At 38.5% G+C, this 144,179-nt stretch overlaps 3 protein-coding genes across 14 annotated transcripts; all 3 read right to left on the reverse strand.

Moving 5' to 3' along the window:
- Positions 1-20,358: 20,358 nt before the first annotated feature.
- Positions 20,359-28,200, reverse strand: EPGN (epithelial mitogen). 4 transcript variants are annotated; one of them, XM_036413890.2, is made up of 5 exons: positions 28,062-28,200; positions 27,476-27,565; positions 24,143-24,257; positions 23,320-23,472; positions 20,359-21,923 (listed from the first exon to the last, which is right to left on the reverse strand). In XM_036413890.2, the coding sequence occupies exons 1-5, from the start codon at positions 28,102-28,104 to the stop codon at positions 21,869-21,871; spliced, it is 456 nt and encodes a 151-aa protein (XP_036269783.1). In that variant the 5' UTR covers positions 28,105-28,200; the 3' UTR covers positions 20,359-21,868. The 4 variants fall into 4 exon arrangements, with proteins under 4 accessions (XP_036269783.1, XP_036269794.1, XP_036269822.1 ...); XM_036413901.2 differs by having other exon boundaries at positions 27,476-27,609; positions 28,062-28,174; XM_036413929.2 differs by lacking the exon at positions 23,320-23,472.
- Positions 28,201-32,286: 4,086 nt separating this feature from the next.
- Positions 32,287-113,875, reverse strand: MTHFD2L (methylenetetrahydrofolate dehydrogenase (NADP+ dependent) 2 like). Of its 6 annotated transcripts, none has more exons than XM_036413848.2 (9): positions 113,621-113,875; positions 111,405-111,438; positions 106,471-106,655; positions 105,126-105,248; positions 98,270-98,422; positions 97,094-97,201; positions 84,629-84,721; positions 54,829-54,954; positions 32,287-33,619 (listed from the first exon to the last, which is right to left on the reverse strand). In XM_036413848.2, exons 3-9 carry the CDS (start codon positions 106,622-106,624, stop codon positions 33,507-33,509), a joined length of 870 nt encoding a protein of 289 aa, XP_036269741.1. In that variant the 5' UTR covers positions 106,625-106,655; positions 111,405-111,438; positions 113,621-113,875; the 3' UTR covers positions 32,287-33,506. The 6 variants fall into 6 exon arrangements, with proteins under 6 accessions (XP_036269741.1, XP_036269732.1, XP_036269704.1 ...); XM_036413839.2 differs by having other exon boundaries at positions 111,351-111,438; positions 113,621-113,662; XM_036413811.2 differs by lacking the exon at positions 111,405-111,438 and having other exon boundaries at positions 113,621-113,869.
- Positions 113,876-134,979: 21,104 nt separating this feature from the next.
- LOC118705328 (growth-regulated protein homolog gamma-like) lies at positions 134,980-143,087 on the reverse strand. 4 transcript variants are annotated; one of them, XM_036413945.2, is made up of 4 exons: positions 142,874-143,083; positions 136,582-136,747; positions 136,382-136,465; positions 134,980-135,657 (listed from the first exon to the last, which is right to left on the reverse strand). In XM_036413945.2, the coding sequence occupies exons 1-4, from the start codon at positions 142,974-142,976 to the stop codon at positions 135,642-135,644; spliced, it is 369 nt and encodes a 122-aa protein (XP_036269838.1). In that variant the 5' UTR covers positions 142,977-143,083; the 3' UTR covers positions 134,980-135,641. The 4 variants fall into 4 exon arrangements, 3 of the variants coding, with proteins under 3 accessions (XP_036269838.1, XP_036269848.1, XP_036269857.1); XM_036413955.2 differs by having other exon boundaries at positions 136,582-136,726; positions 142,874-143,081; XR_004983664.1 differs by lacking the exons at positions 136,382-136,465; positions 136,582-136,747; positions 142,874-143,083 and adding exons at positions 142,427-142,510; positions 142,628-142,682.
- Between the last annotated feature and the right edge of the window lie 1,092 nt (positions 143,088-144,179).

The following is a 144,179-nucleotide window of genomic DNA, read 5'->3' on the forward strand; positions in this document are numbered from 1 at the left end:
AAATCAGAAAATAAAGCAATCAATTGACAAAAACTGATATTAAAAGAGTAGTCAGGCCGGGACCGGTTTGGCTCAATGGATAGAGCGTCGGCTTGGGGACTGAAGGGTTCCGGGTTCGATTCCGGTCAAGGGCATGTACCTTGGTTGCGGGCATATCCCCAGTAGGGGGTGTGCAAGAGGCAGCTGATCGATGACTCTCTCTCATCGATGTTTCTAATTCTCTATCTCTCTCCCTTCCTCTCTGTACAAAATCAATAAAATATAATTTTTTTTAAAAAAAGACTAGTCAGAAGCTATAGGTTGAAATCCTGGCTCCCATCATTTGTTGACTATTTTGACCTTATGACCTTACTTAAATTTTTAATCACCTTATCTGTAACTGCTCCTGTCTCTCCTTCCTCTTAGTATTTTTATGGCACACAAATTAATGTTTGATAAGACCATGAGACAGAACTATAAGATATGTGTTAACATTAATGAATATCAGATATTTATTTAGTGACAGGATATATATAAAAGAGTTAAAAAAAAAAAAAAACTTAAAAAGGCAATGATGACAGTGTTAGATTTCCAAAGTCAAAGGAAGTGGGTGTTCCAAAGAGGAGGCACCATCACCAAGAGCAGATGGAGCAATGAGGTCAAGACAAGAGGAATGATGGCAGAGATTTGGCAATAGTGAGGTCACTGGTAACCTTCTAGGAGAAAGTTCAGTAGAATGGAGAAGATGTAAGTTACATTGCAGATATTAATAGTCTGTACTTCTTCTAATACCAAATATTATGATAAGACAAGATGAATCAGCTGTGGTCCTCAGCAAGGGGATGTTTATAGCACAGGCACAGGCTTCTCATAAATTGTCAAGACTAGTGCAAAACTCATGTAATAGAGATGAGTCATTCTTCCATGTAAGCCTTTGTTTAACCTGTACTATGTTTAAATGAATGAGATAGAGAAGCTGCTTATGGTTGGTTTTACTATGATATGTATTTATTACTTTTTTATTATTTAATTTGGAGGGAAATATAAAAAAAATTTGTTTTCTTCAATACTGCATAGCTCTAAGAAGGTATCCTTTTACATTATAATAGAGGGGTTAGGGACAAAGTGATTTTCTGAGATACTAAGATTCTATCCTTATTATCTCTCACTCCTTATTTAAATGTATTAGTCTTTCCTTTTATTCCTTTCCCACTTGTCCCTATTTCACTGTTTGCATATGTCTATAAATTGGTGGAAGGCCGTGATATATACACATCAGACACTATTTATATATGTTTTGCTTATTTCTTGTTCTGGCTAACACTCAAATGAGTCTCAATTTTAATATTCCTTCCTCTGATCACCTTTTCTAATTTTCCTAGATCCTTTTATGCACTCTTCTGAGTTCGTAACATCCTGAACTCTCTCTATCATTAAACTTATCAGTTGTTCATACATTTGCTTCTTTGCTTTTCTCGCTGAGAGATAAGCTCTAGGAGGAAGGATCAACAACTACACTTATTGAGTAAATTATGTGCCAAGCAAAGTTCTAAAACATGAAGTTAAAATTTTTAGAAACTGCCTGGAACATAAGTTATACAATAGAAATTGACTATTGTTATTGTTAGTTTAAAAATTATAATATCAATACCATATTCCAATATTCTTGAAACCAAAGTGATGCTTTCCTTGTGTTTTGATGTCATGCTTTTTCTAGTGTAGTGTCTTACATACAGCAGGCACTAAATATATTGTTGTTGAATGAATTTATTGATTACAAAGGGTAAATTCAAATTATAAATTATAGGAAGAGAAGGAAATTGCATTGGGACTAAGTTGTCCCATATATGCTAGTAACCAGACATTAAAATGTTAATTATTGCAACTATAATTCCTATTACATTAATGACATGTATATTATTTCAGCTAGCTCCTGAACTGGCTTTGTGAGACACCTACAGATCAAATTCAGAGCCAGTGGCAAAGAAGTCTTGCCCATTAAGCAGACTACTTAACCATCTTCTGCATTGATCAGTACTACTTAAAAGTCACTATGTCGTGTGATGGGTTTGGTATGAACAACTTAGAAGCCTGTTGCGCAGAAGAAATTCTTTATGCAATCTTTATCATATGCTGCTTATTGAAGACTCCATTATATCTTGAATCATCCTGAGAACTGGTCAGAGCTGAGATGAATCATTCTGAGAAAACACTGTGCAGCTTAAGGCCAAGGGACTTATTCTATTGGGAACCTAGTAATTAGGAGCTCAACCAACAGAAGACTCTTATGCACTACAAAGAGCTGATCACATTTGGATGATCATTAACATGAAAATTTACACAAAAATGATACTGAGACTTAAAAGATAAACATATCTATAATGTATTAAGAGAAACAACATCATCCAATGTAATATATTGATCTAGTTATTGCTATTACCACCTTGTACATTTGAAGTGTTTGTTAATACTTTTATATATGCATCCCTGATTTATGAAAGACTTAGTGACTATGATAGAGAGGATAAGGTAGCAAACATTATTCAACAACCTTAGGCTTAAAAATAAAACACTTTTTTGATAGAAAAAAAATAACATGGCAATCATAACTAATAGATTCTAAAATAAAAAATTTTAAAGATCCAGCTACTTTCTTTATTGCTAGCAAAAAATTCTTCCTTTCATCTTCTTCTTTTTATTGTGAGTAGAATTCCATCTTATTAGAATTGGAAGTTTGTAATTTCAAATTATTTTACGAAAATGTTATTTTCATGAGGTTTTATGTTAGTTTCATGCGGAGAGGTGGAGATTGAAGGGGGGCACATTCAGATTTTTCTTGACTAGAGCTTAAAATCACTTTATGTAATGACACAGTATGCCCAGGAATATATACTCATATATACCTAATAAATATTTCAAAAGCAATACTTTGTCTTGCTTAAAGGTACTGTGATGTACTTTATTTCATATGAAAGATAAAATAATAACAGATTGATTAAAATTTACTGAATGACACACTAATTAATTATGAAGGAAATCAAAAATTTGCCACCCTGAAGTTGTCTTTTGGAATATCAATTTAAGCTCTTTATTAATAAACAAATATTAAGAAAAAAAGCTTTGACCTTTCTCCCCTTCTTTTTTTTTTAATATATTTTATTGAATTTTTACAGAGAGGAAGAGAGAGGGATAGAGAGTTAGAAACATCAATGAGAGAGAATCATCAATCAGCTGCCTCTTGCACACCTCCTACTGGGGATGTGCCCACAAGCAAGGTACATGCCCCTGACTGGAATCAAACCTGGGACCTTTCAGTCTGAAGGCTGATGCTCTATCCACTGAGTCAAACCGGTCTCGGGCCCCCCACTTCCTTCTTTTTAAAGTACATTTTTACTGATTTCAGAAAGGAAAAGAGAAAAATATAAATGATGAAAGAGAATCACTGATAGGCTGCCTCCTGCATGCTCCACACTGGAAATCAAGCCCATGACCCTGTAGGAATGTGCCCTGACTGGGAATCAAACCATGACCTCCGGGTTCGTAGGTTGATGCTCAACCATTGATCCATGAGGGATGGGTGACCTCCCCCACTTTTCTGCCCAAGAGATTCAGGAAGAGAATCTTAGGATGTTCACCTTGGCCTAACTTGAATTAAGTGTGGAAGACAAGAGTGCCTCAGGAAGGTGTTTGTTAGCTAGACACCCACTGTGTCTCACCGTGTCTGAGTTGCTTGGCAAGGATTTTCCTGCCTTGTATGTTCTGCTCTTCCTCAACTTCTTGTAAATCTCTCTACTGAGTCTTCTCAAAGCAGTAAGGGTTCAGAATCTGGAGAAGGGCTGTGCATAAATGGAGACTAGATAAGAATTATAAATTTGGAAGACATTTTGGGGGAACCAGGAGGAAACTTAGCTCTAGTGACTAAGTTCCCCAGAGGCTTTTTATTAACACATTTTTTCCCTTTAGCAAAGCAGATATATACATCAAAGGTAAGGTTTGGTAAACAGGAAAAGATTATCAGGTTAGGGGAAATGCCTACAGCTGTTCAGCAGCAGGTAATAATATATAGAACATCAGCCCTGCTGAAGCCCCAAGCTCCATCAACCTTCTGATGAACTTCTTGCATAATTATGGCCTACTGGAATTTGCCTCCAGCATCTCTCATTCTCACTTCTGAAATCTAATATCTCAGTCCTCTCACCCTTCACCTTTGTCTAAAAATGTCTTATATATGCAATGTTGCCTCATTGTCTTTGGAATTTTCATGCTTATGTAAATGTGCGTTTATTAAAAGTTTGATTTTTTTTCTCCTGTTAATCTATCTCTGTCAATTTGGTTATTAGCCCTGCCTAGAAGAACTTAGAAGATAGGAGAAAAAAGTATTGTTATATTTTTTAACCCCTTCAGACACAACATGCAATTTAGAAAACAACAACAACTACAGAAGCAACAAAAACCAAACAGATCAATGATGCTTCAGAGCAGTGGTAACGTGAGGAGCTCAGAGGTGTGGGGGACCCAGAGAGTCTGTAAGGTTGGAGGGGAGAGATGATGTGTGTTCCTGGAGCAGATGGATTCTAGGTTCTCAATCCCAATTTTGCTGTTTTGTGTTGTGTGTACAAGTCTCCCATATAAAATTTCATTTAAAGAAACCTACTATTGGTTTTTCAAACTTTGGCAATTACCTCTGCACATTGTAATTTCCTTATAGGTCAAATCTTGTTATAGCAAAATCATTCTTTCTAAAATCTCTAAAAATAAAATAATATTATTATTTGATGTGCTGTTTATATCAAGTGATACTCCAGGAACAAAGTTGCAAAACAACTCTAAAGTGTTTATTTAGGTCCTTAGGATTTTCTTCTAATGCATTTTTCCTTACATCCTTTAAATCTGGCATTAGCATTTTCAAATTTATATCATAAGATTGTGTTAATTTTTTAAATATAATTTGCATGAAATTTAACCCTTTGCTTAGAATTCTATGCTTAATTTTGAGTGGTTACTGTTTTTGTTTCTGATAAGTGGATCTATTTTTTTCTTTAAATAGTTTATTTATTGCTTTACTCTTTATGATCTTTCAGATAAACATTTCATTTCAGTGACAGGGAAAATTCAAATATTTTTTAGACTTTATCTGTCTGTCAGGGATGGCAACACATTTTTTTCCAAGAGAAATATGTAATATTTCAAGCACAAAGATGATATTCACAGCTTTAAGCTAATTAGAAAAATTTTAGATTATTATTAGAATTTCCGAAAATCACATCTGTTTGGGACAGGAACAATAAAGCCAATTGATAAAGAAAAATCAAGATTGGGCCGGGCAGATGTGGCTCAGCCATTGAGCATCGACCCAAGAACCAGGAGGTCATGGTTTGATTCTGGCTCAGTTCTGGATCCCCAGCACAGAGCATGCAGGAGGCAGCCGATCAATGATATTTCTCTCCCATTGATGTATCTATCTCTCCCTTCCTCTCACTCTAAAAATCAATAAAAATACAAAAAAAAAAAAGAATCGAGATTGGAATGGAGATGGGTGAGGGAAAGATAAGTAAAAGCAGAACACGACAACTTGTATTTATTGAATATTCACTATGTGTGAAACATTAAGCTAAGTGCATTACACATCTTCCTTCTTTTAATCCTCACAACAATCCACTGAATTGATGTAAACATCACCTATTAACTGATGAGGATTTGAGTGTTAAATAACACATCCAAGTTCAAGCAGTGATGGAACTGGAATTTGAAATTGGGTTTGTTTCAATTCAAATCCCTAGTCTTTCCTGATGTCCCTTTTGCTTCCTAAAGACCATCCTGTTTCTGCATGGTCCCTGTAATTCAGCGTTTTTCAACCGCTGTTCCGCAGCACACTAGTGTGCTGCGAGATGTTGCCTGGTGTGCCATAGGTGCAGACAAGACAAGAATTTTATAATTTTTCACTATTTTGTTTACTTAATATTTCATAATAAAGTAATTATAAAATACTTTCTTTGTGTTTATTTGATTCCTATTCAAGAGAATTACTTTATATATAGTCAATATAGGCACAGAGTTAAATTTTTTAACATTTTCTAATGGTGGTGTGCCTCGTGATTTTTTTCATGAAACAAGTGTGCCTTTGCCCAAAAAAGGTTGAAAAACACTGCTTCCTAAAGACCATCCTGTTTCTGCATGGTCCCTGTAATTACGCTCCTCATTGCTGCCCAAGCACAGGGACCAGAGCCACATTCCTCCTGCTCTCCTCTCTTCAATTGTCTTGTGGCCAATCATTCTCTTTGTGATTACTCCTTCCATTTGGGGGCCCATCTCACCCTTAGGGCACAGCACTCTGCCCTCATTGTTTCTTACCTTCACTTGACCCCAGTTTGACTTACACTTTTGACTACACAGCCTCAGGATACCTTAGACCACATGTGTCAAACACAAGGCCCACGGGCCAAATCCCTCCCGCCAGGCCTTGCAATATGGCCTGCACTGCGCTGTCATCACTACACTCCACTGCATTTCCATCACAATGACAGTTTATGACTGTTCAGTAAACCATTCGCCCGCGATTTAGGCTGGATTTTAGATTTTGGCCCCTTCTCTGATTGAGTTCGGTACCCCTACCTTAGACTAAGCCTCTGTGTTTAAAGTGGTATCCGAGCCCCAGTTTGAGGATGTCTCTTGCAAGAAAGTCACATCCCCTTGGTTTAGGCTGGACTTCAAGTTAAATTAATACATATGCAGAGACTTCGCTTGACAGTAATTCTGGCTTTGGTGAGAAAACATTTAGGTCCTGGATTGGAGGGTATGGAGAAGGGGAAATTTCCTCCTCTGCCTCCCCCTCTTCCTATTTCTTATACATCTCTGTCGGGGTGGGGGGTGGGAGGGTAGAGGGGTCCGGAGAGGATTTCTCCTTGGTTTTAAGTCTGAGAAAAATAAAACAATTAAGAAATTTTTCAAGTGAAGTACAGATCCTCTGCAAGGAAGGTTTGCTGCCCCTGAGATCCTATGGAACAATCTAGAGAATTCTGGTTCTGGTGTATAGAATTTCCCCAAAGATCCTCTTCTTATAGCTCAGGGAAAGACATGGGGAGGACCGCATCTCCCTTAGGCACACTGAGGAAATTTCCACTGGCCTTTTCAGTGTGCCCTGGGGAAAATTTCTAAGTTTCTGTTCTTTTCTGGATGGTGAACCAAGTCCCATGTCTTTCATTTTTTTTTTTTTTTTTCTTATCATTTACCACCTGGCTCAATACCTGGAACATAATCAGTGCTTTATTAGTGTTCGTTAGGTGAATGGATAGATTGGGCATTAAATAGGATGATGTGTGAAAGTGTTGAACAAGGTGCAGGGTTAAAAGTATGGGCTTGGAGCCAGATTGCCTGGCTTCAAGTTCTGACTATCCCATCTACTGACAGTGTGACTTTGAACAGGTTAGTTAACGTTTCTGTGTTCTGTTCCCCACCTCCCCCCCACACTTATAAAATGAAAATAAAAGTACTGCTATCTCTTAAGAATATTGTGGGTTAGATAAGCAGGGAGTATTTAGAACTATGTCTGGCTCATGATAAGAGTTCAGTAAACTTTAGCCAAATGAAATTTAGTAACTTGGAAACTATAAACCATACAAGGTTTTTATTGTTTTTAAAATGACCAAGATCAGATAAAAGGCAAATGCAACACAATAAACCCATGGCATTCAAGTGTCTAATATTTTAAGTTTGACTATTTATCATTAGTCCTAAAGGTTGTAACTTAGAGTAATTTGTAATTTTATTTATGTATCAATTTAAATTACCAATAATGTTAGACTTGTTTGCAAGACAAATCTTTTCTCTTGAGACTGTGCCTCAAAATATTGTCCTCAGCACCTGACATTTTTTGAAATTACATGTTAATTATTTATTTTTATATTAAGCACTATAAGGACCAGGACAATGTTTGTCCTATTTCCATAGCCTAATAATAATTTTAAAAAGCTGAAAATTATGATACATTTACAATGTGCTAAGAGCCTGTACTAATAATTAAAATTGATTAATATCTCATTCAATACAACAACCATTTGAAGCCAACATAAGGATACAACTAAGTTATTAAATATGATTAAACACAATTTAGAATAGAGGGCTCTTGAAAGCACACATTTGATTGATTTAAAGTTATGATAATCACCATAAACAATAATAACATTGTAGGCAACCTGAAAGATTTAGTAATCTATAATTCTGTAGTTATCTATAAAACTGTAGTTCAATTAATATTTGCTGCTAATACTCCTAACATTATTTATTAGTTTAAATATTAGTCATAGACAATATGACTTTATTATTGGTATCTACACTAATAAAAGAGAAACATGCTAATTGACTGTACCTTTGCCACACCCATCATCCAATCAGGACTGAATATGCAAATTAACCCAACAAAGATGGCGACAATACAGATGTTCTGCACCACCCCAGCCACTCAGAGCCTCTGGGCAGCATGGGAAGGTGGAAAGGTGGCTCAGGCCAGTGTGAAGGTGGTGTCGACAGCCAGGGGAAGGAAGGCCTATTCTTGCATGAATCTTGAATGCATTGGGCCTCTAGTTAGAAACAATTATTTATATTTACAGAACTACTTTTTTTCACCTTTTATGCTACCTTTTACCATCTGTTCACCTGGTTAAACTGTGTAAATTTGACTAGTTTGAGTGAGAATAATCTTGCTCTATCAAGATAAAAACAATATCATTTAAAACAGGATGGATAATGATTTCTCTTATGAGCTTAATTTTGTCCCTCCAGAATTCCTATGTTGAAATTCTAACCCTATAATCAGAATGTGATTGAATTAAGAGACAGCATCTTTAAACATGTGTTTAAATTAAAATAGACTATTAGGGTTAATTTAATCTAACAGGAGTAGATGTCAGGTATTGCATGTATATAAGCCAAGAACACATGAATAAATGGCAGGAAGGTAAGCCGTGATAAAGGCCCCAGAAGAAACCGAATTTTCTAACACCCTGATCTTCGACACCCCAGACTCTAGAACTATGATAAAATAAATTTGTTGCTTAAGCTATCCAATTTGTTATATTTTGTAATGTCAGCTCTAGCAAACTAATACAGATTCTATTCTTACAAACTCTTATGACAAAGGTGTGACTATTATAATTTTTTCAATTTATTACTTTATATACAAGAAAGAAAAAGAAAAAGAAAAAAAAAAGAAAAACACTAAGGCACAAGGTACCAGGATTTGAACCTAGTAGTAAAGAATCAGACTTGTCTTTGACCACCAAGCCTTTTTGCTCCCTTAATTGAATATTACATACAACAGTATTAAAGCCATATTTATATTACACATATTTCTTTCACTGTATAATTGAGTTTATTGTTAGTGAAAACAATCTTAAAAGTTATGACTGGAGAGAAGGACAAAAGAAGAAAAAAGTGACAGGTTAGGCCAGAACTTGGTTCAGCAACCTCTGTGCTTGAGTTCAGACTAACAAGGAATTCAGAGCGAAGACTCAAACTATAAGAGAAAGTTTATCTAGAAAGTCACAGAGGTAGAAGAAGTGAGCCTAGAAGAAATGGGCACAGGAAACAAGTTACAAAGGCCAAGGAAGGGGCAAGGAAAACCTGCCTGGGGGAGGGGGTGGGAAAAGGTTCCACAGAGAGAGGTCCAATGGTTAAAGACTTTTATCTGGAGACCGTAGGGATGAATCCCAATGGAACATTCATCAGCTTTCCAGATGTGCCCCCTTGTGGTCTCCAGTGTCCAGTCAGCACCAGGGGTTATTAATCAATGCAGCTGGTCCAGCTGGCCATGGCATCACTTTGTCTGATTTTGCTGCTTCTCTGGGCCTGGAGCTAACACAGAGAAGAAGCTTAAATGTCATCATCTAGGGGTTAGTGCTTAAGGGAGCAATCATGCATGGACTTACAGTTTGCCCATTGCTAGCCACCTGAGGTCTCTGCTCTGGTGACCCTCTGCAACTGTCCTATCTAAGGACCTACTATATTTGACTGAGCAGATAAAAACCATGACAGCACATTGACACAAACTTGCACTGCTTAGAATAAAAACTTAAGTTCTCTTAGATAACCTAGAAGATCTCAGGGTTCTGTGATGAGGCAACAGAATAATCAGAGGCACACAAAAGTTCAGAAAAATATAGAAGAAAGGTAAAATCCTACCTAATAAAAGAGTAATATGCAAATTGACCATCACACCAAGACATAATATGGCCACCCCCATGTGAACACAAGATGGCCACAACAAGATGGCCTGCAGGGGAGGGCAATTGTGGGAAGTTAAGGGTGATGAGGCCAGCAGAGGAGGGCAGTTGAGGGTGACCAGGCCGACAGAGGAGGGCAGTGGGGGAGACCAGGCCAGCAAGGGAGGGCAATTGGGGGGACCAGGCCTGCAGGGGAGGGCAGTTATGGGAAATCAGGCAAGCAGGGAGGCAGTTAGGGGTGACCAGGTCAGCAGGGAGAACAGTTTAGGGGGACCAGAACTGCAGGGGTGGGAGTTGGGGGGTGGGACAGGCCTTCAGGAGAGGACAGTTGGGGGCACCAGGCCTGCAGGGGAGGGCAGTTGTGGGTGATCAGGCTAGCAGGGAGGATAGTTAAGGGTGATCGGGTCTGCAGGGGAGGACAGTTTGGGGTGACCAGGCTGGCAGGGGAGCAATTAGGTGTTGATCAGGCTGGCAGGGGAGTGGTTAGAGGGTGATCAGGCTGGCAGGCAGAAGTGGTTAGGGGCAATCAGGCAGGCAGGCAGGTGAGAGGTTAGAAGCCAGCAGTTGGACATCTCTTGAGGGATCCCAGAATGGAGAGGGTGCAGGCTGGGCTGAGGGACACCCTCCCACTGTGCATGAATTTCATGTACCAGGCCTCTAGTTTTATATAAATGAACACCTTTTAAATAGCAGAAAATTACAATAAATACTGTTTAAAACATAGGGGAAAAATTGAGGATAGAATGGAGAAAAAGAAAGTAAAAAAATAGATATAAACAAAATTAAAATAACTACTATAGTAGAAAGTCTTTATTTAAATATTACATTAATGATGAAAAGTAAGGAGACTGGTATTTGGGGTTAACCTTTCTACTGAGAAAACTTAGAAAAACTAGAGCAAAATAAAACAAAAGAAAGCACTAATCCAAGGCATCAGACAGCCAGCAAAGCAGTTAGCAATCAGGTTTATTCATCTGGCAGGGAGAGTGTGAGGCCAGCTGTTAGGCTGCTGTTCCTTTTTGGGGAATTCCCAGGGGAGACAGGAGTAGATGAGGAATGAGAAGCTCAGCAGAACTACTGACAGACTTCCAATGGAGACTGAGATATTGTGATTTATAAATAAATATATTCGTCATTCAGACCTTCCATCTGGCTGTTCCTAGAGTATATATATAGTATATACTAGAGGCCTGGCCGGCACCCATTCACAGTCCTAGAGCCCTCAGGGGATATCTGACTGACAACGGTCCACAGGGAGCGGGCCTAAGCCATCAGTCGAATATCCTTAGTACCACGGAGACAGGAGAAGCTCCCGCCACCAACTGCTGCGCTTGCCAGCCGTGAGCCCAGTTTGTAAGTCAAGGTTGTTAATCTGTGCTTCTAACCAACTGACTATAAATCAGAGGTTCCGAGGTCCCCTCCTTGAGTTTGATTAATTTCCTAAAAGTCAGATCACAGAGAAACATTTTACTTACTAGGTTACTGGCTTATAATTAAAGGATATTATTATTAACCTGTTAACCGAGAGGGACCTATAAATATGTCAAATGTAAACAATATCGGGAACGGGTAGGATGTATGAATACATCCTTGAAATATATGTTGCACCCTGAGAGGGATGGTATATATTTTTTGTAATCTTTATAATTGTTTGTAAAATTTATAATTTTTTAATTCGATGTTTCCATTTTTTTGTTTGTAACTTTGTATTTGTTTGTAACTTTGTATTTTCCTTTGTGCTTTATATATAAATAAATGAAAAAATATATATTTCATTTATTTTAATTAAGTATAAATAAAAATAATAATAATATAAAATTACGTCCACTGGGTGTGACTTACTGACATGTCCTAGTGAAAGAGTATGTGCCCATTGTACGTTGCGTAATTAAAAAGGAAACTCCCCGGTTAACAGGTTAAAAGATATTATGTGCCCTATATAATAAAGGGCTAATATGCAAATTGACTGAACAGTGGAATGACTGGTCACTATGACGCACACTGACCATCAGTGGGCAGATGTTCAATGCAGAGGCTTCCCCCTGGTGGTCAGTGCACTCCCACAGGGGGAGCACCACTCAGCCAGAAGCCAGGCTCACAACTGGCAAGCGCAGCAGCGATGGTGGAAATGGGCCAAAGTTGTCAGTCGGACATCCCCTGAAGGCTCTAGGACTGTGAGAGGAAGCAAGCTGGGCTGAGGGACCTCTAGGTACTTAATAAACAACTTAAAATAAATATTCAAAAAGAGCATTTTCAGGGTAGAAAAACTGATTCCCTCTAATGGCCTTTAAAAAAATCTAACATGTCATCTCATCACCTTAGCAATGCAATCTGAAATGGACAGCATTTCTCCAAAAAGACTTCCAATAAAAATCCCAGGACTAATTTTCATTGATCTGGGTTAAGTTGCATGCCTGCCTCTCAGGTAATCTTAGAATGTGGCATGAGAGAAAGTTCTGCTTGACCCTGGGATTAGACCTGAGGGAATCACACCTATATTAGGTGCAATAAAGATGAAGGAAAAGGGTACTCCAGAGCAAAACTGGGTGCTGTTTTTAGAAGGGGATTAGATGCTGAAAGGACAAAGAAATAAATTAATGTTTACTACATTTTATTATATTATATTATATATATTATCCTAACTATGCAACCACAAACCATTGGGGGACAATTCAATTTGGATCAAGTTTGAGAAATATCAGAAGGTGTGGTCACTCACAAGAGGCTCTCCAGTCTTTCACGTTAATGGAATGAACCAAAGCACCAGTTTGCAAACAGACCTGTTTGCCCAGCCTACCTAGATCATACTGAACCCAGATTAGGCTCAAGCAGGAGACCCTTAGAGATACCAGCTTTGACTCTCTTCTTTCTTACAGACTTCCCTTTATTAAAATTTTAAAAAATATTTTTTATTGATTTTTTACAGAGAGGAAGAGAGAGGGATAGAGATAGAAACATCAACCAGATGCCTCCTGCACACCCCCTACTGGGGATGTGCCAGCAACCAAGGTATATGCCCTTGAGTAAAATCAAACCTGGGACCTTTCAGTCCACAAGCCGATACTCTATCCACTGAGCCAAACCTGTTCCAGCTATTACATGTTTTTGTTTTTGTTTGTATATTTAATGCTTAAGTTCTTGCTTCTGGAAAGTCTCCCATTTGACAAAATTTATTGCCTAATATTAAACTATGGAGGAAGACATTTTTTTTTTTTTACTTCTGCCTCATTTAAACCATTTTAAATAAAAGTAATATTTTGCTTAGAGAAAAATAAAAAAAAGAGAAAGGGAATAAGTCAAGATGAAAGGAGGAAGAATTGGGATTCTTCATAGAGTGATATTAATTTAGGACTTCGAAAAATATAGTCATGAAGTTTTCTAACTATTTGTAGCTTGACAATAGAAAAGAACAAATACACTATGGTAAGTTTGTCTTAGAGAATATGAATCCACAGTAACATGGGGCTTTGCAGTTAAGTTCTTGATACTCTGTTAAAACTTAGGTGGAGAAATGCGTCATCATAATCCTGGTCTCCAAGGTCTTGGGTGCCTAATATAATCAGAATATTTCAAGTGTTTAATAACTATACTTGAGGTTTAGGTCGAGAGACAAAGGTTGTGATAATTTCAAGGGACAGTCAGTTCTGACTTAAGGCTTGTTTTGAAAACATGAATTTATTCCAACATAAAGGAACAACTTGAGCATTTTGTGTTTGCTTCTGCATGATTTCATCTGATCGGCTAGATGAATGCATAATGCTGTTGAAATAAGCAGCAGAAACTGTACCAAACGCACACACCTGCACACAACTCAAACATACACCAGATACCTTGGCTCACATTTATGCTATGGGTTACACTGACATTTGTAGATTTAACTTTCTGTACAATTTCTATAACCCTTCACCACTTGACAACTTACAAGCTACAACCCTCGGACACCAACTTTCATCAGCAAACTTCAGGTGTTTTTCAAAATAAAGTGCCACATTGACTTATAAATACATATTTACTTATTTTTGAACCATTTAAAATATATAAGACTGCGCTACTTAAAATTTTTTCATGTGTCCTTGACAAAATTTTTGAGCATTCTACCCCTTAACCCTGGCTTTTCTTATTATAAGCACTGTGGTTTTTATTGCTTGGTTTTGCAAAGTAATGATTTTTAGGAACACATGTGTCATGTTATGATACAACTGACTGCATTTAGTACCAATAAGAGCTTCAACACACTCTCAAATATTTACTAGTTATAAGTACTGTTTATTGAATGAGCACTAGATATTTTACATACATTAGCTATCTAATTTAGCTTAATCCTAAAATTGCCCTATGGGTTAAGTGTAATTATTAGCTCCATTTTTTAACAGAGGGCACTGAGATTTAGAGGAGTTAAATAATTTATTCTCTATCACAGAAATAAGAAACAATTGGGATTCAAAAACCCAGCTCTCAGAGATTGCAGCTCTTGCTTCAAACAACATTGGCCAAGTAACAGCCATAGTCAAAGAGTGGTGCTGAGCAAAGCCTACCTTGGAGTGGGCAGCCTCGGGGTCAAATCCAGGTCCCACCACTTACCAGCTGCTTATAATTGAACAAGTGACTGACACTTTATAAATTTAGTTTCCTAATCTGTAAAATGGAAGGCCATTATAATAAATCTAGAGGCCCAGTGCATTAAATTCATGCACTAAGGGAGGGAGGGAGTGTCCCTCAACACGGCCTCTGCCTTTCACAGTCTGGGACTACCTTGGGGGATGTCCACCTTCTGGCTTAGGCCCAACCCCTCATTTCTCACCTCTTGCCTGCAAGGAAGGTGGGAGAGGTTCCTGTCACCCCTACTGGGCTTGCCAGCCATGAGCCCAACTTCTGGCTGAGTGGCACTCTCCCTGTGAGAGCTCACTGATCACCAGGGGGCAGCTTCTGCATTGAGTGTCTGGCCCCTGGTGATCAGTGTGTGTCATAGTGACAAGTCATTGTGCTGGTCATGGGGTTTTATTTTATTTATTTTTTTAAATATATTTTATTGATTTTTTACAGAGAGGAAGGGAAAGGGATAGAGAGTTAGAAACATTAATGAGAGAGAAACATTGACCAGCTGCCTTCTGCACACCTCCTACTGGGGATGTGCCTGATGCCGTGAACAGAATTGAACCTGGGACCTTTTAGTCCGCAGGCTGACGCTCTATTCACTGAGCCAAACTGGTTTCGGCAGGGTTTTATTATATAGGATAGTATTCATCAACCACTTACTATTACCCTCAAAATACTATTGGAGAGAAATATTCCCTTTCTATAAGTGACAACTTTCAGGCTTAGAAACTTGATCAAGGTAGCAGACCAGTAAGGGCAGAGGTGTGATTTAAGCCTTAGTCTGTTAAATTCCAAAGCATTGTCTCCTTAACCACTATCCAACCGCAGCCCCTAATGTAACTTTCTCATGGCTGTCTCTGATTGAAAGAGATGCTGTATAGAAATTACTTAGCACTGTGCCTAGTCTATAGTATAAACGTGATGAATGAAGTCCATTGTGAATATTATTACCTCTGGAACTCATCCAAGAACATAAATCATTATAATACAAAACAATGTAAGCACCATGGAGTTCTGTTTGCTTGTTTTTTAAAAAGGGATTTCTACTAGGGAGTTTAAGGGAAAGAAAGATGACATTTGTAAATAACATGATTCTTCAAGGAAAAGGCATCAGGAAAAAAAATGTGTAGGATCTTGGCCCACAGAGCTGAAGGTAATTTGTCTGGAGTAAATAGCAGAGACCCAAACACAGATAGAAATTGTGGGTTCTGCATAGAGAACCTTGACAGGGTAGACCCACTGAGCCTTCTGGGGGAGAGCCGGCCAGCTGGAGAGGAACCTGCCCTACACATGGCATACAATGGGAGCTAGCACCAGCTTTTGGGAAGGAGGTAACACGAGTAGGGGATGAACACTGAGCAAACAGATCTGCCAAAGATTGTAGCAGAGAGTGACCGAGGGCATGGGCAGGGCTGTGCCTGAGTCACCCAGGCCGCCCTGCCAGCCTCCAGGTGAATGTGGGTTCTCCTGAAGAGCACATTCCTGAGCTTTCCTCAGGGCTCTTGCAGTTTGTAGTCCAACGAGGCCCTCTGCAGGCATCGTGATGAGTAGGCTCGGGAATTTAGGTGAGGCAGGATCTTAAGAGTAAAAGCCAGTCAAAGCACTGAGGTGGCAGACTTCAAGGCCCCTAGGAATCCTGACCAGTTCGCATGATGACTGAAACAGGTGGGTGTCCCAGGCACACTCCTTCTAGCCAAAACCATGTAAGAATATAGGGCAAGTGCTCTGTGCTTCTAGTTTTCAAAAGAAGGTAGAGAACCTAGATTTTCATAGACAAACACCTGATTTCTAGAAGTGGTCTTGATTTTAAAAAATAACAGCACCGTCACCAAAATAAATGTCTGTGGGCTGGCTCTGCCTTCTGGGCTGCACATTTTGAACACATAGCTTCCAGCCAGGAAGGGAATGTGGAGCTCATCTTTAGGGTCGAACTTCTCCACTTACCAGATAGAAATATCATGTCCAAAGAGTCTAGGGGTAAGACTGAGGGTGACTGTTTTGCTTTAAGGTGTTTGTGAAGCCAGGGGTAAGACTGAGGGTGATGTAGTGAAAAGGCAGTTGATAAGGTTTTACTGTAGATGTGAAATCCACGCACTCCTCACCCCACCATCAAACTGAGCCAGTTATGTCCCGGTTACTATAGCATCAGTGCCAGAGAACTCCTGCTCTCAGGCTGGGGTCAAGTATTCCCAAGTGACCTTATTGTACCCTGAGCGCTGAGGCTAACTCGGGATTACAGTCTACAGTGGCTCCCCAGTCTGTAGAGTCAACTGTCAGCAGGCACTTCAAGCCTATTTTGGCCACACCTAAGGCTGCTATGCATAGCTTCATAATCTGCAGCTGACAGCAGGGAGTTTTTGTGGTTGATCCATGACAAAAGTTATTATTGTATACGTTTTAAAGAAAAAGAAAACTTTTTTCATTTGCAAATAAATCACTTGGGTATATTTCTAAGCTTATTAAGCAATTAACTCCCAATACTAGTATTTCCCAAAGAATATTGCAAAATGTTATCAGATAGAGTTTAGATGAGAGACTTTGGCATCAGATCTACATGTTCAGGTCCTTCTCTACACCTCAAATATACACGGGTGTGAGATTTGTTAAAATAATGCTAATAATGCTTTTCAAACATCGTGAGCACTCAGAAAAGGTAGCTCTATTACACAATTGCTTCATCTTCATCTGTGAAGGGACTTTATATTAAGTCAGTATTTTTGTGAGGCTGTAAAGATCTATAGATACCATTCTTTCCAGAAAGTTGGGAGGCCTAATTAACATCCTCTTAAAAAATCAAAAGCATGGTGAGTTGGATACTTGCTTGACTGTGTTCCTCACCTAAATTTCAATCAAAATGATTTAAGCTCCAATAATACTGTAGACATAAAAACTACTAAGGAAGGACATAAAATGTGTAGATAAGCCCTGACTAAGCGATTCAGTCCTCCTTGTTACTGTATAATAATAACATTGCTAATCTTTATGAGACGTATCTTTGGAAGCTGTGGGTGTTGCCCACAATCCTGAACATCCATCGTGTTGATTTTGGGCAGAGGAGTGAGTGAAATATGATGACGGAATGCATTTATTCAGGTGGCTATTCTTAAGGGGTCTAGTCTCTGAATTCTTAGGCAATTAGTTGCTTGGGCCCTTTTCTCTGAGCTGTACATTCATTGATTGGATAATTAACAGACATTTAGAGCTGAATTTGGAAAATATGCTTCTGCATGTGCTACTGAATAGGGCTGTGACAAAGGTTGGAACAGAAATGTGGACTCACCCATATTAGCAGTGCCAGACTCTGACACATTAAATTTCAACACTTCCAGTACATCTTGGCAGATGCTAGTGTCCTGATGTCATGCAGCCATGATGTAAGGCACAAAGAGTGGCGTTTTGCAATAGAGAGATTCTGGGAACCCTCCCCATGAGTGTGAGCTGCAGGATATCAATATTTACACTACACCACAGAGATTGTGCTACATTTTTGTAATTCACAGAAGTTAGAGAGCTTATTCATGATCTCCTGCAGAGAGGGATTGTTTTAATGTTCAGCACCAAAACCTTAAATTGCTGGTGTTTTTTTTCAATGACGTACAGTGAATAACAATCTTCCATAAAGGACATTTCAAAATGAAAGGATTCAATTCGCATTGTTCCAGGAAACACTAAAAGATAAACTATGTTATAATTTTATTGACTTCAAACATTATAAAAATGTAATTATTAAAAAAACTAATTTGGAAAAAGAAGACACAATAATAAGCAACTTTAATTTCCTTTTTATAAATTTCTGGCTCAAGTATGAGTGAAATTATGGTGTTTGCTCCCACTCCCATTGTTATCATCCTAATTAACTAGTTAATATTAATAACAGGAAGAGAACAAAGGGAAGGCCAGACACTCACGATAAGCATGGTCATTTGGGCAACTTCACCAGGAAGCTACAGCTCCAGGATCCCCAGGGAACCCTTGGTCCATTTCCTGCAGATCACTAGCGGAAGGGATCTAACAAAGGGAAAGAGGGGTGCATGTGCAGTGAAATTGGGGTGATGCAGGGAAGGTGTTTGTCTGTCAGTCTGGTCTGGGGAACAATAAATTAGGTAGGGGATGAACCCTATGAGAAGTGCACAAAATCTAAGCTCCTGCTTAAAATCCCCAACGAGGCCTTTCTCTCTTGTGCCTTTGTTAGCGCTTATTCTCACTTGTTCCCTGCCTCCATCACTCACACTTGCCTGTTCTCTCTCCATAGGCAGTTGGCCTTAAGTCGCCACCTGGCCCATGGCCATGGGACCAGCCGATGGATCATAGCTGAGAACACAAGTAAACTACACAGATGCTGGGCTTTAAGATGGAACAGAAATTCTGGGCAGTGGCTTTAATTCTGGCCCTCCTGAAAACAAGATTGGGCTTCTTCATGGCAAGAGAGATAGAGATGAAAACTTGGAGAAGACCCCCTTAATTTTACATCATCAATAAAGCTTTCCACAAAGCCCCATCCTCTCATGGGGGCCTCAGGAAATTGTTTTCCTCATGGCACCCAAGAACTCCACTTCTACCAATAACCCCATCATGCTTCAAAATGCTAAGTCATGACTATTGAAGTCCTAGCATGTGTTCTCAAAGAATTGAAGGACGGACACAGGAAGAAGACAAAATGGGAATGAAAGACATTGATGAACACCTTGGCAAGTTTCATTTAGAAAAAAATTCCAGAACATATTCCCATTTCTTTCCTAAATGAGTCACCCACCTAATAATCCATAGATTGCTAGTTCTGCAAGGGATTCACTAGCAGACTTCTTTCAGGGCCTCATTGCACTTGGGGAAGTGGGGGGGGGGAGAGTAAAATATTTGCAGAACATCTTATATTTCTTCCCTTATTTTTTTCATTTAAGTCCTGTTTACACACATAAATATTGGTTCCATAGGAATGAAAGAGGTTCCTTCCTGCAAATTTAACTCTTAGGGTTATGGGATCATAAGATCATGTGTAGGACAGACCATAAACATGTGGCTTCTTAAGCGCCATTTTCTAGCTTTCTATGGTCTCACCAGGTGGATTTTATACTGGTAAGCATACTGTTCCACAGGTGAAAAAATTGGAATCCTATTGTGGTTTTTTTGTTTTGTTTTGTTTTGATGTATTTTTCAGTTTGGCAACCTGGACATTTTAATTTTGTCTGATGTGTAATTTTAATTATATTGTGTTTGTAATTTAGAAATATTTATAGACAGCAAATATGTATAACTTTTTAGGTTATAACCTCTCCAGACTCCAGCATTAATTCCTCTCTCATCAGGAGGCAGTCCTTAATTAAGCTTTATTGTTTCTTCCTGGACTCTCCCAGCTTTTTAACACCTTTTTGAAATGCTCAAGGAGATCATAGCTTTCTAGGTGTGGTCCCTGGAGTCACTGGGAGGAACCTTCACTTCCCCACTTCTTGGTATGAGGTAACCTTTACATACTTTGTGAGGACAATCAGAAAGTGCTGACATGCAACTCATCTGCCTTAAATTCCTTATGAAGGCAAAACAAAGCAAGTGAAATACCTTCTAATCAAAGGAAAGCAGAATGTAAAGTTTTAATAGTGAATGGAAAGTCATAACAATATAAGAGAAAGGCTTGTTACTAGGCAATCATGGTAAGAATATACATGATTGATCCTCTTTTAGCCCAGCTCAAGATCAAAATGGTTTTGCTAATCAAAATTACAATGGGAAAAAGTCAAGAGTTATAGATTGAATCTAAAAGAAAAGTTATAGACATTATTTTTAAATTATATGTTTTGCTTCATTTAAAAACAAATTTTTAAAATGCTATTATACAAAACAAACACTAAAATATACATCTCAGATGATAGACAGTGGTGTGTTTTGGATTTGAGGTACAGTTGAGAATATCCCAATTTTTCAGTTATGGAAAAAAAATTGCTTTTTCTTCCCTGGTCAAATTTTAGAGCTTGAAGGGCCCCGTAAAAAAATGAAATTAAAGCACAAGGATATCAGTGGTCCTGCCCAAGATTATTCCAATTACATGAAAAAAAAATATGCTTAAAGAGGAAGGACCCTAATTCCCAAATAGTTATTTCTAAAATAACTATTGCATTTCCTCACTCTATGTGCAAATCTGCTATCAAGTACTTAGAAGTGGTTAATAAATTTCCCACGAGGTTTTGGCTAATGAAAAAATCCTGTGCCCAATTCTTTAGTTTTTCTTTCAGGATCAGTTGTAGAATTTCATGTATTAGTAGAATTCTAGAATTTCAGTCCAAATGAATTGTCACCACGGAATTCCACTAACAACAGGAGGAAGTGCTACATATAAGCATTAGGATACCAGTGAATCCAACACAACATTTTATAATCCATGCAGAAAAAGAAATGTTTTGTCTACTCAGGGCTTGATATCCAGTAGCTCCAGTCATCAGAAACTCTTTAGCTTATTCCATATTTCACAGATAAAGGCTCCACAATGTTGTTACAAGCTGGGGATAATGTATTTTGCCTTGGACCTTCCATTTTTCTTGTTTCTGGCTTGGCCTCCAGGCACTTGTTTGGTTCACTGATGGTGCCACAGCACTGATCTTATCCTAATAGCTGACATCACATTCTTTCAGACACTGTGAAAGTAGCATGTTCGGGATTAGGTCCATGGAGCAGTGGTCCAAAATACTGGTAGCTAGTACATGAAGAGCCCAAGCTTGGCATTGCTTTGACTTGTTGCAAAGTTGATAATTCTTCCCACGAAAACTCACATCTGACACAGTCAGAAGAATGGCACTCAGTCTCTCTGCAGTAAGAAGAATAACCACAGAACAACAGCAACAGACCCAGAGTAGTACTATGAACTTGGCTTCTGTCACTGTAAGCTTTTTCCATTGGCTCTCTTGGTATCCTAACAATGACAAAGTCCAGTGATTTCTGTTGAAATGTATTCCCTCATTTCATCATGATCCCAACTTCCATCACGTTCAAGTCTAGTCAGCGGGGAAGTTTTGTTGTTTCATTTGAAGATGTCAATTTGGGGTCCACTGATTTTTAAAAATGCCTCATGAGATTTTCTTACAAAGGACTCACAGTGGTCTTCCTCTGGAACAGATCTTATAAGGTGATTTCAATTTTAGACACCTAAAACAGAGTATTGATTTCCATAAGAATTTAAATGCTGTTTGTATACCTTATTGTAGATTATATAAATGTGCTGGGGTAGCAGTTGTTGCTGGTCCCTTTTACCCATTGGGAGATCCATGCCCAGCTGCTATGGGTGTTAACAGACCCAGAACAGTATCCTTCTCTATAGGATTCCCTGGGCCCATGGAGAACTTTGCCTGAATTCCTGGAAGACTCCTGGTCTGTGCCCACTACAATGCCAGGAGCATCCTGACACCCTTGCTGAGGACACAGGGTACTAAAACCAAGATCCCTCACCTTCTTGGGATAGGTCTATAATGCCATTCACTTTTGAGATCACCCTGGAGAGTCAGGCTGAGACTCAACTTTAGCTAATAACACATCTTTGCCTACCTTCCTCCTCTGCTCTAGCTTTCCTTACTTCCTCATAGGTCCTACTTTAGGGCATCCCTTGACTAATCACTTGCACAGGAATCCCCATTTTGTGTTCTGCTTCCAGGGAACTTGACCTCAGACAACGGTCCTATTAACATTAAAATATCTACTTCCTTTTCTCCCACTTTTTGGTTCCTTAGGCAATTGAAATATAATATCAATTGATACAACATATTTTATATGAATTGTTCTATAATTGATATAACATTATATTCTCTCTAAGATGCAATTGTTGAGCAACCAAAATTTTTTCTTATTTTGATAATCAGTCTTGATCACTTTTAAAATGAAAACTTAGTTAATAGAGTATGCCAGGGAAATGTATTTATACTTTTTTCTTTAATTTAGCTCACATCCTTTCTTGAGTTTCCCTAGCTACATGGATTTAAGGGGGGAAAAATTACTAGTGTGGATACACCTGAAATAAGAATTAATATACAAGTAACTTATATTTAGTGGATCTAGCTTATCTTCTTAAACTTCTAGCAGTAGGTAATATCTTCTGACTATACCTTCAATTGATTGTTTGGAAGTAAATGGCCCATGTTTGCCACACTTTTTATTTATTTAATATTCATTTCTTGATTTCTTCATTCAACAAATATATACAGAGTGTCTATTGCACCAGGCACAGTATTTGGCACTGAATATATAATTTTGAACAAGACACACTTTTCACTACCCTTGTGGAGCTTACTGGCCTCTTCATTTGTAACTTTGATGTAGGCAGACAGAGGACGGTGGGAAATTAAAGCTATCCTATTGCAACTGCAGGTAAATTTTTACTGCTAATCTGAGTTTATGAGAAAACATATCAAAACGAATATGTAGGAACTTGCCAGATTTGCAGCCATATTTTCACTAAAAAACTTAACCTGGTACATTGTAGGGGCTCAATAAATATTGTTCAAATGAACGAGTACCCAGTGACTTCATATTTTGTGTTTTTTTTCCATACCTCTTTCTTATGTAGCAGTAAAAAATAGCAAGAAAGCCACTTAATAATACTCCGACACCAATCCAAATTGCAATGTATTTTTCATAAGAATTTACAGCATATGAAGTTAAGGTCAAATGCTCACACCTTTCTCCAGTATAACCAGTAAAACACCTTTACAAAAAGAAAAGAATGAATAATTTTAAGATTCACAATGACAGAAATACAAAGAAAAGATCAGTTTCAAAGAATGAAGATGCAATACCAAATGAAAGCCAATCTATTACAAGTATTGAAAAAGCTACGTATTTTACAATAATCATTTCATTAAGACCTCATATCAATGAACCTTTCCTCATTGGTGAAGTGAAGATAGTTCGTGTGCTTTATGCCTTGATCTAGAAAATTTACTCTTCTATAGGAAGTGCTGAGCAAATCAATGATCATCAAAATAGAATTTTAGTTGCTCTAGAACTCTCTATTTTCCAAGTGTTTTTACCATATCCTATTTCATTTCATCCTAATCACATTTGCATGATGTTAAAATGCTGATATGGATTCGGTAGTTTTGAGGTGGAGCATAGGTTTCATCATTCTTAATAAGCTCCTAGGTTCACAGATGCTGCTAATCTGGGAACCATATTTTTGAGAAATGAGGATTAGGTAGTTTAGAGAAAGACTCCTTAGATATTCAACTACAAAGAGGACTGGTGAGTCACGATCAGATCATGTACCCTTTTAGCTCCATAAAATAGAGGTGTGTGGAAATGTACTGTGTGAAATACCAGAGGCATAAATTCCCCTACTCCTGCCTCTAGGACTTGGGCAGTTCTTTGCAAATTACCTGCAGATGGCTTTCTTCAACTCACGGTGGAAGGCACACACACCATTGATGCAGTAACTATCGTGGTATTCCAGGCAAGGATGTGAGAACTTCAAGACTATGGGTCCTTCTGTGCCATCATATAAGAAAAAGGAGAAATAACATTAACAGATGAAGTAGGTCACATTTTTATAGTAGTTTTATAACATGTTAAAGAGACCTTTAATTTTGATATTCTATGGGTGCTCTGTCCACTGAACTATTGGTTGGTTCCCTTGGCAGGTTAACAAAGCTTAGTTAATATCACTTAGGCATACAATTAATTAATTAGGGGATGGAGGTAAATTTCATTCTTTAGAAGCAACATAGTACAGGATAGGTACAAGTTTGCCAAAAGGTGGCAGCATCAACTCTGCTTTTAGAGACTTTCTAGAGCAAGGCTTCCGAAATGTATGCCTGAATGCTAATAGGTATAAAAGATCTCACACAATTTTTTTACTCTCTCCTTTAAACCTAAGAAGGCAGCGCTTAGAAAGATTTGGGTTTATAATTGTGAGACAATGAACTTGATTACTCTTTTCCCAGAGAAGCATGAGATGAGAACTCCCTCTTACTCGGACTGCCATGTGTGGCTAATTGAAAAGAGAATATTTTCTCCAACTGATTTCAGAAGAGGGATGGTTATGACCTAAACAAGAAGCCAGAAACAACTTATGGCCTGGGCTTAACATAGTTAAGACAATACTTTCAAATATCATTTAGAAATTTTATTCACTTAAGAGACATTACAAAATAGTGGGGAAAGCCTTGGAGTTGGAACTTAAAAACCTGGGTTTTGATTTCTAATGCTTATACTGTGCAAGTGACCATGCTTGATAGAACTTTTGTGGCCAAGTGTCCAGAATCTTCTTTATGGGAAGCCCCCTGGGGGAAGTTGTGATGTGGCAAAATGTATTTCCTTCAGGATGCTTACTCTTCATTCCCTGATGTACTCAGGACATACGCCTGTATAATCCCTGGGGTTTCTGAAGTGGAAAGCACAGTGATAAAACTGTATAACCAAGTCCTTTTTGCTATACTTTCATTGCTGATTCTTAGATTTTTTCTCAAGTAGATTTAGTGGTTTTTTATTTTGTCATTGTTATGAATAAATATGTCATGGATATCTCCTCATCCTTAGTTATGTTGCACAGTATTTATCTTGTTTTGTAAGCAGATTAAGACACTCCTATTTATTTGTTCAGATCTAAAAAGGCAAACATTTTTTTTATAATGAAAATACTAAATTTTTAAGTACTAAGACACCAACAAGATCCCATGTTGTAGAACTTCCTTTTGGTTGAGAACACATAATATTATCTTATAATGCACATTCATGTGAAGTCATTAATCTATTTTCTCATTTTAATAATTCTGAAGCAGTGAGAATTTTGCATTATAAACTGAGCTAGGTTCTTCCTACTTCAAGACTAGAGTCTGAATCAAGATTTCCTAGAAAATGTGAGACCTGAAAGAAGACATTTCCAAAGAAAGAGAATACTATAGAGATTCTTCTTTCCTATAAATATCTGGATTCAAGATAAATAAAAAGCAAGGAAAAACTAAAGTTCTCCATCAAGAAGGCAAGGGAAAATGATAGAGATATATTCAATCACTATGTTTTTCATTGTTATTACCTGTAACTTGGAGAATTTTACTTGCACTTCTCTATTAAAAAAGAAAAAAAGTGGTCTGGGCATAAAGTTATGGACTCAGTCATAGAGAGAAGCCATATTTTAATTTTTTGCAATATTATTTTCTACTAAACAGATTTCTTTCCCTTTTTGTTCAAAAGCTCAGAAGATAGGAAGACATAAAAGTCATTCCAAACCCTATACTTATTTTGGTTTTCAGATTAATATATATTTAAAAGTTCAAATAGGCCTGGATCAAATTGGCTCAGTGGATGGATCCTTGGCCTGCAGACTGAAGGGTCCCAGGTTCGATTCCAGTCAAGGGCATGTACCTTGGTTGAGAACACATCCCCAGTGTGGGAGGGAGGTGCAGGAGGCAACTGATCAATATTTCTCTCTTATCGATGTTTCTAACTCTTTATCCCTCTCCTTCCTCTCTGTAAAAAATCAATAAAATATATATTTTTTAAAAGTTCAAATGGGTGGGAGCTGGGTGGAGAGAGTTACTGGTAATGGGGGTAGTAGGGAGGGGAAAGGGAATCATTTGTAATGCTTTCAACAATAAAGATAAACTTTTAAAAACTCAAATGGGCAAAAATATTTCAAATACATTTTTAAATTTAAAATTATTGGTGAAATGATTTTTTTAAATATATTTTATTGATTTTTTTATTGAGAGGAAGGGAGAGGGAGAGAGACTTAGAAACATCAATGATAGAGAAACATTGATCAGCTGCCTCCTGCACCCCCTCCCCCACTGGGGAGGTGCCCACAACCAAGGTACATGCCCTTGACCAGAATCGAACCTGGGACTCTTGAGTCCGCAGGCTGATGCTCTATCCACTTAGCCAAACCAGTTAGAGCAGTGAAATGAATTCTTAATTATTACTACCTCATATTCAGAAACAAAATATTTGGCTTAATCTTTTTTATTTGCCTGGCTCTGAAAGCATGATATAGCATTTCCTCTGTCCTATGTCACATCACTGATCCCAACGTCAGGAGGCAGTATGTGATTTGTGTGAAAATCATAACCATGCAGTACACAGGTCTCGGCAGGTTACAAGCTTTCCAAGTTCATGTCTAAGAGTTCAAACAGGTTTGAAAATGCACTGATGCTCAACAGCAGTGGAAAGCTATTCAAATAATAATAATAATAATAATAATAATAATAATAGGAAATAAAAAGTAGGAAGAGGAGTTAGAAAATATGGCCTATGTTAAAACAACAACAAAAGCCTCTCAAAAGAAACAAGGGAAAAATATTTCCAAAGATGAGGGGACATGAATTAAGATTTCATTTTGTAGCCATAATTTCCTTGGCTGCAAAGTTCATAGTCACAGATTAAAATATAATGCCAACATGGTGACAAATTGCCCCTGTACAAATGTGAGTTACAGGGAACCAAGCATGAATCAAGCAGAAAATGTGGCATGTTTAAATTAGCCTTCAGAAAAAGTAACTGGAGACATTTCTTTAATTTCCTCACTTCTTCCTTTTAAAAAACTAATTCTTTGCAGACCCATTTACCTGTCACTTCGATTTAACATCATCATGCTGAGTTGATTATCTCATCATAATATACATATATTAAACATTTTCTAATGTTGCTCATATTACAATCCAAATTCTCTCAAAAATTAAGAAGTCCCTTGAAATACAAAAATGCAAAGAAAATACCTTTTGTTTTGTTAACTGTCCAATTACTTGGCTGGGTTTCGATTGCGAGTGTCAAGTTCAAGGCCACCTCTTCACTTAATGCTGCCATTGCTGTATGAAGAGGGAAAAGGTATCTTTAGGAGGTGAGCCCCCTTCTGTATGTAAGCAACAGACTGAAAGTTATTCTATTTATTTCCTTTATGTTTTCTTTTGAATCCATTTACATTTGAGATCCATAACCTAAGTAGGACAACTTCTTGACAGTTTCTCATCCATATTCCGTCCATTGACTATATTATAATTATATGAAATAGGGACACATTAATATTTAAGAGAAAGTGAATATATTTATATACTGATTTAATCACGAGGATGCTGTCATATAGTAGTTAAAATGTATTAACCTCCTTTCAGTTTTATAAAGCAAATATGTATTAGGAGAGGAACATACAATACATAAGAAATTAAATTAATTCAGATTCCTTGTTCTAATCTTTGTCATAAAGAACAACTATGAAAAGCCAACTTCTCACTAATTCAGAGCAAGCAAATCCATTTCACATTTTACACTGACACAAAGTAAACAAAAGAAGAAGAAATCACCTACCATTGAATAAGAGATAGACTGACACTGAAACCCTGAAAGCCATTTCCTGTCCTCGCTGACAGTATCTGCTCTTCTCCGCCTGACTGGTGGAAGGCTTTTATGGAGCACTCTGAGTCTTTCTTGCCTTTATATTTGATGAAGCGTCATCTGGCAGTTACCAATCAAAAAAATATGTACTTCTGGCAGCGACTTCAAGCCTCAAGGCGCTCACACACTGGGTGAGAATATCTGTGTTATCTCCCAACCATCGAGTTTTCCTTTGAAACACTTATTTCCTGTTACCTGTGGGCATAATCGGGAAAGTAAAAGTGCTTAAAGTAAAAAAAAAAAAAAAAAAAAAAAAAAAGAATCTGACGTCAGGGAAGGCCCTGGTGGTGTAAAGAGGATTGTACCTGCTCCAACGCTGCTAGCAACCTCTACCAGATTCCAATAAAGGGAGTTTTGATATTTGCAAAGTAGGAAACAACATAACCTGTTAATAAAAGAAATATTCCTGCCAGTTGCTCTACCTTTCAGTACAGACTGGGCTTCATTGCAAGAAATTTTGTCACTTAGTGGCAGGGGAGAACAATTTCATTTGTGTAAAATCAGAGGTTTCATATTCCATTTTAATTTTTGATATTTTATTTTTATAAGTTCTGCACAAATGATTACATTTAATTGTATAACATTTACCATTATGTCATTCTACCATTTAATATTTTTCTGGATAAATGAAATGGGCTACTAAGTTCTGGGAACTACATTGCTTAAATTTGTGCCCCAAATCAGTAGACTAGAGAGAGAACCAGGAAAACACAATAATAATAATAATAATAATAATAACAACAACATAATACATTTTCCATTTAAATAAAATTAAAATATTTGGGTCGGTACGTCTAATGAATAGAAATTTTAAAACTTAACACAACATTCAAAATTTTCTCACTGATAATCCAGTGCCATTTAAAAAGCCAAAACATGTAATTAATATTAATACATATTGTGATTACAAAGATTTTCTCATACATTTTTACTTGCCCCCAATTTTTGTGAACAATTTATAAATAGATTCTGCAGAGCTGTTGTGACTTTCTCTCAGGAATTTCAGTTGCTCATATTTTTTATACCTTAAAAAGCTGTTTAAGTCAAGATAGGTTATCATTTGTATCATGTCCACCCAGCACATTCAACTTACCAGAAAGGATCCCTATTGCAATTCAAACATGAATTTGGCTTTAAAAAGCACACAAGAATGAGCTTGTTGAACTCATTATAACTTGGGCAATCACTTACCACAGGTATCATCATTTAAAGTTAAAAGAATATATAGTCCTTGGCTCACTTTAAATGTGCCTACATTTTGTTTCCTAGTTCTGTGGGGTTTTGTTAAACTATTTATTAAGATAATTTCTGGGTATTATTTCTCCTAGGCCAATATTATTTGAATTTTAAGTCAAACAATCATCTTGTGAACCACTGGTGAGAATTTAAGAAGGAATCGTTTACAAAAGTTTCAGTAAACTGTCACGACCCACTGAAGTTTTTAGAGGAAGAAGCTAAGACGAATGTCAGATACCTTTATTTTGAAGACTGGGGCATAGAAGTACAACCAACCATCTTTGTAGTGACTATTAACTGGTGCTTCCAAAGTGCTTTGCATTTTACAAAAGCTTTTTACGCACATTTCAATTCTTTGTTCAGTAACCCTGGCCCTAACAATTCCAGCATCCATCATATAGATACTGTCTTAAGTGAATAAAGAAATTAACAACAGGTCTTGTTTTTACTCTCATATTACAATAAGAAATGAAGGCTCAAAAGAATTAAGGGACTTGTCAAAGGCCATGCCCCCGAGTTAAGACTTGGATCTGTGCTCTGATTCCAGACATAGGCACTTTCCATTTTTCCAGCTGTGCCCTCTGGTAGGAATAGGTATACTGCTCTCAGAGGAATTCTCTTAATTATCTTCTAAAATCAAGCTTCAAACAAACTACCTTTATCATTGGAATATAAATATTAACTGTGGCTTTCACACACATTTGGGCTTAGGGAAATGGATCAGTGTCTCTCCAGATGCTTCCCTCTCATCTGCCACTTCAGCTTAAGGTTTATATCAGAAAATAGCTCTGAGCCATCCCACATGCTTCTTTTCCTCTGGATCCTGATTGATCCCACATACATTCTCTGGAGGAAAGACTCCAATCTTCACTTCTTCAATCCTCTCTTCAGAAAGTCGCTTCTCCAATCCTGAAAAATGGGTGAGACAGGTGTGGTAAGGTGGCTTCATTGTTATCTATTCATTATTGGTATACATTAAAGCAGGTTGGGGGGAGAAGGAGAAGGCTGAGAGCTGCAACACTCCACTATCATTTTCCCCTCCTACCTACCACTTTTTGCCTTTTTTTAATTTATTCATCTTGCTCCTCTAGTCATAAACATCCTTGCAAGTATCTTCACTCCCCTTCCCTCCCCTTTCCTTCCCTTTCTTTTAATTCCATTCCCTTCCTTTCCATTCTCCTTCCTTTTCTTTTATTTCCTTTCCTTTTTTTTCTTGCTCCTTTACTAACTCAACCAAAATTTGATGCTAGATATTGGCAGGAAATGGTATTCTTATGGATTCAGTTGTCATTCACTAATTTATTCATTCATTAAAAAAAATGAATGCCTGCCACATTCATGGCACTGGGCTGGGTGTTATGATGGATATAGGACAAATAGACAAATTCTGTGTGGATTCTGACCTCAAGGAACTACAGGGAGACAAGGAAAATATGCACATGGGTGTCGTAAGGGTAGGAACTGATAACTGCCATGAATGTCTACATAAACTTTAAGAGCTCAGAGGTGGGACTTAAACTCCCCCAGGAGTTTCCACGGATGTTTCGATTAAAGTAAACCGTAAGTAATAAGTAGGATTTGGATATATACTGATACAAGAAAGGATTCTTGGTGTGGAGAGAAGAAGGCAGAATGGTGTAGTGAAAAGAGAGTGGGTTCCGGATCATATCATCCCAACAGACTTGTTTCAGATTCTAATGCTGCCTTCATCATCCTCTTGGCTTTGGCTGAGATTTTAACAACCCAAAAAGTAAATTTTCTCATCTATCAAATGGTGACTGTCAGTAACAAAAAGAAAATAAAGCATTTAGCATATGATAGGTTCTCTATTAAGGATAACTGTTACTACTGAACAAATACAGAAAGACAGGGTGTGCATAGTGGTCGATTCTTGCCTCCATATTTTTGTATTGTTGTTCAATCCAAAATAATTCTGTGGGGTCATTTTTACAGATATGTTTAGGAGAAGGCAATTTACTTTTCCAAAGCTTCTGTACAAAGTCATCATATGTCTGTTATGGACCCCAAATATTTAAAAGTAAAGTCACGATATCAACAAACCAACTTTATCCCTTTTATGTGTTGACAAAAGCTGCCTCCTTAGCCACATTTTAATCAGGCTCCTGTGGGTCCTCTCCTTGGCTAGATCTTGACTTGGCATGCTTGGCCCAGTTTTCAAAAAGAATCTTGCCAAGTCAGTATATGGACCAAGTTTCTCATCTCCCAATTCTTAATAAGTCATTGGCCTGTCTTTTAGCAAGAATGGTGGTAAGCTAGTTTAGCAAGAGTCCCCCAACCCTTGGCACTAATCAAGTTCCTCTTAATAATTTTCCATCCACTGATCCACTCATTCTGCTCATTAGCTATAAATCCCTAGCTGTCTTTGCTGTATTTCGAGTTGAGTTCAATCTCTATTGCTATAGTCTTGATCCTATTACTACAGTCTTAAATATTTCTTACCACTTTTAACAAAGATCAAACTCATTTTTCTTTTACAGTATTTTAATTAGTTTCTGGAAAGGCTCACTCTTGAATTTTAGCCTAGCCATAGGTGCAAAACCCTTTAAAAAAAATAAATACCCCCTCCTGCATTTGGGGCTCAAAATGACAGATTTCACCTTTTCAGTGCACATGTATTTTTGGTCATTTTGTTTGTTTTGAGAATTTGCAGCCCTTAAAAATTAAAAAAGGTCCATTTCTGAAATGTTTGTGTGAGAGCTTTAGATTTAAACTTCTGTCAGGGTTATCAGACAAAGATGATCTAGGCTGATTGTAGAATGAGCCATAGAACCTTTACTTTCCTGCTTGAAAAACTTGTACATTTCTCAGCATGCTGCAAAGTCATAGATAACAAATATATGACAAAGAAACTTACAGATATCATAAGGGAAAAAAACAGGTATTCTTATTCAAATTGCTTTTATTATACAGTTAAAATACCATTAATCATAAACATCTAGTTTATTCTCACATAAATAATAAGAATACACATCATTAAAAACATGCATTGGGTAAGAATCATTATTGGTACATAAATATACTGGGATTTGAGTATGAAAACAATACAATTATCAATATGTGGCTAGAGCAGTCTCAAGATACCTTCAACTGAGAGTCACATGTATTTCCTAATTTAAATTGTGTTAGAAGCACAGCGTCTACTTTGAGAACCAAATGCTGTAAGAGAAGAGGGAAAGAAAACAGATTTTTAGTCATATTCTAATGTTTAACTTTGGCACATTGTGTGTTTTCCCAATTGATTTCTGCATTTGTGAAAAATCATAATTTGTTCTTTAATGAAGGCCTCACTCATAATATGTCATTTTTTCTTGATCTTTGTGAGAAAAGACCACATTAGTTTTGTTTTGTGCATTTGTTTGCTTTTTGGATTTTCTATTGTTCCTCAAAGAAGGCTCTGTCTACATATTTTTCTAGAACAACAAAGAAGTTACATTAAACCTAGTACTTGTTATTACATTTTTACTATAACAAGTAGTCATTTATAATTTAATATAATCAGTACCTTCCCAAGCAGCACTGAATTTTTTGTTTTCCTTGTATATTTCTCTTTCCTTGATTGAACATTATTTATTATTAGGATGCCTCATAGGATGCATTTAGGAGCTATATAAGATCAATATTTTATTTTTTATGTTTATCTTTCTTTTAGCAAGTTAGTTCTTTTCTAGCATATGATATAAGACTAAAATATTTAAAAATTAACCATGCTTGTGGCAAAACCTGACTTACATTTTACATGGGTGTCCATTTGGCTGACAAAACATTTGTTGAAAACATATGGCATGTGATATTTAATTGTGTCAAAATATATTATTTATTATGAGCCCTTTATTGTTTTAATATTATGAACAAATGCTACTCATAAAATAAATGTTACCAATGTTTCCATTGGAATTGTTTTGTTTGTTTTTCCCCCTAAAACTCAAAACCTGTTAGCAGAAAATGCATAAAGTTGTGTGAATCTTCTGATCCACAATGATTCCATCCATGAAAAAATAAATATAATGTAGAAATAAATAGCTTTGTAGTAAAATATAAAGGATTTTCCCCGTCAAGTAAATAAATAGAATGATTTCAGCTTGCTTCGTTCTTTCATGTGACCTAGTAAATGACTTTTTTAGCTGCCAGGAGTGTGTTCTTCAGAAGCATGGCCACCGTCATGGGTCCCACGCCTCCTGGAACTGGAGTGATGAAGCCAGCCTTCTTCTTTACAGCTAATGGAGGAAACAGAAAGTACTCTTTACTTTTACATTTCCCTGGGGAGTTTATGCTTTTAAACATACTGATCTGTTAAAAGATAAACCAAGGCACGAAAAAAAGTTTAAGTTTATTTGAGCATTTATCAATTGTAATTGGGCAGCGCCAACCAGAAGTGGTTAGGAGAGCTCCACTGACAGAACTCAGGAGAGGCATTTTGTCTAAAAAATTGTGCTTAATTTTTCAATTACAGTAGACATGCAATATTATATTAGTTTCAGGTATACAAAACAGTAATTAGACATTCATATAACTTATGAAGTGATCTGGCAGAGACCTTTATAGAGAAAAAGGGAAGCAAAGTCAGCAGGTTATTGAAGGACAGAGCTTTGAGTCCAGCTGGATGTTTGTGACTAGCGGTCTTTAGGTTGTACTTCATAACGTTAGTTCTTTGAAAGGCTTAGATTTGTGTTTGCTTCCACAGGCTGCCATGGCATTAGAGCTACCTCAGTCTACTGGCCTCCTTATTTAATTAACTTAACAGAATACAGATTTTTCTGCTTTACACATGTAACTAAAACAAAACAACTTCAAATTATCTTTATAATAAAGTAGGCTATAACACACACACACACACACACACGCACACACACACACACACACACACGCACACTTGGACAAACATTCCTGTGTATGATATCTAGCGTGGAATGACTACTTCTTTAATGCATAACCTGATATTATTAAACACATGCTATTTAGATGTATAGCCTTTTACAAGTTGGCTCATATATGCTTCTACATGAATTAAAGTCAGCAATATTTTCTAGATCTATTAAATATTATTTTTATAAAATTTATATTGCATTCTGGAAATATGGCTTATAAAATTTATATTTACCTTTTTTGAAGTATAGTGTCAGATGGCAATAATTCTTTAAAATCATATGAAAAGGAAAGGAATAATATTACTTGAAGAAAAGTCCAAATATGTTTAAAGACATCACACACACAAAAAAAAAATCCAACTAGTGTGTATTATAAATCTTACGATATGTAATGAAGTAAAGATAAGAATATTGTGATTTAGAAGGTAATATTTTAATTTTTCAAAACAACTCTCTTCCTGAAGCTTTCCCTTGCCATACTTCCATCCAACCATATGCTGTAAAAGCCCTAGACTAGGTCCAGAGCCATTCTGTAAATAACCTCACTATTCCTTCTATGTGGAGTAGTCTTCTACCATATCCAACTAAGAAACTCTTTATTAGTCTTTAAAAGCCAATAAAATGTCACCTGGCTATAATTTTTCTCAAAAACTCACCCCTCCAACATGGACCTCCACTCTCTATGTTTCCAGGAACTTTATAGCTACCCCCATCATGGAATTTACATTGTACTGTCGTTCTCTTCACTAGACACCAGCACTTAGAAGGCAGAATCAAGTCTTTGTGGTGGTGAAGGTTGTCATTTTCAATCTTTGAATTTCATCCACATGTTAGGTATCAATTACATTTTGATAAAGTGAACTAAATAGCCCTTGAAATTTAAAATCTAAAATCAATTTGCAGGAATATGTCAATGCTGTTGGTTGGAATCAAGCAATATCAGAACAATTTAGTTCAAGCTAATTTCCTGGAAAACTCAAACTACTTATTTTTCCTGAGGCTGACAAACTGCATTTTTCATTTTCTAATAAACTGACTTGATGACATGAGTAATCCTACCCTAGACCCTTTCTATATGATTGAAGAAGCAATGCCTTCAAATATTTTAGCAGTTCTTTAGCAGAAATGTACTATATAGATTACTACTACTATTTACACTGAAAGTGTATAAAATAATTGATTTGTAAAATACTAACTTTGAAATATTAATAGATGAAAATAAAATACTGAATAACATGATAAATTAATAATCAAATACAAATTAAATCAATAGAAAACAAAATTATTTGTTTCACAATCAAAAGATGGGTAAAAGCCAGGTTGGCATAGTTGAGCATCAATCTATGAACTAAGAGGTCACAGTTTGATTTCTAGTCAGGGCATATGCCCGAGTTGTGGACTCAATCCCCAGTATGGGACTTGCAGGAGGCAGCCGATCAATGATTCTCTCTCATTATCGATGTTTCTATCTCTCTTCCTCTCTGAAATCAATAATAAGAAAAGATAGATACAATTGATTATCTCAGGGAATCTATTGTGGGTATGTAATCATTTTTACATAATTCAATTTTCAACTTTGAAAAGTAAAGTGGCTTGAAATTATGAAAATATTGAAAAAATAAATAACCATAGCTACTATCAATTGAGCACCCACTTGCCAATAACTTCCTATATATTATTTTAATAATATTTAATTATTATTTGATTTTAATAGATGAGGAAAATGTGGTTCACTGAAGTCACTGGCTTATAACTCTTCTGTAGAGACATTGTTCAAAGCCAGGTTTGAAAAATTCTATGATTGCATAATTCCAACCCTTCCCAGTATAACTATATTACCATGACCTGAACAAATAGAAAAGTCCCAAGAAAGACCCATGTGCCAAAAATAAACTGCTTTCTCAAAGGGTTAGGAGGACATTCTGAAAATAGAAACCAAGAGGGAAAAGTTCTAATCTAGTAATTTTCCTACATTTTACTATAGGTGCTCATAGTTTATCATCTTTGGCTTATATCTAACTCTTCAAGCTACACATCTAGCTTAGCGGTCTACGTCACTTTCTTCCTGGATGTCAGGTCAGATAAACCACTTGTTTGCTTAGGTGTCATGACCCTTCTTTACCAAATTACATTTTCCACAACATGGTTATTATGGCATTCTTGTGATCAAAAAGTGATCTTGGTGGGGAAGAAAGAGGGAATGGAAATGAGCTGTTTCTTGAAATAATACCTGCCTAAAATGTGTAGCTTGGTTTTTACAAATTCCCACAATTTACTGGTAGAAACTAACACACAATTATCCTGTCCTACCTATCACCTCACAGAATTACACTATGTGATGGGTAATGAGTTTTCACCTAAACCAGAGTAGGGTTACCCTGGACATCCATAAGTATTTATCAACAACAGAGCCCTGTAGATTATTAACTAGGCAGAAGTTTATGATATCACTGTGACTACCCCCTGGTTATTCAAATACTTGTTTCAGATATAATTTATCTTTAAAATAAAGTGGATATGAAAATTAAGTTTGTACATAGTCCTAAAAGGCAGATAGTAATAATTTGTTAAATACATATCCTATATAATAAAAGGCTAATATGCAAATTATCCCCTTGACCAGGATTTCAACTGGGAGTTCAAGTGAAGTTTGACCAGGGGGTGGGGCTGGCCAGCCAACTGCCCAGCCCATGGCCCCTCCCCCTGGCTGGCCCAATCGGCCAGATCTGGGCGGACAGACCCCACCCATGTATGAATTTGTGCACTACACCTCTAGTATAATATATACAAGGTCTTTATTCCTTTGGATTTGATTTTCATGGGAATCTATGTCTGAGAAGGGAATACAGAGATGGGCAAAGGAGGTTTACAGTTGTTCATATGGAACATAATACAATAATTAATAAATAGTAATGCAAGAATAAACTCAGTCTTTTGCATGCTCACAGCTGTAAACTTAGTTTTGCCCACTTCTGCATAAATTGATGTGCTGCTGGCTAGTCTTACTGCATTCTTTGTCTATTTACATACATATCTATTTACTAGGATATGGAAGTAAGTGATTTCTCAGGAAAGGTAAGGGATTATCATGGGTAAATGCCAGTGGGTACAGATGCCAATGCTTAAAAAAATTCTCTAGTCTAATGATTTTGCATAACTATTTCAAGAGTTGTCTTAATTGGTGAGTTAATAAAGTATCAGAGGTGGTTTATGACTAAAATTAGTCATGTGAGAAAGAGTTAAGTTCAATACATATTTGATACTCTGAAAAGCATCTTCCCCAATTATGTGTGCAAGAGAGTAAGTTAACAAGCATTACTTCTCCAGAATAACCTTTGATTTGCCAGTCTTTCCCTGAGGGCAGACAAGGGTTTATACCTGATTATAGAAGTTGATGCTTTTAAAGATTAATCCTATAATGTGTGGGCAAAAGTGTTCTATATGCTCCATTGAAAAGAAATACAGAAGCATTTTAAGGTAGTAATTTCCTTCAGAAACTTCCTGTTTGTGTGTGTCTAGGTGTGAGGGAGTATATGTGTATTTTAAGGAAAATACCCAAAGTTCTGTTTATATGAGAATCAGGTGTTAGACCTTGATTGCTATCAGCACTTTTATAAAAGACTCATGAACAGGTATTATAAAAACCAGGGTAAAATTCAATTTCATAAAGTCAACATAATTTTAAAGTCGGTGAAACTCTTAGGCAAATAGAACAATTAGCAAATCCTATTATCTGCATGGAACTTGCTATAAGGAATGAGATTTAGATGGAAATGACGTGGCCATGATTAAAGCAGGTTCCTGAAAAAAGTTATTTTGAGGAAAGGCAATAATTATCCTGACAATTTGAATGAACTCTCTGTGAACTTTAGAACCTGCAGAGTAAGTTCTATAGATCTCACATGATCAAACTCAATTTTGAAGGCTTGGAATAGGAAGAATAGTAAAGTCACAATGCCAATGGGATGTTCATATGGAGACTGGAGATACATGTAGTCATTTTTATTATCTATTATAATAGTCTCTTGGTTTCCAATCTCTACCACATTAGCCATATAACCTGCAGCCAGATTTAGTCTTTAAAACATAGATTAGATCATTTCAGTGTGTATACATTGGATGAATCTTCACTGTCTCTTAGAATAAAATACAAAATTTTTTTTCATGATAATTAAGATCCTTAATAGCCTGGCCCTGCATCCTGTTTTGCATTATTTCCCAACCCTTGCATATTTTCCTAACTCAATTACTCTCTGTTCCCACACATGCTACAAACCAGCCCAGATAGATTCATAGCAAAGCTTCCTTGAGAACAGCCATAGTCACTGTTCCTTAGAACTTATAGTCTAGTTGGGAGATGCATATTACAAATACAATGAATTAAATAACAGTTGATCTAGGCTATGAAATGTGCTACAAACAAAATGTCCAGTGCATTGTAAATGTTAGGAAGAGTTAACTGAGCCTGAGCTTTGTATACACATGATTACCTATGTCAGATTCAGAAATCTGATGAATCCAACTTTTCCCAGTGAAATGGAGAGGTGAGGAGTAGACCGTGCTCCTGGTCAGGGAACAATGTTAGCACTGAAGGCAGGAAGAGGCTTCTTGCATGTGGAAGGTAACATGAACTCTTGGAAACATCACAAGAAGGCCAGTGTGATTGACACACAGGAGTGAAGGGGCAGAGTTGCAAGAGACGACAAGAAAAGACCATTTCATGCAGAGCCTAGCAGATAATGTTGAACATTTTTGGATATTAAGAGCAATGGGTAAAGTAGCTACATATTTATAAATATTATGAGGCAGGATAAGATCAAATGGGAAACTAAACTCCTGTTCTGTGTTTGCACCTTTCTCTAATGAAGTTAGATTATCATCTGGGGTAGAGAGAACAAGGAAAACAACATGAAGTGAAATGTGCTAAGATTGAAATAAGTTCTAGCACTTGTATGAGCACTTTAATGAGGAACAGAAATCAGATATGGGGGTCAGAGAAATAGTTGTAATGTGACAGGAAAGTTTCAAGATCTCGTGGATGCCTGAGGGAGTAAGAAAGGAGTGAATGCAATGCAGACACAGCAAATAGTAAAAGTGAAGGAGGTTTGGACATAATGAATCTTATGCAATAGAAGAGCTGAAAGAAGTTCATTATGACCAAAGAATATGGTGAAAAGAGAGTAGAAAGAGATGGAGCTGAGAGGAGGTAATGGCTGCATGACCCCGAGGTGAGGGCTCTGGAGTTACAATAGTGGTGTTACTATGTTCAAGGTAAATACATTTTTAAGAAAGTCTTTTGTGAATGAATTTGGTCATTTATATCCTATATAATAAAAGCCTAATATGCTAAGTGTCTGACCATTCGTTCAACCATTTGTTGGAAGATTTGATCAGTTACTATGATGTGCACTAACCATCAGGAGGCAGATGCTCCGACCCATAGGTTAGCTTACTACTGGGGTCCAGCAGAACTGGGCAAGATGGGCCAGACACGACCCAGAGCTCTCCTGTGGTCCCTTCCCACCACAATATGCACCAGTAGGGTCCCTGGCCTGTGCCCTCTCTTGCAATCTGAGTCCCCTCAGGAGATGTCGGAGAGCTGGTTTCAAGCCTGGCTGAGGCACTCCATTGGTGCATGAACCTGTGCACCAGGCCTCTAGTCTTATCTAATAAAAGAGTAATATGCAAATTGACCATACCTCTGCTATGTCCACCAGCCATGCCCACCAGCCACGCCCACCAGCCAATTAGAGCGAGTATGTAAATAAACCCAACCAAGATGGCTACAGCCACAGAGAGCAGGAGGGAGGCTTGGGTTTCCCTGGCGACAGAGGAAGCCAAGCTTTCTGCCTGCCCTTGCTGACCTAAGCTTCCACTAAAGGCTACAAAGTTTCAATTGTAGAAGGTAAACAAATTCCAACAGAAATGGCTGCAGCCACAGAGCAAGCAGGAGGCTTAGCTCCACTCCAGGCTACAAAGTTTCATTTGTAAAAGATACATAAATCCCAGATCCCAGGGCCTCGGCTTGGGTTACCAGGGAACATGGCCAGCCTGAAAACCACCACAGGCCCCTTGCCCAGGCCACCCCACACCCCAAGGGAACCCCTACCCTAATCTGAGACACCCTTCAGGGCAAACCAGCCAGCCCACACCTCTATCCTATCTAATAAAAGAGTAATATGCAGATTGACCATCACTCCAACACACAAGATGTTTGACCTCATGTGGTCAAAGATTCTGCCCCCATGTGGACACAAGATGGCCACCACAAGATAGCCAGCAGGGAAGGGCAGTTGGGAGGGACCAGGCCTGCAAGGGAGGGCAGTTAGGGGTGACCAGGCTGGCAGGGGAGCAGTTAGGCATTAATCAGGCTGGCAGAGGAAGGGTTAGGGGGTGATCAGGTTGGCAGGCAGAAGCAGTTAGGAGCAATCAGGAAGGCAGGCAGGCGAGTCAGCAGTCCTGGATTGAGAGGGATGTCCGACTGCCCATTTAGGCCCCATCCAGATCAAGCCTAAATAGGCAGTCAGATATCCCTAGAAGGGTCCCAGATTGGAGAGGGTGCAGGCTGGGCTGAGGGCCACTCCCCCTCCCCCACCTCTGTGCATGAATTTTGTGCACTGGGCCTCTAGTATTTAATAATAGCAAGTTTTGCAAGATGAGAAATTGAATACAAAAACGAATACTAAATAATTTTCAGAAGATAATTAAAATAAAGGAGAAATTCATTCTGCATTTTTGTAAAGTTTCAGGTTCTTGTATGTTATTAAATTTTTATTCAAGACATTATTTTTCAGCATGGAATATATATCTAATCTTTGTGTTCCCTTTTATCCACAATGTGGACAGCTATTCTTTTTCATCTTATTGACTTCAGATTTCTAAAGGGAAAAATAAAGAAAAAACTAGCTTGACATCATTTTATTATTCTTACTTGATGACAAGCACTTTTCAATGTCAGGACAAGAAAAATAGCTTAGGAGCAGAAGTTATTCATTTCAGGTGATGGCAGGGATGGTGGAAGAAACTAGGTGTTCAGTGTACATGTGTGCTTCCGAAATCCAGGGTGAAGCATGGTTACCAGGTTTAGAAATATTACTCATATAGAACACTAAAAGAAACATAAGGGACATTAAAATGCCCTTTCACAGTTTTGATAAGAAAAAGGAAGATGTGATCAGGAACCTTTGGCACTGACAACCCATGCTTCATGACAGGTGTCTGGCTTGTGTGTTCCATGTCATTATTTTCTCTGGAAACTTTATGTTCCCAAGTTCCCAGGGCCTGGGCTTAATAATCCAAACTCTCACCCAAGTGCTTTGTTAAGAAAACTCACTGATTCTCAGGCAGATAGTGCATTTCTGCATCAGCACATTATGTACCCAAAATAATGAAATTTCCAGGTGTATCTAAACAGAATTAATTTTGCTAATACAATTTGCAACTTGTATATTCTGGCAAAGTCAAGGAATATATTTGTGCTTCACACATCTATTTCTGGGTGCAGGAAAAGGAACTGATGTCTCAAGTTTCTATAGGAACATTTCATTTCTCTTTGTATTTTGCCCAGCTCTCTGACCCTTTGAAGGAAGTACTCTGTGGCCTATGTCAGATTTCCAGCAATGCTGCAACTCACTTTGAAAACCAACTCCCCTCCCCAAAAGGAAAAGGGATGATTCCTTAACTGTGGCAAGGCAATAGGAGAAAAATTTATTGTTCCTCTCATGTAAATTTCCGCCTCCTAGTATACATGTGTAATTGTCTAAATTAAATGCTTGGAGAATTTTCCCATGCTTCTAAATGCAGGCCATTTAAGGCTTGACTTCTTAAACATATCCAGTATAGTGAAGGGGAGACAAGCTTCAGGAGAATGAAGTGCATGAATAACAACCAGAAAAACCTGTCTGGCATAGGTCTAGAGAAATAGTATGACTCAGGAGGTAATATGGAAACCACTCCACTTTCTCATGTGGTTGATATAAAAATGACACTTAAGAGCATGATAAGCCAGAGGGAGTAAAGAGCTCCTGGACAAGTGAATGGATCACCACTGAACTCTTGCAAGGCAACAAAAATCAGATGCCCTAGAGGCAATTTACTATGCTTTCTCTTGCATTTATCTGATCGCCTGATTCCTGGGGTTTCTGTAAGATTTCCACATATATTAAGACATTCATTATCATGGCCCCTGTGGTGCAGTAATGGGACTGGCAGGATTAATGTCCTAATGGGGTACAAATGTATGACACTCTGATCCACACTTACATACCAACTAGAGGCCCAATGCACAGATCCATGCACCAGTGGGGTCCCTTGCCCTGGCCTGCACCCTCTCACAATCTGGGACCCTTCAGGGGATGTTGGAGAGCCAGTTTTGGCCTGATCCCCAGAGGCCAGGCTGAGAGACCCCACTAGTGCACAAATTCGTGCACTGGGCCTAGAGGTATGCATATAAGATCTTTGGTTAATCTCTTCCCACCCTCTCCCTTTCCCCTTCCCTCTGAGATTCATCAGTCTGTTACATGTTTCCATGCCTGTGCGTTGAGCATCTACCCCCTGAAGGACAATGTGTGTCATAGCTACCAGTCGAATGGTTGAATGGTTGCTTTAGCTTTTATATATATAGATTGTATTGGCCTCATTAAGTGGTGATCTGTATTTACAAATACTTCTTTCCCCTAGTTCCTATGCTATCTGTACGTGTAGGGTGGCTAAGCCATTTTTTTTTTCTTGCTTTAGTTACTTTTCTCTTTATATTAAATCAAATCAAATATATCTGGTTACCTGCTTTATAGATGTGAATACATACAAATACTGCTCATACCACACAGAAGCACTCAGTGGAGCCAAATAACAAATCAGTAATGCCATGGAAGTTCAATATTTCTTTTCATGAACTCTATGATCCACTAGTGGAACTTCCTCTTTGACTATGGATGCTGTCAGCTATCATTGCCAGTTTCTATTTTGGAAATCAGGAGTAGTGATCACTGCTATGATATTTCTAGTATTCTATCAAAATGACTAAAAATATATTCCTTTAATTATTTTCTTAAAAAAAAACCAAAATCGTTATTTACCCCTATCATTCTCTTCAATCCCTTCCCTTCAAGCCAATGAATATTTCTACTCTAAGTAGAAAATCTGTAAGTTACATAGTCTGTTTAGATATCCTCAAAATCCCCTGGCACAGCCTTGATCTCAATAGTTATCATAACCCAAGATACTACAACATGAAATTTCCCTTTCATTGATCTTTATATTTTAATATGAGGCCATGAGAAATTTCAAAAAAATCTCATCATTAAGTGAAAGAATAAAAGGACCTGCAGGGGCATCAGGCACTTCTCTTGTTCTTGTGGATGCTGTTTTTTGTGCTTCAATTTTAACTCTTCACTGTAAGAGTATATCAATCGATGTTAAACACATTATACTGTGCTGGCAGGGGTGTCAGCTGCTTGGGTGTTTTCCCATGCACCAAAATATTGCTGGTTTGATTCCAGCTCAAGGTACATACCCAGGTTGCAGGCTCAATCCCCAGTATGGGGCATGCAAGAGGCAGTCGGATGATGTCACACTCTCACATTGATGTTTCTCTCTCTTCCTCTCCCTCTCTTTCTAAAAATCAATAAACTATTCTTTAAAAAAAAAAAAAAAAAAAAAAAAAAAAAAAAAAAAGACCTAAACTTCATAATGAGCATTTTTTCCTTAATGAGCAACAATGGAGATGGTTTGCTCACTGATGACAGGGATCTCATAGTGACTATCAGTGGCTCTACCTGTTTCGTGAAATGACCTATATGGGTACTATGACCACAGTGTTAGTAACAGTGTCTCTAACAGAGGCATTTGCAAATTTTCATCAACAAAATGATTGGACAAGATCATTTCTGGGTTAAAGTGTTAGGTCTTCTCTTATACCAAAGCTGGACTTTTGGGCTACATTGTAATCATCTACCATAAATAGTTGATATTTTGAATTGAACTGATCAACTGTATTATTATGGACTGAATTTTTGTGTCCCTCCAAAATTCATATGTTGCAATCCTAATCTCTAATATGATGGTATTAGGAGGTGGGGCCTTGTGTGGTGATTAGGACATAAGGGTGGAGCCTTCATGAAAGGGATTAATTCTTTTTTTTTTTTTTTTAAGACCCTAGAGAGCTCTCTCACTCTTTGTGCCATGTGAGGATAGAATGAGAAGTTAGCTTTCATAACCCAGATGTTGGTCCTAACCACCAAGTATGGTAGCCAACATCACCACCTATAAGAAATAAAAATTTGTTGTTTATGCTGCTTAGTCTATGGTAGTTTATTATAATATATTGGTCCAAGCTAACTATGACACATATCTATCTATATCTATCTATATATATAAAAGCCTAAGTGACCAGCTGACTGGCCGACCAGCCAGTATTTATGATGTGCAATGACCACCAGGGAACAGATGCTCAACGCATAGGCATGAAAACATGGAACAGACTGATGAATCTGAGGGAAGGGTAAGGGAGAAGGATGAGATGAGGCCCAGTGCATGGATTTATGCACTGGTGGGGTCCCTCGCCTGACCTGAGGGGATTGGGTTGAAACCGTCTCTCTGACATCCTCCAAGGGGGTCTCAGATTACAAGAGGGTGCCGGTCAGGCCAAGGGACCCTACTGGTGCATGAATCCATGCACCAGGCCTCTAGTCATCAAATAAAATGATTAACACTGAAAACTAAGTTGGTAGGGAGTAATTTTAATTTGTTTTTTTGTTTTTTTTTACAATATCACAGATTGACAGTTCTGTAAAAGTGATATAGTTAAAAAACAGTCTATGTCCTTAGATTTTGGTAATAGGCTCTTAGTTTTCCACCTTGTACAACACACACTTGGGAGTAAATAGTACTGAAACGACTCCAAAATAAGCTGTGTTTTAACATGTAATCTAGAGAATATAAGTTCTGTGAGGCAAGGACTATGCCTGGTAACTTGAAGGTGTGTTAGGTGAGAAATATGTGTTGAGTAAATCAACAAATGACTCAATGTATGTATCATTATTAGATCTGGGTTGCTATAGATTAATACTTTGTTTGATGTTACCTTGAGTAGGAGTTTTGTTGCTATTAAGGTGACTTTAAAGAATTATCTCTGTAAGAGCAATACCTGACATTTATAAGTGCAGAGGATGATCATACAAATGACCAATGACCTAAGATGACTGGGACCTGATGTGGGGTGGAGATACAAAAGAAATGCAGGGCAAGAAGCTTGCCTTACAGAGGCATAAAGTATAGTAGGGAAGAACTAAGTAAAAGTTCAAGGTAGTAAAGGATTAAGAGCAAAATGAGTAAGTTCGATGAGATCTTCTTAGGGGTTGGGAGAAGATGGGGATAAGTAAGAGTCCTTTACAGTTCATTCATGTGACCTTTGGATAAAGAACAGACTTGATGTAATTACACAGAAGAGAGCTGAGGCCAGAAAAGTAAAGGAGAGCAGGGTGGTAACTGAAATGTGAAGTTATATATTTCTAGATTAGTACTATAGTGGGAATGGAGAGAAAAGGTGAGTAGTGTGTACAAATACACACAATTTTCTGCCAGCCATATGCTCAGCAAGTTGCATACATCAGCTCATGTGAAGTGATTATTTCAATTAATCTTCAAAACAACTTTTTTTTTTTTTTTTTGGCAGCAGCACTTTATTTTTTTTTTTAATTTTTTTATTTATTAAATTATTATCTGTGTGCATATTTTAACATTGCCCCCCCCCATACCCTCCCTCCCCAGAGTTTTGTGTCCATTAGTTGTACTTATATGCATGTATACAAGTCCTTCGGTTGATCTCTTATCTCCCCCAGATCTCCCTACTCTCCCTGGTGTAATTTTACAGTCTGCTTGTTGCTTTACTGTCTTTATATCTATCTTTTGATTTGTCAGTTTATAATGTTTTTTAATGTCCATAAATGAGTGAGGCCATGTGGTATTTCTCTTTTATTGACTGGCTTATTTCACTCAGCATAATGTTCTCTAGTTCTATCCAGGTTGCTGCAAATGATGAGAATTCCTTCTTTTTTATGGCAGCATAGTATTCCATTGTGTAGATGTACCATGGTTTTTTAATCCAATCATCTGCTGACGGGCACCTAGGCTGTTTCCAGATTCTAGCTATTGTAGATTGTGCTGCTATGAACATAGGGGTGCATATATCCTTTCTGATTGGTGTTTTTAGTTTCTTGAGATATATTCCTAGGAGTGGGATTACTGGGTCAAATGGGAGTTCCATTTTCAGTTTTTTGAGGAAACTCCACACTGTTCTCCACAATGGTTGCACCAGTCTGCAAACAACTTTTTAAGATAGGTATTATTGTCTCAGTTTTCAGATGATAAAATCAAATCTCCAGAGAGGTGAAGTGATTTGCCTAATTGTTTTAAGCAACAGAGCTAAGATTCAAACCTCAGTCAGCCTGACTCCATAATCTTTTATGAAAGGTTGTTCATAATAAAAAAGCATGGAGTGAAAGGTAACTCTTAGGCTTCAAATGTGGAGCACTATGCATATACAAGACATCTAGAAGCAACTGTAAGAGAAAATATAGATGGAAACTGCTTTAAGAGAACTCCAGGTGTTTTAGTTCTATTTCTAGTACTTTCCCAGAAAAAATAGTACTAGGCTTCTACATAATATTAGATCTTCTTCTGTCTTCATGTTTCTACTATTGGGTTTCAAATTTGAGGAATAATTCTGACCAAATGGAGTCCCAAATTATAGGGTCCCTTTTGCTATAGGAGAGGCTTCCTGTGCAGTGGAGATCCTTTAGAAGGCAAGGCTCCAGCTATTCTGACCACAGGTGTTACAATATCAAACCTTACTCATTTAACATGAAATGCTGGGCCTAATATTGAATATGAAAGACTTTTGTAATTTTTTCTTCCTTGTCTTTGATCTAATGCTCCCTCTACCTGAAAAGAGTCCCTTTTCCCTCTGCCAACTGTTTAAGTAATTACACAAACTTAGGTGAAATTCATTGATCCTTTCAGACTCATCTCAAAAAAATTCTAGAATTGCCACTTTCCCTCTTGTGTATTTGAAAACTCTTAGAGTCATAATTGATTCTTCTCTTTCTTGTATACCTAATCATTTACCCAATCATTCTAACTCTCCTTTTAAATTATAATGCCATCTAACCATGTCTTAACGTCTTCATCCATTGCCAAACTCACCTTGGATAATTTCTTACATGTATAATTACAATAGCCTCCTAATAAGTACCCTATCTATACCCTTACTTCTCTAACATCTATTTGCTATTCAGTAGCCAGGATGACCTGCTAAAACACAAGTCCACTGTTATTTTTTCCCCAAAAAATTCTCCAACAGCTTTCCATCACACTTAGAAAATCCAAATTCCATTCCATGGTCCATAGGCCCCACTTGATATGGCACCCCTGCTGCTACCTCTTGAGCTCCATCAGGCATGCTGCTTCTCGAGGTCTTCACACTTGCTGCTCCAGATGCCTGGCATGTTCCTCTCCCACATATCCACACCTCACTCTCCCTCACTTTGTTCAGATCAACAGCTTTCCCTGACTACCCTTTCTAAACAACTTCACTCCACAATGTTTTAACCCCCCTTATTTTGTTCAATTTTTGTAACACTAAACACTGCCTAAAGTATTATATTAATATGTATATATTTATTATTTATTTTTCTCCTCCAATTAGAAGGTAAGCTACCTCTGGGTAAGGGCTTGCCTATTTAGTTCACTATTGTATTCCAAGTGCCTATAACAATGTCTGACACATAGCATCTTTCCACCCCTTCCAGTATCCCAGTACCTAGCCCTGCTCTGGCCTCCAGGGATTCCTGGGAGGGCCATGGGCAACCCCTCCTCTTCCCACTGTTGTCTTCAATTCTATATGCAAAGGGGTGTGGTGAGAGGTCAGAGAAGCCCCTGGGCATCCACAGGGTTGGGAATTATGGTTCAGGAAGAAATTGATAATAGGAGTGGGCTCAGCTATGTGTCCCCTCCAAGGCTTGGGGTGTCTCATTTCTGGTACAGTTTCAGAAACAGCAAGTTGTAGGACACAGAATACACAGACAGACTAGCTCAGGGTCTGGGCCCTCTCTTTCCCCCTCATTTTCTCAGGAAAGCTGGGCTGAGGTCCCTCTTTCCCTCCCTCTCTAGGACCACCTATTTTCATCTACACATCCCTCCCCAAGTGCAAGCACAGACTCCATTGTGAAAACTGATTTTCCCAGTTATTCAGTTGAGCTGGTGCTGGTCCTGCATCCCTCTATCCTCTGTGGCCTAAAGGGTGAGGTGAGCCAACTTCAGGAGGGCACTATCCATGAGAAGGTGCCTTGTAGTAGTGGCACACAGAACCTCACAGGAGGACCCAAAGGGTACCAAGGGCATTGAGGAGCAGAGAACCAGGAGAGACAGACTCTGCCCCTATCCCTGCCCCCACTGTTTCCCAGCATGAAGCTAAAGCCCTGTGCAGTGTGGGGTTTTTTTTTTCTTTCATTTTTATACTTTTAAAATATATTTTATTGACTTTTTAAAGAGAGGAAGGGAGAGGGATAGAGAGTTAGGAACATTGATGAGAGAGAAACATCAATCAGCTGCCTCCTGCACACCCCCTACTGGGGATGTGCCCACAACCATGGTACATGCCCCTGACCACAATCGAACCTGGGACCCTTCAGTCCGCAGGCCTATCCATTGAGCCAAACTGGTTAGGGAAGTGAGGGTTGTTGTTTTTTTTTTATTAAGACAGAACATTGTGTAAGTTTAAGGTGTACAACCCATTGATTTAATACATTTACATATCACAATTATATGATGGCCCATAATTATCATTTATTTTTTGTGATGAGAATAATTGAGATTGAGTCTTTAAGCAAATTTGAAGTTTATAATATAGTATTGTTGACTACAATCACTATGTTGTGTATTATATCTCCAAAACTTACCTTCTAGTTGCAGGTTCACATCATTTAAATCTTCCAAATCCACCTACCTCCAGCCCTTAGTAACCACCATTCTATTCTGTTTCTATGATTTCAGCTCTTCAAGATTCTACATATAAATGATATCATGCAATATTAATCTTTCTCTGGCTTCCCTCACTAAGCATAATGTCCTCAGGTTCCATCCATGTTGTCAAAATGGCAGGATTTCCTTCTTTCTCATGGCTGAATAATATTCCATTTTATCTATCTCTATTTCCCTATCTATCTCATATCTTCTTTATTTCATTCAACCATTGAGGAACACTTAGAATTTTTTCTATATCTTGGCTATTGAGAACAAGGCTGCAATAAACATGGTAGTGCAGATATTTTTTCTATATCCTATTTTCATTTCCTTTGGATATATATCAAGAAATAGGAAGGCTGGATCATAAACTGAAATATAGAAATATGCTGTTTTTCTGTGCAATAACAATGAAATATATGAAAATGAAATAAAGAAAACTATACCATATACAATGGTATCAAATACAATAAAATACTTAATAATAAATTTAACCAAGTAAATGAAAAATCTACACAATGAAAACTACATGACTTTAATGAAAGAAATTGAAGACACAAATAATGGAAAGATAGCTCATGGATTGGTAGAAGTAGAATTGCTAAAGTGTCCATACTGCCCAAAGCCATCTATAGACTTAATGCAATCTCTTAAAAAATTCCAATGGCATTTTCCACAGAAATTTAAAAAAAAAATCCTAAAGTTTGAATGGAACCACAAAAGATCCAAAGTAGCCAAAGCAATCCTGAACACAAAGAACAAAGCTGGATACATCACACTTCCTGATTTCAAACTACAAAGCTACAGGAATTAAAACAATATAGTACTGCATAAAAAGACACATGGGCCAATGGAGCAGAATAGAAAGCCCAGAAATAAACCCCTACAAAAAGGGTCAATTAATATTTGACAAGAGAGTCTAGAATATACAATAGGAAAAGAACAGTCTCTTCAAATGCTTTTTATTTTATTTTATTATTATTTTTTTAAATATATTTTATTGATTTTTTACAGAGAGGAAGGGAGAAGGATAGAGAGCTAGAAACATCGACCAGCTGCCTCTTGCACACCCCCTACCGGGGATGTGTCCACAACCAATGTACATGCCCTTGACCAGAATAGAACCCGGGACCCTTCAGTCCGCAGGCCGACACTCTATCCACTGAGCCAAACGGGTTTCGGCAAGAACAGTCTCTTCAATAAATGGTGCTGGGAAAAGTGGATAACCACATGCAAAAAAATGAAACTGGACTCTATCTCACACCACTCACAAAAACTAACTCAAAATAGATTAAAGATTTAAACATAAGATACCATAAAACTCCTAGAAGAAAACATAGGAAAAAAGCTCACTGACATTGGTCTTGGCAATGATTTCTTGAATATGTCACCAAAAGTATAAGTAACAAAAACAAAATTCAACAAGTGGGATTACATTAAACTAAACAGCGCCTACACAGCAAAAATAAACAATAAAATTAAAAGGCAACTGATAAAATAGGGGGGAATATTTGCAAAACATATGGGATAAGGGGTTAATATCTGAAATAAATAAAGATCTCACACAAGTCAATAATGAAATACCAAACAATCCAATTAAAAAATGGGCCTAGAAGCCAAATATATTTTTCCAAAGAAGGCATCCAAATGGCCAATGGGAACATAAAAAGATGCTCAACATAATCAATCATCAGGAAAATGCAATTCAAAACCACAATGCAATATTACCTCATACCTGTTAGAATGCTCATTATCAAAAAGACAAGGGGTAAAAGATGGCCAGGATGTAAATAAAAGGGAACTTTTGTGCACTGTCTGAGGTATTACAAATTGGTATAGCCACTATGAAAAACAGTATAGAGGTACCACAAAAAATTAAGTATACAACTATCATTTAATCCAGCAATCACCACTCTGGGTATATCCATGGGCTGTATTCTAATAGCAGGTGACTTGCCCCACCCAGGGAGGCATATGCACAAGAACTTTAGTATTGAACCAGGAGATATGCAAAGTCTTGGGAGCCCTGTGCAACCCTGGGCCCTAGAATAGAAACCAAGGCTTTTTTGTAGACTTGTCCCCGGTTCCTGAAAATATGAGCCAGGCCTCCTTCCCTTGGGCTGCCTTGGTGTACCACTGCCCCAACTACTGGGGGCTTTGTGGACAATGGCAGTAGCAATAGCCCAATCTCCCAAGGCCAGGGGCCCTGGATTCGAAGCAGACTCCCATCCTGTGGCCCACCTATCAACTAGTATGGTCCAATTTAGCTGCAGTTGGCCTGCCTTCTGTTTCTATCCCATCTGTCTGGCATCTCAGCCTCACCCCTGAGATGTATATCTAGAGTCTTTTAAAAGGCCAGTGGAGACATTGTCAATATCTCCTGATCAGCTATTTCAAATTTCCCCTTCAGTATCATCACTGTTCATTTTTCCTGGCAATTCCCTCTTTCTGTGATCTGTGTTTGTAAAATGTTCATGAGGTCTCTATCACTAGGGGATAGGAGTCAACAGAACTGAGCACTTGATTATCTGAACTGAATATGCCAGAGCCAATCACCAACAGACTTAGAAACTTGTGACATGATTGGTCACAACCCACATTTGATATTTACATAATACTTTCTGGACTAAGGACCTAGCAGTGAAATTTGCACTTCATGCAATTAGTTAGCATACCACTAAAATTCAGACCTCTTTGCTGGGGAACTGGTGTTATGTATAAATTATGGTAACTGAAATATCTGAACATCAGAACCAAGCAAACTGAGGACTGCTATCTACCAAAGCATTGTCCAGGCACATTTGAAACTTGATATTTACATATCCTGGGGGTGAAATAAAAAATGACTTCATGTATTAACCAAGTAAAGTATAAAACAGTGGAGACATAGCCGCGGTGGGGAATGTCCCTGGGCTGAATAAGGCCTGTGAAAATTATTTGGCCTGGCCCTGACAAGGCATTAGGGATGAGTTAATTAAATGTTTGACCAAATATAGCAGGCTAATTTTTAAGTTGATAATTTTGTATGGCCCTCGAATGATTTAATAAATATCCCAATGGCACTTGGCAGGAAAAAAGTTTCCCCACTCCTGCAATAAAGGGTAGATTTTGCAAGAGTCTGGCTATGAACAAATGGTGCTACATGACTATGCCATCTCAGGCAAGATGCCCAGGGTCTGTATGGGGATAGTGACAATACTTACCATATGGGTTCATAATTAATGTAAGAGGATGAGAATAGTACTTAGCACATCAAAAGCATCTCAAACACTAGCTACTATTATTACTAAATGAAGAGCAAATACAAGATGGTGGCCCCATGTAGAAAAACCTCTCATATTTTCTTTCCCCTCAATGCTAGATTTTCTGCCACCTCTTTAAGAATATTGGCAAATTTGTGACTGAGGTGGTAGGGAATTGTTTGAGCAGTGGTGGAGAGATGGACAATTGTTTCTCTCAATGTCACCTTTAGTCCTGACCACCATACAATGCCATTACCTAGAAAGGGTTATTCTATTCTATTCTGGGCTCAAAAGGAGGAGAAAGATAAAAGAAGGAAGAAGAGAATGAAGCAGAAGAAAACTGAGAACAGGAAACTTTCATAGATGAAGAAAGATGTGTTCTAGAGAAAATAATAACTACACCAAAACAAAACCCTGACATTACAGTAAAAAACAAATAGGATATTTTTATGTTTCCTTCCAAGAACTATAGTCAATGCAATCCTTATAAAGTATCACTCTTTTGAGAGAGTGATTCAAAACTGTGGCCAAAACATCTAATAATGAAGATTACAAATAGAAATCTGGATTTTCTTAGAAATAAAATAGATAAAATGATTCCTGGTTTTATAAATCATTACATTTGCAATTATTTACATAGTTTTAATACTCCTCCAATAGGATCATTGATGAAATTATTCTTTAAAAAAAAAGTATTCCCATCAAAGTAATCTACTTGACGTTGGTTTCCTGTGTCTTTTATTAGTAAGCTGAAGATTTCAGGAGGACAATTTCCTTCAGCACTTGATTTTTATCTACATCCGTTTTGTTAATCTTGGCTATAGTTCTAGTGAAACTTTCACCAATACTCACAAGGCAGCCACACTTTCCCTGTGGCAATTAGCAGCCAAACACTACCTTATAAGTTTTGTGTAACAACCCAAGTTAAAAGTTCCTCCTTCCCAGCCAAGGGATCAGCCCTCACCTTGGGTTAAGTCCCAAAGAACAACCTGAAGAACGACATTGTCGAAACCTACCACTTGCCTGCTCCTCTGGGTGGCTGAGTCATGGCCTACATGGCGAGGCCTTCTTTACTAAGTCCAGGTCTTCCTTAGGCCTCCAGCTCCATGAACCAGCAATGTAGCAAGAGTGAGATTTTTCAATCAGATGGGGGTATTTTATGATAGAATCGGAAAAATCTGACCATACAAACACAATCGTTTGGTAGCACTAAGTTGAATGCACAATATATACAGTAGGGCTAGAAGGAGCCATTCTGTCATTTAACTGATACTAACACCGATGCCCAGAGAGGTTGCAAAGTGGGTTAGAATTCCAGGTCTAAAAGCACCTCCTCAGAGTCCCAGACAAATGCTCTTTCCTGTTCATTTCATAGCTTGTTTCTCTTTGTCATTTCCCTTTTTTATTTCATGATATACTTTGTTACACAACCACAATTGAATTTAATAGATTCTACCAAGTGGAGTAGTCTGCCACCTGAAGTGCACTAAGCGTATGCACTCATTCCCAAATGCTCATTTTAAAATATTTTCAGACTATCCTCATGAGCAAAAAAATATTTTTAGCTAAACATAAGAATGCATGGAAATGATCTGACACCAACAAACTATCATATAAGAGAAGGGTCTTATAAGATGTGGTGAACTGCTGGGTAAGTTTGTCCCACAAGCACAGTCGAGCTTATGAACTGAAAACATCCCAGTTTTACTTGCCTCAAGCTGGTTATACGTGCTGTCTATGCCATCTGGATGCATCATAAGCGTGTGGTAATTTTTACAATAAACACAGGGTAACTGTAATGTTATCAAGAAGCAGAATGACAGTGCAAAAAATAGAAAATAGGTTCAAGACTTGAAATATATTCTCATTCTTAAAAGTTGAGACATTCAAATAAATTATTGCTATCTGACATTAGTGACTGAACATGAAAAGTGAAATAAAGAAATGAGGTCATTTCCTAAAGAGATCAGCAGGTACACATCTCACACACACACACACACACACACACACACACACACACACACACACACGTTCACTTGGGGCCAGCTTGCTGGACTGGGAGCTCCATCCATGCAGGGAGCATGTGACAGCCTAGGAGGGCAGCAGTGTGCGGTTTGATAAGCTCCACCTGCACTTTGCTCTTATTCACCTTGCTGCCCTCAGAGGAAGGAGTTACACTGATAATAATATTGCCACCATCAAATAGAAACTTTTTCTTTCTACTATCAAAACAAACAAACAAAAAAATACAATCTTTCTTTACCTTTACTTATCAAGAATGATATAATTTATTACCTTCAAAGTCCACATCTCCAACTAATTTTATCTTTTCTGTTACTGGGTCGTGGACATAGTTGATACCCACATCAATTACAGCAGCACCTTCTTTAATCATATCAGATGTGATCAACTTTGGAATACCTAGAAGCAAAACAGAGTTGTAAAACACTTTAGAAAAGATTTAAAATTGGTGATGAGTACAAAAAACATTTACACATGTTGCCATGGCTTTTAAAAAATACACAATAAAAACTCTTCCTAAAACAACAACAAAAACTGTTCCTATCTTGATCATTTCTGACCAAGCAGAAGAAATGTTTTATAGATATCTTATGGCACCATCTGTTTTCTATATTTTCAATTTTATCTCAAGTACAATATCAGCAAATGGCTAATGTTCTAGTTTTGTTTTTGTTTGTTTTTTGATTAGTAGTCAACAAACCATTTCCAAACTCAGTGTCTTAAAACAGCAATTTATTATGTTTCATGGTTCTGGGGGCTGACTGAGCTCAACTGGATGGATCTTCCTGGGGGTCTTTCAGATAACTGGAGTCACCGTGGCTGAGGCTGGAGTCACCTGAGGATGTGACTGGCCGATTTCCAAGCAGGCTTATTCACATGTCTGCAGTTGATGCTCACAGTTGGCTGAGCTCAGCTGGAGCTGTCAGTTGGGGCCATAGGTATGACTACTCCATGTGGCTTAGGCTTCTCACAGCCTGGCAGGTGGTTTCCTGGAATGAGTTTTCCAAGAATCAGGAAGTAGAAGCTGCCAGTCACTTAAGGCTGAAATTTAGAAACTGGCACAGTGTCACTTCTGCTATATTCTTCTCTATAGAATCCAGTTAGATTTAAGAGGAGGGGTAGAGACTCCACTTCTTAGTGGGAGGAGAATCAGAGAATTTGTGGCCAACTTTACCATAATGCCTCTGGTGGGCATCGTGTCTGGTAGGTGACTTACTAACCTTCGCATTCTTCATCTTTTGCAGGAAAAGAGCTACCTGTTGTGTTTTCAGAGGCTTTATATTAGTATCTGAATGTGTTCATTTAAGTATTCCAAATGGCTTAAATGTAACCTCATGACATATAATTTTCAGGGTTAGTAAGAATGTAAAGGCTATAAATAGTGTCAAAGTAGATATAGTTATCTCATAGGTCCCTCAGTCACATAATGATATAACCAATGAAGCATCAATGGAGATATTTTTCTCCTGCTTTCCCATTCTGTCCCAAAGACCTCTCCTTTTTTATTTTTTCTAAAATAGAAATTTAGTATTAATCCAAGATAATAGTAAAGTCCTGTTTCTTCTTGGCATTCAATAGAAAAAGAAAATATACATTCATATGACTACAGGAAATATTTTTTAAGATGAAAATGTTGATGAAATATTTATTAAAATCTAACTACTATGCTTCTGAAATACTTATTAAAATCTGCTACTATGCTTTTGAAATATTTATTAAATTCTAGCTACTCGCCTTCCCAATTGTAACTGTTCATAATAATTTTTCAGAAAATATCAGATTAGCGATGGACAAATGCACAATTTCAAAGTAGAGCTTGATTTTAATTCCCAGGAAAATTACAAAATACAATAAAACTTAAATGTATGTTTATTTTTTACTGATATAATGTTATATACATTTATTGTGGAAAATATCTAAAAATTTTAGCATAAGAATAAAAATCCATATAATCTTGCCATGCAAAGATAATAAATACATTTTTATTGCATTTCTTTCTTGAGTTGCAAAATATGATGTCTGTAATTTTGTTTATATTGTGTTTCACTATATATCTTAACACTTTTTCATTAAAATTAAATTGTGAGCATTTTCCCATTTCATCAATTATTTAAAATTTAAAAACCACATGAAATAACTTATAATGAGGATTACCATGTTAAATTATTCAGCCTTGCATTTGTTCCAATATTTTGTTTTATAAATAATGCAGTGATTAATCATTTATGTTCAGGAAACTACAGATGATTTTTTAATTGAAGCATCAAATTGGAACCCTTATTAACAGCATGGAAAAATATGGATTGGATGAAAAAACTTTTTTTTTAATGTATATTTTATTGATTTTTTACAGAGAGAAAGGGAGAGGGATAGAGAGTTAGGAACATTGGTGATGAGAAAGAAACATCATCAACCAGCTGCCTCCTGCACACTCCCTACCGAGGATGTGCCTGCAACCAATGTACATGCCCTTGACCAGAATAGACCTGGGACCCTTCAGGCAGCAGGCCGATGCTCTATCCATTGAGCCAAACCGATTTCGTCAGATTGGATGAAAACTCTTATTGGTATAGTCATAGCTGTTTATATGACACTAGAGGCCTGTTGCAGGAAGATTCCTGCAATAGGGCTTCCTGCAGCGGTCTCCACTTCCCCACCTGCTTCCTTCCCTTCTCCATAGCCTCGCTTCGTTCCCTTCTACAGTGCTTGGCTTCCTTCTACGCTGTCTTCAGTCTTCACTCTGCACCTGGATAAGCAAATTCACCTCCATCTTGGTTGGGTTAATTTGCATATTTGCTCCTAATTGGCTAGTGGGTGTAGTGGAGGTATGGTCAATTTGCATGTTTCTCTTTTATTAGATAAGATTAGATAGGATATTCTAAACTGTTGATCAGTGCATCTATAAGGTTCATTGAGGTATTCCATGAAAAGTGTTTGTCAGTGACATTTTCAAAATGTTTATAAAGAATTCTGAAGAACACATTGGCATGGTGATAGTTATTTTCCCCTTATCTACCTTTAGGTTCATTTTCTACACTTCCCTGACCTACTCTATGCAGAGCTGAGGCTGATCCTTTCAGAGGTCTTGTGCACTTCCTACCACTCTTGGGACCCTATCACAGCCATGAGAACAGAATCCAGCTGGTCTGCTGGAAGATATAAATCCTGTGGAGGAGAGCTGAGTTGTCTCAGCTGAGACCAACCTAGACCAGTCAGCCTCCAGCCAATGCTTGAGTGCCCAGTCAAGATCAGAGGAACAAGCCAAAGTCACCATAACTGGCCCACTAAACCAGATTCATGAGAATTTTCTTTTAAATGTTATTGTTTATAGTGACTGAGTTGGTGTTTTTTTGGTGTGTGTATACTTGTTTATTTGTTTGTTTTACAAAGCAGTAACTGCATAACCTACATTCACAAATGATACAAAACTGGATAGAATAATTTATAGGTAGCCACTTTGAAATAATGAATATAAGTAGCATGAATTTGAAAGTAAATAAATATATAATTCTGAGGTGCTGTACTTGACTAAAGCTCATTAAAAACTATCAGCCTATGATGCTAAGATAAATAATGTCCAGATACAAGGAAGTAATGTTTTCCATTGTATTTTTAGCAGACTCTCTCTGGAAGAATTGGCTGTAATTGGAGAAGAAGAATTAGGAAGGATCTAGAATTTATGTTATTGTATAAGAAGCAAATGCTATTAAATGAGTTAGCTCAACTATTTATCTGCAACAATATAGAAAAGCTTGTGCCTCAATGCAAAGCAACTATATCATTAACCACAAGGCTTAGCACTATTTAATTAAGCTAGATTTATTTTTCCATAGCCAGACTTTTTTTTTTCTTTTCTTTTTTTTAATATATTTTTATTGATTTTTTTACAGAGAGGAAGAAAGAGGGAGGGATAGAGAGTTAGAAACATCACTGAGAGAGAATCATCCATCAGTTGCCTCTTGCACACCCCCTACTGAAGATATGCCAGCAACCAAGGTACATGCCCTTGACCAGAATCGAACCTGGGACCTTTCAGTCAGCAGGCCGATGCTCTATCCACTGAGTCAAACCAGTTTTGGCCATAGGATAAAAGGGAGAGATCAACCAAAGGACTTTTGTATATACAATACATATGAGCTGAACCAGTGGTCAAGAACAATAGGGGGGTGGGAGCCGGAGTGTGGAGGGGTGGGGAACTGGAATGGGGAGTTGAGGACAAATAAGTAATACCTTAATCAATAAAGAAATTTAAATAAATAAATAAATAAATAAATAAATAAATAAATTTCTCTTTTGTCTAGTCATATTGAAAAAAAAAAATGTTTCTTCTCACAATTCATTTCTGAACCCTTGTAGACTTCTGACTAAATAAAAGGTCCAACTGAAAAAAAGAAAGATATTAAAAATTCACTTAAATGGCCGAAACCGGTTTGGCTCAGTGGATAGAGCGTCGGTCTGCGGACTGAAAGGTCCCAGGTTCAATTCAGGTCAAGGGCATGTAAATTAGTTGTGGGCACATCCCCGGTAGGGGGTGTGCAGGAGGCAGCTGGTAGATCTTTCTCTCTCATCGACATTTCTAGCTCTCTATCCCTCTCACTTCCTCTCTGTGGAAAATCAATAAAATATATTTTTTTTAAAAATTCACTTACATGATTGTAATTATGATAGTCATAAAATCTATTTTTATGTTAAATATTCTAAGTCATCCATTTACATTATTATCTTGTAGAGGCAAATGATTGATATAGCTAGTTCCTAAGTATACAAGTGTAATATATTTAAATCCTTATCACTTGATAATAGTGTAAGGACATTAAAAGCTATTTAAATGTTTGGTAAAGAAAAGACATACATATCATTAGGATGTGGAGTCAGATTTTTTTTTCTTGTTGTAAAGTTGAAAATGATTTCAAGAAAATATTTCCTATGAGCTTTATGTTTTTTTATGTGTGATAATTCCATGGAAGCCTATCCTTAATTCTTATATAATTTGAAGGCTCAAGTATTATATGTGAGAACCGAAACCATCCACACCCATTAGCTTACTGTGTACATTAACATGACTTTACTATTCCACTGTCTTCACTAACATGACTTTATTACTAGTATTCCAGGAAACACTTGCCCAGAAAGATAAAAGTTGCAAGTAATTTTATATCAGGAACTTACAGAAAAAATCATTTTTATTAACATCAAACTGTCTGACTTTTCAGTAGATAATATCAAATGACTATTCTTCAAGATTGTTAGAAAATCTTGTGTCAAAACCCTCTCCTTGTTTTGTTGACCAATCCTAAACTTTTATATTATAATCCTTACCCAATCTTAATCAAGCCTCTGCATTAAAAGACTTACCTTAACGCAAACTTCAACATTTTCTGAACATCCCAATTTTGCTTCTACAACCTAAGATACTATCAAAGTAATCTGGAACCCTGAAGATAAAAATAAATCCTTGACTTGTGGAATTTGATGATTTGTTTGATAGAAATATTCCTATATTGGCTAACTTCAAGTTACCACGGTGACATGGAATTGGAAAGAAATGCTCAGGATCCAGCTTCTCAGGCTGATCAGAGATAGCTCCAGCACACCACGGCTCCTGAGGTGCTACCCATACTTCAGTAACCATAAACTCAGATTTGTCTTATCAATGGATTGTTTGGGTAATATGTGGGAGGAGCCAGCATTCGACAATATTGGGGATCCATAAAGATCTAATTAAGAATTTCTCTTGTCCATGATCCAAGACCTCACTTGGAAACCATGCATGCTCTCTGTGGCCCGTTGAGCCTCTTGCTGGTTCGGGGAGCTGTTGATCTCTCTGATTGGGAAAATGAGTCTCTCTTGAATCTGAACTGACCTATTTTCATTATAGCTCCCCAAATGCTGAATTTATTTTGTCTTCTATGAATAAGAAGCCCCTTTTAGGAATCTGTTAATTACATGTCAGTTAAAAAATGTTTATCCTTGGTGGAGATGGGTCTTATTACTTACAACACAATGTGGTTTTGTCTCTCTAATGTTTTATTCCATATCTATAAGGGAAATTTTCACAGGAAGGAGATGAAGGTAAATTGAGTAAATCTATTCTTCAAAATGACTCCTAGGACCAAAGAATTCAGTGTCTTTTGAACTTCGGAAAATCATATAGAAAATTTTTGCCTCAGGTCCTTTAGCAACATTTTATGAGAACTTTTTTCAGTCTTGTCTTGCTTTTATTTTCTGTGAAATCTCTCCAGTCCTTTTTATTTGCTGGGAACTGCAAATCAGTAGAGAAGGTTGGCAGCTGGAGATGAGCTAGAAATTAGGTGGTTTTGTGTGTGTGTGTGTGTGTGTGTGTGTGTGTGTGTGTGTGTCAGGGGGAGGGAGGAGAGGGGAAGAAAGGGGTTGAGGCACAAGGAACACAAGCAGCACTTTCAATTGACCAGTCCTAGACACCCCTTACCTCAGTAAAGACTGTGCCCTTCTGAGGTAGATTACTGCTTCTTACATTTATTTTAGACCATACTCAAATTCCTTACTTTCTAAATGGCATCATTTTACCAAAGATAATTTAGAACTGTAGTAACATTCGGAGGAATTTTTTATGTACACAAAAGTGTTCATTTGAGAGGTTTTTTTTTTTGTTTTGTTTTTTGTTTTTTTAGAACATAAAGGAATAAAATTCCAAATATTCAATAGTCTGCATTATTAAATGATTTTGAGGGCATGTCCAAAGATATTCAGATTCCCAAATTATTTCCTTAAAATATGTTTTGGCCAAGGCAAAAAAAAGGAAGAAGAAGAAGGAGGAGGAGGAGAAGAAAAGAGAAAAACTAAAAATGTTCTCTCATCTAGCTCCTTCCAAATCTCAGCACAAATCTAATAGTCTTTATCTAACTATTCCTCTTTCCCCCGAGCTATGTTTCTCCATTTCCTCTTCTGACTCCTTCCTTTTCCCTCCTAGCAGGCCAAAAACCTCCAAGTACAATTACCTCATAAAGTTAAATTCCCCTTGGAGTAGAGAAAACCTCTTAGGTTTTGAGATTTAGTCTTTGTTCTAAGCCAAAAGCCACATTGAAACTTTTTGCAAAGGTTAGAAAAAGAAATTTTGCAGAGGAATTAGGAATACTTTTGTATTTAGTAGTTTTCAAAATTATCATATCAGTTGTCCGAGTTCCTGATAAAACCTATCCACTCTATATTCTGGGATATCCAGTAACATATAAAATTTAATTGTCACACAATTATAATACTAATATTAAAAATTCTAGCTTATAAATATAATTATACACTAAAGTCCAGTATAAGTTTATGGAGTTATGGTGTGTTTTTTCTCAAGACAATCCATTTATAGATTTATTTCTGGCAGTATAAAAAAGGCCTATTATTAATGCATATTATTAATGCATATTTTCAAAAATAACTTCTTTAGGGTGAACTATTCTCAACAGGAAATTTAGTAAAAAAGATTTTTGATTCAGATAAGATTTCTCTGCTGTGGGTGAAAATTACTTTGATTGATAAGTAGCCTAACCAATGGATGATCTACAAATAATTACACTATTTCAAAAGTTATGACTTTTTTGTTAAGTGACTGTAATCTGTTATTTTTATAATTCCTTATATAAGAAATAAAAAATTAATCACCAGTGATATCTTAGCAAAATAAACTAAATAAATACAATGTTTTAAAAAACAATACCAATACCTCAAGTACACACCAAACATGATTCTACACCCTAAGAGCTAAATTTACTGATATGAAGGTACAACCATTACCCCTTCAGTGTCAGACTATATCTTTATTCTTACAATTTAGAATCCGATTTTCATATGCCTACTAGACAATGTCTGAATTGAGTTCGCATGAATTACAAAAACATTAATCCTTCCCAATGAATACTCCTATCATAGTCATCTTAAAGTCTTTATGAAACAGCTCAGTCAAGGCAACCTGATAAAAGGAAGTTCCATATTTACACATAAATTTAATTAGTAGAGTTCAAAGAGCTATACAAACATTATCTAATTAAACTTAACAACAATTCAGTGAAGCAAGAGAAGGTTGGCCCATTATCCTCATTCACAGAAGAGAGATTTGAGGTGCTGAGAGGCTAAGTGATTTCTTAGTTTCACAATGATGAGTCAGAGGTGAGACTGGGAACAAAACCAGAACTCCTGTTTGGATGTAAAAGTAACACCATGAAAATGCTTATTCAGGTGGGTTGTTCCTTTAGCTGGAAGTTGTCCGACTACATAAATTACAAGAGTAATTGCAATGGAATTTATATTAATGTGTATGTTTCTTTCTTGATTAGAAGTTTTTTCTTCAGCATTATTGCTCCGGAAGTAGTTAGATAACAGCTATATGCAACCTAGCTAAGTATAATCTACAGGAGTAGTAAGAATGCCTCAATTTCTTCCCTCAAGGGTCTTCCTGCACATCTTTTAGAAGTGCTTATAAACTAGTGAGTGAGTGGCAATAACCACAGGGTATATGCCCTTTTCTCTCTTTCCCTGGCTTCTTGGTTCCTATCTGATCCCTGTTTGGTTTATGATGTTTCTCATGAGAATAATGTCTATACCAAGGGTAATCACTAGATGCTTCCAGCTTCTAATCCTTTGGGTGCCAGAATAGTACTGGGTTCCTTTGTTCTCAGAAAGTTATGAGATCACTCTTGTATATTTCAATCAGCTTCTACCTGGAACTTTTTCTATGTAAAGTCCAGTGGACATGTGAGGGCAAGATGTATGCTGCATTTTTCTTCCTCCCATCAACTAAACCTTGCTCCCTTCAAATGGACAATTGTGCATTTGGGACATGGGTGGAGGTTGGGTGCCTATGAGGGCAATAGGCAAGAATTTATATTACCAACCACCATGCTATATCTATACTAATAAAAGAGTAACATGCTAATTGACCGTGCCTTTGTGACACCCACCAGCCAATCAGTAGTGAGTATGCAAATTAACCAAACAAAGATGTCAGGTTACTTTGCATACACAGGCACCAAGTGGTCAGGGGTGGGGTAAGACGCTTTGCTCCTAGCCTTTGAGCGGTGTGGTAAGGTGGAAAGGTGACTCCATGCAGGAGTAGAAAGGCGGCTCCGGCCAGAGTAAAGGCGGTGCTGACAGCCAGGGGAAGGAAGGCCCATTCTTGCACAAATCTTTGTGCATCAGGTCTCTGGTATAGAGTATACAACTCAAATGGAATTTATATGGTTATAATAATCTAAAGGGAAGACTAGAGAATGCCATTTATACAGCTTTGTCAAGAAGCTGCAATTAACATTGTCCAAGTCTGCTCCCCTCATATTGTTTGGGGAAGGGATTGGATAATAGACATGCCCAGTAAGGTCTGGGTGACGTGGGAAGATGCTTGCCTGTCAGTCACACCTGGGAGCAAGTCAGTGGCAAGAATAGGCATGGCCAATGCAAGGGCACGAAACTGAATATTTAAACTCCTGGACAAAGGAATGCTCTTGACTCTAGCCATCTTGGGATTCCTATTGGCCCTCTAGCCATCTTGGGATGCCTGTTGTTGCAGGGGGAACACTCTCCAGCATTTGTTCATGTGGCCCATGGCCCTGTGGACTCCATACAATAAACTGATGGACTTTAGTCTGATGCTGAATTGGACCCAGCTGCAACATGGAATGGAGACTCTGGACACTGGCCCTCCTTCTGGTTTTGCTGGTTTTTGAGACAGGACAAAGGAATATGGAATGTTGGACCCCGGGAATATAATCCCATGCAAATGAAGTCTTTTACTATATCTTTTTTCCTGTGGGAGCCTTTGAAAATGCTTATTTCAGTGGTGCCTCGAGATTCGGAATACCACGACTGAGGGGGAAATTTGGTGCACTCATTTCTCTGGTAACATTAGTATTTAAGGTGATGGCTTTGGCCATTTTAGGAATTACTCTATTTTCCTGGGTCACAGGTAGTTGGAAAAGGGAGTATTCTAAAAGACTTCTAAGATAATTGTGGTCATCTTTCTTTGAATCTACATCAAAAGTAGACAAGAAACCATTTCTAGAGGGTTAGTTGCAATGTGTAATTTGAAGCCATTTCAATGAACTTCCATATTCTATAGTATTAACACTCAATATTGGTCCACCTTACATTTTGAGTGGAGATAGTGGTATCATGTATTACTTATTTGAATTATACACATCTTCCCAATGTTGTCACATATCATTATACAGTACTTAAAAATCATATTTGTTAATATCACTATCAATCTCAGGGGGAAAACGTATTGGGAACCTGTCAAGCTTACAGTGGGGTCACTGCTTTTGCAGAATTTTAATATTGCTTGAATCAAACTATAGTCTAGTCCAGAGTACTAGTACTAGTTCACCACAACTCACTTGGATGTCTTTTGTAGCCACTACCAGTCTTTGTTTTCATATCTTACTTCCCACTGACAAAAGCAGTTCATTGGGCACTCTGACCCATTTCCTTCCAAGCCAATAAAAGGATCTCTCTCTACCACCAAGCAAAGACCTCCCACACCCCATCTTTTTGGTCTGAGGATCATACCACTTCTCAGCAGATTGGAGAGACTGTGATGATGAATATAATGAATTAATCTCACTCTCACTTGAGACCCCACCCCCACAAACAGGGAGTGGCACAACCTTGAACTATAATAATCATGTAACAACAGTTGAAACAAATAGTAACAAGAAGATTGTTCTGTCACACCTACCAACAAAATGAGTGGTGTTACTTTTAATTTTGGTTTTCTGTAGGACATTCAAAACAATATTATTAAACAATTCTGTCATAGATGAGGTCATTGTATGAGCCAAAGTTGGGAAAGAACAGGCACTTTGAGAGGATGAGAAAAGCTCTCTGTTCTCTCGGGGATTTAATGGTTGGCTCTGTTACCTTGCCTACAAGCTTTGTTTTGTGAGAATTACTAGTTCCTTATTACATGTTTGTGATACAAGAACCAAATGAAAAATTATGGCAACACGTTCATATTCATTTGGAAACACTGAAATGGCCCATGAGACTCTAAACGAGGGGTGTCGAACTCAATCAGAGAAGGGGCCAAAATCTAAAATCCAGCCTAAATCGCGGGCCGAATGGTTTACTGAACAGTCATAAACTGTCATTGTGATGGAAACGCAGCGGAGTGCAGTGATGACAGCGCGGTGCGGGCCACATTGCAAGGTCTGGCGGGACGGATTTGGCCCGCGGGCCTTGTGTTTGACACATGTGCTCTAAACAGACCTGAGATGAAAGCAAGGAAATCAAAGGAATATTAGTACATTGTTTGTGGTTAAGAAAATACTTATTAAAAGCAGTAAAATAAAACAAAACAATAAAACTACCAAAAAAGCCAAAAATTGTGTTTAAAAAGGAACAAAATTCACCAAAGTGGATTGGAAAGCTTCAGACGTTGTGGTAGAGTTCTCCTACCATAACTCGCCCATCCCATGTAGCTAACAGGTGTAAACACAGTAGGCTGACATTGGGAGTAGGAGGGTAGCTGACAGCCCTGACCTGGTGAACTTGAATGTCCCTACTGAAATGCACTGCAATAAAACCACACCAAATGGACACAAGGTGCCCAGTTAAAACTGATAAAAGGAAACTGCAAAGGTCTTTCTTGTCTATTAGTAACGAGCTCTTGAAAACCATATGTTAGTCATTCACCTCCTCTGAGATGCCTTCTGCAGTGGCCCCAAACCCAAAAGGAAACAAAGTGCCCCTCTAAATATGCACCCATAGCCCCTGAACTTTCCTTTCTCACAAGTTTTCAATTTTTTCCATTCTCTTTGCATGTTGCTATTTGACTAAAGCTCCATAAGGGCAGTAACTAAGTCAGTTTTGTGGGACACCCAGCACTGAACTCTGCCCGGTACTACTTGGTGCTCAGTAAATGTGCTGAGGAAATGAAGAGAGAGAGGGAGAGTGTAGCTTTAGACCAGCTTAAAAGGCTAGTCCTTTGTTCGGCAAACTGCAGCTCACAAGCCACATGCAGCTCTTTGGCCCCTTGAGTGTGTGGGTCTTCCACAAAATACCACAGCCTGGGCGAATCTATTTTGAAGAACTGGCATTGGAATAAATTTAAGTTTAAAAAATTTGGCTCTCAAAAGAAATTTCAATCGTTGTACTGTTGATATTTGGCTCTGTTGACTAATGAGTTTGCCGACCACTGGGCTAGTCCTAGGAAAGTGGCATGTTAGTCTAATGGGGAGAAAGACAAAAGGAAGCATCCATATGAAAACAGGAGTCATCAAGGCTTTAAACTGGAAATGTGTTAATGTGAGAAAGCAACTGAATACAGTTCAATAAGCACCTGTGAGACATCTTAAGGTAACAAATCCTCAGAATTCTAAGAAATTCAAAGTTTTCCTTGCGACATATGCCCCCCTCCGTCGTGCACTAATGAGGAGGAAAGAGCTTCTAAGAAGAGGCAGAACATTATTTGAGTAGTTTCTCTCATTTGTGCCTTATCATTTAATTGGCTTGGCTGGCACTGCAGGGCTGTTGAGAAGAAACGAGAAGGTGAAACAGCTGTAAATGTCTCTGCAAGTCTTGGGAGTGTCTTACCTGGCAGTAGTAGTAAGAACTGGCAGGAGGGGAAAGAGAAGTGAGCAGAAATTCCAGCAATGTCCAAATCATAGATTCCGGGTGGGGGGGAGGGGAATGTGGTTATACAAACAGTCATTCTGTTCCATGAAGCATAATAGGGCAAAGCATGGTCTGAAGAATTCTTATTTTGTGTGGGAGGACAGATGACACTGACAGCTCTACATGGAGAACTAGCAGACACCCAGTAGGGAGTAAGGTTGGCCATTAGGTCTGCACAGGCATGCAGTCTGAGTCACACAGAGAAGTTGGGCTTCGTGTGATCTTATACTAATGGTAAGACTGTATTTCACATTTATAAAAGTAAACACGGTAACACTCCACACCCCTTGCCCTAGGTTGGCTGTAAAAATAATACTAAATAGATGGAAACACAGAGCATGGTGTTTGGCAAACAGTAGCATTCAATGAGTGACAACTGCCTTCGGCTTCTTAGTGTTCTAATTGAAATGTCATATACAATATTGCCGGGACCGGTTTGGCTCAGTGGATAGAGCGTCAGCCTGCGGACTGAAAGGTCCTGGGTTCAATTCCGGGCAAGGGCATGTACCTGGTTGCGGGCACATCCCCAGTGGGGGGTGTGCAGGAGGCAGCTGATCGATGATTCTCTCTCATTGATGTTTCTAACTCTCTATCCTGCTCTCTTCCTCTCTGTAAAAAATCAATAAAATATGTTTTAAAAAATTACAATATGAATATTGTGTTATCTACAATTTTGTGGTATGAAGTTACTTTAAGTGACCTTTCTATGTAACAAAAATGTCTCGTTTTTAATAATTTGCTTCAAACTTTTTTTTCAAAAAAAATCTAAGTATAAATAAAGTTCCACTATTAATCACCTTTTGGTAATTTTAGCAACTCAATTTATTTTGCAAATATCCTATTATTTCTTTAGAGCAAAAAAAGCAAAGATGGCTTGCTTGGCCAGTGTTGTTCAGAGGTTGAGCAGAAGGTTGTGGTTCTATCCCTAGTCAGGGCACATGTCTGGGTTATGAGCTCAATTCCCAGTAGGGGGTGTACAAAAGGCAGCCAATCAATGATTCTCTCTCATCACTGATGTTTTTATCTCTCTCTCCCTCTCTCTTCCTCTCTCTGAAATCAATAAAAAATATATATATTTAAAAAATAGCTTAAAGGGCCATGTATAAATGAGCTAAAAATGCTCTGATTTTACCTGTGTTAGCCACTATTGTTATGTGACTGTGATCTCCAGTTGATTCCAGGAAAATGATGTCATTAGTGAGTGATTATTTTTGTCTTTTGGCAGTAGGGGGAGAGAGAAGCCTTTTCTTTATATAATTATATGTAAAGGACTAGAGGCCCAGTACATGAATAAAAATGTAATACTCTACTCAGCTAAGAAAATTCCAAGTCTTTTACTGTTAAAAGTACTTATATGGCAGAAGAGAAACAGTTCAGAGATGGAAGACTCTGATGATGCCTTGCTATACCAGCAGACAGCAGCTGCGGGTTGCTGAAGGAAGCCCAGGACCAAAACAGAGCAAAACAGAGACGGTCGGACCTGCATCACCTCCATTTGTCCACCAATCAGATCTGAAATATCATGGCTGACATGTACACATAAGGAACTGTTTGACATTGAAATTGGGACTCAAAAGAACTGTTGGCCCAGAAATGAACTCACTACAGACTGACTCATTTGCCTCTCAGCATAACCATTATGGCTTTTCTCAGTTTAGGTTCTTATAAGGGTATTTCTTGGATCATATGCTCTCATACATCTAGAGGAAATAATGAACAACATAAACTGATGAACAAAAACAGACCCAGAGAAAGAGAAGTAGTGATCAGACTCTCAAACCTCAGAGGGAAAGTAGGGGAGGGTGGGGCTAAAGGGCAGAGATCAACCAAAAGACTTGTATGTATGCATATGGGCCTAGCCAGTGGCCATGGACAACAGGCAGGTGGGGGAATATTTGGGGAAGGGTTTGGGATGGGAATGAGGGGGGTGAGACAATTATGTGATACCATAATTAATAAAATTTTTAAAAATAAATAAATAAATAAATAAATAAATAAATAAAAGTACTTATATGTACTTATATATATATTGGCAGACAGAGAATTGTAATCACAATCTGCAAGCTCTGCAAAGCTAAACACATATTTGGATTTCTACCATATGTAACCTAATCTAATTATTCTTCAGAATACAATTGGATGTAAGCATTCCTTTTTGTAGATACACCATCATTCCTTAAATGTTCCCATGTTGTTGGGTGCTTAGACTGTTTCCAACTCTTTGCTATCATAAATATATCTGTGATGGATATCCTTGAATATTATCTCTGTAAGCTCATTTCAATTCTCAAAAGGATAAATTCCTTGTTATAGTATATTGAGAACTGAGATTATGTGTGTTCACAGTATAAATCCAAATTTTTAAATCTATGTATTTGTATTTGAAGAGATGTAGTCAAGTTATTGTCTCATCTAGTGCCCTGGGTAAACTAACACCATGTTCTGAGTTATTTCCAGACCATTCAGTATTCCTTCACAGAATTTCCACTATAAAGTCAGAAAACTTATCATAAAGTAAGGAGAAAACCCCTTCAAATAGTTTTTAATACCCCAAAAAAGTAAATTTGGGGTGATATCTTAGTAACCTAATTTATGTTACTCTTAGTAAAAACAAAGGGAATTTTCATTCTCTGTGATATGGTATGCCACGTTATTTTTAAGAATATTCTGACCAACTATCCTAGGGTGAATGTATATCATAATGTGTTGTGTGTGTGTGAGTGTGTTTGTGTTACAAAGAGTACATCTTCCTAATTATCTTTTAAAGTCAGTGTAAGTATGAATTATGGGAAAACATAAGAACATTATGGAAATGTACCTGCCTTTTCTGCAATGTAATAGCTGATCCCTGATACAGATTACCATCTTGATTTAAAGGGCACATATTAGTTGCTAAGATACTAAGAGTGAATGGCCTGCAATCTGCATATTCAGAGAAGAAATATGAGAGAGGAACCCCAGCCATAAAGCCCATATCATGCATAATACTAATTAATTCTCAGGTTTTGTAACAAAGGCAAGTCATTCTAAAATGAGCAATTATCGGCCTAACCAGTTTGGCTCAGTGGCTAGAGTGTCGGCCTGCAAACTGAAGGGTCCCAGGTTTGATTCTGATCAAAGGCAGCTGCCCAGGTTGCAGGCTCAAGCCCCAGTAGGAGGCGTGCAGGAGGCAGCCGATCAATGATTCTCTTTCATGATTGATGTTTCTGTCTCTCTCTCCCTCTCCTTTCCTCTCTGAAATCAACAAAAATATATTTAAAATAAATAATAAATAAATATAATAAAACAGGCAATTATTAACTAACCAAATCAGAAATAAATTTAGATGAAATGCATTCAGGTGGAAGTCAAAGGGACAGAGGCAGAAACCTTCCCTTGACTATTCATACCAATACGGGCAAAAAGAAAGGGCTTTCATACAAAGCTGTCTGATGAGGTATATACACTGACACCAGTGATTCCTTTCTTCTCATCTCTGTCCTTCAGAACCAAAGCCACACCTGAAGCAGGCGGCCAGGTGTGCAGTCAGATTCTCCACAGCCCATTTCAAACACTATCTCTACATGGGTTAAACAAGTGTTGATGCGTGGCATTTTGATCCCTGATTTTTTTAAAGTTTCAATTTTCCTGGATTTTAATTAGATGTGTGAATGTTACTGCAAAACCACAACTAATAGTAACTGGCTGTATATAATGGAATTATTTCACTTTCTTCCAGTCGACACATGTTTGGAAGAGACATTCAGCAATACCACACACTCGGAATACACCAGAGGAATGATGACTTCACCAAAGAAGGGCTCATGTTTCTACCCACACTAGACACTAAAGCAAAGTATTTTCTTATTCTTTCACTGAAGGCGGTCATCATGTCTCAGCTGTTTCTCTGCCTCCTCCCTACCGTACCTGTGAACTCTGCAGGTGCAAGCGCTGAGTCAAGGGTGCTGATGCAATGCCATATTAAGCCTCTGTGAAGTGGAACAGCCCAAACAAGGTATTAAGGGTGAATGGATCCTGGAAAGAACATCTACCCCACACCGCTGCTGTAGAGCCTACGACCATTGGAAAACACAGATATTTACATTACAATTCATAACAGTAACAAAATTACAGTTATGAAGTAGCAACAAAAATAATTTTATAGTTGGGGTCACCACAACATGAGGACCTGTATTAAAGGGTCATGGCATTAGAAAAGTTGAGAACCACTGACTTAAACAAAGATAAACATCTGAATTCTAAAGGAGTGTATTCATTTAGCAATGAGTTTTCTAATCCCCAGTGCAAGATTCTTCACTAGATATTTTAAAATAAATAAAACTTGGTCCTGGCTACTGGAGGTCACGATACCTTGGGAGTCACTTCAATGTGGTCCTTTCCACGTGGTCACCCTCCATACTAACCCACCATAATTCTTGCTGTTCTTTATAGACTCATCTCATATCTCACCTCTCACCTAGGTCCTCTGTATTTCCATTCTCCTCCCTTTTATTTTGCTATACTTCAGAATTAGCAATGTGATGCTTGAAAGGGGACTTTTCTACTTTAAATAAAGGCACAAAATACCATCCCCTGTTAGTGTGATGTATCCAAATTTCACATAATATTAAGGCATATTTTATAACTTGCATGGGTGTTGTTAAGCAGATATTTTGTTTTTGTTTTAATCCTCACCTGAGGATATTTTCCATTGATTTTTGAGAGAGTGAAAGAGAGAGGGAAAGACAGAGAGAAACATTGAAGTGAGAGAAACACATCAATTGGTTGCCTCATGCCTACATGCTAACCAGAGACCAGGCTGGAGAGGAGCCTATAAAAGAGGCATGTGCCTTGACCAGAATCCAATCCAGGACCCTTTGGTCTGCAGGTCAATGCTCTATCCACTGAGCCAAACTGGCTAGGGCTAAGCAGATTTTTTGTACAACTATAAGCTATAACTTGATAAGCCTCATATAAAGAAAGGCCTACTAAAAATTAATAAGCTATAAAGGTATAAATCCAATGAAGATATAGTAGAAAAAAATGCTTTAAACCTCCTCTTCAGTGTAGTCCAAATAACATTTATTGGAGTAATAATATTCAAAATACATATTTTAAAAGTACCCAGAGCCTTAGAGTAGATTTTAAATAATCTACCTACTGATATGTCAGGAAAATTAATGGCTGTAGGTAACACTCTTTATTAGATATGGATTAGCTATAATAGATCCTATTTTTTAAATGTATTTTTGTTGATTTCAGAGAGGAAGGAGGAGGAAGAGAGAGAATCATTGATTGGCTGCCTCCTGCACACCCCTTTACTGGGGAATGAGCCCATGACCGGGGCATGTGCCCTTGACAAGAATGAAACCAGGGATGCTTCAGTGTGCAGGCTAATGCTCTATCCACTCAGCCAAACCCACTAGGGCAAGCCTATCCTATTTTTAATGTACATATACTCATTTGCTAACAGAGAAATAGTGGACCTTTAATCCCTACTAGCATGTTGACCCTGAATCTCATGGCCATCACTGCCTGGACTAGAGCCTCAAGAGAGATGAACGGACAGCACAGGAGTGAAAGAACAAATAGAAAAAAATAGATGGTGTTACCAGGAAAACAGACTAGATGGCCAGAAAAAACTACAGAGATCTAAAGCATGTAAAACTTTTATTTTTAGGTCCTACTTTTTAAAGAATAATAATGAATAAGTCAGTGTTTCAAGCAAAAACTAGGCAGCCCAGGCTCAGAAATCAAATAATAAGACCATAAAGGATTGAGAAAACAATTTCTTCTTTATTTTGTAAAGCATTAAAAATAAAAAATAAAAAACAGTTATGAGAAATATATGGTTACTGAAACCAAGCTTTCTATGGTAGAAAAAAATACTGTGATATAGGCTGTGAGAATTAAGGCGGAAAAAGCAGGTTAACTGGGTTACCTGGCTAAGTCATATAATGGAAGTAAAATGCATTTGTTGATAAAAGCATTATATCGTCATGACAAATCCAACACAAACAGAACAGAAATGTAAGTATGAACAGAAAATATAGATTGTGAGAAACAATGATTAGTAAAGCTTAAATTTACACAGGTTAATTTTATGTTTGAGACTTTAAGTAACCATTTATAAGCAAATGAAGAACTTAAGACAAATATAATAATTATTAAAGAAACCTTGTGCAAATAATCTTGGTTGTTTACAGTGATGTTCACAGTTTTTCATTGCATTATTCATAATAGTAAAAAAAAAAAAAAGAACAATCTAACTGTCCCATAATCAAAAATTGATTAAATGAATTGTAGTATATCCACAGAAGAGAATAAATACTATGAAGTCAGTAGAAGCTGTGCTTCAGAAGAACACTTTTATGAGGAAATGTACACAGTGTGGAGCTGTAAAATACAAATACTGCGTGCGTTGAACAAGGTGTGTACATATAGTAAATATAAGATAGTTGAAGGGCAAACATAAAATTAACTTTGGTTGGCTTTGGCTGGGAATATGCATTCTTTCTTTTCTGATTGTCCATATTTTCCATATTTTTACAATAGGACATATTACTAACATCAGAAAAAAATCTACAGTTAAGTGTCCTCTTATACATTGATAAACCTTGTTTGTTGTGGGTCAGGGAGCCTTTGCCTACTTGGTAACTCAGGCTCGGGGGAGGGGTTGTGGGGGCTGGAATGGGGAGGGGAGTGGAAGTATAGAGAGATGACTGGGTAAAAGTCTGAGAGAACAAACCCCTTCAACTCAGTGCCTCTACCTCCCCTACCCTTTCACAAAGTCAGATTATTCCAAAAGAAAGACAAGTGAACTGTGTACATTTTGATTTTGTTCATTCTCTGCACTCTTCTCTCAACGTGTCAACACTCACTAATTTGGAAATGCCACAGACCTGGCTGTGCTATGCCTGGATCAGCTCTCACCAGTAATCTCTCTCCCCTAATGCTTTTTAAAGTTTTAACTGTACTCTCTAACGCAGAGGCGGGGAAAGGGTCAAGCATCTATACAAGCCCATTGCTCACAGCAAAGTGAGGTTCCTCAGGCCCCTGGGGTTTAGCAAGCTAGTTGAAGAGCCCAGCATTGCGACAAGGAGGAAAGATTCATGCTGAGTTTTGTGTTGGTCCATGAAAGCACTTTCATGCCCTTGGAACAGGGAGCCCTTGCCTGCTGTGCGGGGAACCGAAGCTCCAGCCAGCACTGCATGCTAAATAATCTTCTCTTTGGTGACAAAGAATTGCATGTTCTGCTCCTAGTAATTATATCAAAGACATTGTGTTTTACATCTTAAATGTGTCTCTGAGCCTAATGCCACCAAAGGGGGCGGACAGAAGTGCAAAGGAATTCAGGTCTGTAGGACCATATGTGTAACTTAGAATCCTAATGCAGAAGTCAAGAACATTGGTTAGCCCTGATGATGATGACGGCCGTGCATCTACAACAGTGCATGCACAGCGAACTACAGATCCTCAGTTCCTTTCACTCAGCCTCTAACTGTATAGCCTTAAAATATCTGCCAAAAAGCAAGAAATTCAGTTAGTATTCACAGGTCTCGGGCAAATCATCTCAAACAAGCCTTTTCAGCTTAAGAGGTTTTGCTGTTCTCATTTTGCTCACATCGTACTAATCCCTGCAAAAGAGCTGGAAAAAAGCCTATTTCATACTCTATTAGGGATGTCAATGATTGCTGGAAATAGTAGACTCCCAAAGAAAAATACTTCTAAATATTACACTCTGCAAGGCGGGCAAAAACACACAAGCCTCGTTGGGTGGCTGCTCCATGAAAATGCCCCCCGTGGGCATCTGGTTCTTAACTACAATACATATATGTGTGCCCTCTGCCTTGATATGCTCTTTACATGGGTTGGCTGGCTTAACAATCCTATTATAGAGGTTATTATAATTCTCACTGAAGAGACTGAGGCTCAGAGAGCTGGGATACTTGAACAAGGTTGCACAATTAACAATTGGGAGAGATGGGATCTAAAGGCCTATGCCTTTACACCACTCTATACCATTGACAATAACTAAAAATTTAAGATAAAGGACAAATTTAGGAAGGCAGAAGGAATTCTAGTGGACAAGCAGAAACTAAAGGGGACAAGATGGAGAATGAGAAGAAGAATATGGGAGGAACACTAGCATTAGTGAAACCACAGAGTGTGCTGGCATTTGCTCAGGAAGCACCAGGGCTGCAAAGGAATAAGTTCCATGCCCAAGTGGCATGAGCCCTAAATGGTGGCATCAACTATTTCCATGCCCCATCCCTTGAAACTTCTCAGTGTCCTGGCATCCTGAAAATTACTAATGCTGCTCAAAGTAAGAGGAAATACTGTACTGAGAACCAGGATGATGTCTGATGGGTGTGTATCTAAAACTGGAGAATATGATGGAAGAAGTGGTGAAAAGTAGTTGGATGGTCACCTTGTATTTTATGAAGAGTAAGTATGAATATTCCCAATTACTCTATTGAATTTCCCATTTACCCTGTTTTATATTACAGTGTCTATCTTTAAAAGTGTTACAGTAGATACTTGAGTTATGACTGTGAAGGTTCATTCATCATGCTGGAAGGAATGGCTTAGTGGACAAAATGCCAGCTTTCACCAACTATGACACTGTATCCAGAGGTTAATAATAATAGACAAGTAGCATTTACTCAGCAGCTCATCTTCTGAATGAAGCTAGTTCCAAAGTTTACTCAGATGGGTGGAGGGTTCTTTAGACAATGTCTGGAAAAAAACTGCCAATCCTGCCTGGAAAATGAAAATGTAGTATTTCCCCAGCATGAGCTATGAAAGAACCAAAGAACTTTTTTTCTTAAAAGATTTTTCTTTTTTAATATTTTATTGTTTAAAGTATTACATATAGTAGTACATGTATCTCCTTTTTTCCCCTATCGGCCTTCCCCCAGCTTCCCCTATCCACTGTTGCATACCCTCATCCCACCCCACAGTGCCTTGTGTCCATTAGTTGTGCTTATATGCATGCATACAAGTCCTGTGTTTGATCTCTTTCTCTCCCTCCCCAACACTCCCCAGCCTTCCCGCTGTAATTTGCCAGTCTGTTTGGTGCTTTATGGCCTCTGTACCTATCTTTTTGTTCATCAGCTTATAATGTTCTTTATTTTCCATAAATGAGTGAGATCATGTGGTATTTTTCTTTCATAGCCTGGCTTATTTCACTTAACATAATGCTCTCCAGGTCCATCCATGCTGCTGCAAATGGCAGAGTTTCTTCTTTTTTATAGTAGTGTAGTATTTCATTGTGTATATGTACCATAGATTTCTAATCCACTCATCTGCTGATGGGCATTTAGGCTGTTTCGAAATCTTAGTTATAGTGAATTGTGCTCCTATGAACATAGGGGTGCATATATCCTTTCTAATTGGTCATTTAGGATTGATGTTTCTTTGCTGATTTTTTTTGTTTAGAAAATTTGTCCAATGGTGATAGTGGGGTATCAAAGTCCCCTACCATGATTGTATTGCTGTCAATTTCTCTCTTGATATCCTCCAGGAGTTTTTTTTTTATGTATTTGGGTGCTCCTGTATTGGGTGCATATATGTTTACCAGAGTTATTTCTTGTTGGATTGCTCGCTTTAGTATTATGAAGAAGCCTTCCTTATTTATTTTTGTGTCCTTTATTTTGAGATCTAATTTGTCAGATATAAGTATTGCTACTCCAGGTTTTTGTTTTCATTTCCATTTGCCTGAAAAACCTTTTTCCATCCCTTCACCCTCAGTCTATGTGTGTCTTTTTTTTTTCTGAGGTGGGTTTCTTGTAGACAGTAGATATATGGGTCATGTTTTCTTATCCAATCCATAACCCTATGTCTTTTGATTGGGGCATTTAATCCATTTACATTTAAAGTTATTATTAATAGGTAATTGTTTGTCACCATTTTTATTCTTTATCCCTGTGCTCCTTCTTTACTTCCTATTTCTGTTTTGTGTGGGGCTTTTTTTACACCAGACCCTTTAGCATTTCTTGCATTGCTGGTTTGGTGGTAATAAACTCCCTAAGTCCTTTTTTTGTCTGTGAAGCTCTTGATTTCACCTTTGACTTTGATTGATAGCCTTGCTGGGTACAATATTCTTGGAATCAGACCCTTCTTTTTTTGCATGACTTTGTATATTTCATTCCATTCCCTTCGGGCCTGATGCGTTTCTTTTGAGAAATCAATCACTAGTATGATTGAAGATCCCCAAAGGACTTTTTAACACAATCTTAGAATTGGTGCCCTCTTCATGCCAGCAGTACCTTCTTTGTCATTAGCCTTACACAGCCAATTTAGCCTTTCCCAAAAACTAGAGTAGTCTCCTTTTAATCCTCAGTTTCTTCACCTTCTGTGGTTTCAGTTACCTGTGGTCAACCTAGATACAAAATATTGATGGAAAATTTATAAATATGTAATTCATAAGTTTTTAAGTTGTGCACTGTTCTGAGTAATGGGATAAAACCGTGTTGCCCTGCTCTGTTCAGCCTGGGATGTGAATGATCACTTTGTCCAATGTGTCCACTCTGAGTACATTCCCTTCCCTTTGTCACTTAGCAGCCATGTTAATTATCACCTGTTACAGTAATGTAATGCTTGTGCTCAAGTAAACCTTATTTTACTTCATGATGTCTCCAAGTACCAGAGTAATCATGCTGGAAATTTGAATATGCTAAATAGAAACTATAAAATACAATAAAATATTGAAAGAGAGATAGGGAAGGAATGGAGAACACACAGTCACATAAGTTTTAGTTTATTATTATTTTGTTAATATCTTACTTTAACTAACTTATAAATTAATGTTTATCGTAAGTATGTATTTATAAGAAAGACATAGGGTTCAGTACTACCTATGGTATCAGGCACTCACTGGGAGTTCTGGAATATATCCCCACAGACAAGGGGTGTCTCTTCTTCTTTATTCCACTATTTAATACCCTCAATTTTAGCTGGCTATAGTAGTCTCTTTCTTCACCCTTCTCATAATTTCTTTTTTTTTTAATTTATTTTTATTGATTTCAGAGAGAAAGGGAGAGGGAGAAATAGAAACTTCACTGATGAGGGAGAATCACTGATAGGCTGCCTCCTGCATGCACCACACTGGAGATCAAGCTTGCAACCTAGGCATGTGCCCTGGCCAGGAACTTTCTGGTTCATAGGTCGATGCTCAACCACTGAGCTACACTGGCCAGGCTAATTTCTTAATTTGACATTTATATTCAGATCAGTCTACTCCTCTACTTAATGATAGAAACTACTTTTTTATTTTTTTAAAAATTTCACTTAGATGGCTTTATTAATTGTTTTATAATAACAAATAAATTTTAAACAAATTCATCTTTATAAAATTATAGAGCATTCTTAAAAATTTATCAGCAAAGCAGGGTTTTAAAAGCCTATAGAATCTATTGCTATTCTTATTATGTTCATGCAAATAATCAGACTAAATAGAAACTTAATATAGTAAAAATATTGGTCTTAATTTGGCTCTTTGATAAAAATGAGGGTGATTTTAGAGGGGGGGATTATGTTTTTTTAGGGGAAGTAATGTTTACATAGACTTTATAATAAACAATTATGAAGATTAGACTCAAAGCTTTAATTTTCATTTATTAATTGAATTGGATCCTAAATTAATCTTAAACATTTGGCTACAATCCTCCAAACAATTCTTTCTTTCCTTCCACCAGACCATTTGTCATAATTCTTGCTGTTTTAGCTTTTATCCCAATAATAGTAAGATTTGTAACACAGTTTATCTCCATCAGGTTATAAGCCCTGTTGGTACTCGGGAAATATCACTCCTCAACACCATCACAACCTTCTTTTGTTCCCAGGCCTCACTGTCCCTGACAGAGAGCAAGGATTTTGGGCTCTGACAAAAAATGTTGCCCCTTTCAACAGGAAGCAGCTATAGAAGAGACCTTACACCCTCTTTTCTTTGAAAGAATTCAGTGCCAAGATCCTTGAGGGGGAAATGTTAAACAGAACCCCAGAGCAAGAACGATAGGTTAGGTATAGAAACTCACCAGGGCAGAAAGCCCCAGATGCCTAGCAAGGGGCAAAACTGGGAAAACAAGAATCTCACCTCCAGGGTAACCTATCCTCCCCTAGCATATCACCGGTCATGTGATTTGGACACCAGATCTTCCATATCGCTAGTCATCGGTTTATACCCCTGACCTTTTCCTCCCTAAAGATAACATCTAGGCCTCAGTTGTATTTCAGCTTCAGGCCCAGAAAAGCAGCAAAACCAGACACGTGGTGCTGTGGCTGCCTCAGGACCAGCTTTTACCTCTCAAGTCATTCAACTGGTTTCCTCAGCTTTGGGTATTTATCTGATAATTTCACCCTCTTTTATAACAATGGACATACTAGGGTGCTGGGTGATTGGTTTCTGATATGTGGAATAACTGTTTATTAGGAATAATTATTAACAGATAGAAAGAGGAGGGAAACATTAGGCCTATAGGGCAAGACAATCCTTAACAGCCATTTGTAAGTTCCCACCACAGGAGAACAAGAGACCAAGAAAAACTCATTAGACACCAGGAGTCAGACCATACAAGGAATGGAAACTGTCCTGAAGGCACCTGATCTCACACCTATATTCCATTCACATTCCAAGCCCACCAGCTCAGCCCCCAAACCCACTGATGACAAGTTTCCTGCCAGTGACTACATATAATGATGAAACTCCAGCTCCTGGGTGCTGCCATCATTGACCCAACTCAATGTTCCTTTGGCTGTGTGGTGTGCAGCCCTTCTCTTTGGATACTCCAACCCCCAGGATATTAAAAAACAATAAATTTAATTGTTCTTTAAAAAATTACCAGCTCACCGAAACCATTTTGGCTCAGTGGATAGAGCGTTGGTCTGCGGACTGAAAGGTCCCAGGTTCGATTCTGGTCAAGGGCATGTACATTGGTTGCCGGCACATCCGCAGTAGGGGGTGTGCAAGAGGCAGCTGATTGATGATTCTCTCTTATTGATGTTTCTAACTCTCTATCCCTCTCTTTTCCTCCCCGTAAAAAATCAATAAAATATATTTTTTTTAAAAAAATAAAAATAAAAAGGCTCAACTTAAAAAAAAAATTACCAGCTCAATTTGTAATAATTTAAAAAAGGTAATTGTTCCAGTTGTCATCTCAAAATCAATGCAGCATACATTTATTAAGTACCCACAATGTATCAGGTACTGTTCTGAGCAACAGTTAAAAAAAAAAAAAAAAAAAAAAATTCCTATCATCAATAAGGGCTTAATCTCCAACATTTACAGGGAACTCACACAACTTAATAAAAGGAAGATAAATAACCCAATGAAAAAGTGGACAATGGACCTAAATAAATACTTTTCAAAAGAAGACAGAAGGAAGGCCAAGAGGCGTATGAAAACATGCTCAAAGTCACTAATCTTCTGAGAGATGCAAATCAAAACAACAATGAGGTACCATCTCACACCTGTCAGAATGGCTATCATCAACAAATCAACAAAAGACAAGTGCTGGCGAGGATGCAGAGAAAAAGGAACATCATGCACTTCTGGTGGGAATGTAGACTGGTGCAGCCATTGGGGAGAACAGTATGGAGTTTCCTCAAAAAACTAAAAATTGAACTCCCATTTGACCCAGTAATCCTACTTTTAGGAATATATCCCAATATACTAGAAACGCCAATCAGATACGCACCCCTATGTTCATAGCAGCACAATTCACCATAGCTAAGATTTGGAAACAGCCTAAGTGCTCATCAGCAGATGGGTGGATTAAAAAATTGTGGTGCATCTACATAATAGAATACTATGCTGCAGTAAAAAAGGAGTTCTTACCATTTGCAACAGCATGGATGGAACTGGAGAGCATTACGCTAAGCAAAATAAGTCAGTCGGAGAAAGATAAATATCACATGATCTCACTCATTTATGGAATATAATGAACAACATATACTGATTAACAAAAATAGATCTAGAGACAGAGAAACATTGACCAGACCATTAAACCTCAAAAGGAAGGTAGGGAAGGGTGGGGGACATATCAACCAAAGGATTTGTATGCATGCATATAAGCCTAACCAGTGGACACAGACAACAGGGGGGTGAGGGCCTGAGGGGGGTTGGGGGATAATGGGGTAATAAGGACACACACCTTAATCAATAAAGACATTAAAAAAAAATTCCTGTCCCTGCAATAATAAAGAGAAGAATATAGACAACTTTAAACAACTTTAAAAAACTGTTGCACAAATTCATGCATGGGTGGGGTCCCTTAGCCTGGCTGGTGATTGGGGCCAATCGGGGCCAGCCGGGGGGGGGGGGGGGGGGGGGGGGGACTGCAGGAGGTTGGCTGTGGGAGCACACTGACCACCAGCAGGCAGGTCCTGTGTTGAGCGCCTAACTCCAGGCATTCAGTGTGCATCATATCTACTGGCTGGTTGTCCGGTTGTAAAGGTTGCTTAGGCTTTTCTATAGATAGATTGTTATGTGTTATAAGCATGGTACAGCCAAGTTCCTAGCAACAGATTATTTCTCTCTGGGAATGCAGAGAGTAGGAACCTAGTCTGACAGGATTTTTATTCCTAACAGCATAGTTTGACAGGATTTGGTTTTCTGATTTGAACTTCTAAAGTAGTTTACATTTCAAATTTTGAAGACAGAGGTTAAGTCCTATATAGTTAAACCTATAATGCTGTAACTATGAAAGTTTGAAATTGGAGAAGTGAGATTAATATGAACATAAGCTAATTTTAGTCATGCACCAGGATCATCACATACCATTTCCTCTTACACCTTTTCTCCTGTAAACCCATTCCAAGGTTTCATCACCACATTCTCTATTGCCATTTCAGACATTATCAATGTGCCTGATACATCACCCACTGCTCCTCCTCTACTCCTCCTAACTTTGAGATGGTACTGCTTCCATATATGCTGACATTCTAGTTATGACAATGATCAATACCTCTGCCATGAGGTCATTATATCCTTTTGTAATACCCACTTCTAATCGCATGTGTTTATTTCCCACACAGCATGCATAATGTAGTTATTCATTGTTAGTGAGGGGTTTTTTTATGCCTTCCTTGTAATTCCACTATAATTTACCAATACCTACGTATTTTATCCTCAAATTCTCCAGGTGGTTATTAAGGAAGTAAAAATGTAGTAATCTTTAGTTATTTTTTATAAATTTTCTATTTTCTTTCCTGAAATTTCCCATTAGACAGATGTTTATTTCCTAAGGATGATTGCAGGGCTTATACAGAGCTTATTCCAGAATTTAGCATTTGTATCTAATTAGAGGCACGAGAGCTGGAAATCAAGCAAGAAACAATACCTGTTTGCACTGCCTTCACTCAAAATTGTCTTCCAGGATTAAGACTGTGTGGCCAACTGGCTGTCTAAAGTAGCCTGCACATGGGATTGGCGCCCTCTGGTGGTAAGAGGATACCTTGCGTAGGATGGCTGAGAGAGAGAGCCTCAATACTGCCTCGTCACCTAGAGACCTGGGTACCTCCAGGCTCCTATTTGTTAACTTTATATAAAATTGGTCCCCTTTCCTTCCCCTTTCCCTATTCCTTTCTTACTTTTTAACTCCTTGTTCACAGTGCCAAGAATAATGTCAGTGTTGGCATAATGACTTTTGATATAAAGTTTGATTTAGTCGCAACAGAATGTCAGTGGTTCTTGAAAGAGGTTGGTAATTACCCATTTGTCATTTCTCATAACGCCAAAAACATGAATATGAATGCATACTGAGGGATTTTGTTCTAAATATGCACTCAATAAAGAAAATATGCATTTGTTATTATAATTGATAAATAGGAACTAAGATCAACTGTGAAATATTCTTTATATGTTGTTAACATCAAAGTCAAATCAAATTTTAAAGGTAATGTAAATTTCATTTTGTCTAAAATTAGAGATTAGCAATGATGACCACTCAAATTCTTCTCTCCTCACAAAATTCTGAGTCTTGTGTGTAATTTTAAGTGTTTCCAAAAAAAAGTCAATGTAATTTATCTTGCATGAATATATCAGTTGCTGCAGCAGTATTTCACCTAGTGTCTATTTGTGGTCTTACAAAGTGTATTGCCTCTCTAAACATCTATCTTACTTTTGTCAATTGAGCTCAAGATCTTACATTTGGTATACCAACTGAATATAATTTTTTAGAAAAACGGGAACTGTGGTTAGTAGCTTATTGTTGATTCTAAAATGGGAATCTTTCTTTTCTTTTTTAAAAAATATATTTTTATTGATTTTTTACAGAGAGGAAGAGAGAGGGATAGAGAGTTAGAAACATTGATGAGAGAGAAACATCAATCAGCTGCCTCCTACACACCCCCTACTGGGGATATGCCTATAATCAAAGTACATGCCCTTGACTGGAATCAAACCTGGGACCTTTCAGTCCGCAGGCTGATGCTCTATTCACTAAGCCAAACCAGTTTCGGCGAACATGGGAATATTTCTATTTGTACTCTATGAAGAGGCAAATTACTCTATCAAAAGTTATCATATGCATATATATATATACACACACACACACATATATATATACATATATGTATATATATATATATATATATATATATATATATATATACATATATATATATCGAGTTCCATAAAGGGCCTATAGAATAAGAAAGTGAATTAAATTTTATTAAAACTAATTTAAACTATCATTATTCTCCATTAAACTCAATTTATTATGAAACTTTTACTCTCCCTTCATAGTTTGTAAATACTCTAGCTCCTGATAAAATTAAAAGGCCTCTCATTCAAGCCTTGGATAAAGAACAGTCACAGTATCTGTGCTGTAGAAATACTATTCGGCAAGAGTAAAGGGTAAAGGTAGAAGAAAAGGTAGAATTATTTTGCATGTTCAAAAGAAAAACAAATTAGAAAAAGCTAGGCCCATTAAATGAAAGTGTAATAATGGTTCTCTGTTTCTATTCTTATCTCTCTAAAGTCAATTCTCCTTGACCTAATGTAAGTAACCTTTTAAAAATGTAGGCCAGACCATGTCAATCTCCTGATCTCAGCCATCGTAGCTTATATCAAGATTTTTACAATGGCCTACAAACTCTGACATGTACCAACCATGGCTATTCCTCAACAGCATTTCCTACCAGTCTCCCCATAATTCATTTTTAGAAGCAATCTTGTTGTCAAAAGAAATGGCCAAGTATGCATCTGTTCCTGTGCTTAATATTTCATTCCAAAGGCTATTCAGGTTTTCTATAATGAAGTAGCAAATGCTAACACAGGCAAAGTAGACCAATATGACCAACATTATGATTACTAAGAGACAGAATCCAGTTGTTGGAAGATAATCATACATATCTCAATTTTCTTAAGAAGTGGTTCTTACAGACATGCTGGCAATTAGGGCAGGAATTACTCTGCTGATTATATTCTGCCAAATAACACCCATTAAAGACTTACCAGCAGCGACTATGATAATATCTGCCAGTTGAGTATGGATCTTCAGTTGTTCTTTGGGAGTGTATCTGTGAGCTATTGTCACTGTTGCATCACCTGAAATGCAGAATTCTATTAATGATTACTTAGCTTATTCATAATTTATGAGTGCTCCTAGAAACCTAGCACTTGAAAGTTCTGCCTTGACAAGTAAATACACAGTCACTAATTGGCTTGATAATCCTACCTAATAAACGAGTAATATGCAAATTAACCATCACTCTGCTATACCAGAGCCGCTCCCATTAGCCAATCAGAGTAAGTATGCAAATAAACCCAACCAAGATGGCTACAGCCACAGAGAGCAGGAGGGAGGCTTGAGTTTCCCAGGCAATGGAGGAAACCAAGCTTTCCGCACACCCTGGCCAGCCCAGGCCTCCATTCCAGGCTATAAAGTTTTAATTATAGAAGATACATAAATTCCAAAAGAAATGGCTTCTGGCCATGGAGAGAGCAGAAGACTTGGCTCTGCTCCAGACTACAAAGTTTCAATTGTAGAAGGTAAATAAATTCCAGATACCAGAAGCCTCCACTTGGGTTGCCAGGGGGCATGGCTAGCCTGCAAACCACCACAGGCCCCTCACTCAGGCCACCCCATGCCCCAAGGGAACCCCCATCCTGATCCAAGACACCCTTCAGAGCAAATCAGCTGGCCCCCAACCATGCACCAGGCCTCTATCCTATCTAATAAAAGAGTAATATGCAGATTGACCATCATTCCAATACAAAATATGGCTGCCCCCATGTGGTCAAAGATCCTGCCCTTATGTAGACACAAGATGGCTACCACAAGATGGCCAGCAGGGGAGGACAGTTGGGAGGCACCAGACCTGCAAGGGAGGGCAGTTGAGAGGGACCAGGCCTGCAAGGGAGGGCAGATGGGGGTGATCAAACCTTCAGGAGAGGACAGTTAGGGGTGACTAGGCCGGCAGAGGAGGGAAGTTGGGGGCAAACAGGCTGGCAGAGGAGCAGTTAGACATCAATCAGGCTGGCATGGGAATAGTTAGGGGGTGATCAGGCTGGCAGGCAGAAGTGGTTAGGGTCAATCAGGAAGGCAGGCCAGCGAGCAGTTGGGAGGCAGCAATCCTGGATTGTGAAAGGAATCCCAGATTGGAGAGGGTGCAGGCTGGGCTGAGGGACATCCCCACCCCCCCTGGCCCCATGCACAAATTTCATGCACTGGGCCTCTTGTAAGATATATAATTATTTAAAACAGCAAGACAAGTGCACTAAAAATGGGGCAACATCTTATAGTAGGACAGATTGGAGATTAATTCTGCCTCATCTTGGCAGTACCATATTCACCTTGAGGAGGTGTCAAAAAAGGGTTCCTAAAAGAGGTAATATACTTTGTTAGTTCTTAAAGCATGAGTTGTAGTACACCAATCAGGGGAGGGAGGGGAAAAGGAATTCCAAGACAAAAGAATGGCAAGAAAAAAATGAACCAACTTTGAAATTTTGTGTTTAAAAAAACGAAGAAGTCTAGGCTATAGGGAAAATATTCATATGTGCTTTCACAAAGTGATGTATGAATCAGAGAGGTTAGCAGACTGGGGGATTTCAGTGCTTAACCTGAGAGCCAAGGAAGAGGAGTGAGAGAAAGGCAGTGGCGAGTGCAGTCAAGGGAAGGACTCTCGGCATGAACATTGCTGTGTGAAGCAGTATTTTCTCTCTTCCCTTTCTGCGTAATGTGCAACAAAAATGGCACAGTCTCTATTTTTAGGAAAACTAGAAGACATACCACAGGAAGAAAGGCAGCAAAAAAATGGACAGAGTAACAAGATGGTCAGCAACAACAGATCTCTGAAAATTACTGTAAAAATATACTTCCTGAAGGTGAAGAGTTCACATCAAAATGCAAATATTTGTAGCAGATAAAATAGGAAGAAAGGCTGGAGAAGTCTTCTGAAACCCAGTATAGTTCAACAGTAAGGAACACAAAGACTTATAAAGGGGAGGATTTCAACAGGAAGGAAGTAGTTGAATTCTGTGAGGGTGAAGGAGGAATCTGAAGGCTGCCCTTACCTCCTTCACAATCCCTAGAAGTATCCTGCAAATAGCAGATCCAAAAAATCCAAATCTTCAATAAGTAATTTACAAAAGCACTTGACAAAGCATTGAACGCATATTATATAAGGATCAGCCCAGGGGAATCTGGATGGTGACAGAACCATTCAGGTTCTATTAGTAGTTACATGATGATATGCATTTGTCTAAACTCATGAAACTGTATACCTAAAAGAGTGAATTTTACTATATGCAGTTTTCTTAAATAAAAATAATCATTTTAAAAGTGGGAGTCCCAAGAAAAAAAGCAAAAACAAAAATGTAAGTCCAATTAGAAAGAATATATGCACCCCTATGTTCATAGCAGTATCTTTTACAATAGCTAAGATCTGGAAACAGCCCAAATGCCCACCAGTGGATGAGTGGATAAAAATGCTGTGGTACATTTACATCATGGACTACTATGCAGCTATAAAAAGGAAGGTTATTTTACCCTTTGCAACAGCATGGAGGGACCTGGAGATTAATATGCTAAATGTAATAAGCCAGTCAGAGAAAGACAAATATCACATGTTCTCATTTCTATCTGGTACCTAATTGTAGAGGGCCACCTGGGAAGGCACAAGGGCATTTCTTTAATTATTGTCCACTGAACATAGGGGGATAGGCAGAGCCACGCCCTGGGACCATGCTTCCCCCAAAAGGCTAGACATGTTATCAGCTTGGCCTTCATTTCAGTCCAGATGTCAGGGTGCAGGCTTTGATATATAAATCCAGCAAGCACCAGGAATGCTAGGGTCTACTCAAGAATGCAAATAAGATCCTTTGATCCTAAATTTTGGTGATACTTCCTGGTATTTTGGATATAACAATAAACACACTGTGTGGGGTCAGGGTCCTCGCTGCCTCTCCATCAGAGAGAATGGCATTCTACCTGCTTCTATTTCTGCATCTTGCTCTCTTTCTTTTATTTCTTAATCCCCAATTCCTCCACTCAGGAACCGGACCTGTTACTTTTCCGTGCTAGATGCAGAAAAGAGAGAAACACCCCACACCTAATGAATAAACTCAACTCACGAAAAAATAGGTCGGAGGCATGGATGCATGGAACAGACTGAGGGATCTCAGAGAGGAGAGGCATGGGTGTATGGAAAACCAAATAACTGAACAACTGTTTCTGGTCCTGAGAGCTTAAAAAAATAAAAAAATGGAGACTAACCTTGAAAATTCTCTGAGCAGACAAAACCAGTTTAGTCATACAAGCAAAGATTATTTAACTAAGTTAATTTGACCTGGATCATTTCTTGCTTATGCCTCTGAAAATCATAAACAAAATTTGAACTATTTCCCAAAGTTCATATGAGGTAACAATTGACCAATTCCCTATCATTTAAAAAAATTCTAATACTATAACCAATCACTGTTAAGAATAACAGTCCCTGCTTTCTTGCTAATATAAGCTGTCTTAGAACAATATACTCCTTAGCCTCATTCCATATTTTGGTTTGAGGGCTCCTAGTTTGCAAACTATCTTTTTGGTGTGTAAACAATAAACTTTTACTGATTATCAGTCGGTGACTGATTATGTTATGTTTGAACTTTTGACGCCTGCTAACTACATTCTCTTAATTGACATAATGAAAACTCTTGTCATCCATATTTCTAGTCCTGGTATTCCCACTACTTTTCTTCAACAAATCCTCTGGTTTGCTGAACCTAATCCATTCTATCTCCTCAGCTTTTTCCATAGGATAACCAGTACTAACAAGTTGCAACAGTTACTCCTTAGAATAATGTGTATCTCTGACTCTGACGAATTTTCCCCCTACACTCAGTTTCAGGTCCTTATTGCTCAGATGATATCAGCCTTGGAAAGAACCTAATTTTTCTAAGCATTCCACAGACCCAGGTAAAAATTTATAAGAAGAGTCTTAAGCAACGTGTTTCTGCAGTTTTGCATAAGTTTATAGAGATCATGATAGCCTAGAAATCTTCAAATATCTATTTGTGCCTGCATCAGCAAATACAGCAAAATGGAAAACCCAGTAGGGGCTGGAATCTCATATGTGAGATTTCTTTTGTCATTTTCTCTAGATAAGGAAAAACTGAGTAATTCCCAACACATTAATTCACACGATGGTCTGGTTTAAAAGGAAAAAAATAATTGAGGAAAACTCAGTACTCATCAACAGAACAGCACTCAATGAATCTTAAAATAATACTGCACTCTCTTGACTCTGAACTCCATTTGCTGCATGCTTTCTATCCCAATTTTAGCTGCTTTTCCTGGATTAAATTGTTTAAATTTTAGATATTGTTGCAGAGCACTTAGGTCTAAGGCTTTGGTCCCTGCTTTACTAGTAAATGGGCCAGGCTTTACTGCCTTTATCTGGACAAGACCTGGCTGGTTTGACTTGCTGTTTATCAGTCCTCCCATTGTCTTCCAAACAGCTTGGGCCAATGGTTTCACTTTTAACTAGTCAAATACTGTTTCAAGCTCACTCCTTTTAAACACCTACAGTTCCTTGGAGAGAAAGAGTTTTATGGACAACTGACTGAATCCTGACCATCAGTGTCTGTAGATATTTTAAAAATCTGCCGCAGATTGGGCCAATTATTGAACTGAAATTGTGGATGCATTTATTCAATAAAGACAATATACAAATGAACAAACACATATATACTAGTGTCCTGGTGCACAGACTCCTGCATCGGCTGAGTCTCTCAGCCTGGCCTGTGGGGATCAATGGACATTTATGCCACCACAGCCCAGCCTTACCAGCTCATCGGGCTTCAGCCTGCTGTCCACATTGATCCCACACAGCACACAGTTGTGTGTGAAGCGGCAGGCAACCAGGAAAAAGCCTGAGCCTGGGCTGGGTGTTGTGCTGCTCTTGCTCATCCCAGCCCCACTGCGCCTGCTGCCACTGCCATTGATTAGGCACACAGGGGGAGTATCCACAGGAGAGGCTTGCACCACTGCAGCTACACTCACCAGCCATGAGCCCGGTGTCTGGTGCCCATCTGTCAGCTGAGCAGTTGACACCAGGGGGCAGCTCCTGCATTGAGAGTCTTCCCCCTGGTGGCCAGTGCACTGCACGTAATAGCTACCAGCAGGTCGTCTGGCCACTTAGGCTTCTATATATATAGACTAGAGACCTGATGCACAAAATTCATGCACAGGTAGGGTCCCTAGACCTGGCAGGCAATCAGGGGTGATCAGGGTCGATCGGGGCCTTCCAGCTGCCAGCGAAGGCCTTCTTTCCCCAGCTGCCAGCTGCCAGCTGGGACCTCCCTTCATTCCACACTACCCCCTCGTGATTAGAACCCATCATAATGAGCAATCAAACTGCCTGTCTCCCAGTTGAACTCCTGAGGGGACAGTTTGCATATTAGCCTTTTATATATATAGATAATAAAGTTGTACATAGTAATAAGCACAAAGAAGAAAAGAATGCAGAGTAAGTAGAGAGTAATAACATGGGTGATATGTTACTAAGTAAGTAATTAGGGACATTTGAACAGAAACTGGAAAGGAATGAGCAAAAAGTTATGTAAATGACTTCAAAAAGAGCATCCAGGTAGAAGGAAAACCAAGTGCAAACACACTGACACATGAACAAGAATGACATATTCTATAAAAGCAAAAGGCAGTAGTGGCTCTGGGGCAGAGATGGAGGGTGAGAGTGGTAGGAAATGAGGAAGAAGGTGAAGCCCAGGTTTGATCATGACTGGCTCTGGAATGGAAGGTGAAGCTCTGGGCTCATTATAATCTTCTGATCACTCATCCTCAAGCTTGACAGCATTAGAATATTCTGTGTTTAAAAAAAATACTAATGTTCAAGTATAAGTTGTAAATATTATTATTTAATTGTTCTGTGTTAGATTCAGGGAGCTATATTTTTTTAAAGCCCCCAGATGATCCCAGTGGGAAGCAAGAGCTGAGAAACACTGGTTTAGACGTTGATAAGAGGAAAATGACCCAGAAACAGAGAATGAGAAGAAATGTCTAGTGAAATAAGAGAAATTCATGCCAGAGTTAGCTTTAATCTGTGCTTAAACAATAAAAGAAATAGCTCTCTAAAATTTTGCCATTTCATTAAATTTTAAAGCATGTTATACATATTATTCAGTTCATTACATAGTTTCCTGATTATAAGGACCTTCAGGAGAAATTACTCTTTGGTCTTAATATCAGAATATTTTTTATTTATCCTGAGCATGTGTTTATTTTTAATTTTAAAGATACTTTATTGAGTAACTAGTTATTATTTTCCTGCTAAAAAGCTCTCAGGATAAAATTACTGATCCAATCATATAGCAAGCATAGTTTATATTTAATTAAATAAATTTGCCAGATATATATTCAGCACTAGTATATAAAAAGCAATGTGATTGGCACTAAGAACATACCTATGCAGATTTAATGATATGTCCAGTTTTAGCAGTAGCCATATTCTTAGCTTCATTTCAGTCACAACTTTCCTTTAAATTTTTCTTACATATTTCTCATTGGCTTTGTGTTTTAGATATTGCTACGGCCCACCTTAAATACTTTTTAGAATAAGTAGACCGTAGTAGCAAATATGTATTGAGTATTTACCATGTGGAAACACTAAGTTCTTTAAAGATATTAGCTCATTTAGTTTTCCCAAGGCCCTCATATATCCTTATCAAACAGAAAAATGCATAAACACAATGTGACCTCTGGCAATGTGACCAGAAAGCTTGTGCTTCTTCATACCAGGCTTATTCCAGGTGCCAATCTTCACCACTCCAGACTGCAACTGTGGTGTGAGCATCTTGGCAGTTATACATGAAAGTAGGAGTTTTAAAGTCTTATGTTTTTAGGATTATTGTCCTATTAATAGGAATGAAATGTATTAGTATCCAAATGAATAGATTCCCCAGGTGACCAAATGCTCATGGTACCAAGTTGCCAGGTCAGGGTTGAGGGCAGTACTCATGATTATGAAACAGATTTTAGAACAAAAAAAAATCAACTAAATTTTAAAGCAATCAGACCCCCCTAAAGCCTAGACAAAATGAATTGCCAGCTCAGCCATGCAACGGGGGCCAAGTGAGAGCATGAGTCAAAGTATTGCTCTTCCCTTTCTAGTTGTTCTGATTAAAAGATGTGAGTATGGGGTCTGTCTGTTAAAGTTTTATTTAATTATTGCATTTATTTCCTGCTTTTCAAGATTAACAGATGAAAATAAACTCAGGAATCTTACTAGAATATCTGACTCTATAAACATGCTTACAAGGTCATAGACTAAAGCTAAATACTAGTAAGCATTCCCAAGGCTCTTGCATTTGAGAAAGAAAAAATGTAGACATCTTAAAGTAACCTCTGTTACTGCCCTCTCAGTCATCCTTTCTCTGGGAGAAGGGTGGACCTCTGGGGCATAGTCGTACAAACACAGCAACACACACACACACACACACACACACACACAAACACACACACACTCTAGAGGCCCAGTGCACGAAATTCGTGCATGGGGGATCCCCTCAGCCTAGCCTGCACCCTCTCCAGTCCAGGACTCCTCGAACATCCCTCTCACAATCCAGGACCCCTGGCTCCTAACTGCTCACCTGCCTGCCTGTCTGATTCTACCTAACTGCCCCCCCCCCACCCATTGGCCTGGCCACCCCCAACTGTCCCCCTTGCAGGCATAGTAGCCCCCAACTGTCCCACCCACTGGCCTGGTCATCCCTCACTGTACCCCCTGCTGGTGTGGTTGCCCCCAACTGCCCCCCTGCAGGCCTGGTAGCCCCACACAGCCTACTGTTCAGTTGTTTGGTTGCCCCTCACTAACCCCCCAGGCAGCCTGGTTGCCCCGCACAGCCTGTTTGAGGAAAAATAACAATTTCCAGGATCCAATACTAAATATTATTATTATTCTTTCAGAGATGCCGTGCTTCCTATATTACTATAGTAAAACCTCTGGGAATGATCATAATCAAGTTTGGTTCTGTTTAATACAGCTTTTTCAAACATATTTGACCAATTCCTCTCTTTTTTTTAATTAAAACCTATTTAAGATCTTATGGTGTGTCAGTGTTCCTAATTATACAACTTAGGAATAGCTCTATTAAATATTTTATGATACCCTTGATCTACAAATAAAGTAAATTATTCATTCATTTATTGCACAAAGGCTTTTTAGACAGTTAGATACTGAAGATAAAATGGGTAAAAACACAGATCTGGTCTTCACTCTTGTGGAACTAATTGTCCAGTGAGTGTAATGAACATTAATCTAATAATGACACAAGTAAGTGAAAATTACAAACTGATAAATGTTATAAAGGGAAGTTCTTCAGTATGTCTATGATGATGTGTGGGGTGGAGTGGGAGAGATGATCAGAGAAGCCTGCTAAAGAAAGTTCCACCTGAGTAGGAGGGAACAATGACTATGTGGAATGCTGAAAGATGATGTAGGTAAGAGGTTAAATCAGAATGATAATAAGGGGAGGAGAAAATGGAAGCAAATTCTGGGAAATCCTGAAAATCTGCAGAAAAATTCACACAGGGAAACTGGAAAAGACCTCAGATAAAAGAAGAGCAACAAACTATAAGAATAATAAACAGAAGAAACTTCAGAGATATTTATTGATCAAAAATGGGGCCTACACTCCTTCTTTTTTTAGCATTTAGTAACTTTATAAAATAACACTGTTTGGCATTAACTAAAAATTTTTAAGTCACCATATAATCATTTATATTTATGGCATGAGTTATTCTTTCTGTAGAGAATACATATTTTTCTTCTAGATCTTAGATACTTTTAATAACTTCAAGTAGGAGATGTTCTATTTTTGCCTGTGAGGTAAGAAATGAAAATTAGTAACAAAAAGCAAATAATAAAAATAAACAGTAACAGAAGGTAAACAAAAAAGGGGGCTAAAATTCATATATAACTGTAATTAGAAATCGTTCATCCCTTCCTTCAACTAAGCTTTTTATTACAGAAAATGCTACTCCTTTGCAGCACTTTGCACAATTACAGTGATTAATCATTCATAGCTAATTAGTTTAATGGCTGTCTTTCTTAATAGATTATAAGCTTAAAAGAACAGGGCAATATCTGACTTAGTCACCATAATATGCCCTATGCTTAGTGACCAAGAAATCAGTCCAGCTGTAAGAATACAGCAATACATGTCAGCAGCTAGAGGAAAAACCAGTTAGTCTAAACAAAATGATAGGCTCTAGATGTTTTACTGGAAAACACTGTGACCTCTTTTAATGAATGCCGTCAGCAACCACTTCCCTTCCCTTCCCAGTGTCCTGACATCTCCTCTTCCATTACTGATGGTGATGAGGCACCCTTCACCCCTGTGAACTGATTCTTGGAAAAAAGGGAAACTTAAGTAATACTTCTACATATCGGGTCTAGTATTAATTAATGTCGTTTTAAAACATTCGTTTAAAATCTTGCTTGGCGTTGACTTGTGTTGACATAACCTTCAAACACGTGGTATCTACAGAACATGTGAAGTGCAATTAACAAGTTTTGCTTGAAAAAGTTTGTGTTTGGTTTGGTTTTTGTTGCAAAACTAGGGCTAAGAAGATGGCGGATGAAGAGCATATTCGGCACTGCATGCTTTACGAGTTCCAATTAGGAAGAAAAGCAAGTGAGGCTGCAAAAAACATCTGTAGTGCTCTTGGTCAAGATGCAGTTAGCGCCAGAAAATGCCAGAGTTGGTTTGAGAAATTTCGCGAGGGAAATTTTTCATTAGATGACAAGAGTGGTCGGGGCCCTGTGTCCAATTTTGATCAAGAAGCTCTTCAGGCTCTTTTGGTGCAAAATCCTCAAATTACCCAACAAGAGCTTGCGACAACTTTAAATTGTTCACAAAAAACAATTTCCAATCAATTGCGTGCACTTGGCAAAGTCCAAAAGTTTGGAAAATGGGTTCCTCATGAGTTGACTGACAACAACCGTAATCAAAGAGTCACAATTTGCAGTTCGCTCCTCTCTCGTCAAAACCGTTTGCCGTTTTTAGAGCAAATTGTTACCAGAGATGAAAAATGGGTGCTGTATGTTAATTTGAAAAGGCGGCCTCAATGGTTGGACAAAAATGAGGCTCCGCAGCCCACGCCAAAACCTGACTTGCATGCAAAAAAAGTGATGTTGTGTGTTTGGTGGAATTTTAAAGGAATTCTTCACTATGAACTTTTACCATCTAACCAAACCATTACAAGTGCAGTGTATAGTGCCCAATTGGAAAGGTTAGCCCAAGCTTTAAGAGAAAAAGAACCCGCGCTGATTAATCGGAAGGGCGTAATTTTTCACCACGATAACGCACGACCGCATACTGCAAGAATCACTGCTGAAAAACTGCGCCAGTTGGAATGGGAAGTTTCAACCTGCATATTCTCCTGATATTGCCCCTTCCGATTACCATTTGTTTCGTTCTTTGCAAAACTTTCTTCTTGGAAAAAAATTTAATAATGAAGAATGCCTCAAAAATTCATTGACCGAATTTTTTGCATCAAAATCACAAGAATTTTACAACAGAGGGGTTAAAATGCTTCCTGAGCGTTGGGCACAAGTAGTAGAAAACAACGGGAACTATATTGTTGATTAAATTTTGTTGTATTGTTTAAATAAATTCGATTTAAAAAGTATTAGAAAACGACATTAATTATTACTAGACCTAATAAATATTGTACCTATAATTTTAGAATATTAAGAAATTTGTGTGTGGTAAATACCTCCCTCCTCTCCTTCCTTGCTTCTATACAATATTTTTTTTTCAATAAATGACAATATTTTATTTTAAAACCCTTGTCTGTGGTCTTACTTTCTATAATACTGGTACAGTAGTTGGCATATTGGAGATACTAAATAAACTTTTATTAACTGACTAGATGTATTACAACATACCAAGCCCTGTGCTATACTTCAAAGATACAAAAAGAGAATTTCACAGATAGATAACTGATATGCAATAGGCCCAGTATTGTGTCAACAGCATAGACAATGTGCAAAACTTAGAAGATTTGCGCCACGTGTGGAAAGATGGTGAGAAGTGAGAAAAAAGTTGAGAAATGGGAATTGGCATGCAATGGGGTATGCAATAGCAAAGAGGTGTGGAAGAGACAATGTGTTTAGGAAACAATGTATAGTTCTATGGGGCTTCTGCATAAGGTACCAGAAAGAAAATGATAGAAGGAATGGCTGAAACATAGGTTGGAGCAGACCACAATAGCCTTATGAATGATGCCTTCAACAATTAGGCATACCAATTTTAGGAAAAGGACAGTTTGTGCTGATAGTATAATAAATGCCTCCAAGGTCATGGCGAGAAAGAAAATGAAAGGTAGAGAGAAAGATTTGGGCTTCACTCTACATTTTAAATAATGTTTAATGTTAGCTTCAACAGTGTAATAGTCCCCATTGTTTGATGTGAGAATACATATTTTCCAAGTACAGTGTTTTCAGATCCTATCTGGCTGAATTTCAGAGATGTTGGAAATGGGACAATACTCTTACTATGCAGCTGAGAAAAGGAGACTTGAATATGTTTGTATTTTTCTATTGCTTTCCACTATGCAAACTCAAAGCTATAATTCAGTAAAGTCTAATCAACATAGAAGCATCACAAAACAATATCCTAGTATCTCATCCTAGAATTTCTAACTTAGGATCATGGGATGGGGAGAGCAGAGACAAATGCCTGCCATCCTCCCTGCCACAGTTTGACAATGGTTCATTCCACAGAGGCAGCATTCCACTCCACTTCCAAGGCTAAGAGTCTTAGAAGTGATAGCTCTGCACGACTTCTGCATTTCTAGGTGATTCTATTTGGCTCCTCTCTTTAAAACCCTAGAGTGCTGGTCCCACCTGGCACTGAACTGACCTTACCCACACAACACACACCATGTGGCACTTGAACATCCACTCTTGTATTACTACCTGAAGACACCTCCTATAGGATGGAGACAATGCTCTTGGCTGGCAAAACTGTTTATTTCCCATCTGGAGTCAATTTTCACAAAGCAAAGGCATTCTACTAGCAAAATATCTTGTGGTTTTCCATTGACACAGGGTGCTCCGTGAATAAAAAATACCTGATATACAGAAAGTTGCAACTGAAGGGCAGCTTGAGTGCAAAAGCTGAACACCAATGCAGAAGCAGTGCTCTGAAAAAACAGTGTCCAAAGATGAACCCTGAAGATGCAGACTACCATCTCCAGAAAGAAAAACTAGAAACAAAGATGCCACATATTTCTAGTAATTCCTTTACTCACTTTCAATATGCTCATGTCATTAGATGAGGAATAAAGAACATCTTCATTTGCATAAACCTACAAATACACTGTCACAATTTCAAACATCTAGCTTTTATTAATTTAAGAAGTAAAAAAGTTGTAAAGGTATATGGAATCTCAAAGGTCCCACCTACCTCCTGGTCGTTCATGTTCTCCATCAGTGTGTAGAAGCATGGCAATGGGCATCCCTACATTCTTGGATCTTCCAGCCACAACCACATTTTTCCCAAATGTTTCAATTCCTTAAAACACAGAGTTTGATTTAAATAATCAACAGGAAGCAAATACACATTTGAACAGCCAACTGAAACATTCTTTAAAATTATCTAATTGAATTTGATTATATGGTTTATCTATAATGTGTCCACATTGATTATTTATAAATATTTATTTTATACCCCTTAAATTTGTCACTTCCTTTCTGATTATGTCCTCATGGAAAAAAATCACAAATAGTTTCAATTGCTTCTTAAATATTAAGGTTTACATGAAGAGTTAGAGGTACTGAGACTTAAATATATTAACTGCTAATTACAAAATAGGCAAAGTACAACAATGTCAAGTTTCATTGGCAATAACACTTTGAGCACAACTGGAATAAAATAAGTGAGGAGAGTATTTTCCTCAAAGCTCATGCCCTTAATGTCATAGGAAAGAAGCACTAAACTTAGGGACTTAAAGAGGTATGAAAGATAAATCTTGCAGATTTAAATCTATTTACCACTTTGGGGCATAGTTTCTCATAAGTAAAATGAAGAAGTTAGAATTAAGAATATTGTGTGTTTTTTTTCCCAAATACTAATATTATCAGAGTATAATTCTAGGATTTGCTTTCCTTTGGAAATTTTCTCTTTCATTTGAAAAACAGTAGATTAGAAAGGAGATGCTGTTAGAAATGGAAGTGACAGTGGTGGAGCTCTCACAGGTGTACAGAGATGTTTAGAGCACAATTCAAGAGTCAATGTTTGTAATAAAACCCTAGGTCATTACAGATTATTCAAGTATGTTCAGCACATTCTGTTTTTAAAGGTAAGGAAAAATACAATACATTTTAGAAAATGTATATCAAAATACATTGTTTTTAGATTAAAAGTAGGGAGGTAAACCTACTATTAAAAAATTCACTCCCCACAAGATGCAAGAGTGGTTACCTGTAAACTCAGTTTAGCTTATCCTGGATTTTTCTTTGACTTACAGAACTTTATATCTTTCTACAGACTCAGTGGGATTGAAGTGGTTCCATCAAGGCAACACACAAGTTCTCAGTTTGGTTCTTAGCACCCTCATCCTGTAGACCACAAATTACCAACCTGTTCTTTTGATTATTTCCCAAACAGCACTGGCAGTGGCAGGTATGAGAGAATGCTGATCAAGGCATAGTCTTCCAATATTGATAATATGAAATCCATCTACATCTTTTTCAGGGGCAATTCCATTGCATACTGTTCGCTCATCCACATGATCTGAAAAGTAAATACAATTGGTCTAATTTTACAGTGTTTTTTTTTTTTTCTTTCTAATTTGGAGGTATAGAAAATGAAATGTGAGGACGTACTACCAGATCACTTATAAATCATTATTCTTTTATTTTTCTTAACACCAAAATAGTAATACAAATGCTCTTGACCAATGCCTGCCTTTAATTGCTGTAAGAGAATAGACAAGTACAGGGCCATAGTGGTTGGCCTGGTGGAAGGGAAAAGTCTATAAAATAAAACAATACCAATGAGATCTGGGAACACCCAGATGATAAGTCTTTGCCTCAATAAGCTTGCATATTTAAATTTATGTTTTACTATACTTTCACAAATAGGCTTTCATTAAATATTTCTAGCATTCCAGATTAAAAGGGCTTGGTTAGTGTTAAAAATAGTTATTAGTGGGAAACCAAGATGGCGGCATAAGGTATATACCTGTACGTGCTGCCTCTCACAACCACACCAAACTACAACTAAAAGACAAAATGACTATCCCCCAGAACCACAGGAAAGCTGGCTGAGAAGAAGTTCCACAACTAGAAGGAAATAAAAAAGTGCATTGAGACTGGATAGGACGAGCAGAGGCACAGAAAAGCTGAAGTACAGAGGCACGCAAATTGGACTGGAAACTGGTGTGCCGTTTTTTTCAATCAGAAAGGAGATACAAGCTCCCTACTGCTCTGAACTCCAGTTTCTGGCGAGACTCTGGGGACCCAGACTCCTACAGGGAAAAGCTAAACTGTCTGGCATCAGATGGGAAAGTGAGGGTGGCTTTCTTCAGAGGTGTTCGCAGGAATCATTGTTTACTGCTAGGGCGTGGGATGTGGGGACAGGGACGCGTGGAGATGTAGAAAGAGCTGACTGGCAGCCATCGCTGTGTGCCACACCCAAGTGATTCCCTGAGACCCCACCCTGCCCAATTTACAAACCCACCAGAGCTGTATGTACCATGTTTCCCCGAAAATAAGATATCCTCAGAAAATAAGACCTACTTACAGGTTTCCTTCTGAGTGAAATATAAGGTATCCCCCGAAAATAAGGCCCCCCAGGCTAAACATGAGAGATTTGGTCCACTGATTCTGGAAGAAATGGAGTCACAAGAAATTCACCATGAAATTCAGGAACTGGATTGTTATGATGATGTTCCAGAAGATGATGACATGATTGTCATTGAATAAATGAGTAAATTCTTGATACTGTAGGATTCACCGTTTGTCTGGTTTGTGTTGACAACTACAGTACTACTGTACCGTATACAGGTAATAAATTTCCTTTATTTTCATTTAACAATAAATGTGTACCGTATTCTTCTTCATAAAAAAATAAGACATCCCCTGAAAATAAGACCTACCGCATCTTTGGCAGCAAAAATTAATATAAGACACTGTCTTATTTTCGGGGAAACAGGGTATATTAGAAAGAAGGATGTTTAAAAGAGTCTTTTGATTTTGATAAATTCTTGATCCAAGATGAATACACTAGAAAATAGTTGAGAATATCATCTGAAAAGAAAAAGTGTGAAAAAGAAAAGAAATAACCTCTGTAGCGCAAGAATTCCAGATTTTAAATAGACTTTGAGAAGTAAATCATCTTGTTATATAATACTAGAGGCCTGGTGCAAGAAATTTGTGCTCTCAGGGAGTCCCTCAACCCATTCTGGGACTGGGTTGCATTCTCTGCAACCCAGAGAATGACTGCCTGCATTCTCTCGCAGTTTGGGAGCCCTCAGTGGATGCCTGACTGCTGCGCAGGAGTCTCCCACCACTGCCACTGCACTTGCCAGCTGTGAGCTCAGCTCAGGGCTTCTGGCCAAGCGGTGCTTCCCCTGTGGGAATGCACTGACCACCAGGGGGCAGCTCCTGCATTAAGGTCTGCCCCCTGGTGGTCAGTACACGTCATAGCGACCAGTTGTTCTACCGTTTAGTTTATTTGCATATTAGCCTTTTATTATATAGGATAACCTTTTTGTGAAAGCAACTACTCAGAAAGATGTAACTACATAGATTTGAGAGACTAAAAAAACTCTTGAGATGATTTTAACCTGAGTCTAAGTGGAGAGACATAAGTAGCTACAGATAGATATCTGCCAATCTCACTAATGTGTCAATTATATCTCAGTGATTTACTCAGCTTCCAGTATAAACCATTAACATTTTTTTAAATCACTACTTTCTCAACATTGCCATCATGTGGTTAACTATTCCACATACAGGAGATTCACCTTTCATTTTTGTCCCCTTGCTCATAAATTCTTTGATAAAAATGTTACCTAAGAATTTCTTTTTAACTGGATGAATGGTATTGTGAGGATGACTTTGTTTCTATAATATGTGAATACTCAAATTTTGTCTAGAAAGATTTGAAATAAAATATTCTTTTCAAAATCTAGCCTTTTTCCTTTGAATAAACTTTAAATGGATAAAATGGTTGAATCATAACTTGTGGCTTGAGACACAATCTCAATTTTGATCTAAGCACAATCCAATTATAAAATATTTAAATAGCTATTTTTCATAAGGTAGACATATGCAAATCCACCACCCCAAACAAAGTTACAGCTTTAACAATCATCTACATCTGACCATATAATTCACCTTTATCCCATTTCCTTTTCTGCTCCAACCTGATGTAAAGTTTATCCTGAATCCTATGTGTAGCATTCCCATTTAAAAGTCTTCCTTTTCATATAGTTTCATTGCATTTATTTGTGGGTTTGTTTATGGGATTTTGTTTTGTTTTGTTTTTTCAGAAATTCAGCAAATTTACTATCTATGGCTCCGATAATTTATCTTTCGGGTAAGTAGATATTGATTGTGATTCTGAATTTGATTCTCTCTCCATATTTTTTAATGGTGGTTTTCCTTGCAACCTCAGTTCTTTCATAGGTCAAGAAAAACATTAATTTTTCATTTGCTCACTTTTATTCGTTGTTAACCAGAGGATTTATGTTAATCTAGCTAGGACTGGGCTTTGTTTAATTGGGTTGTTTTTATTTTCACTAAATTATTGACTTTTGAGAGCTCTTTATATATTCTGTATGTGCATGTTATCAAGGTATGCTTTGGAAGTAAACTCCTCCAGTCTGTTTCTTATCTTTTAATTTTTTTAACAGTATCTTTTGAAGAGCATAGCTTTCTATTTCAATGAAGGTCTAATTTATCAAGTTCTCCTTTCATATCCACATAAAATCCAATTGTTCCAGCACCATATGTTGAAAGCATATTATTTATCTTTCTACTTTTGTCAAAAATCAGTTGTGGAGACAGAGTGGGAGGTTGGCAGTTAGGGGGATCAGGCCAGCAGGGGAGAGAAGTTAGGAGGATCAGCCAGCAGAGGAGAAGAGTTAGGGGAATCAGTCCAGTAGAGGAGAGCAGTTAGGGGCATCAGGCAGGCAGGCAGAGTGGTTAGGGATGATCAGGCTGGCAGGCAGGTGAGCTGTTAGGAGCCAGTGGTCTCAGATTGCAAGAGGGATTTCTGACCACTTATTTAGGCCTAATCCCTGCCTAAGAGGGTATAGCTAGGCTGAGGAACATTCTAACCCTAACCCTAACCCTCCCCCATGCATGAATGTCATGCACCTGGTCCCTAGTAAGTTAATACATGTAAAGTGACTGAGACTTAATTGCTTAATGTAATAAATGTTAGCCACTACTATTTTGTATATTACCGTATTTTCCGGCGTATAAGATGACCCCCTAATTTTACAGTTAAAACATAGGTTTAGGCCTATATTCGCTGTATAAGACTACCCCCCACTTCCAAGGCAACACCAGTTCTTTTTTTAATAGACCGCCTCTCTGACTCTGGCCAATGTGAGCAGGCTTTTTCCTAGAACACAGTGTAATTTCGGGTACAGAACATGTATAATTTGCATGCATAAAAAAATCTGCTTGGATTGGCTGAGTTAAAGAGGCATTCTATTAAAAAAAATGGTGTTGCCTCGGAAGTGGGGGGTAGTCTTATACAGCGAATATAGGCCTAAATTTATGTTTTAACTGTAAAATTAGGGGGTCGTCTTATACGCCGGAAAATATGGTACTGCTAATTGAAAATTGCTCTTTCTGAGAGCATCAAGATGTTAGTTACCAGCATGTTCCCTTTGGCTCCATGCTTCTCATCCTCCAAATAAACAGGACTCAACAATTTACTAGTATTTCTATACAGATAGATCACCAGTGACATCTAGTGGTATTGCTGACAAATTCACCAAATTAGTTATATTGCCCACAAAGGGGTAAAATTTCTACAGATATAAATTTAATTTTTAGGACAGACTAAATTGAATGTTTTTATTTGGAAATTTATATAACTACTAAAGGTCCAGTGCACAAATCTGGGAGGATGGAGGGCATAGTTGGGGGGGGGACCCTCAGCCCGGCCTGCACCCTCCCTCTCACAGTCCAAGACCTGTTGGGGTATGTCCATCCAGCTCCTGGCTGAGCAGCACTCCCCCTGTGGGACTGCACTGGCCACCAGGGGGCAGCTCCTGCACTGAGCATCTGCTCCCTGGTGGTCAGTGAGCATCATAGTGACTGGTCATTCCTCTGTTTGGTCAATTTGCATATTAGGGTTTTATTATATAGGATTTCAGTGTAGTACAATGCAAATGGAAGAAATTTCATAAACTGCAAACTATAAATAGATTGCTTGGCAAATACAGTACCCAAAAAAGTTTTTAACTTTTTTTTTTTTTTTTTTTTTTTTTTTGCATGAGCAAAATAATAGGGTTTAAACCCATTGCCAATATTTTGGACAGATTTATGATTCTTGTAAACCCCTGATAATATCTAGACCTCAGTTTCCTATAATATGAAATGAAGGTGTTGTACATGTTGAATTTCTTTCCAGTTCTAAAGTAAGTAATGAATTATTATACTAATTTTAACATGATGAATCCATATTATTACCTATCAGAAGCACTTTCTTTGAGGGTCCACCCCTATCTACCCCCTTACCCTACCCAGTGCACAAACTTTGAAGACTTGATAACTTCCAAGATCCTTTCCAATTTTATTATTTTTTAAAATGCAGCCATGTTGGAATTAGACATATAAATTTTTGGTGTAATTTAATCAGCATGGAAGTTATAACATACTAAGATGTTAGCTTATATTGTTGAAGAAATTAAAATATTAACAACATATAAAGATGTGAGGCGAAGCATCATGCATCTTTATTTTCTCCAAGTCAAAACTTACAGAAGGATGCGAAACTGCACAAAACTAATGTAACCTATACTATATCAGCAGTCCTTCCTTGCTTTGCTCCTTGAAAATGCACAAAGTTTAGAGACACAACTAATTAAATAACACCAGTCCTTCAACAACACAGCTCATATGTCAGTGACCAAGGTATATTAACTGTATTATGTCAGAGCTGCTGGCTCTGGTTCGTAAATCCCTATTTAGATATACCGTGTTTCCCGAAAATAAGACATCCTCCGAAAATAAGACCTAGTGCATGAAAGATAAGACATCTCCTAAAAATAAGACCTAGCGCAACTTTGGGAGAAAAAATTAATATAAGACACTGTCTTATTTTCGGGGAGACAGGGTAGCATCAGGAGCAGTGACCAACATATTACTTCTTTCAAAGTCCATCAATGATAGGCCACTGCACATTTGTATTCAGTGCAAACATAGGCAGCAAAGCATGTTGCCTCCTTGTCTGGAAGTGTAAAGTCACATGACATTTCCCCAAAGTGAATAATCAACAGAGGGAATTAGCCTATGAAGAGGAAAAGTACAGCAGAGTCAAAATGTGATGTTGCTAGAATTGAAAGTGGGTAGAATAGATCTAAAATAGTGACAACCAAGCAAAGACAGACAAAATCTAGGCAATCATGAAGTGAATGTAAGACCTATGACCTAAAAACAAGCTCAAGTTGCTTCAATAAGGTGCTAATTGAATATAAATGATTGTACAAGAAATAGGTGGCTGGAATGTTGACACTGAACCCTTTGAGCAACTTAGCTAGGCAGTGACAGGAATTCAGAAAAGGTGGACTTATCCCATCAATGAGGAAAGTTATGACAAAAAGAATGATAACGTCCCACAGAAAGTGACACTGGCATAAAACCTCACTTTGAAGACACTCAGAAAAATGAAAGCTGATCCAAACTTAAAAAGAAATATGAAAGTTCAAGTCACCAAGACTTAGAAAAGATGCTTGTTCCATATTGTAAGTCATACGATGAGAAGACAATAAGTTCTGTTCAAACTCTTGACAAGTTTTTTGTAAAGAAATAAAATACTTTCTTCTCAATGTTTTAAACTACAGTTTATTAAATAAATATTAGTTTTACTATTTTTCATTTTCCTATACATTTACAAACCACAGTGAGTAAATTTATAATGGTTTGAGAAAACACTTTAAGAGTCATGGAACAATTGTCATTTTTGCTCTTGATTAAGATCATTTTGCCTTGTTTCAGCTTACACAGTCATTTTACAGTCTTGAAATACTGTGCAAAGCAGGGAATGCATGTATTGTCAATCTTTAAGTTGTTCTTTCACATTTTCAGTCATTGTAAGCATAAGTCACTCAGAAATTGCCACTATTACACGATAGTGTAATAGCCTGATCCCTTCTGAACAAATTATATAAATTACTTGCAGTGTCATGGCATAATGTTGAAAGATGCCCTTTATCCTAACCAAAGTAGACATATAGAAAAGCATTAAATACCTGGCAGTGGCAACTGAACTAATATGCCACTGACTCTTGGGTCCATGTTCAATTGATCGGTTATATCCAAAATCTCTTCTTGAGAAACATCCTTAGGCTTTAGAATAACCTCACTGTAGATACCTAGAAGAAAACAAGCACAGACAGTTACCTGATTTACAAAGGTGTGTGCTTTTCATTTGCGGTGTTTTACACAGTGTGTAACTCAAGCATGTCCAACACAAAGGCTAACATGGGCCAAATAAACAAGGGTTAAGTTTATGTGGGCCACAAAAAAACAAAAGCTTCAATTTTCATAGAATCGTAGGTTTATTTTGATAGAAACACACCGAATACAAAGGGCTGAAATAAATGAGTGATCGTTAACATAAAATAATAGAACATTTTAATAAAATTAATATTTCTTCTTGAACATTAATTTACCGGATACTGAGTAACTGCAAAAATTAATGAATGTAAAACAAATAAACCTATTTCTCTTGTTCTCCAAAAGCGAAATATTTCCTGTTGTGCACACCAAATAAATCTGTCAAAGACTAATGAGTGGCAATGGGCTGCTATAATATTCACTGCTAGTATTAGTGGAGAGAAATGGTGTGCCTGCGCATAAGGCACGTGAGGAAAATGAATGCAACATGATTATAGTAATCAGTCTTTAACAAACATTGTAGTTCATTATTAATAATTATGCACAACAGGATATTGTAAACATTAAGCTATGAAATTTGTATTAAAATGTTTCTTACACACCATTATTTTGACTGGGCCACAAAAATATTCATTGTGGTCCACATGCGGGCCGCACGTTTGATGCACTTTGTGTAACTGGTGTTTCTGCTCCGGTCCCACAGGAAGGAAAGGCCCTTCTACAAAAATGGTGTTCTATGCATCATCAGAAGGGACTTCTCAAACAGGGTTCACATGCATTCTTTGGCCCAGCATCCTGTGTGGCAAATTGCCCTTATTTGTGATAAGCTACTAATAATGAACTTGAATACAATAAAAACATCAATAGTACCACCACCACTGACAGGTCAAGTTTGACACAGTGAAAATGACCAGATTTATTATCTCATTAAAGCAAATGTAATAAAAATGGTCCTTTTAAGGGTAAAGTGTTCCTCTCACATCTCACCATAGCATCTGAAATCACATTGAATTGATTCAATAAGAAATTTAAAGACAAGGGGTAAGAAATAAACATAAACATTGGTAACAAAAAAAATCTATCATAATAATAAATGTTATTCAAATAACACTTATTGGACAATGATCATTCATTATTGCACTTTGAAGTAAAACCAGAAACATTCTTTAGTAACAGGCACAACTAAAGCATCCCTACCTACAGCAGAGGCGGCTCGGATCTTCTTCCTGACGTAGGTGTGGCTCGCTGGGTTATCTCCCACTAAAATGATACTGAGGTGAGGTCTTCTGTTCCCGAGGGAAATCCAGGACTCCACACTCTCTTGTATTTCTTTCTGGATTTGTTTGGCCATTTCAGTTCCTGAGATGATAATGGCATCGTGTCTATGGGGAATAAAAGATTAAATGTAGTACTGAAGACGACAGTAAGGGGTATTCAACAAAGTACGTTTAAGATACAAGAATGACTAAAACGTTCGTGGTTCTCCAAGTGAGCATCCAAATTTTGATTTTCCAAGTATATATGACACCCAGTTCTTCAGATTCATATAGTATAATTTTGTGAAATGTTCTAAATCTGCTTTTTAGTTTTAGATCTGCATTATGTCTATAGTATACATTTCTTTATAACTATAATATGGATTTTTTAAATTATCAAACCATATACTCCAGATCTGGACTATAATACTGGCTCTGTTGAAAGCTCTGCTATTTTTTAGAAGCAGATCAGCACAGTCTAAACACTAACACCCATCTTGAAAGTCTTATGTCATGTAGTACTAGTATGTGACCCCACAGTGTTGCGACCCTAAGCTAGTGTGTTCACTGTTAGTGCCCTATACAAGACCCAAAGCTATGAACTCTGTACTGCACAACTCTTTTAACTCTATTCCACAGCCTTAGGACAGCTCCATGACAACAGCTGCCAGTCCTGCCATGCTCATGCTTGTCAGTGATTACTGTGGGAACCAGGTCAGTAAAGATGGCCCAATTGTTCCCCGTACCATGGCATCATTTCTAATGTTGGGAAAAAACAGCTTCACAGAACATTACTTGCTGGCAGTTTACAGAAGTACTTAAAAAGGTAAGAAATGCTATGCTTTGATAGGTAACATAAATCTATCTCTGGAAAGGCACAAAGAAATGCATTATGGGAAGGCTTGCCAGCTCACCATGGTGTCAAACTTAAGAGTGATAAGTCATGTTACTCTTACTGTGTTTATTTCTTAAAGGTACCTGATCTATAATAATAAAAGCATAATGTGCTAATTAGACTGGACATCCTTCCCAACAACCTCTGGATGAAGCCAGAGGTGCAAGGGAAGCCTGATCCTGGGTGCCAGAGGGAAGCCAGTGCAGGCAGCCAAGGGAAGGAAGGCCTACTCGTTTTTTAAAAATATATTTTATTGATTTTTTACAGAGAAGGAGAGAGAGAGAGAGCTAGAAACGTCGATGAGAGAGAAACATCGACCAGCTGCCTCTTGCACACCCCCTACCGGGGATATGCCCACAACCAAGGTACATGCCCTTGACAAGAATTGAACCCGGGACCCTGCAGTCCACAGACCAACGCTCTACCACTGAGCCAAACCAATTTCATGCATCAGACCTCTAGTAAAGTATGATTCCTTCTTCATGCTACCATGATTATTACACAAAATGCCAATGCAGGCCAATGAATATTGTGAAGAGGAAAAGGAGGAACGGGAGGAAACAGAAGAAGAAAAGGAGGAAAGAAAAATCTTATAGTATCTTAATTCTTTCTAATATTTGTACACTTTTTATTTTCTTACAAATGTGGGCACAATGAATATCAGCCAACACACAAGTGCAAACATGCTGCCTCTTCCAAATAAGTCAGCTGCCTTCTTTAATAGGTGATGTAAATACAGGTAGACCAGATCAAGAACACTACATTTCAGTCTGGCCCTAGTAGTCCATGGTGCTCATCCAAGTTATACAATTTTGATGTAAATATTGTTCTGGGAAGAAGTGATTCCAAAATGTGGCCTGTGGGTAGATACATTTAAAGTGCCTGGGAAGCTTGCTGAACTTGCAGATGCCCAGACCCCAAGACCACATCCACAATTCAGTCCCTAGAGGGTGAAGCCTAGGAATCCTCAAGTCTAGCAAGTTCCCACAAGTGTTCTTATGCCTGACTGTGTTTGAAAGCCACTTCTTCAGTTCAACACAAAAGTAAATTTTAATAACAATCATAACCCTGGGTAAATAATTGACTGAGAGAATAAGCTAGTTAGACAATACAGTTAAAACTAGACCTTATAAGTAAACTATACTTTTAATTCTAATTTTGTTGACTTTTCACTAAAATTTTAATAGCTTCAAGACATGGAAGTTCATGGAGAATTCAGTGTGTCACATTTACTTCATTGTCCTAAATTTATAACAGCTTTATTAAAGTACTGGAGGCCTCGTGCACAAATTCCTGCATGGGTGGGGGCCAGCTGGCCTGCCCCGTTAGGGGGTGACCAGGGTGGGCCAGCTAGAAGGTGAGGTCGAAGCAATTGGCCAGCCAGCCGTCCCCTAGTTGAACTCCCAGTTGAGGGGACAATTTGCATATTAGCCTTTTAATATATAGGATAATTGACATACAATAAGCTGCACACATTTTTTTTATCTTAATAAATCTTTATTGTTCAGATTATTACAATTGTTTCTCCTTCCCCTCCCCCCCCATAGCTCCCCTCCACCTGGTCCCCACCCCAACCTTTGTCCTTACCTCCTTAAACCCCCCCCACCCCCGCTGTCCTCATCCATAGGTGTATGATTTTTGTACAGTCTCTTCCCGTACTCCCACACAGACCCCCTTTCCCCTGAGAATTATCAATCCCCTCCCATTCTATTATATTCACCAGTTTATTCTGTTCCTCGAATTTTTAATTCACTTTTACAGTGTACAACTTGATGTTTTAATATACCGTATTTTTCGGACCATAAGACGCACTTTTTTTCCCCCAGAAGTGGGGGGAAAAAGTCCCTGCGTCTTATGGTCCAAATATAGCCTACACATATACTTTTAAAAAAAAGTTTTTTTACTTGCCCGGCTCTGTGTGGTCTCTGTGTGCTTGCCCGGCTCTAAAATGGTTCTAAATGCTGCTGTTTACTTTACAGGGTTGATTACATGTGTTTATGACTGTGATGTTGGGTTTTAATGCACATAAAATATTTTAGGACACTATTTGTTTCAGAATCTTTTTTTCTTCATTTCCCTTCTCTAAAAACTGGTGTGTCTTATGGTCCGGAGCGTCTTATGGTCCGAAAAATACGGTACATATGCACCTGGGAAACCATCACCACAGCTAAGAAAATGAACATAGCCATCATCCCAAAAAATTCTTCTATAAACGTGAATGAGTCTAGAGGGAAATCTGAAGAGAAATGAACAGCCTTCATGAGAACACTTGGGGGGTTTTTTGTTTTTAAAAAAATATATTTTATTGATTTATTTTTAACAGAGAAGAAGAGAGAGGGATATAGAGTTAGAAACATAAATGAGAGAGAATCATTGATCAGCTACCTCTTGCACCACCCCCTACTGGGGATGTGCCCGCAACCAAGGTACATGCCCTTGACCAGAATCAAACCCGGGCAGGCCAACTCTCTATCCACTGAGCCAAACCGGTTTCAACAAAACTTGGTTTTTAATTATTAAATTCAACTACCTTCTTTATAAGACATTAGTATTTAAATAACATAAACCAGTATCTTTTTCTAAGTCCAAAATGTAGGGTATTTTGTTTTGTTTTTAATGTTAGCTACGCTGCAAAAATTATAAAGCCATTGGCAATAAGACAAAAAGAAAGGTGAGGCTTCTATAAAGAGCTGTAGGCCAATACACAAATTTTTATAAATGCTAAAAGAAATCATAGCAGGAGGAAGAAAAAAAATCTGCCAAATTAATGATTTTAGGATAAACATGAAACAAAAACTTGGGATATCCATTTACTGAAAATTAGTTCACGTAGGATTATCTGAAGCAGGGTTTGTGGAAGTCCCTGTTGCAAATCTGCTTTGAGCAAGACTTAAATTTAAACGGCCTGTGTGGGCCCTAGCTGGTTTGGTTCATAGAGCATCAGCCTGTGGACTGAAGGGTCCCAGGTTGGATTCCAGTCAAGGGCACATGCCTGTGTTGTGAGCTTGATCCCCTTTACGGGATGTGCAGCAGGAGGCAGTCAACCAATGATTCTCTCTCATCATTGATATTTCTATCTCTCTTTCCCTCTCCCTTCCTCTCTGAAATCAATAAAGGTATATTTTTAAAAATAAATAAATAAATAAAAGATAAAAGGTCTGTGTGGAACCTCCCCTTCAAATGCTGGTCCTGCCGGGCTCCATATACTGAGACAGACTTATGTGATATTTACAACCCAAAGAGACAGACTTATTTGATATTTACAAGCACTGAGACAGACTTATGTGATATTTACAACCCAAAGACATTTTTAACTTGTAAACTCCTCGCACAGCAAGTCGAAGTAGGAAAACTCTAATCACCAAGAAAAAAAATTTTTTTTTTTAACTTTTGGGCTACTTAGGGAATTCATTTTAGAAACAGTAAGCTGCAACAAATAGAAGTTAATTTATTTCTTTGACATTAAACATATTTTCTTCCCATTAATAAGATCTAATTTCTCCCAAATAAATGGAGGGAGGGGAGGTACTCTGCAAATCTTAAAGGAAAAATCATTGAGAAAAATGCTAAATTATACTTCGAGATTTTGTAACTTTCAAATTCTGTTAAACATTATCACTTTAAGTTTCACTTATCAAAAAAAAAATCTCCACTAAAGCCATATTTACATATCCATTATTGAAGGTATCTAATTATTCACAAATATTAAAAAAAATTTCATCTTTCATTTAAGGCTCTATATAACTCAGAAAATGACATTAAAAACTTCAAACAGTAAATATTTTTCAGTGGAGAGTTTATCATACTCAAAGACAATTTTCAGTTAAGAATAACACTAAGGTTCAAATTTTAAGTCAATGGGAATGAAGTCAGATTTAGACCACATTCACTCTGAAGACCTATGTAACTAATGTGTCACACTATACATTTAAAAATGATGACTGAGGATGGGGACCAGTGGGGAGGCAGACAGTGGCGACCTCTGGAAGATGGAATCTCTTCTCTCTGCTGGCCCTAGAAGAGAAAAGAGACACCAATAAGCATCAACACACTGTCCGAATTCCTCCCCACCAGAGACCCTCCAGTCCACAGGTGTTTCTCAACCTTACAGCCATCCTCACGTTTACAGCTGGTATTCAGTGCCAACAGGAGGATATCAAAGACACCACCCTATCCTAACTTTTAGTGCTGCCTTCAAAAAATAAAAACTATCAAAAGTATTGTTTAGTTATGCACAGTTAAAATCTGCATCAAATGAGGCTGAAGGCAGCTGGGTCGAAATAACAGTTCTTATCTTTATTACGAAAAGCTTTTTAAAATTATTACACTTGATTATCCTATCCTATGTTCTAAAAAGCTAATATGCAAATTGACCAAATGGTAGAATGTCCGGTCTCTATGATGTGCACTGATCACCAGGGGGCAGGCACTCAATGCAGGAACTTCCCCTTGGTGGTCAGTGTGCTCCCACAGTGGGAGTGCTGCTCATGGCTGGTGAGGGCAGCGGCAATGGCGTGGCAGGAGCCTCTCCTTCTTCAAAAGCATTGCCAAGGATGCCCCACAGAAAGCTTGAGGGAGCGGGTCTAAGCCATCAGTCGAACTTCCCCCTCATCCCCTCAAGGGGTCCCAGACCTTGAGAGGGCACAGGCCAGGCTGAGGGACAACACCCTCCCCAGTGCGCAAATCTTGTGCACAGGGCCTCTAGTTTTCAGTTATAAAGAGGCTATTACATAAAACTTTTAAAAGATCTAAATTATCCATGTGGGGGGAGAGGCACCTGTACAAACCTAGTGGCAACAACCAAACACTTGGGTTGCAACTCTTGTATTCCCATTCAATGAATGCACGTGGGGAGGACAGGGTGAAGGGGTTGATTACATCAAGCTGCCTAAGAGAAATGAATCAACTTGTACAATCTGAAAAAAGTTAACCTCATCCTGGAAAGAAGCCCTCAAACACTAACATTTTTTAAAAATCTAAATCAGTAAATAAAATAACCACAGTCGATAATTCCTTCAATTTTGTAATGCAAATCGAATTCTCCAGAATCTCCTTCTCCTAGGTAATAAAGTGAGTCATTCCAAACAGCTGTCAAATTCTTCCAGCCACTACAAGAGCTTACACAACCAGAACTCTGAATCGGTTATTTTCTCTCATCTTCTTGTGCCAGACCTTATCATGAAAAACTGCCTTCCCAAGTACACCCTACAGGAAATCACTTTTATTTCAGCTACTCAAGACTTACATCCAAATGCATGCAATGGGGGGTTTTAAATTAAATAAGCAGCAGCTATATTTCCACGTGACTGGTCATCACTTTCTCCCAGGAATTACGCTGCACAATGGAGACGCAACAAGACTCACAAGGCACCATCTCTGGCCAGGGAAAGCGGCAGGGAAAGCGGAGCATTCATTCCTGGAAGCCCTGGATCCTAAGTCTGGAAACAGACTCTATTCTGCTCTCACTCGCTTGGGGACAAGAGGATACAATGTAACTCCTTCGATTTGCGTTTGTAAAGGACGGGAGGGTCGTGTTAAAACCGTGCTGTTCTGTATTTCCAAACCAGCCAGCAACAAGGTCCACCTAGATGCAGCGAATACAAGACTCGTCGCTTCAAAGGCGGTTTGGAAAGTGCCATCCAGAAAAGAAGACTGAGAAATCAAGATTAACGTCTGACTTTGAAAATCATTAAGGATGTTAGGGCTGGAAACGACCTAACTCCGTAGGACCAACGAAGGAATTCAGAAATGCAAACGCTCATAACCACCCACGTGGGACTGCGCCCGCTCCTTTGTTTACCAAGGACAATACCCCAAACAAACAAACAAACAAACAAAAGGAAAGGTTTGGAAGGAGCAGACCACGCGTTCTCAGGGCAACTTTCCCCAGGGACTCAAATGTCCGCACCCATCACCCCACGGCGCCAGCGGCGAAGAGGGGACAGTCTGGTGCCGAAGCCCAGAGCCAAGCACGTCCGAGTGGCCCGGCTCCGCGCCCAGCGGACAGGCCTCGTGGTCCCGGAGGCCAAGTTCGGCGCCGGGAAGGCCTCGCCCCGCAGCCCCGAGACCGGAGCCCGGAGCGCGGAGCTCCGCCCGCCACGAGCGCCCGCACCGCGCCTTCCCCCCCATCCCACCACACCCCCACCCCCCGGAGCGCGCAGACCCGGGGACACCCGGCGTCCGGCGGAGCTCGTACCTCGCGCCGCTGCTCCGAAAGGCCCGGAACGCGGGCCCGGCCGCCCCCGGCGCCCCCATTCGGCCCAGGCGACCGCGGAGCAGCGAGAAGACGCGGGCGGACAGAGCCATGACCGCGAACACCCGGCTTCCGGGCGGCATTCACCCCCCGCCGCTCCGGCCCCGCAGCTGCTGGACCGGGTCCGCCCCCTCCGGGCCCGACGGGGGAGCAGCTCCCACCGCCGCCGGGTTCCGGGGGGCGGGGCCGGGGGCCGGGGCGGGGCTGAGGGGTGGCCCCAGCGTCGGGGGTCAGGGTCAAGGGCCTGGGTCGGGCCCCAAGGCTCGATCGAGCTGGACGTGGTCTGGGGGGTTGCAGAACCCTGGAGGTGGGTGGCCGTGTGGTTTGGCGACTTGGCTTCTCTCCTACTCTGCCAGCCGCAGACCTTCCGCGGGGAGGACACAGGGAAGGCGGCTACACTGACCCGTTCCCGCAGGGCTCCCTTCTCCCCAGCTAGGCCTCCCACCCCCGCCCCGGGGAGGCCGCCAGGAATTTGATTTGAAGCGGGGAGGGTCTCGCTGGTTCTTCTGTTTCTCCCTCCCTTAATGTAAGGTGACCAGGCGTCCCGCTTTTGGCGGGAAAGTCCCGATTTTTAACAGCGTTTTTAAAAAGTCCCGATTTTTGGAAAGAATGCACCGACAAGCTAGGGCAGTGCTTTTCAACCTTTTTTGGGCAAAGGCACACTTGTTTCATGAAAAAAATCACGAGGCACACCACCATTAGAAAATGTTAAAAAATTTAACTCTGTGCCTATATTGACTATATATAAAGTAATTCTCTTGAATAGGAATCAAATAAACACAAAGAAAGTATTTTATAATTACTTTATTATGAAATATTAAGTAAACAAAATAGTGAAAAATTATAAAATTCTTGTCTTGTCTGCACCTATGGCACACCAGGCAACATCTCACTAGTGTGCTGCGGAACAGCGGTTGAAAAACGCTGAGCTAGGGAACAGCGGGAGAACAGGAAGAGAATATATGGTTTTCCGCGGCCATGTGGCTATTTAGCCAGGATATGAGTTTTATATTATTTTTGTTAATTTTATAATGTTAAACTTTAATAATAACTTTAATAATCGTTGAGAACTGATTATCGAGAACTGCTTATCAAAGTTCACATTGCTGATCAGTTGTTAGAATTGTGGAATACGCACTGTCCTTACCAGGAACTAATGCTGCGACTGAAGGCGTTTTTTCCTACGGTAAATAAAGCGTGGACATCAGAAAAATCACAATTAAGTGTGGAGACTTTGAAAGCCATTTTATGTGTGAAATATAATTTAACAAATTCTTGTAAAAAATTTCATGACCTTTTAAACAATGACAGCAATCTACTAAAAAAAATTCACTCAAATGAGAAATATGCCAAAGAATAAAATAATACTATACATAATTTTTTATTTATTATATTTATAAATTGTACGTATGTTGAAATTTAAAAATATATATATTTCAATACTATTTTTGTGTTCTATGAAAATTTTTGTTGCTCCACATAGACCAAATTTTTAATCAAGAACACCACTCCCCACCCCACCCCACCTCCAATGCTGTCTCGCTTTACCAATGTTAAAATCTGGTCACTTGACCTTAGTCCTACATGTGGGCACCTTGGAGGCTGGAGACAGAGAAACAAAAGTGTGAGTGCGTGGAGGGAAGAGGGGCATCTGACTGAACGCGGCCTTGATTTTTAGGGTTTCTGTAGCTCAACCTTATTATCATTTACACTTTAGGTAGAGAGAAAAGCAAACTGAACAATGTCTATGGTTTTCCAGTCTATGGTCAAGTTCACACAGCCTAGGAGCGTGCTCTTGTGTGTGGTGAGTTTGCACTGAGAAAGCAAAATATCAGCTCCCTTTGGAAAATCAAGACTGGCCATTTATTACACTGGAGTATGTTAAAAGATGAATTAGGGGGGAAAAGATAAACTGAGCCAATTTGTTAAAAATTTTAAGTGTTTAGATGAGCAAAAGTTGATTTGAATCAAGCAACATCCAATCTAGCAGATAAAAAGGAGCTGTAAAAAGTATAAGTGTTTTATATAGAAGGGAGGGGGAACAAGGAAATTATACAGGCAAAAAGCAGGTACTGGTTTGGCTCAGTGGATAGAGCACAGGTCTGCAGTCTGAAAGGTCCCAGGTTTGATTCTGGTCAGGGACATGTGCATTGGTTGTGGGCACATCCCTGGTTGGTAGGAATGTGCAGGAGGCAGCTGGTCAATGTTTCTAGCTCTCTATCCCTCTCCTTTCCTTTCTGTAAAAAAATCAATAAAAAATATATATTTTTTTTTAAAGAAGAAGAAGAAGAAGCAGGTTGCACCCAGCCGGTGTACTCAGTGGTTGAGTGTCCACTCATGAATCCAAGCATATTCTTGGGTTATGGACTCAATCCCCAAAAGGGGGCATGCAAGAGCAAGCCAATTGATGATTCTCTCTAATCACTGATGTTTCTCTCTCTCTCTCTTCCTCACCCTTCCTGTCTGAAATAAATTAATATATATATATATATACACACACACACACACAATATTTAAGGCAGAATGATTATTGCAATTCCTTTCCAGGGGTTGGTGGGGCAGATTACCTAACTAGTGATGACTGAGTGATTTCTGATTGACTGGTTTAAGAGTCTGATTCTGTTAGAGCTGAGATGTAAGCAAGTCTTCATTTGGTGACATGAGGCTTAGCATAAGCCACTCCATTTGGGGCATGCTGTCTTGTTTTACTAGTATAACAACAGACACAGATAAAACCAGCTGCAAAGTTAAAGGAAACAATATTTCTTCCAAGGTCAGACAGTAGGTGTGAAGTGTCATCAAAATCCCTTTGACTGCTGCTTTCTTACTTAGACTCTTCTCTAAAATCATAGACTGTCAGAAAATTTGCTGTTTAAAGTTATATCAATAAGAATGAAACATCCTACTCTTGTCTGGTTGACACAAAGAAGCAGCCTTTATATACAAGCTAGATACAGAGCTTCAGATAAGGGTTTCTGGACACTCTATCTGGTAGAGTTCAAAGCACTAGATATAAGGATGCTCAATGGTTTTTGTTGATTTTTTTTTTTTAATTTGGAGAGGCTTTTAATATTGCTAATGTGCAGACATGTGAATACCTTTACCAAAGACATCATCTCCCAGCACTATCTTAAACCCTTTTTACCTGAACCATTTCTCAGGAGCCTTTATGAACCTGATAAGTGTGAGAAATGTCAGGGTCTCTTGAGATTTCATCTGAGAGATGAGGTAATGACTCCCTCTTTACAAATGGAATGAATGCTTCCTTACTGCTTGCCTTAAAAGTGATGGATTCCTTAAACTCAGAGTTCCTCTTCTGTGGCCAGCCTTCTACACATGCAGACCTTATCTGGTCCTCCACATCGCTCTGTGATACGTGGGGCTCAAGAAACTGGAACAATGATGCTAATACTATGGCAACTACTTTTTTTTTTCCCTTTGGTCATATCATTTGACCATGTATGTGAGGGCTTATTTCTGAGCTCTCTTTCCTATTTCATTGTTCTACATCCTGTCTTATGCCAGAACCATACTCTTCTGATTACTGTGACTTTGGAATAAGTTTTGAAATCATAAAGTGTGAGATCTCCAACTTTGTACTTTTTCAAGATGGTTTTGGCTATTCAGAGTCCCTTGAAATTGTATATGAATTTTAGAATGGATTTTTCTATTTTTACAAAAAAAATGCCATTTGGACTTTGATAGGGATTTCATTAAATCTGTAGATTGCTTTAGGTCACATTAACATCTTAGCAATATTAAGTCTCCCAATCCAGGATGTCTTTCTATTTATTTGTGTCTGCTTTAATTTTCTTCAGTGATGTTTTGTAGTTTTCAGTGTATAAATCTTCCTTGGTTAGATTTCCTTCTAAGTATTTTATGCTTTTTGATGTTATTGTAAATGAAATTATTCTTTTTATATTATTTCTGGATTGGTCATTTTTGTGCAACGACTTTTTTTTTTTTATTGATTTTTTACAGAGAGGAAGAAAGAAGGATAGAGAGTTAGAAACATCGATGAGGAAGAATCATCAACCAACTGCCTCTTGCACACCCCCTACTGGGGATGTGCCCACAACCAAGGTATATGCCCTTGACCGGAATCGAACCCTGGACCTTTCAATCCACAGGCCTACAATCTATCCACTGAGCCAAACTAGCTTTGGCATTTGCAACTACTTTTGCTGTAAAGAATTTCTTTGTCTCTGTCCAGGAGTCTCATGTCTTCTGTAAATCTTCATGAAACTGTAGAAGGCTAGCTTATTATATTGTAGGTAGGATAAAATTAACTCCTCATAAAGACAAATTATAAGGAATGAAAGAGGGCATATCACTACAGACGCTAACGGCATTATTTCTATATTAAAAAATCCAGGGTCCTTAATGATCAAGGCTCCACCAAATACCGGAAGTCGGTGTAGGGTTGCTGTGGTGACAGCACTGACTGGAGCTGGTGCTGGTGCAGTGACCCAGCACTGACTGCCCAGGGGGCTGTGGATCAGGCCCAGTAAGAGGTCAGTAGAGAGAGAGGCAGGATCTGATCCCCAGCCTCCATGGCAACTGTTGATCAGCCATTGCCTCCCTTTTTCTCTCCCAACTTTACTAGCAGCACCTCTGTTTCTCTCCAGGACTCCTTGGGGGCTGATCAGCACCCTCCTCTTTGATCACGCCCAGAGATAGGCTCAGATACACTGACTGGCGTAGAAACCGACCAATCAGAACCAAGTCTGGGTGAAGTGTCAGGAGCCGATGGCTGTCTAGGAGGCGGAGCTTTTGACGCTGATTGGCATAGAAATTGACCAATCAGAACCAAATCTGGGTGAACTGTGAAGACAGAACCTAAGGTGGGGGCCAAGGAGGGTTCTTAAGGGCAATAGCTGTTTGTTGTAAGGTGTAAAAAAATAGTTCAGTTTTTTCATGACCAGTTTGGTAGTATAGTGCATATGGCTGACTATTAGTCCAGATATAGGGATTATGTGTTTTTGTCTGCCAAGAGCATCTCCTCCTGCTGAAAAAGGTCCGTCCTCCCCTACCCCCATTTAAGCAAGCCTATCCTATATAATCTATCTATACTACTAAAAAGGTAATATGATAATTAGACCAGGTTGATTGGCCATCTTCCGGACATCCAACTTCCAGACAAAACCATGGTGGTGAGGCTGAGGCAGAGGCAGTTAGGGGTGATCAGGTTGGCAGGGAAGGGCAATTGGGGGCAACCAGGCCAGCAGGAGAGGGTTGGTAGGGGTAATCGGGCAGGCAGAGGCAGTTGGGGGTGAGATCAGGCTGGCAGGAGAGGGCAGTTAGGGGTGATCAGGCAGCCAGGCAGAGACAGTAAGGGGTGATCAGGCAGGCAGACAGTTGATTGGTTAGAAGCCAGCAGTCTGAGATTGCAAGTGGAATGTCCAGCTGGCAGGCAGACATCCCCTGAAGGGTCCCAGATTGGAGTAGGTGCAGGCTGGGCTTAAGGACTTCTCCCTCCCCACAGTGCACAAATTTTGGGCACTGGGCCCCTAACACAATGTTGATAAAGTGATAATATAAAAAGCTTACATGTTAATAAGATAATAATGCAATATATTTGAAAACATAAATAAAATAGAAATTTGAAACAGAATCATCAAAAATTGATCCAAGAAGAAAATTTAAGTATTATAACTCTATATAATAATTTTTAAATGAATTAGTAATTAATAACCTCTGAAAAAGTATTTCCAGGCATAGTGGACTTCACTGGTGATTTTTCTCAAACATTTAAAAGAAGAATGATAATGATCCTATGTAAATTTCTCAGAAAATAGAAGAGAAAGGAACACTTCCCAACTCACTTTATAAGGCCACCATTGCCCTGATATCAAAATATCACAAGAAAAGACTACAGACCAATATTCCTCAACATAATAACAGAAATCTTTTAAACAATAATAAATAGTATAAAGCAATATACTATAAGGGTAATATACATTAACATGTGGGAATATAAGTGGTTCAACATTCAAAATTAATATGTAATTCTCAATAGCAACAAATTAAAGAAGAAAAAATAATGATGATCTCAATAGATGTAGAAAAAGTATTTGACAGAATTCAACATTTATGATAAAAAATAAAAAAAAAAACTTCTACAAAACTATCGATAGAAATATTCATCAAGCTGGTAAAATGACACCTATGAATACTCACAAATAAAGTCATACTTCATGGTGAAAGACCCATAAGATTAAGAACAATGGTATTTCCTCACTTTTTCTACTTTATACTGTTCATCCTGAGCTCTCTAAAGAAAGGGTACAAAAGAACTTTTGAATGATAAAATGTTCTAGATTTTTATTATGATATGATATATAATGTATACATTTTTCAAAACTCATCAAATCACACACTTAAAATGAGAACATTTTATTGTATGTAAATTATACCTCAATTAAAATAGATAAAACACAGGGGTTATGTGTTTTTGGATTCTCTTTGGATGTAATCCACATTCCTCACTCACTAAGAAGCCTCTTTTCTTTTTTAAACATTTTTATTGAGTTCAGAGAGGAAGGAAAAGGAGAGAGAAATAGAAACATCTGTCGAAACCGGTTTGGCTCAGCGGTAGAGCGTTGGTCTGCGGACTGAAAGGTCCCGGGTTCGATTCTGGTCAAGGGCATGTATTGTACATTGGTTGCAGGCATATCCCCGGTAGGGGGTGTGCAAGAGTCAGCTGGTCGATGTTTCTCTCTCATCGACGACATTTCTAGCTCTATCTCTCTCCCTTCCTCTCTGTAAAAAATCAATAAAATATATTAAAAAAAAAAAAAAAGAAACATCAATTATGAGAGAGACTTATTGATCAGCTGCCTCCTGCATACTCCACACTGGGGATCAAGCCCACAACCCAGGTCTCAACCTGGGCATGTGCCCTGACCAGGAATGGAACCATGACCTCCTGGTTCGTAGGTCAACACTCAACCATCAAGCTGAAGACTCTTTTTGAAGAGTACATGCTTACACCACTTTTATGTCTCATAATTAATTTGGCCACTAGAGGGCATCCATGTTTCATAAATCCAAAAGCTTGGTATTGACTTGAATATCATGTCATCTCTGGATATACATGCACAGAAAATAATAATACATGTGAAAACTTTCATTAAAAGATTTGTAAGAATTTAGTAATAAGTTTGATAAAACTCTTTTTGGCTATAATAGAAAATAAAAATGTTACTTGTTCTTTTCATTGGTTTATTGAAATAGTGAACCCTATATGGACTTCCATCTAAATGTTGTGAGTCATTTGAACATAATCTTGAAATATTTTTATTAATAAGAGAGGGAGAAAGAGAGAAAGAGAAGAGAGAGAGAGAGAGAGAGATATCAATTTGTTGTTCCACTTATCTATGCATTCAGTGGTTAATTCTTGTATGTGTCCTGACTGGGGATTGAACCCACAGCCTTGCTGTATCCAGATGATGCTCTAATCAACTGAACTATCCTTCCAGGGTACCTTGGAATATTTTTTAAATAAGGCCATATTTTTAGTTACAAAAGTTATACATGTTCATTATAGAAAATTTGAAAGTTGTAGAAAAGCTGAATGGAAGAAGAGAAAGAGGAAGAGGAGAAGAATTATAAAAGCCACTGTCATAAGATACAAAGTCTGCAAATAAGAATGCTGTCAATGTTTAGGTGTATTGCCCCCAGAGCTTTTAGTTACTCATTAATCTTATTTGATTGTAATTATATATAACATGGCCACTAGAGGGAACCCATGGTAGAATTTAACCACTATTTGGTATCTAAAATAAAGTACAAATTAAATATTTGTTCATAACGTGGAATATTTATAATTACATTAATTATGTTTCTTTGAAGTGCTTTAATAGTACTCACCTAAGAAAGTTATACTAAAAGCTTATTAATATCAATATTTAGTAGCCACATAAATTGGTTCATATTTCTTTGGTAGCTCTAACTCTTAGGCAGGAAAATCTAATCGAGTATCACAACTATAAAAAGGGGTGGGCAGTGGGTGGCAGAATCCTTTCTTCTATTCTAAACATAGAGGCCCGGTGCACGGGATTCATGTACTTCTGGGGGGCACATTGTCTGCAGGGATTGCCTGTTGTGGTAGTGCCACTCATCCCAGTCAGCGGAGCAGCTGCGGATGCACTCTTTGAGTGGCTGCTCCCTGTTCTGGCATCTTCTGTGGGGCTGGAGCATTTGCTGCTCAAGGGGATCTGGTTGGGGCTGGGCCCAGGGACAATAGCACTGAGAGGCAGCAGGATATGGCTCAGTCCCGCAGGCCTATAAGCCTCCAGGGTCAGCTCTGTGAGCGCAGCACCTCCAGAGGAGGTGGCAGGAAGCAAGAAGGAGGAGTCTCCGGTGAGGAGGCAAAGATACAATAGCAGCCTGGATTCCTGCCTATCAGTCCCTGGTTGGGGAGCAGCCGCTCATGCTAGGCACTGACCACCAGGGGGAGCTTCTGCATTGAGCATCTGCCCGTGGTGGACAGTGAACATCATAGCGACTGGTCAACCAGTCGTTCTGCCATGCGGTCTTTGGGCTTTTATTATATAGGATAATCTCCACTTAAATTGTTAGAGGAGCAATTGTAATCTATGCCCAAGAAAAAAAATCTCAGACAAAAAGAACAGTTTTTGCATTATTTATATATTAAACTTATGATGCAGTCCCAAGGAAAAAGAAACCTTAAATACATTTAACTTAGTTGTACGTTGCTACATGACAAAAACATATTCATGTTTAAGCGGATGGGACAATGAAATGGATAATAAAGAGTAAATAGTTTCGAGCCTTGTCTGTGGAAGTTATTTGTACTTTTATTAAAGTCCAATTGGCACAAATGTATATTTTAACTGATAGGGGGCATAAAGGGAAGAGAGTTCACATGAATGTTAATATTAAAAATAAATAGTATTTTTTTAATATTTATAGAAAAAATTATTATATTCTTGGAATAGTAATTGTGTTACATCATTACCTTTTCCTTTATTGAATCCTTAAAACAGCTTATAGGGTCTAAAGGGAATGACTCATTTTACACTCAGATTTAGAATCTGAGGCTCTGAGAGATTAAATAACTTTTCCAAAGTCACACAGCTAGTATTTGCCAAAGTTAAGGTTCACAGATAAGTCCAACTGGCTATCACAGCCATACCTTTAATCTACACTTTTTCCAGGAACTTCCGTGTATTAAAACCCTTTCAAAGCATAACTTCTTTATCCCACTTTAAGATGAATCATCTTCATGATGTCGTACTTAAAGAAACCTCAGCCTAAAGAATTAACTTAAAAGAAATATTTACTTCAGTCCCAGGAAAGAACTTCAAAGGGCACTTTCCTTTCTAATCCAAACCAAAGATGATATTCTTGGTTTAATTCTACTACTTTATCAAGTAACAATATAGGGAGTGGCTGGCCCTTTTACTTGTGATTGCTTTATTGCCTTCATTGTCTAGGGGCTATTATATTTTGGTAACTATAACATTATTTATATACACAGATTTTATTATATTGATTGATTTTATAAGACACTTTTCTGGTACTATATTTGAGTGGAAATGAAACCCTTTCTTAGCCTCTAAATCTAGAAAAGAATAAATAACATCCCCATAATATACTTTATTGAAGTTTTTAACTGATATGGTATAAAAAGGAATAAATTTGGGAATCATACCTGGAAACATATAACAGTAAATGCAGTTTTGCATTTACTTATGAATTTACAAATACAGAGATTTTATAATTTAATTTAATAATCACTTATTCAGCATATACTATGTGCCTATATTAATAAACTAGTAATGGATTAAATGATCTGTAGATATTGCTAAGAATGCATTAAACATCTATTCTGGATTTTAAAGTTCTTAATAAAATATGACTGCACACGTACTGTTGGGATGTCTAAAAAACTCAAGAAAGTATCTCAGCACTATAACAAATACAAAAAAAAAATGATCATATGAATGGCAAATGAAATTAAACCCAGTATTTAATGTTGCTAAAAATAAACATTGGAAGATATAGCTTAAGAACTGAGTCAAACAGACTGACGGCTGAATACCACAAATCAGCAGATAACCACCAAGTCACGGTAATGTTGAACCAGAGAGGCCTCACACACCCGATGGCCAAGTTACAAAGGGGGAAAAGGAAATACTAAATTGAGCATGCCTTATTCATTCCTTCCAAGTAAGGTAACTTATTTCTCCTCCTATCAGAAAGATAAAAAGGACAAGTAGAGACTAGACATGTTATTTAAGTTCACCAGTTTAAAAGAAAGATAAGTGATGGAAAAGTATTCTTCCAACAGATATTGTAAGTTATTAAACATAACAATACTGCCCTAACCTGTTTGGCTCAGTGGATAGAGCATAGGCCTGCAGACTGAAGGGTCCCAAGTTCGATTCTGGTCAGGGGCATGTACCTTGGTTGTGGGCACATTTCCAGTGGGGGGTGTGCAGGAGGCAGCTGATCGATGTTTCTCTCTCACCGATGTTTATAACTCTCTATCCCTCTCTCATCCTCTCTGTAAAAAAAAAAAATCAATGAAAAAATTCATTTTAAAAAAGTTTAAATTAAAAAAAAAAAAACACGCATAACAATACTAACAACCTACATGTATAATAGGAGCCAAAAGTCAACAGGGTGTCTAATGGTAGAAAAATATAAGGAAGGGATTAAAAAGCTAAAGCTGAGACAGGATGTCCCGAATAATCATTATTATATAACAGGTTTGGGGAAGTACTAGACAATGGAATTAGACAGGGAAAAGAAATGAGATATAGAGATTAGAGCAAAAGAAACAAAATATTAAAAGCACCCTACAGGGCCTGATGCAGCGGGGGCCAGACATGGCGGGGATCTCCCTTTTCCACTTAACGCCCGGAAAGAGAGATGAACGAACCGGTTCTAAGTGGAGGCAGCCAGGGATTGAGAAATAATAGAAATAAAGAGAGAAGACACAGCGATAGATTTAAAGCTGGGAGCTGAGTGGGCCGCCATACTGTCTGCTGGAGAGGCAGAAAGAAGACAATAACGACGACCCCTCCCAGTGCATTTATTTTATACCCCCAATGCTAGGAAGTTATCACCAACTTATCTGCATTCTTAAGTAGGCCCTAGCATGCCTGGTCCTGCCCCTCCCAACACTTGGGCTGATTTAAAGGCCAAGCTGATTACACTTTCCGCCATCTTGGGGAAACATGTCCCCAGGGCATGGCTCTGCCTACACCATGAGTTCAGCTGATGATAATTAAGGAAAATGCCCTTGTGCCTTCCCAGGTGGCCCTCTACAACACCCTAATTATATTTATATGAAACTTCTTAAATAACTAATGATACATTCCAGCAATAAAATACTATGCCCCACATTTCTCCACCTCTAGGGAAATATATAAAAATACTCACTGAAATTGAATATTCACCAAAACATATTTTTACACAAAGCACGGGAGGTACAGAACCATATGCATGGTATTTATCCATGTGTACCATAAAAAAAGAAGTGTGTGTGTGCTTGTTGTACACTACAATAGTCTATAGCATGCACACACAAATAAACACATATTCTGATTTATTAATAGACTGTTTTATTCTAAGAATGATACTCACATGCAGAAAATTAGTAATGCTCACAGGTTCTGGGAAGGAAAATGGAAGATCTGGAGTAGAAGAAAGAGGCTTGAGGGTTGTTTGTTTGTTTGTTTACTGTATAACCATTTTTACCATTTGAATTTTTATAATGTGCACATACTTTTCCTTCAATAAAAAATATAACCAGTTTACCTACTTGATGGTGTAAGTTTTTGCTTCTGAATGATTAGCAGCATGTGCTTATGCAATGATCATAACGGTAGTTAGGAGTTTGGAACCTTCTGTCAAAGGACTGTGAAACTTTGAAAGGCTCAAGGAAGACGGGGATAGTGCTTGGGCCTACTAATAGTGTCTTGTGTGTTTGGGGGCATACCAGGAGAATAAATAACAAGAAATTTTATAAATAGTCCAGTTGTGTAAGCCACTTGTTATGGACTGAAGTTTGTCCTCCAGTTCATATGTTGAAGTACTAAACCTCAGTACTTCACCATGTGACCTTATTTGGAGATACACTATTTTAAAAGGGAATTCAGTTAAAATGAGGTGCTAGGGTGGGCCTTAGTCCACTATCATCGGTGTTTTAATAGAAAAGGAGATTAGGACACAGACACACACAGAGGGAAGATCCTGTGCACATACATGGAGAAGAGGACTATTGGTAAGCCAAGGAGAAAAGTCTCCAAAGAAAACAAGGACACTTTGGCCTTAGACTTCTTCTAGCCTCCAGGGCAATGAAAAAATAAATTTCTGTTAAGCTTCTCAGTCAGTGATACTTTTTTACAGCATCCCAAGGAAACTAATACACCACCTAAACCAGGGACACTGGCTATGTAGCAGACAGCCCTTGAAGGAGAAGAATGACCAGATGAGATCTGCTCTGTAGAATAATCACTTTGCAGTAAATAAGACCGACAAGAGGGGACAGCCTGGAGTCTGAGGGACTGGTTAGGAAGTTATGCCAATGGTCTAGTGTTGTGGTCGGCAAACTGCAGCAGGTGAGCCACATGCGGCTCTTTGGCCCCTTGAGTGCAGCTCTTCCACAAAATACCATGGCCTGGGTGAGTCTATTTTGAAGAAGTGGCATTAGAAGAAGTTTAAAAAATTTGGCTCTCAAAAGAAATTTCAATCGTTATTTGGCTCTGTTGACTAATGAGTTTGCCGACCACTGGTCTAGTGAAAGCTGATAAAAGGCATAATTAAGGCAATTTCACAGGGAAGGGAGAGAAGGTGTTACATGTGAGAATTATTCAGGGGGTGGAAATCACAGGACCTAATGCCCAGTTGGATGCAAAGCAGGAGAGGGTCAGTCTATGAAACTGACTGAATAGTTTATAAAGTAAAACAAAAAATAAGAAAGAAGAAAGAAAGAAAGAAAGAAAGAGAAAGAAAGAAAGAAGAAAGAAGAAAGAAAAAAGAAAGAAGAAAGAAAGAAAGAAAGAAAGAAAGAAAGGAAGAAGAAGGAAGGAAGAGAAAGAAAGGAGAAGAAAGGGAGAAGGGAAGAAGAGAGAGAAAAAAGACACAAAAAAAGAAAGAAACAGAAAAAAGAAAAGAGACAGAGAGAAAAGTGGTCGAGAGTAAGAAATAAATAGAAGTAGTTACATGATTCAAAAGATCAAAGGTGAACACATGTATACGGGACATTCTGTTCCTAAATCCAAGTTAAGGGCCTAGAATCTGATAACCAGTAAAGGGAGGCTGGTAGAGCTGGCAAGGAGGAGCAGTCAGGATGTCTTGGCCTGGTGAGTTACCGTGTCATGGGGAAGAAATGCACCTCACCCAGAAATACACAGAGGGTCTCTTTCTGGAGGTTTTATGTCTCAACATTCTACAGAGGCTGGGTGCAGCCAGGGTGGAGCCCCTGCCAGCTGACGGGGAAGCACTGGAAGAAAATGGAGATAACAATCTTGGCATCTGGCCTGGGCTCTGCCTTTAACAGGTTTTCTTTAACCTTGGGCACCTCAGTTGCTTCCTCTTTGCTTCATTTCCTTTCACTAGCAAATTCAGGGTGAAAATGAAATGATTCTTATTGTGACACTTAATTGGATAATTAATACTCACAGAGCTCAGGAAAAGCCTCTAGGAGGAGGTGATTAATGAAGTAAAAGCTGAAGAATAAATAAAAAGTAACCAGATGAATGATCTAGGAGGTGGGGAAGAGATGAAGGATGTTCCATCATGTAAGACCCTGAGCTGAAACAGAAAACAAACGGTACTTTCAGAGAACCAAGAAGTGTTCTACTATGACTAGAGCAGTGTCTCCTAGGGACAAAGTGAGAAAACCCAAACTATAAGCTGTTAAGTAATTTTCTCAAGAATGCATAGCTAATAATGCTATTCATTATTGATTGTGTCTTCACCAGGTCTTAAGCTGTTAATCATATATAGCCTCCCAACAACAGACCATTGACAATACTCTCATAGTCCATAAACCCAGGTCTTTAAATAACACTTAATTTTTTTCTTCTCATACCTGCTTGTTAAACTCATTTCTTAAGATTTTTTTTTATCTGAATGCCATTATAAAGGATGTCTTTTATGATAGCATATATAATGTCGTTAAAACTACATGTTCCAATTTTGTATATTATTTTGTACCTATCAGCCTTCTCATTACACATTTGTAAATTATTTTGCATTTTCTACATAGACAATTATGTCATCTGCTACTAATAGCAGTTTTGTTTTCCATTTATTATAAAATTTCATGTCTTTTTCTAAATTTACTGCACTGGCTAAAATTTTCAGCGCAAGCTTGATTGGAAGTGATACCAGATACTATTGTTTTGTTCTCACCAAACCTCTTAAACATTTAATCACTAGGTATAACATTTATTGTAGATGGTTTATGGGTTTATGAGGTTGAGGAAGTCATCTGCCATCAAGAATTTCTTCCATTTCCTTTTAAATCACACATGCACGTTGAATAACACTTTTTTTTTTTTTTTAATCCTGGAATTTCCACTCTGAGTTCAAACTATGGTGAGATGGTGACGCTTGTACCTAATGAACTTCTGAGGTGAGGTGTTCTGGAGATGAAGGTAGGGCCCTGTGGTCAGGGAACAGCAGTTGAAAAGTTCAGAATTAATTTAATTAAGAACTTAAACAGGAACATGAAACTTTGTCCTTCAGATTTGGACAACATATTCTCTCCCCACCCAATAATAAATGAGCTTTTCATGAGATTCTAAAAGCAAGTCAAACAAACAGAAATAGATCAAAAAGATTCCCAGGCATATTGCTAAACAATAAATGATGAATATTCTATGATGGCAGCTTGGGAAATAACATGTAGGTTACCAAACCTACAGAACCTTGTAAATAGAATTGAATGTATTGTGTACATGTTATATACATAGTAATAAATGCTTGCTGACTGGTTTATTGCTGAAAAGGTCCTATCTTTCATTTTAACTGACATTATTCATAGTCAATGGTAGAAAATTGTGGTAGTACATACAGAACATTGAATCCTAAATATATGGCTAGTGTAATAAATACCTCAGACAAATTTGCTTAGAAATACATATATTTTGTAGCTGTTTCTAAAACCTAGTAAATAATATGAAATCACTTTGGGATTTTAAGTAATTTTTTGGGGAAAGGCAGCACTCCCATTTTTAGTAATCAAATGGTCTCCTTTCAGAGCCACTCTGAAAGATGGAAAATTAATTTGCTTTGCCCCTGAGGATTTCCCTGAGGATTTATGGGTGATAATCATCAAACAGACTAAAGACAGGTACAGTAGATACCAAGGTATCTTGAGGCAAAATTTTACTTCTTAACTACTAATCTTAAGTATATTGATATTTAGAAGAAAAAAAAAACTTTGCTGAGGACTTGTCTATGGAATTCAAAACAAGAGTACCTGTTATTATTTCCATTCAAGCTTGTATTGAAAATTTTATCCAGTGAAGGCTAGAAAATATATAAAAATATATAATGAATAGAAAAGCAAAATTGTCATTAATAGCAGATGACATAATTGTCTATGTAGAAAATGCAAAATAATTTACAGATACATAATTAAAAAGCTGATGAATACATAATAATATATAAAAAACCATAAAATGCAGTCTTAAAAATATCAGTTATAATAGCATCCAGCTACAAAAGGCTTTAGAAATAAGTTTTTTTTTTAATAAGGTACAAAAAAAATGTTTTAATATTATTTAAAGACCTTAGTTTATTAACTATATTCAGTTCACAAAATTTAAAAATTACTATTGCAAGGATGCATCAACTACTCCTACCAAAACTGATCTATAAATTCAAGGCACTTTTACTCAAAATTCTCACATTTACAAGCTGATTCTAAGGTATATAAATGAAAGAACTAAGAAGAGCTAAGACAATAATGTTAGGATATTTACCTTTTTACTTATCAAGAATTTTAATAATGCTATAGTAATTAAGAAGGAATGACACTGTAGGTCAAATGTATTGACTGATGAGGAAGAAAACAGAGTCCCAAAATCATACATATTATTAATTTATGGTAGAAATTAAAAAATTATGAAGTGTTGTAAGTGGTGCTGGGACAATTGGTTATTTATGTGTAAAAAAGTTTATTTCTACCTCATATTTTAGAGCACAAAAATCAATTCTGACTTCTAAATATAAAAGACCAAACTATTCAATTTTTAGGGGACACTATAGAAAATATTTTATTACTTTGAGAAGAGACTAGCCATCAAAAAGTTATAAAACTTTATTTTAAAAAACACCACACATGCAACATTTTGCCACATATATGTGACAAATGATTAATAGACAAAATGTTTTGAAAAAAAAGCTTTTATGAAATGGAAAAGAACAGAACATATGGGAAAAATAAATAAAATTTCACAAATAATAAAATACAAATGGCTCATAAGCAAGCAAAAACGGAAATGTGAATTAAAACCATAATAAGATAGCATTATATAGAATTTGGCAATAATCTGAAGTCTGACAATTCCAGTGTTGTCCAATAGATGGAGGAAGAGGAACTTTCATGAATTGCTTTGGGAGAAATAAATCTGTACAACCACTTGGACAATAGTATTCTTTGGTGAAGTTAAAGATGTGCAAACCCCGAGAGCCATTTATTCCCTTCCTATATTTTTGTCCTAGATTATCTCTGACATGTGTAGCAGGAGACCAGTACAGAAATGTTGAGAGCTGTATTTTTCATAATAGCAAAACTGTGATTTCAACCTAATAGTGGAGCAGATAAGGAAACATTGATGTCATAAAATGGAATAGTAGTCATGTATAAAACATCATAAGTTAAACTCACAACTGTATTGTACAGTGAGATAATGAAGTTATTTATATTTCATCTCATTTATTCATATTCAAATAAATTCATATTCAAATTTATTCATATTCAAACAACAAAACTAAAAATTTAATTGTTTATGATTTTACTCATAGGGGGCAAACCATTACTTCTTATGAACTGTCTAGCTCTTTATTTAAATTATAACTCACAATTCTAGGAAAAAGTACAAAAAGGAGATTCTATTAGTCCACCTCTTTTATGCAAGTGTTATGGGTAGAAGCGGAGTTTAGGGAGCTTTGAGGAAAAGAACTGCCTGAGGCCCCCGTGGGAGGATTAGGGTTCATGGAAAGCTTTAATGATGACGTAAGATTAAGAGGGTTCCCCTCCAAGGCCCCATCCCTATCCACCTTGCTGTGGAAGAATTCCAGTTTTGTTTTCAGCAGGGCCAAAATTAAGGCCACTTTCCAGAATTTTGGTTCCATATTAAAGTCCAGTACAGTCCAGCCTCAGACTAGCTTAGTTTGTGTTCCCAGCTGCAGTCCATTGCGTGTGAGATCCCGATGGCCATGGCCATGCTGATGCTTAAGTCCACATGGCTCTGGAGAGAGTGCCAGCCATGGAGCCAAGGAGAGCAAGAGAGCAAGACAGAAGAGGAAGGAATGAACAAGAGGAAACTCTGGGGATTTTAACTAGGAGCTTTCCCAAATTAGCCAATTAACTTTTTAGAATTTCCTATCTGATGGGGTTTACCCCCTAGCCAATCCATTGTTCCTGAGGCTAAACTGACAAGCAAGCACTTTCCTTATGTCACCCTGACTTCATTGGGTGTGCACCCACTTATCTGCTCCTTTGTCCAATCCCTTCCCCAGTGATCTGCAGGGAATGAATGGGCTGGTGGTTTCCTGAAGAGAGTGAAGCTGTAGCTTCCTGGTGAAGCTGCCCAGATGACCATGTTTACAATGGTCTTCTCTTTGCTCTCCTCCAATTATTAATATTAATAAACTAGCTAATCCCGAGAATAACAAAAGGAGAAATGAAATTTAAATCAACCAAAAACATAACCTCAAATTAACACAGTTAGAAGGTGTTGGAACTAAAAACAACTCCCCAAGCAGTCTAATTCTTCATAGCTTATGTTCTCAGTCACTCTATGAATAACTCCATCTCCTTCATCCTTTTCTGCATTCACCAAGTTAACAAAGCCTATGTTAAGTTTCTAATATTTGTGTTTTAAATTTTTATCATGAATCCACACAAGAAGACACATTTCACAATGAATGTGTGTCACTTCCTGCTTGCCTCAGGTCTTACCCCTGGGGCAAAGGAAACAAGCTTGGGAGGAGGGGGGTAAGGGAGGAGTGGGGGTAGGGAAGGCACAGGTGTGTGGCTCACTTCCCTGGCTCACTTCTGCCTCTGTGACATTCTAAATAACCTTTTTCTTGTATTTGAGCCTTGCCTCTGAATTTTTTCTTAGCCCAAAGTCAAGGACAAAGGTCTAACATCTGATTCTGATTCACCATTAACAGTCCGAGAGGTAACCAATGGGTCCTTATGGGAGAGATTACAGAAGTTTTATTATCTGTTAGGATCAGAGCAATTAACTGGACAAATAGCTGCAGATTTAGTATTTATAGTATGTGAAGAAGCTGGGACTTTGCACAAGAGGAATCCAAGGAAGTTTTATTTCCCACAGCCTAAAGGGGTTAAGAAAGGAATCAGTGCTAGCTTTTATGGAGCTTCCAGAATGGTTTGCATTTGTTCACCTCCTACAATTTACAAATTATAAATCTGAGAAAATACCATTGCATTTATGAAGTGTTGTGCCCATACTTCGTGATCCCCAAGGACCACCAGGGAGCCGAGTCCGATGCAATAAACAAAAGAGCCTGTACCATGCTAGCAATGGGCTCCTCCCACTCATGCCGGCAGCATGGCGGAAGAGAGCGAATTTCTCCCAGTCCAGGGGTTTTGAGGGCTAGGGATAACTCCGCCCTACGGGGCGGAGTTGGGAGCTCATCCTCGCCCCGCCCTGCCCTTTCATGAAGAAACTATTATTATTTTTAAAAATATATCTTATTGATTTTTTTACAGTGAGGAAGAGAGAGGAACAGAGAATTAGAAACATTGATGAGAGAGAAATATTGATCAGCTGCCTCCTGCATACCCCCCACTGGGAATGTGCCTGAAACCAAGGTATATGTCCTTGACTGACTGGAATCAAACCTGGGACCCTTCAGTCCTCAGGCTGACGCTCTATCCACTGAGCCAAACCAGTTAGGGCTATGAAGAAACTATTATAATGAATTTTTAGGGTAGGACAAGGAGACTCAGAGTAGCTGTACCCAGATGTTCAGGACAAGCTTGGTCATGCACCCACCGTTTTCCTCCTACTGAAGGCTGGCACGGGACTCAGGAAAAGGTGCTGAGTCAGAGACAAGCAAACACCTAGCTGGCCCTCCCAACTTATGCACAAACTTCCCTCCTTTTCCAGGTGACTCAGATCTTTCCTTTCCCCTATCATTAGGTGCCAGCCTTTGGGTCTATTGTGAAAGCTAGATGTGTTCCTGCCATCCTGGGGCAATGTAAATTCAATTTTACAGATTTAGAAACATCTAATCAAATTAGTATATCTGTGAATCACTGGAACAGCATTATACTTGTGACTGTTATCTTTCCATGAAGGCTAGGAAATGAAACCCTTCTCTACTAGACGATTTACCTAGAGGAAGTCCTCCACCACTCGCTTTACTCTACTTTTGCCCCTGCATTGCACAAATTATTTGAGTTCTGAGGAAGAATCTGTTAGTGGTAGGAAAATAGCACCAGGTGTTAATGCAGTTCAGCAATCACAATTCTTGAGTTGTGGCTAAGAGAAGAATTCAGAGCCAAGACTCAAGTTTCCTTAAAAAGTCACTGATGTTAAAGAAGTGCGCCACAGAAGAAATGGACTCAAGAAACAAGGTACAGCAAAAGAAGGTCCCTTCGAGCAGTGTTTTTCAACCTTTTTTGGGCAAAGGCACACTTGTTTCATGAAAAACATCACGAGGCACACCACCATTAGAAAATGTTAAAAAATTTAACTCTGTGCCTATATTGACTATATATAAAGTAATTCTCTTGAATAGGAATCAAATAAACACAAAGAAAGTATTTTATAATTACTTTATTATGAAATATTAAGTAAACAAAATAGTGAAAAATTATAAAATTCTTGTCTTGTCTGCACCTACGGCACACCAGGCAACCTCTCGCGGCACAGCGGTTGAAAAACGCTGCCTTAGAGCTTGTGTGGGGGGAGAGGGAAAAGGAGAGAGGGAGAGAGAGACAGGAAGAGAGAGAGAGAGAGACAGAGAGAGAGAGAGAGAGAGAGAGGGAGATAGATCAGTCCTGGGAAAAGACAGGGCGTGGGGAAAAGAGAAAGGCAAGGGTGTGCTCCACAGAGAGAGCCACTCTGGGCCCTGCGTCCTGAGGGCCTTTATCTGAGATCTCAGAGGAAGATCTCAATAAGATATCCATTAGCTTTCCTGGTGTGTCTCCACAGGATCATGGTCTCCACTGGTTGGTCAGTCGTGCTGGGGCATTGGTCATTGCAGCTGGTCCTGAGGTCAGCCAAGGCTTGTTTAGCCTGGTTTTGCTGTTTTTCTGGGCCTGGAGCCAGTCCAGAATTTCCCAGGCCCAGGGATTCACGCTCAGGGAATGGTCTTACAAGGGCTTATGGTATTGACAGTTGCTGGGCACCAGGGGCTCTCCTGCTGGTGACCCACTGCAGCTGGCCCGTCTTTCCTGCACTGAGCACTCAGACCTATTGACCTTCCTACTACAAATCCGCCTTTCAACTTAGCTTCCAGCTTCAGTAAGAGGGAATCGGATGTATAATTGTTTGAAAAACAATTTTACATCTTAATTTCATGGAGAGCTCTTTTAAAATATGTATAAACATTTGAAATATTTTAAACAGCCAGGAATAAGTAACAGATTGTTTACACTAAAATATAATGAATCTTTTATGTAAAACAGGGATTTTTTTTCTTCTTATTATTGATTTTTTTACAGAGAAGAAGGGAGAGGGATATAGAGTTAGAAGCATTAATGAGAGAGAGAAACTTCAATCAGCTGCCTCCTGCACACTCCCTACTGGGGTGTGCCCGAAACCAAGGTACATGCCCTTGACTGGAATTGAACCTGGGACCCTTGAGGCCGATACTTTATCCACTGAGCCAAACCAGTTAGGGCTAAAACAGGGATTCTTAAAGTGAGGGCCTGCAGGACTTTCAAAATGTATCAATTAAGCTTTCATCACCAGGAGTGAAACTAAGAGAAGTGCCAGCCAATATCAGCCGTGTAGTGGGTGTGAGCTACAGTCTATTATAAATTTACAGCACTTGGGTATTCAGGAGGAACAAGACATCACTATATTAAAACAAACCAAAGCAAGAAGTTTCTGTAAAAAAATCTTTATTTTTATCTTATTTGTAAAAACACATCCATAAATATTTAACTTCTCTATTCCAAGATAGAGAGAAACAATGCATACTTGGTATTGAACAAGGCATTATGCCTTACTAGGCAGACATAAAATGTCCAAGGGATATTTAGAACGTTAGTTCCTTCAATATCAGAAATGTTGACCACATACTGTGAAACTGTTTCAATAAATAACAACTGACATTCTTCTCAACGGTACAAAAACAGATGTACACGGAACATTTCCCTGTGACCTATTTGCTTGAAAACCCCACTATTTATCTCCAGCCTTTATCATAGTGGGTGGAAAAACCCACCCAGCCAAATAAAAATATTAGTTGAGTGGAGAACATTTAAAATGCATCATCATCCATTAAATAACAGGCAGAACCAGCTTTGATGTGACATAAACATGACCATGTAAAATAACAGTACAGCAAATACCAGACACTTCCATGCCTTTAAATATTAGATAGATCTTTGAAAAATAAATACATTCACGTGTAAATAAATAGAACTCTCGTAAGAAATAGTCAAACAAATTAAACACAGGTGGCCTCAGGCGCTCTTTGCGTCTCTTCTTTCACTCCGATTCCACTGAGGACCCCACAATAAAGCTTCCTCCTTCTCCGTAGGTCAGTTGGTGCTGGCCCTGTGATGAGAAAATGGTTGCTTATTAGACTCGGAAGCTTAGCTGGGTAACTAGGAGCTTTTTCAAATTAGCCAATTAACTTTATACAAACTGCCAGGCTTACTGGATGCTGGTTAATTAGGAATAAGGGACCTGTGGCCACACTTGTATTATTAGCTTCAAAAAGCCAGAAAATAATGTTACACTAAAAAAAAAAGTACATGCGTAACATCACTTCAGCCTGATAGCAAACCCCATGAAGTAGATATTATTATTTCCCCCATATCATTGAGACTCAAAGGGATTAAATACGTTCTCCCTGGTATAGGAATAGTAAAAAATAGCCTAGATATGCTTTTGGAGCAGAGGATCCCTGTAAAGTCCTTAGTCATCACCACTAAGATTTAAAAGCCCGTGTTGCCCCAAATCAGGCGGTTCCACTTTTCCGCCTTAAAGCAGCCTAGACGAACAGCATTGTTCCTTAATGGGCAGGAAGCATTTGAGATCATTGGCCAAATCCACCTACTCTTTTAGGAAGACACATTCACCCATCGCATTTGAAGGAGGATGGAGGGGGAGGGTGTGTGTGTGGGGGGGTGAGGAGAGCACATTCATGATGGTGGTGGCAAATCTAATTGTGAAACAATGACTTGTCCCTCCTTCAGCTAACCCTGGGCTTCCCTGATACAGTCTCAGGAGGCAGATGCCAGCATCTGTCCCAAAGGACTCTGGTCACATAACTCACTTGTTTAACAGCGTCTTCAGTATCATCTTAACCAGGGGGGTTGCGGGGTTGAGACAAACTTCCTGTCCATTCTTGAGAGAGGCTCTGCAGGCAGAAGGGAGAACCCAGGTGAGACAGGAGGGCGGGCTAGGGGCAGGGTGGGGGCATCTGGACAGTGGAGGTGACAGGGTGGTGGCAGGAGCAGAGCTTGGTGAACTTACATGACTTCTGTTTTGTCGCAGTAGGGTCCAGGGGAGGTCACCTTCACACTCTGGATGTACTTGGGGTGAATTCTATCCAAGTTCTCCAAGCACAGGCAGCGCAGTTCGCTGGCCACGGGCGCTGCTGCGGGGTCCACGGGCGCCGCTGCGGGGACAAGAGGCTCGGTTAGCGGGGACCACAGGCTCGGTTAGCGGGATGCCCCCCCATGGGCGCCCACCACCCCATCACCCCCCTTCTCCTCCTGGGGCGCCCAGGGCGGAGTCTCACCTGCAGCTTGCCGGCAGGCGGCGACCAGGAGCAGGAGCAGGAGCAGGAGCGCGGCCCGGAGGAGCCCGGGAGCGCGGGGTGCAGAGGCGGCGGTGGCTGTGCGGGCCATGGGGCTGAGCTTGGAGGATCGGAGGATCGGTGCTGCGTGCGGAGCCTGGAGTGTGAGAGCTGGTGGCGGGAGAGCTGGTGGAGCGAGATCTGTGGCTCCCCGAGGCGGACGAACCCTTTTTATCCATGCTCGAGGCGGAAAGCGGGCAACCCCAGGACCTGGGAAATTCCCGGACCTGCAGGTCGTTCCCGGTCGCGGGGGGCGGGGGGTTGGGGTTGAGGGAGGAGGATCTGGGGTGCGGTTCCGCCTGGCCTCCCCAGGGACTTGGCGGGCTTTGTGAGGTTCTCTTTCCAAATTCCCAGTGCGGGAGCCAGTGGCTTAGTAAGAGCGGATGTCACTTATTATCGGAGACAGCACCCGTTGGGAACGCTAATCTAACAGCAGCATTCTGAAAGAATGTGTGGAGGGGGAAACGGACTGAATTTTCCGGATTACGTACGCCTAAGTAACTTCTGACTGGTCGATTTTATTTTCCTTTGCATAAAGGCACTCTCTGAAGGTAGCTCAGTCTTCTCAGACGATACAGAAGATTATACATAAAATTGTCCATCTGGTATTTTACAAGCACAGTTAAATCACACTTTGTGTTATATCAGGGGTGAGGTTTTTTTTTATCTAGGACAAAGTGTCCCAGTTCTATAGTTTCCTTTCTCTGTGAAATTCTGGAACTTCCAGAGAGATCTAGTAATCCCTGTGTGTGTACCTCCTCCTGTGCTTAGAGGGCGCTGATGAATCTATGAACTAGGAGCTGGTGGTTATTTTGGAGCTGTTGGGGAGAGGGAAGGTTACCTTGGGCTCAGGGGGTCCACAGTTTTTAGTTTTGTCCAAACCCACACACACACAAAAAAAATCTAAGGGATCACAGCTAGTCTTTTCCTCCTGTTTCTATAGTAAAGACATCTGCTGATTCCAGCCATCTATTGTATAATTGCTTAAATCCATTTCAATTATCTCTGAGCACCATCCAGTATATTAGATTTGGGCATTATTCTGAGGCTTTTGAAAAGAATGGATTTCAATATAAACTTTCTCTTTCCACTTAAGATTTGTTTAAAACTTTTGTGGAAGTAGTAATGAGTAATTGCATTACAAATAATATAAACCAAAGAAAAAAGGAATGCCAACATTACAAAAGAATGTCAAGAAATAGATATAGGAAATGAGGAAATGTCTTCATGGAAATGCTCTTTATCACACTTAGTTATAACACGCATGGAAACAGCATGATGACCCTGTTTTGATGCTTCCTGTATAATGAAAGCAAATTTTAGGAAGTTGAGAGATGAGTTATAAACGTACTATGACATATGCTTAAATATTTCAACATTTTGAAATTGGTCAATACACATTTTATGGTCCATATATGTTTCTTTTGTAAAATATTCCCTGTGTTTTTTTTGGGGGGGAAAGGTGCTATATTAAGTGAAGTGTCTATATACATCACTCAGGGCCCAGGGGTCTTCAAACTAAGGCCCACGGGCCACATGCGGCCCACAGAGGAGTCTGATCCGGCCCGCCAGGTTTTTTGGGCAGTGAGCGCAGCCGAGGTGTTACAGTAGGAATTAGCAGTTCGTATAGTCCGGCCCTCCAGCTCTCTGAGGGACCGTGATCTGGCCCCCACTTTAAAAAGTTTGAGGACGCCTGCAAGTTGGTTGATCATGTTGCTTAACACTTCTATACTGTTATTGATTCTTTATTATTTTGCCTATTAAATATTTAAACAGGTTTTCTAAAATCTTTAACTACGGCCAAGGATTCATCTATAGATCCTTTTAGTTTCCCTCCATTTGCTTCATATATATTTTTTTAAATTCTTAAAATATATATTTTTTATTGATTTCAGAGAGGAAAGGAGAGGAAAATGGAGATAGAAACATCAATGATGAGAGAGAACCATCGATCTCCCACAGTGGGGATCTAGTCCTCAACCTGGGCATCGAACCCCATCCTCCTGGGTCATATGTTGACCCTCAAACACTGAACAATGCCGGCCTGTATTTTTAATAAATGGTGTTAGGTTCATAAACTTTTAGAATTATTTGTTTCTTATAATATTGCCCCCGTTTTATTTTAAATCAGCTTTCTTTATCTCTAAGTCTACTTCTTTCTTTGTGTCATAATATATTAATCAGGCTTTCATTAATATATAAATTAGCCAATATGCTAATAATTTATATCAATAATAGATTAATAATTACAAGTAATTAATACATTAGTACACCTATATTAGGTTTCTGTCAGTTTTAGCATGATAGAACACTCAATTCTTTTAATTTCAAGCTATTTGAGATCTAATATTTAAAGGGTGACTTTTTATACAGCATACTTTTTTTGTCTTGTTTTTGTAGTCTGTATTTAAAAAGTAAAAAAAAAAATCAATTTTAATTGGGATGCTTGTTCCATTTAAATTATTGTAATTTTTATTATAGTTGGATTTCTATAGTCAGTCTACTGCCTTTCTATTCCATTTGTCCTGTCTTTTTAAAAATAAACTTTAAATTTGAATAACTTCAGATTTATAAAAAATGTATAATTATCATTTATCAAAGGTAGGTGATTAACATTGGTACATTGGTACAGTTATAATACATATATTTGGTATTTAATTAATAACATTGTTATTAATTAAACTCTAGTCTCTCACTAAGATTTCACAAAGTTCCCATTGATGTCCTTTTCTTATTCTGGGATCCAATGCAGCATACCATATTGGATTTAGTCACCATGTTTCCTTTGTCTTCTCGGATCTGTGACAGATGCTCAGTATTGTCTTGTTTTTCATGACTGACAGTTTCGGAGAATACTTATTAGGGATTTTGTAGAATGTTCTTCAGTTTGGCTTTTTCATGATGATTTTCTGATGATCATACTGAGGTTATAGGTTTGGGGAAGAATATTATAGAGATGAAGTGCCCTCCTCTTCACATCATGTTGGGGAGTACTTATATTACCATAACACAATGGGTGATAATAATCTCGACCACATGGTTAAGGTGGTACCTGCCAAATTCTCCACTGTAACATTATTGTTTTTCCTTTTTCCCCCTAATCTCTTCTTTGGAAGTAAATCACACCACCTGGCCCCCACACGCGGGAGGAAGGGAATTAAGTTCCACTTTCGGAAGGAGAGACACTGGTGTACGAGGCTTCTTCAGCAAAGATTTGCCCCTTCTCTCTCGCATCACCTGTTGTTCTGCTCCTTTATTTCTTCATTTGTCACCTTTTGTAATATTGAGGTATTTCCTCATTTTCCATTGTATCTCCTTTTTAGAATTTTATATCCAAAGTTTGGCATTTCCTTTTGAGAGGTTGCCCTAAAAATGCTAATATATCTTGCCCCATTACAACTTTCCTAAACTTAATACTTTTCTCTAACAATTGAAGAAATATAAGTCTATTTATCTCCCTGTCTGCCCTTTGTTACTTTGTCATGTATTTTACTTTAGAGTGTATTTTAACTCCATAGATAATAATGGATATTAATATTATAAATAACACAGATTGTTTGAGTATTTAAGGAGGAACCCACTTTTTCATCTTTTGCGCCCAGCCTCATTAAAAAGGAAAAATTGCATATTTGTTTGAAAAACCACATACCAAAAGCATTTAATAGGAGTCTTGTTAAAATATTTATGAACATTTAGAAGTTCATAAAGTGCTAATTTTAAATAATGAATTGATCAGTGTGGAAAATAGCTGAATTTATGTAAAACTAGGCTTCTCAAAATAGGTGGGGAAGGTAATGTGTCAAATATTCCTTCATAAGTAAGAGAAATGTAGTTCCCTCCTCTAAGGAAAGGAACAGGCAGGAGGAGGCTTAACGTAAGGCATGATCTGCAATCCAACTGTACAACACCTTGGGCATCCAGCGAGGAACCAGAGGTCAAGAAGGATAAAACAAAACCCAAACATGTTATATTTTGCAAAACGTTTATTTTGACACCATTTGTAAAAATGTAACAGTAGTTTTAACTTCTCTGTTATAAGACAAAGAGAGACATTGCAGAATGACATTAAACAAGGCATTATGCCTTACAAGCAAGACATAAAATGTCCAAAGGAATCTTCAACATCAAAATGTTGACCGAGTGATAAAATAGCTTCAATAAATAACAAGTGACATTCTTTTAAACAAGTATAAAAACACATATGCACATTCTTTCCCTGACCCTAACATTGATCTATTTCATTGTCAAATTGCTTAGGTTTTCCCCTCCCATACACCCCCCTCCCCTTCCATCACAGCACCTGGCTCGTAATGATCTTTCAATAAATACTAGTTCGATGAGATGCTTAAAACCCCTCATCTTCAAATTAAATAACAATCAGAACTAGTTATGTTTGATTAAACACATTCACATGTTTCACACCTTTAAATACATTAAAATGTTAAAATACAAGCTTTGAAAATAAATACATATATAAATAAATAGATCTCTGATTTAAAAAACAACAACAATAAAAACAGTAATCTCTTTCTAGTTGTCTATGGAATCCAGCTGTTTCTGTCTTCATTTCAGTCCTATAAGAGCAGGGACCTCCTTTCAGGAACTGCCACCTTGAGCTTCTTCTCTCTCAGTTGGTGCTGCCCTTAAGGTGAGAAAAGGGTTATTGTTATGGGTGTTACAGAAAGCCCTCTTCCCTCACAGGGCCCCTGGAGCCGGAGGAACGGCTGCACGCAGACCCTGGCCAGACCCTGCACCCAGAAGACCCCACTGTGTCTTCTACCCTGCACAGCAGACAGCTTGCTCTTTTACTGAGGAAGTGGGACTGTGGACTCAACTTGATTATGTCAGACTGGGCTAAAAATGTACATGCATGACTCTACGTAATCCTCATACAGAACATTTCCCCCTGAGGCTCAAAGAGATTAAAAAACTTTCCCAGAGATTTTAGATTTGACCTTACGACGGTCTTGCTATCAAAGTCCCTGCTCTTCACTATTTAACTGCCCAGGCCCATGTTGTCTCAAACCAGAGGTTCCACTTCTCAGTGTGAAAAGCAGCCGAATTTTATATAAAACTAGGTTTCTCAAGGTGGGTGTGGAGGGTAGAGTGTCAAATATTCCTTCCCAAGGAAGAGAAACGGAAGGGAAGAAACAGGCAGAAGTAGGCTCAAAGTTAGGCTTGATCACCCTGGGCATTCAGCAGGGACCCAAGAGATCAAGAAGAATAAAACAAAATGCAAACATGTTATAGTCCTTAATGGGTAACAGGCCTTTGGCATCATTGGCTGAATCTATTTAGCCTTAGAGGACTACCCATTCACCCACTCGCATTTGAAAAGAGGATGGAGGGGGGATGGTGGGGGTGGGAGGGCACCAGAGCACATTCCTGACGGTGGTGGCAAATCTAATTGTGAAACAATGTCTTGTCCCTCCTTCAGCTAACCCTGGGCTTCCCTGATACAGTCTCAGGAGGCAGATGCCAGCATCTGTCCCAAAGGACTCTTTTAGTCACATAACTCACTTCTTTAACAGCTTGTCCAGTATCATCTTAACCAGGGGGGATGCGGGGTTGAGGCAAACTTTCTGTCCATTCTTGAGAGAGGCTCTGCAGGCAGAAGGGAGAACCCAGGTGAGACAGGAGGGTGGGCTAGGGCCAGGGTGGGGGCATCTGGACAGGAGGGGTGACAAGGATGGTGGCAGGAGCAGAGCTTGGTGAACTTACATGACTTCTGTTTTGTCGCAGTAGGGTCCAGGGGAGGTCACCTTCACACTCTGGATGTACTTGGGGTGAATTCTATCCAAGTTCTCCAGGCACAGGCAGCGCAGTTCGCTGGCCACGGGCGCCGCTGCGGAGACAACAGGCTAGGTTAGCGGGGACCACAGGCTCTATTAGCGGGATGCCCCCCCATGGGCGCCCACCACCCATCACCCCCCTTCTCCTCCTGGGGCGCCCAGGGCGGAGTCTCACCTGCAGTTTGCCGGCAGGCGGCGACCAGGAGCAGGAGCAGGAGCGCGGCCCGGAGGAGCCCGGGAGCGCGGGGTGCAGAGGCGGCGGTGGCGGTGCGGGCCATGGGGCTGAGCTCGGAGGATCGGAGGATCGGTGCTGCGTGCGGTGTCTGGAGTGTGAGAGCTGGTGGCTGGAGAGCTGGTGGAGTGAGATCTGTGGCTCCCCTAGGCGGGCGAACCCCTTTTATCCATGTTCGAGGCGGAAAGGTAGCAACCGCAGGGCCGGGGAAATTCCGGGGCTCGCACGTCGTCGTCCCCTCGGGTCCGCACGGAAGGCTCGGGCCCCGCCCCGGAGGTGCGGAACTCGCCTGACGTCCCGAGGTGACTGTGCGGACTCCTCCAGGTTCCTCTTCTGCCCCGATCCCCTAAGCGGGAGCGAGGCGCTTTCCCGCAGGAGCTGCTGCCGGAGAGGGTGACAGAGTGACCGGGGCGCCCTGTGACCCCAGTGCCCTGGGCGGGAGCCTCAGACCTTGAGACCCAGGTGGAGGCTGAGCCACTTCTGCAGGGGCGACAAGGACTTCTCTCAGGGAAACTCCAGTGGTTGGGATTGAAGAGAGGAGGGGTATGACAGCCTCTCTGATCTATCTATCCCCCTTTTCTTTTTTCTTTAATGTAAAATGTTATTTTGTTTTTATTAAAATAGGTTACCAGTGCCCACCTGGTCTATTGATTCTCAAAAGGAAGCATTTTGAAGTTTGTTTTCTTACACTGATTTTTACCTCTATACCCATGCATTGCAAATATAACCATTAAACAATATAAGTTGCACATATTTCAAGTGAATACTATTCTGAATATGGACATACATAGGCATTCTTACACCGCCAACCACCACAATCAAAAGAATGAATATATCCGTCCCTCTTGAAAGTTTCCTATTAGTCCTTTACAATCTTCTCCCACTTCTTGTCCAATTGCCTTATGTTGAGGCAATGACTGATCTTTTTATCATTTTATATCATTTTGCATCTTTTAGAGCTCTTTATAAATGATTAATGAAATTTACATTTTTGTCTGAGTTCTTTCACTCAACATAATTATATTTTCTTTATATACTTTAAAACATTTTCAATTATACTTTACATTCAATATTTTGGTATTAGCTTCAGATATACAGCATAGCAGTTAGAAAATTGTGTAATTCACAGTGTCTCCCCACTCCCTGTTTCAAGCACCTACCTGGCTCCATACATAATTATTGAGGATGATTGACTATATTCCCTATGCTGTAACCTATACCTCTGTAACTATTCTGTAATTACCAATTT

The sequence above is a fragment of the Pipistrellus kuhlii genome, unplaced genomic scaffold (assembly GCF_014108245.1).
Source record: "Pipistrellus kuhlii isolate mPipKuh1 unplaced genomic scaffold, mPipKuh1.p scaffold_m20_p_1, whole genome shotgun sequence".
Classification (NCBI taxonomy): Eukaryota; Metazoa; Chordata; class Mammalia; order Chiroptera; family Vespertilionidae; genus Pipistrellus; species Pipistrellus kuhlii.

Bases quoted from the DNA above. Each gene is read 5' to 3' on its own strand.
- EPGN (XM_036413890.2), bottom strand. From the start codon at position 28,104: ATGGCTTTCAGGGTTTCAGTGTCAGTCTATCTCTTATTCAATG. The intron at 27,566-28,061 runs GTAGGTGATTTC...CTCTTCATACAG, and splicing joins AGTCTATCTCTTATTCAATG to CAATGGCAGCATTAAGTGAA. The intron at 24,258-27,475 runs GTATTTTCTTTG...TCTTATATGATG, and splicing joins GACAGTTAACAAAACAAAAG to GCACAGAAGGACCCATAGTC.
- MTHFD2L (XM_036413811.2), bottom strand. From the start codon at position 113,760: ATGCCGCCCGGAAGCCGGGTGTTCGCGGTCATGGCTCTGTCCGCCCGC. The intron at 98,423-105,125 runs GTATTTAATGCT...TTTACTTTTCAG, and splicing joins AGTTCAGTTGCCACTGCCAG to ATCATGTGGATGAGCGAACA. The intron at 33,620-54,828 runs GTAATAAATTAT...TTCCTCCATTAG, and splicing joins TGGAGATGTGGACTTTGAAG to CTGTAAAGAAGAAGGCTGGC.
- LOC118705328 (XM_036413945.2), bottom strand. From the start codon at position 142,976: ATGGCCCGCACCGCCACCGCCGCCTCTGCACCCCGCGCTCCCGGGCTC. The intron at 136,748-142,873 runs GTGAGACTCCGC...GGTCCCCGCTAA, and splicing joins CGCCTGCCGGCAAACTGCAG to CCGAGCCTCTTGTCCCCGCA. The intron at 136,466-136,581 runs GTAAGTTCACCA...TTCTGCCTGCAG, and splicing joins TGCGACAAAACAGAAGTCAT to AGCCTCTCTCAAGAATGGAC.